The 144,179-nt window shown below is 37.2% G+C and overlaps 2 protein-coding genes across 7 annotated transcripts; both read left to right on the forward strand.

Moving 5' to 3' along the window:
• The first annotated feature begins 2,483 nt into the window (after positions 1-2,483).
• On the forward strand, positions 2,484-3,186 carry LOC131876279 (heterogeneous nuclear ribonucleoprotein 1-like). The gene is made up of 2 exons (XM_059221185.1): positions 2,484-2,685; positions 2,921-3,186. Exons 1-2 carry the CDS (start codon positions 2,484-2,486, stop codon positions 3,184-3,186), a joined length of 468 nt encoding a protein of 155 aa, XP_059077168.1.
• A 4,516-nt stretch (positions 3,187-7,702) lies between these two features.
• Positions 7,703-120,009, forward strand: LOC131079557 (uncharacterized). 6 transcript variants are annotated; one of them, XM_058017538.2, is made up of 4 exons: positions 7,703-7,815; positions 7,943-8,110; positions 53,702-53,766; positions 119,763-120,009. In XM_058017538.2, exons 2-4 carry the CDS (start codon positions 7,969-7,971, stop codon positions 119,853-119,855), a joined length of 300 nt encoding a protein of 99 aa, XP_057873521.2. In that variant the 5' UTR covers positions 7,703-7,815; positions 7,943-7,968; the 3' UTR covers positions 119,856-120,009. The 6 variants fall into 6 exon arrangements, with proteins under 6 accessions (XP_057873521.2, XP_059077797.1, XP_059077796.1 ...); XM_059221814.1 differs by lacking the exon at positions 119,763-120,009 and adding an exon at positions 115,967-116,145; XM_059221813.1 differs by lacking the exon at positions 119,763-120,009 and adding an exon at positions 113,348-113,467.
• Positions 120,010-144,179: the final 24,170 nt, after the last annotated feature.

The following is a 144,179-nucleotide window of genomic DNA, read 5'->3' on the forward strand; positions in this document are numbered from 1 at the left end:
ACTTGATCCTTACTATGAAGGAAATATATCCATGTTCTCCTTGAAAAATTATCAACAAAGGTAAGTGCATACCTTGAACCTTGGATGGAGGGATTCTCCATGGGACCCAAAAGATCACTATGAACTAGATGCAATTTAGTGTATGCCCTCCAAGATTGACCATGAGGAAAGGGTTCCCTATGCATCTTACCACTCATGCAACCATTGCAAACAATTTGAGAAGGAACAATACTAGGCAATCCATCAACCATATTTGCTTTTTGCATCAATGAAACATAATCAGAATTGAGATGGCCAAGTCTTTCATGCCATATAGTAAAATCAACAGTAGTAAGCAAAGAATACTTTGGAGGAGCAAATTCATAGAACTTGAATAAGTTATCACTATCCATTTTAGCAGTAGCAATAACATGATTAGTGTTTGGATCAATGATATAACATATGCCCCTATAAAAGTTAATCTTATAATCTTGACAAAGTTTAGGAACTGAAATCAAATTTGATTTTAATTCAGGAACATAAAGAACATCATGTAATTTCCCATTAGGAACATTCACATCACCAATAGCTTCAACTTTACAACTATGATTATTAGCTAATTGAACAGGAATATTAGAAGTATCGGGATGCAAAGATTCAAAACTTTCTTTATGAGAAGTAACATGTTGAGATGCACCAGAATCAATAATCCACTCAAGTGGTTGAGAAACATTATAAGTACATGTAAATGCATGACGAGATGAATTACCATAATTATTACCTTTCTTATAATGAGGTTTATGTTGATTATTTTGATTATTTTGATTCATGGGCTTTTTACCATTTTGTTTCTTAAAACAATTATTAGTAATATGTCCATCTTTCCCACAATATGTGCAATGGGGTCTTGTTTGAGAATTATTCCTTTGATTATTGTTCGTATTATTATGATTATTATTATGAGAATTGTTATGATAGGATTTAGAATGAGATTGATAATTAGAAGATTTGTGATTATTATTATGATTATTATTATGATTATGATTATGTTTATTATTATTGGATCTAAAATTATTATTATGATTTTGATTTTTAGACATAAAAGCATGTTCACTACTTTTAAGAGTACCAAATTGAATTAATTTAGCTTCCTCTTGACGCAATAAATTACGAAATATATCATATGTTAATTGAGTAGCTAAGCTAGGAATAGCAAGTTGAGCATGAATATTCGTAATAAATTGTTGAAATTGACGAGGAAGACATTTTTTAAGAATAAGATGAATTAAACGTAAATCAGCTAGATTAACTCCTAAACCAGTTAATTGACTATTAACAGAATCAAACTTTAATAAGAATTCATCCATAGTTTTAAAATCCGTATACCTTAGATCTTCAAGTTGATCTTGAAGTTGATTTTTTCGGGATTCATTTGAGCTATCATAAGTTGTTTTTAAAATTTCCCAAGCTTCATGCGCTTTTGTACAATTTCCAATTAAAACATACAAATCAGGAACCATTGAAATACCAATTAAACCAAGTGCTTCCTCATTTTGAGCCTTCCATCTATCTTGGTCAGCTTGAGGAGCAGTTGTAGCAGGCTCAAAGGTTTTATCAGTCGCAACATCCAAAAGGTGTTTGAAACGAAAAATAAACGAGATATGTGTTTTCCAAGAATGATAATTGGAACTATTTAATTTAATTTCCGGAATTAATGTAGACATGATAGAAAAAATAAAAAATTTTCCCTTTTGATTAAAAGAGGAAAAATAACCTCCTTAAGTAAAAAATTGAACCAAATTTTAATTTATTTTTTTTTTTTAAATTAATCAAGAAATGTTATTTTCAAAGATTCAATAACAAATTTAAATTTTAAATTCTAAAATAAAAACTTTATATTGTAAAAAAAATTATTTAAAAAATGCTTTTAAAAACTTTACTTTTTTTAAAAAACATTGAAAAAAAACTATTTAACTTTATAAACTTTAATATATTAAAAAAATTTAATACGTGAATGTTAGATATATTAAAAGTTTATATATGAAAAATTTTTAATACGAGAGTGTTAAAATTAACTGAAACTTATACTTATTTTATTTGAAGATTCTGAAGTTACCAAACATATGGCACAGAGTACAGAGACGTGAAAGGAAGACAAACAGATTGGTAGAGGTGTGCAAAGAGAACAGAGACGTTACTTTGCAGAGAATATGGAACAAAGAGAACAGAGACGTTTAAACAAATGATTTCTTGTAGGGAATTTACAGTGCCCTGAAAAATCAGAACGCTCGTTATACCATATATTACCTCTTGTATTGATTGAAGCAGAGACTCCTGAATTCGCTGTAGAGAATCTTACACAAATTACAACTTACAAATCCAACAGACAGTGCCCTGAGAAATCCTACCCCAACTAACTTACAGTGCAGAGACCACAGGGAGACGTTTAAACAAATGAGGAATTTACAGTGCAGAGACCACAGAGAATTTACAGTGCAGAGACCATGGTGGGTGCCAGATACACAGTAAATCAGCTTTCCTTAAGTTTGGGTGATGGAGTGAACTCAAATTCTCCTCATGTGTTACTTCCTTACTGCCCTATTGAGATCAAATTAGGGGGAGCAGGAGGGCGATGGGGTCCAGGTGACCAGGAGAGAGCCCCCGGGCATCTGTTCAACAACACTCCTCTTCCGCCGGGACAGAAGCGTCGCTACTAAGAGAATATTGAGGTGGTGGCCTTCGCCTTGATGTGCTCGGGGACAAGAGACCAAAGCTTGTCGATATTAACGATGGGGCAAAAGTAGTGATTCTTAAGCTTGTGGAAATGGCGCATACCAACCTTACCGAAACCTGAGGTTGAGAGTTCGAGCCTCTCTCACTAAAAACCTATGACTGTAAGAGCAGATTTGGTATGATATATTCAGAGAATCAACTTGTGCAGATCGTGTTATTCAGGAGAAACATACCATTGATGGTAGAAATGTTGAGGCCAAAAAGGTTGTGCCAAGGGATGAACAACAGACTGCACAGAGGACCAGCAATACGGCAGGCCCTAGAACTAAGAAGATTTTTGTGGGTGGATTAGCTCCAACTGTTACTGAGGATGACTTCAGAAAGTATTTTGAGCAGTTTGGTAATATAACAGATGTAGTTGTAATGTATGACCACACTACTCAAACAAAAATTAAGATCAAATTAGATCTGTAATAAAAATAAAAATTAAGATCAATGTATGTTCTACAAATTAGATCTGTAATACAAATATAAACAAAAGAGGCAAAATATAATGGAGATATAAGAATACACAGATATCAAAGCTAAAGATTATGGTTATTCTGATAAGAACAACTATTAAAAACTTAAATCTTTCCTCTCAAAGAAACAAATTATGAGAACTTAGCAAAACAATAATATCATAGAATTTATTGAGATTTTTTTTTTTTAAAGAAGCCTATAAACAAAACAAAGATACAACTTAATGATGTTAAAGTTTTGGTGGCAAGCCTTCCAAAACCAAAACTCAAACCAGAAGAGATAGAGAATGCAATGTAATAATAAATTAGATTTGGCGACAAGCCGACCAAATAGATTAAGGAGGCTGAGTTTGGCGGTAAACCTTCCAAACTATTCACACTAAAAAAAACCAGAAACTTTGGCGGCAAGCCTTCCAAAGACACAAATTTAAACTAGAAAGAAGAAACTTTGGTGGCAAGCCTTCCAAAGCCCTTTTTTTTTTTAATAAAAAAACTAGAATAGAAGATTAAACCTGCAGGCAAACTTGTTAACAAGTTTGAAAAAAAGGTTAAAATCTGAAACCAAAACCTGCACAATAGAAACTATTAGAAAAAGAACTTCTTCTCCTCTCAAGAATGCCTCCAACAAGGTGAACTCCATAGAATGGTAACCTTCATCAATGTCAACTTAAAACAAGGATTAGAAACCTGCTCTGATACCATGAAAGGAAAAACAAGAGCAAGGAAAGAAAAATAAAATCCAAGAAAGTTTATTGATGAAGTAAATGTTACCAAGAGAAAAGCAAAAAACCTTGGAGCAATCACCCAAATGTGAAGAAGGAGGCACAAGAACTTTTGAAAGGGGAAAAGCAAAGAAAAACCCCTTGTGATATTATGAATGAGGCAATGCCTAAAATGAGAGAGAGAGAGAGAGAGAGAGAGAGAGAGAGAGAGAGAGAGAGAGAGAGAGAGAGAGAGAGAGAGAGCAAGAAGCTCTTTACAATATTGTCATTAAGAAGAAATGAGAGAGGAGACATCTCTTAAATAGAGATGAGGAGAGGAGTTACAAAGTAACTCCCAAATCTATGAATGCCACCATTCATAAAATGTGTGTGCCATGTGTCCACATCCTCTTATGGAGGAAATCTAATATTCCTTAATAAAGGAAAATAAAAGAAATGACTTGTCCTCACACATGTACTAGAGGACAAATTACATGTAGGAATTCCAAAGGAATATCCTAAACTAAATACAAATAAACCTAAGCTAAGTAAAGATTAAATATTCTAACAGATCATATGCCTTCTTTTCTACTTATTTAAAGTAATTATTAGATTATAACTTTTGACCATACAAAACTGTATTAAAGAGATAATTGTGTCAAATTTAAAGGAAAATGTTAAAAAAGGAGGGGGGGGGGGGATTTGTGTAGCTATGTGGCATATTTTTCATTATGCAGTGGCTAAATAATTTTAGTTTCCCTACTTTTTACATAACTTATTTTACAATTCCTAAACTATAATAGCTCCACCATTGCAAGAGAAGATTCTATATTGTCCTTTGTTCTTCATACAAAATTTATAAAGGACCACCAATGTTGGTAAAATTTAAATAACAAACCTAAATAAGTAGTCACATGGGAACACCCTATAATATTCTCATCTCTTGACCAAACTCATAACAACATTAGTTGATATGTTGTATACAATATGAATAATAGAAGCAAATACTTCAGAAAAGATTCTGATTTCACACTATCACAAACCTCAAATAGAGTTCAAATTGAAGTTCAAAATAAAGAACAATTACAGTTAATCAAAACAATGTTACCATGAAACCTCCAATATGATTTGATTTGCTTCAATGATTGGTATTTGGATGCTCTTGCATAAAAGGTACCTATTTTGACAACACAATTTTCACTCAAAATGTGTCAAGATGAAATAAATGAGAGCGTGCCTCCATTTATAGATTTTTGAGAGAGAAAATGGATAGTTGAGATGTGATGGAGAGATCAATGGTAGATGATGAATGAGAAGATTTCCCTAGGATTGAGGAGAGAATGGAGGGTTGAGATGGATGTTGTTGGAATGTGAAGGGTTGAGATTTATTTACTAAATTTAGTAAGTGGTTGCAACCATGAGAGACATAAGGGACAAGTGTTCTTATGACTCTTTTATTCTTGGAATTGATAGAGAGAATATTGGAACCACGAGGATAAATGTTCTTAGATGTCCTTTTATTCTTGAAATTTATGGAAATAATACTGAAATCATGAGGATAAGTGTTCTTAGGTGTCCTTTATTTTTGGGATAGGTGGAGAGAATATAGCTATAATTAAAATAATATTTAATTATTTTAGTCATACATGAGGTGGAAAACATGTGTAAATAATAAATATTTTGTATATTTATGTGAGATGCAAATGGATTTATCTAAATAATAAGTAATTAGATAGGGACATTAGGTGACTAGGTGATTTGATTAGGTGGTCGATTAGGACAATGGTATATTAGGGAAATATTTGGGTGTCTGCAAATGCTCTTATTTTACTTGTATGATGTGGTCTTTTTCCTAGTTGGATAACTAATTCTTAATAAATAAAAGTAGAAAAAGTCTATATATGAAAATTGGGGTATCACATGTAGTTCTTTTTGTGTAACGTGACATGTTACATGGCTATATCTACTATATATAACTATTTAAATTTTAGTGGCATTTATTTGACATAAATAAAAGTTAAAACATGTTTTGCAGTTGTCAAAATATGATATTGTATCAAGATTCAACTATGTATTTTTTGAGTCAAACTCAATAACCCACATTTCGTGAATTATGATATTAAATAAAAATTCAACTACGTAACTAATGAATCTATTTCATTAACCCATATTTCTAATGAGTAGTGGTTCACATCAATCCATCTATCACGAGCATGAATGCTCTACTTAATGCTCATTACAACTAGGTGAAGCTTACAAGGAGGAAGCATTATGACTCCCTTGGAGGTCACCCATCCTAGTACTATAATTCATACACACTTAACCATGACGTTTCCACTAAGATGAGATCCACTTAGCTTGCTTCTCCATTTGCAAAACCTTTAGCAAATGTTCTATCTTATGAACCGTTCTTTAAAGAACCCCTTTAGCTTACCCATTGACATGACAAGTATGAGATATTTTTATAGCATGACAATTAATGATCTTTTTGTTCAAAATTGATCATGTTATTTTAGTTTGAATGAGTGATGTAGTTGGCTAAGAGCTCTGGGTTAGTCTCGTATAGGTCTTGAAGTTGATTCTCTCCGTTCTGATTAACTTGACTATATAGACTTGTTTGGACCTAATATGCAACTTCAAAAAAATATAGGAAAAAAAAACCATGTTATTATTGAATCAAAATCATTGATCCATATTTCATAAATAATTTCACAAACTGATTTTACATAAACATAAATGATCAACTTCTCAGTCATTGTATTTAGATGATACTCATCTGAATGAGACATTATAACTAAGGTCACCCATTCTAATACAAATCCTACCATAGATTAGTCTTTTGATTATTCTTTGTGATGGTTTCTTTATTCATGGTTGGTAGGTTCTAGGGGAGAGTACCCAGTAGTTCAACACCCTAACTTTGCAATTATGAAAATCCTATGTGGAAATTTTAAATCACTCCCAAGTTCTTACAACAACTTACTTGGCAGGTCCCCTTCTTGTAACTAAGGTTTTAGGGCCACATCATCAAATACGATGCTACATTAACATGCTTTTTGTCAAGGTGTCCAAAATAACCCCCAAAAAGGTGAGATCAATGGTCGTGCAAAAGGGAGACCCATAATTGTGCAACTATTGTGGCATCACATGATTGGTTTCTTTTAACAACTATGGGTAGTCATTATTAGCAATAACAACTTAGTCACAACTATTAGTGCAATCTTGTCAAAAAAATTGGACATTAAATCAACAATTGTAGACATCAAATCAACTACTACTATCATAGTCATTGGAACATGCTCAAGCACTAGGTTCTCTCCCCTAAGGGAAGTGTACCAATAGTTGTTATAACTAACTTTGTGCACCCACATATTCTAAACGGTACATCAAATTTTGACAAATTTTTTGGGTGTCTCTGCATGCGACTTAACTACTTATTGCTATTGTTTTGGCTTATGAGTAGTAACGATGCACACTGCAGGATCTGTTATGCACGTAAAGGTCAAAAAGTACACGTTTCAAAGTGTCCCTGATGCCTACTTAAAGATGCCCCAATAATCGTGCATTTAAAATTGCCAAGTCTTATACACAAATGCCTTAATAATGTGCGCTATAGATACCAATAAAGATCCACAAATGAAACATTATAATAAAAAATGCTAAAAAAAAAAAAAGAACGACTATTGATACATATGAAATTTATTAATAAAGTTTTATTTTTTAATTTTTAAAAAAATTAATAATTAAAAATTAAGTATGCAAAGAATAAATGTTTATTAACATGAATGGTAACCAGTGCTCCTCCTTTGCCTCATGTGTGCCTTCTTTACCGCCTTGTGTTTGAGGTTTGCGGGAAGTCGGGCTTCCAGATTGCTTGTCAGGTATGTTTCGCTCTTGCATTGCGCGTTGTCTTTGATTTTGTTTTTTCCTTTGCAAACGCAGTGCTGGGTTTGGAATAAACTAAAATATTTTTTAATATATATGTGATTACTATTTATGCTGGTGCAGTGTATTGTCAAGGAAGAGCATTGAAAATGGCAGGGCTACTGTCGGGATTAGCAAGAGGCATGCGAAAGAAGCGCAGTTCAGCTTTACAAATTCTCACTTCCAAGAAAGGCCCCATTGGCTACTACAAAGGCAAGAATTGTAAATCTACAGGCTTCCATACGAGAAAAGGTGAATATTTTCTCATCTTATATACCTAATTTTCTTTGTTTCAAACGGGAACATAAACCATGTGTAACGTGTCATGATTTTTCCTACTTTACGCCTCGTAACATTAGAGGCATCCTGCAGCAATGTTTTTTGAACAGGAAATCTTGTGTAATCTCTGGTTATGTTAGGGATGGGTATGGGCATATTCCCTAATATGATTGTAGGCTCACTGACAAGGATATCTTTGTAACATATGGTCATTGGTTGGATACTTCGTACAATTATTAGATGTCTAGGTTTTGGGCCTCAAAAATGGGGTTTTTCGGTAACCATGGTATAGATGGATTGAGAAGCTTCGTTTGTCTACAATTTCGATCATGAAGTCGAAACCTGAAGGGGTAAGAATTCATGTTGTAGATTGATTGGAGTGGGTTACTTCAAGATTTGTGGTAAGGTTACAACTAATTTTTTTTTTGGTTTAAATTTCAATAATAATTATGGTAAAGTGAAAGGCTGTCTGCTTCCCAACTTTCCACAATGAAGGTCATACCTGTTGATGTGTTTTTCATGCACATGTGAACACAAAATAAAATACCCAAAAGTATCTTATCCTCTCTTGAACAAAGTTACTCAAATGCTGAGGTTTGGCTTAAGGATCACTTGAGACAACTCCAAGGTTCATAAATGTCGGGTCATGACGTGTGGATAAGCACAAGTGGTTGTTTTGATTTTTGTTTCATCAAGGGGCCTTATGTATGAGAAGACTTCATGAAATGTGTTACGAATGATATGCAATGAAGCTTACTTATTACTACTGCTAAGGTTTATCAAAAAAAATTGCAAAAGGTGAGGGTTGAGAGATACTAAGCTACTCCTAGAAGTTAACTCACCTTTGCTCACTTATACTCACTTTATCAACTTAAATATGTCAAACCATGCTCGATGTGAGGTCTTAGGAGTAACTTCGTTCTGAGACTTGAGCAAATGAAGTGGAATTCGCTCCTACTGAGGTATCCTCAATCACAAACAAGTCGTGATGATCTATATGAGAAATAATGAGGTGGATTCCAATCAGCATCCGACCAATAACGTTCTTCCAAGTCAACATGCCTAGATGCATTGAGCCCGATTCATCCAAAGGACCAGCAAGTGACACATGGAGCTACATTGAATATTGTTTAATGTACCTAACCTATTTCCTTATTGGTTAGAAATCAAAATGGATGTGTCCAATTCATTGTAATGATCTCATTGGTCAAGAAAAGAGTTTGTTATAGCAAATCCTAATTAGGGTTTTCATCGTGTAATATTGGCCGTTGATTGTGAATCAATTTGAGCCATTTAAATGTAATGAGACCTCTATATAAGGCTCACTACTCTCATTTGTAAAGGTTAATAGTGAGTAGCAGATAATAGAAAATAGTGGATTAAGTGTTCAACAATTAGGAATGAGAAGCTAGAGTAGAAATTAGAATAGGAGGAGAAGGCATAGATTGTTGCCAAGATCTTGTTATAAGAGACATGTTGTTTTCATTGAAGTTATGGTGAATTTTCTATGTTAATTCAACATGTTGCATGGTCTTTACTTCTAATTTGCTTTAAAGTTGGTTAGATGAATGGAAGATATCATTGTTGATGAATGGTGTACCTAATGTTCATACTGCTTGTAATTTGTTGATTGCAAATTGCAGTGTGTAGTCAACTGAACTTGTGTGAAAGCTTAACTTCTATCGCTTCATGCTCATTGTTCGTGTGGTTGATGTGCATCGGTGATATGAAAATCATTCTTTTATCCTTAGGAGATTGTACCAGTTTTGAGGAGTTGTGCTTTTATGGCAAAACAAAGCTTGGTTTGGTCACACCTAATCAACAATTAGTTCCTACATTCTTAGGATTAGATTAGCTTTTTTAAAACCCCTAATTCCTTTTGCTATTTGTTTTCCAAGTGAAGCAAGTCTTCATGTTCCAGCAACATTCATGTACAATGTAAGTCCCCTTTTGATTCCAACAAAATCACATCATATCACTGAGTCTATATCCAACATAAAGTCAAGACCTGACTATCGGAACCTTAGAGTTGTCTCGTTTGATCCCATGGTTTAGCATTCGAGAGTTCTTTGTTCAAGAGTGGATATAATACACAGTATCTTATTTTGTGCTGCATGATGTCATAAAAAACACATCAACATAGTGTCTCTAGTAAAACAAAAGCAAAACAAGAATTATGTATTGCACAAAAGGCTAAGCAACTAAAACCAGTATTAAAATCCAAATCAAGTTAGTTGTGAAATAAATCTGTAATATAAATGCTTCTATTAGGGCATAATATGTTGCAGTGTATGTCTACTTGGTTTTGACACCTTATGTGTAATGTCCCCTTTAGAGGGTATACTTGATTTTTGCCCAAAAATACAATTCCAATTCCAAGCTCAAGAACATAATTCAATTTCAAACTTTATTCTATACAATATTGTTAGTCAAAACACTAAATTCTCAACATTATATATATTTTTCTGAAATCAATTCACTATTAGCAATCTTCCTTTGATAGTGTTATTAGGAATTTGTGGGGAATGTATGCAAACCACAATTACAAGTGGAGATTCCCTTGTATTGCGAGAGCATGGGTAGGGCTTAGTCCATCCATTGTGGGTTGGTGTACTTGATATCTATTCGCTCCCTAGCCTATGATATCTATTGCGGGTTGGCGTACTTGGAGAATTCCCCAAGCCCAAGGGCACTCATTCGCCATTTGGCACTTGATTGTGGTAGGATCATAAGCCGACTCCATCCCTCAAGCCACCTTGGAGATATCCACCTTCCTTGATCAAGCCCAAGAGCACTCCTTCTCCTCCCAGCCTATGAGTGCTGTGTATTGGGGTGGCGTCCTTATAAGATGCATGAGGATTGCCTTCTCCAACAAGCCTGAGAGCACTCATTCACCTCCCAGCTCATGAGCCTACAACTCGGGGTGGCGTGCTTGTTGTAGAGTAGGACAACTCTCTCACCACTTGTGATTCAAAAGGCTGAATACACCTTCCTATTTGCAATTCATTCCATTTGGATTCCAAATAGACTATGTCGAGGAGGCTATTATTAGTTTACAGTTATAAAATTTAAATAATATAATCATCCTACATTATTTATACATAAATTGCCCTATACATCTCTAATAACATATTGTACACCTACTTGCAGTAATTTATTATTCTATTTTTAAGCTGGAATAATAGATATACTTTATTAGTCCTTTAAGTCTCTTTACTTCATTTACTTATTCCTTTATGCTGATCTGCTTATCTGCCTTTTTTCTGCAATTAATCCAAATCAGATTTTATTCATTCCATCCATTTATGCCTTCCCTCAATGAGATCTTTTTCCTTTTATATCTTTTGTTGGATAGGGTCATATCTCTTCAAAACGTCCCCTTTTCCTTAGCAAGAGTTGCAACTCTTGCTAACTGAGTGTTGTCTTAACAAATCCTAGTTGAATCCCTTGAGAAAATTATTATTATTTGAATATTACTTATAATTGCCCTTAATTAGGTCTGCCCCTCAATCATGTTTCAAATCAGTTTGAGTTGGCCTTATGTTAAATAGTCATAGCTGAATTTAATTATTACTTATGTGGGTCGGTTATCTCTTAGCCGAATTTAATTATTTCTACTGTGAGTCGGCCATCTCTCATAAATTCAATAGATTAGGTGTTTTTATTATTTAAGGTTATGATCCAGAATTCAGGCGGTGCATGACATTATGCCTCTTGGCACCATTGTTTGAAAGCCGTTTTTTTGTCTAGGTCTAGTATTCAAATGCATGTTTTGAGTTAATAAGAGAGTTGGCTAGAATGAAGGAGGAGGTGGTAGTTTTGATGTTAGCAGAAGCATTTGTTTGTTGTCCCTTACTTGAGTGATGACATCTAAAATTGCAAGCTTCTCTGATGTATAATGGCAAGTACTTTCTTTTGATCTTGATAATGAAAGAAAGTTTCCAAAGACTGCCCCAAGTCTTTGAGGAGACACTAGAATCTTCCCTATCTCATAAAAAAAGTTGCATCTGAAAACAAAATGATCCTTAGTCTTGTTGACGTGTTTTTTATGACATCGCCAAACACAGAATAAAGTTGCCTAACAATCACTTCACTCTCTCTTGATCAAAGTACGATTTTATGCTAAGATTGCAGTAAGTTCAGACAATCAACTCCAAGGTTCCTATATGCAGCGGACATGACTCAGTTGGCTTGATGTGATATGTTGGTAATCCAAGAGGACTTACGTTTGAATCATTCTTTCACTTCTTTGTTGTGGCTGGAACTTCATCATCAGATATGGCAATTCTACGATGCTTCTGCTTTGAACAAACTGAACTAAAATAAATTGAAAATAAAGGGGAAAGGTTAGAAGGATCTAAATCTACTCCTAGTGGCAATGATATCAATAGATAATGCTTTAGCGAACAAATTCCAAATAAACAAAGCTCTGCTTCGCCAAGATTAACTACAACTCCGCAAGAACCGATGCAATTTTCTAAGGATGTTGAAGGATTTTCATATTGAGAAAGTGCATTTGAATACCCAACACGATGCAATCCAAACGACTATTCGCAATCGAACTTAGCACAAATTTGGGGGTTTAGGCTTACTTTACAATGCAACTTATAATCAACAAGATGCAAAAAGTATGAACCATGGAAATTCATCAAACACCATTACATTCTCCATTGAAATCAAAGCACTTTATCTAACAACTGAGAAAATAAAATTCTACTCTAAGTGAGGAAGGTGAAGCCATGCAAGTTTTGAAAAATAACTTAAGTGGACACCATCAGAGAACAATGTTTCATTGTTATTATCACAAAAACTTATCACAACAATTTCATACAAGTCTCTCCCCTTACAAATGAGGGGGGTCACCCCTTTATATAGGCTTCAAGCCACGACTACATGCAAAACCCTAATTAGGGTTTTCCCTAAAAGATTCCACACACATGATGCAACAAGGTGGGAATTGGCAATAAATGTCCATTACGCCCATATACAATTAATTCCAACCTATTACAATTGGTATCCAAAATGCATTAAATGTGCTATTCTTTACTAAATTTTTCCAACATGCAATGAATATTCCCTCATGCAAAAATTGCTCCATCATCCTATAAATGCACCATCATCTCCACATGCGATGACTGCATGCAAAAGGAATCTGGCATAGTGCGGTTGCATGCAAAAGATGCTCCATTAATTCATCATGCACTGACCTAGTTGCCACTATGCGAGAAACCCTTGGAGACAGAGAAAATCCTTGGAGAGGGAGAAGTTCATCCGAGAAGCATTTTTTAGAATTTTCCTTGTTCTAGAGGAGATTTTTATCAATTTTCAACATCTCCTATTTTTTAGGGATTTTTTCAAATTAGGGTTCCAGGGTCTAGGAGAGAGATTCTCTCACTTAGCCAATTTTGTCATCATCTTGAAATTTGGATGAATTTTTATGCTTGAAAGAGGATTTTTCAAAATTTTTCCTAAGGAGAATTTTCTTTTCTAGTTCATCCTTCATCCCTTCCTTGCCTTAGAATTTCTACCTTAAATTCATCCTTGAGTGTGAAATTCATGTCATGGAGCAATTTTCTTATTTTTTGCTTTTCCTTGACCCCTATTTTCCATGACATGGAATTTATCCTTCATCCTTGGGTGTGGAATTCAACCTATGAAGGAATTTTCACTTGCTAACTTTCCTTGACACCTTGAAATTGGCATCCCTTCTTGACCTTGGGTATTGGAACACTGCAGTGGAGGAACTCTTCTTTTAAACACCTTTTCCATGAGCCCCTTTGTCTAGCGCCCTGACTTGGACTTGGGCGCCATTTCACTCTCATGGAGGAATTCTGAGTCTTGGAAGAATTTCCATCGCCTCCTCAATTTAGCACCCATCCTGGCTCTTGGGCGCTAATTCCATACCTTGGAGGAATTTCGCCCCTTTCTTGCATTTCCTTAGCACCTTCGAATTGGTGCCCCTTCTTGACCTTGGGCTTTGGTTGCTTGGTATGGAGGAATTTTGACCGGCTTTGACTTTTCCATTACACCTTGATTTTGGCGCCCAAGCACTTGACTGTGCAGATTTTTGGCATTGTGAAGGAAATTGGGTGTGGAGGAAAATTCCTACACATCCCAACTTGAGCGCTCTATCTAGCAGTTGGGCGCTATTTTGGCATTGTTAAGGAAAAATGGGAGTGGAGTAAAATTCCTCCACCACCCTAGTTTAACGCCCTCTTGCACACTTGGGCACTATTTCCACTAGGTGAAGGAAAACTTGTCATGGAGGAAATTCGTCCATGGCCTTGATTTGGCACCCACCTCCTTTTGGTATGCATTTTGATGCCTGAGGAATTCTTGCTTAGTTTTCCATCTAGACTTAGTCGTTTTTCAATCCTTTCCGGATCAGGATACCATTTTGGAATTGAAGAGATTTTCCCTCGGACTTACAGGATTTTCCATGCTTTCCACTTCTAGAATGGGAGTTCCATACTTAGCCATTTTTTGATCAGTAGCCCACCATTTCCATTTTTCTGAATTTAGATGATTCTTCATAAATGTTCGGTCTCTAGTGCCTGCCTGTGAAGAACTTGCCAAAAATAGACTTTCCCAAATTGGTAGATGTTTCAAAATGTTAGGATTAGGGCAAAACAGGACAAGACGACACTAAAATAGAAACTGCTATAAATAATAAGTTTGATTTTTGGCAAAATTAGACCAATCCGGGAGGCAATGAAATCTCTAAAAAATAGGAACTTTCTAAAAATAGAAAGTTGCTCAAAATTCACTCAAATTTCACGTCTAGGTTCCTTAAAGGGCTACAATTCCAATGCAACGCTCAGTTTTTCCAAAACCCTAAAGGAAAGGCCTCAAATCCAAGTCTGAAGGATGAAACCTAAAACGAACAAAACAGGCTCCGGACTTGGACAAATTTGATCAAACAAGTTACAAACTTGATCAAATTGACCCCCAAACACTTGCAAGACAAGAGGACTGACGAAACTGCCATGAAAAGACCCAAAAACCAAAACCAAAAGACCAAGAGGGCCTAAAAAGTAGGGGGTCCCCATTTGCAATGGGGCGATGTGTGAAAACGTTACAACAAGTCTCTGCTCCTTGAAAGAAAAATTGACACATTCATTCCTTTCTTGAAATGTGGTGATTGGTCTCAATCTTGAATTGAAGGGAGCTGACATGCATCTAGCCAAGGGGAATGCTAAGTCCATGAGACAAATGGGTTCAAAGATAGTTCCAAAGGATAATGTCTCCATCACATATTTGGAGAAATTTAGATGCGTAACAATTCAATTTTGGACTAAGAGGTCTAGGCAGAGAAATATATTTATGTTAGTTAGCAATAGGCCCAAAAAATGTCCTCTTGAATTCATCTGTGATTCTCCTTTTAACCTATTTTGAGATTGGGGGCCCTTCAAGAAAACTTGGTGGAATATTATCAACAAAGATACTAGTAATCTCTAGAAGGGAGCCAACACTAGATAACTAACATCTTCTTCCCCTGTTTGAAGAGATCCAAAGAGGAAAGGTAAGCATAAGAAATATATTCTAAGTATCCTTCAGATTAACCACAAAATCTTGTAGTCTATGCAAATAATAAACAATTTCGAAATTAGTGTCCAACTTGAGTGGCTAGGTATCAATTTTAGCTTGGACAATATGTTGAGGAAAAAATTAAGTACAGTTTTCTAAAAAGAAAGAGGGACTAAGTGTGTTAGAGTACACTAGTGAGTTTTGTAGGGATGAGGAGATCTTGATGAAGTATATCAGTGGTCTTCATAGCCATTTTTAAAGGCATGTGTTGCTGTGCAAACCGGTGAATTCCTCTATTTTCATTGTCTTAAAGAAGACAGTCCTTCTATTATGTGTGTACCTAAAGTCAAGACAAAGAAGGTGAATTCCCCAAGTACCAAAAATAAATTTGTGCATTATGATCATTGTGGAAAAGGTTCATTTTGAATCATCCTGTTGAAAGTTATATCTAAAGAAAAACTTTCATAAGCAAGGTAAGTAGGTTAGGAAAAACTCTATGGCTACTTGTTGTGACGTTTTCACACATCGCCCCATTGCAAATGGGGACTCATGTTTTTTTGCTTTTTAGGGTTTGTTTTCTAGGTCTTTTAGGGTTTTGTTAGTTAGCCTTTGCATTTTGAGTGCTGTCGGGGAGATCAATAGGGTAGCAAGTCCTACTTAAGTGATGCCTTAATCCTAAAATTTGGCTAAGTCTGGAATGTCCTGAAAATTTGGCTAAGTCTGGAATGTCCTGAAAATTTGGTTGAGTCTGAAAGTCCTGATCCTGAAATTTGGCTAAGTCTGGAATGTCCTGATCCTGAAATTTGACTAAGTCTGGAAACTGAAAAACCTCAAAAAACTAGATTTTGCAATATAACTCCTGGAGGTCCGAAACCACTCTCAAACATCCTGAAAGTATATATGGAATATAACTTAAAGTATAAGATCACTTATACTTAAATGTTATATTCCATAAAAGTTGTCCTGATAGAGAGTTCGAAAAGTCAAATTTCGCTCCTGTCCTTCACTGAGGATCCAGAGCGAATTTCGCTCCTGTCCCTCCCAGGAGGACCAAGGCGAAGCGCTCATGTCCCTCACCAAGGGTCCAGAGCGAAAAGGCTTAGTAGAGCCATTCCTGACCTTGTTTGGACGAAGTGAGACATCAAAAGCATGGTGAAGGACGAAATGAGCATGATAGAGCATCCAGACTTGATCAAAAGCAATGAAATGATGAAGTTTTTGCCTAAAAGGTCAAATTCGCTCCTGTCCCTCACTGAGGGACCAGAGCGATTTTATTCATATGCACATTTTTAGACTTTGTTTGGACATTAACTTTTATTCATAGCATGAGGCAGGATGATATCTTCCCTAGCAAAGACATTTCATGGTGAAAAGTGAAGCATTTGGGCCTGGAGAGCAAAAATCGCTCCTGTCCCTCACTGAAGGACCGGAGCTTGAAATCCAAAATTGCCTTGTCCTTGAAAGATTTGAACGATTTCGCGATTTGAGAAGAACGAGGGAGGTACATTTTACTCATTGAATATAATTTGGTTGCACCTCGAAGGAGAAAATTGGCCCTAGAAGCAAAATCGCTCCTGTCCCTCTGCCAGGGACCAGGGTGAATTTAAGTGATAGCTCCTGTCCCTCTCCCAGGGACCAGAGCGATTTCTTCCTTAGGCAAATTTCTCGCCAAGTCGAAACGAATTTCATGTCAAGGATGAGTGAAAGGGGGCATAACAAGTCTGTTGAAGATAATTTTAAACATGGGCAAAGTGTGATTGAGCCTAGAAAATGAAGTTCGCTCCTGTCCCTCTCCAAGGGACCAGAGCGAAATAGTCAAATATGCTTAAACTTTGAAGGCCACGTTCGTTTCAAATGTTCAAGAAGGAATAAAGGACATCATTCTGCGCCTTGAAGACAATTTGATATCAATATGATGGAAGATTTGCACCATAAACCAAAGTTCGCTCCTGTCCTTCAGTCAAGGACCAGGGCGATATTCATTAGACTGGTCATTTCTTTCAAAAACTACGTCAAAAGGCGAGGTTGCACAAGATTGAAAACGTCATTAGAAAGGGGATGAACAAGGAGTTGAGGTTCAAAAATGACAAATTTGAGCTAGAGCACAAGGTTCGCTCCTGTCCCTCACCAAGGGACCAGGGCGAAAACCATTTAAACATCAAATGCGCCTCGTAAAAGCCAAGAGAAACAAGCGTGGAGTGAAGGGATAACGTCATTGCTTGCCACATGATGAAGATTGGTGATTGAAGGGGCAAAGATCAAGGAGAAAACATAAGGTTCGCTCCTGTCCCTCACCAAGGGACCAGGGCGATTTCAACCTTAAAAGGCATTCATCCACAAAATCAAGTCGATCAAGCTTGAGGTTCCTAACAAAAATGCCAGTTTCAACGTGGAGATGATGGTTTTGAACGTCAAAGGCAAAAGAATCAAGGCTAAGATGATAATTCGCTCCTGTCCCTCAGTCAGGGACAAGGGCGATAATGGTTTGTGTCTTTACCTTTTCTAAATTTGGCGCTAACAAACATTTTTTGAATTTATTTTAAATGCTAAAAATCGATAAGTTTGAAAATTCAATTAAGTAGCATTTAAAAATTGCGCTAAAACATTAATTAATTAATTTTTTTGCCTTTTAAAAATCGAGTTTATTAATAAAAAAAAAAACGATGGCATTTAATTAATTAATTATTATTTTAAATAATAAAATGGGGCGCTTGGGTTTTAATTTTCAATTATTTATAAAAGTCGGCCTTTGTTTTTTTATTTAAAATTGGTTTTTAATTGCCTCATTTTGTAAAAGTCGGCCTAGAGGTAAATGAGAGATAGTATGTAAATAGTTGAAGCAGTTAGAAGATAGAAAGTAGTTAGAAGGTGATTAGAATAGCAATTAGAGTAGAATAGGAGGACAAGGCAAGAAATTGTTGCCATTGATTGTAAACAAACTCCATTTTCATTGAAGTAATGGTGAAGTGTGTTGTTTCTTGCAATATGCATGGTTTCTTGTTGAGTCTTCAATCCTAGATGTTAGATGATTAGATGAATGGAAGAAATGTGATTGATTGATGGTAGAATTTGCATATCCATACTACTAGCAGTTTGTTGATTGCAGACTTGCCTTGCGTAGTCAACTGGAATCATTCAGCTTAAGCTTAACTTCAATTGTCGCTTCTTCATTGATATGCATCAACCTGATGGTGTCTATGCCTGCAGTGATGATTTGAACATCATAAAGCTTCCCTTCGAAGATCGCACTAGCCTTGTGGAGATGGTCCTGCGATGTCAAAACAAGACCTAGTTAGAGTTTCATCAAAGATCAATCATTGCTCCTGCATTCTTAGTATTAGGATTAGATCCTCTCTTCGCCCTCATCCTTTTTCCATTTTTTCAAATCTAAGCTAGTAAGAGCCTGTGTTCCAGCAAAGCAGATCAGAAGTTCAATCATCTAATGTAAGTCCCCTTGTGATTCCAGCAAATCACATCATACCACAGAGAGCTTATCCACACGTAGAGACCCTACATACAAGAACCTTGAAGTCATCCCGATTGATCCTTTTCGCGACATCTTCAGCATTCGGAGGCTTTACTCAAGAGAGGATAAGGTACCTTTAGGTATTTTATTCTGTGTTTGATTGTGTACAAAATACACGTCAACACTACTATACATGAAGAAATGATAGCAGTTAATAATGGAGAGAGATTTAGTGTACTTTTGAGTTGGATTCTAGACTTACTTGCACTACGAAGAAAGGCAAGATGTTGGCTTAAGAAGCAATATTTAACATCAAAATTCAAGTTAAGGTTGTTAAGATTCACACTCTTTTTGATTCTTGTTCTCTAGCTAACTTTAAATTGGTTGACAAAATTGCATAGAGATTATCAACAACCCGAACTTATGCTTTTTGGGTTGGATCAAGGAAGGTACTAATTATCCTTTATACTTATGTGGTGCTGTGTTTGGCAGCACCTACATCTATGACTGGAAAGCGTTGTATTATCTGAAGGGAAAACAAGTACTGTTTAATCAAGGGCAGAAAGAGCTTCATGTTGTTTGCTGACGGAGTCAAGGAGGAGTAGCCTAGAGGGGTACTAAATCTGCATGGGTAGATGTTTAGTGGAAACACAAGGACTGTTCCTTTGGAGAAAACTAATGTAGATCAAGTTCCTGAATGTTCAAGCAATGCAACCTTATCACATCATACAGACTATTGGAGGCAAAGGTGAAGCTTTGATTACTCATTCTTATATTGTGCAAGGAGAGGTGGCAATCATGTCATTGGTTGAGGGTTTTAGTCTCCCTATTTTGTATTGCAGAGCTATCATCGAAAAGATCTGGTTCGTTTGAAAATCCATGGCAAAGTGATCCTAACTTGTAGGACACTTGTGTTTCAGGTCCAAAAGCAGGCGTTTAATGGCAACAAAATCTGAATGTTATTGCGTAATTGGATTTATCATGGAAAATTATGCAATTTCAAATAACCAATCCCTTGTTTCAAGTTTGCATGCAAAAGTTATGGCTTTTTGAATAAGGGTAAAAATTGTCAGAAAGTGGCGGTTTGTAACTATCATTGGCAATTTTGAACTGCCTCTTGCTAGAAATAGTTTTTTTGGTTCTGCAACAAGGAAACATATTCTTTTGACTTTTGGACTTTAATATGAGCTCATGAAGCTACATATGTCATGGTAAATGCTTTCTAAACATCAATTTGGGGGATTTGAAGAGTTTAGTTCTTAGTGAACAATTTTCCATTATAAGCTGATTTGATTTGTGAGAGAGCTATGTTAGAGTTCTTAGGGTTTGAATTTGCTGCGATTCAAGCCGGTGATGTGCCCAAGTGCCCTAGAACTGTATTTTCCTTTGAAGTTGTGGAATTTAAGTGAGTTGTAGCTCATATTTTGCTGGAGTTTTCTTACACACATGGGTTTCCCAGGTGTAAATCCATTGTATTCTCTGCATGGTTTTTGTTCTCATCTACTCAGTACAAGTTAATTCAATTTTTTGGTGAGTTTAAAACACTTATTTCATTCTTAATTTTGAATGTTGATGACTTGTGTATCGTATCAGCATCTTAGTTTATGCATCGAGTCATATAAGAACAGTTTCTTTCCTTTGTGGAAGTTGTTGCGAGTGTTGTGCAGGTTCATGCCCACAACAATATCAGTTGGAGCAGATTTATTACATAGACATTGAATCTTGTGTGTGGAGAAGAGAGTTGAGAAATATGGAAGGTGGAGAAGAGTCCACAAATGCTGAAGCAAAGTTCTCCAAGGTTGAAGCTGACAATGCAAGCCTTTCGTGGTCAATGAAGTTTATGAAATGCTTAATGTGTAAATTTATGGAGAAGTTTTTCTCTATTGAAGATATCAAGGGTAAAGGTAAATCCTACTCCAATGAGGAAGAGGATTCTTCAAATGGTGAAAAGAGTCGTTTGAGCAAACCTCCTTTCAAAGCATAGGTTGAGACAGAGGTTTTTCCATTTGAAGATGTGGATGTGAAGAAGCTTGACAATTGGCTGACAGAATTGTAGATATACTAAAACATGATTTCTCTTACTTTGGAACAAAATATTTCCTTTGGTTTGTTAAGATTAGCAAAGCATGCTTTGACTTGGTTTAAGAGTCTCTTCTATTCTATGGCTTTGAGAAAGCAGTTCTGATTAGTTTGTGGGATCAATTTAAGAATTTGATTAAGAAATCATTTTATCTTATTTTTTATAACAATAGAAATTATTATAAATGTCCGCAAATATCCACTAAGGGCAATGAAACTGAAGTATAATAGGTCAAGAGAAAGTGCCAAAGCATCTCTAAAGAAAAAACAGAAAAAAAAACACAAGTACTTACATTAGGGTGTGTATATCATACTATACATCTCTTAGGCTTTGCATATGCCTTCTTTTTTAACTAGGTCTAGTATGTAAATAATTATTAGATGCATGTTTCAAGCCACTAAGCGAATTGGTTGGAATGAAGGAAGTGATAGTTTTGATGTTAGTAGAAGGATCTATTACTGCACTAACCCTCCCTGTCTCATCCCTTATTTAAGTGATAATGTCTAAATGTGCAAGCTTCTTTAATGAATAATGCCAAAAACTTCTGAGCTTGATATTGAGAGAAGGTTTCTTAAGATTACTTGAATCCCTAAAGAGACACCAAAATCTTCCATGTATCTTATAAAAAATTGTACATTTGAAAATAAAACGATCCTTAGTGTTTTCTTTTTGAAAGCAAGGTTGACACATTTGTTCCTCTCGTGGAATGTGGTGATCTGTCTTAATCTTTAACTAATGGTAGACAAATTGTTTCAAAGATGGTTCAGAATGATAATGTCTCTATGATGGAGAAATGTAGATGTATAATGATTAAATTTTGTGACTCAATGATCAAGGAGGAGAAATCCAAGTATGTTGGATTTAGAACCTTTAAATGTTCTCTTGAATGTATTTATGAATCTCCTTTCGATCTATGGTGAGATTGGGCTCCTTAAAGAAAACTTGACTGGTGGAATGTTACCAATAGAGATACCAACAATCTGTAGAACAAAGCTAATATAGTTAACCAACATTTTTTTCCCCTACTAAAGAGAATAAGAATATCTCAAAATATCCTTCATACTATCAATAAAATCTCATATTTTGTGCAAATAACAAACAATTTCAAAATAGTGCCCAACTTGTGTTGTTGGGCATCAAATTTAGCTTGGACAATATGTTAAAGCAATTTTTGGAACAAAGTTAGAAAGAGTACACTATTGAATTCTGTAGAAGGGCTGTCTAAATGGAGAAAGTTGTGAAGGATGACGAGGTCTTAATGGAGTATGTTGAAGGCCTTCATAGCCATCTTCAAAGGCTTGTATTGCTCTCCAAACTAGTGGACATAGATGAGGCATATACTTATGCTTACCATCTTGAAGTAGATAGTCCTCCATCCTCTTTAAGGATAAGTGGAGCTAAAGTGAAGACAAAGAAGGTAAATTCAACAATTACAAAGGAATTTGTGCATTGTGATTGTTGTGGCAAAAATTGTCATTTGAAATTCTCTTTTTGGAAGTTACATCTAGAGAAAAACCCTCATAAGCAAGGTAAGAAGGGTAAGAAATATTGTATGCCTACCATACATGAAGAAAGTGTAGTAGTTAATAAGGGTAAAGAGATTGATTGTTTTTTTGAGGTTGATTCTTGACTATCTTGCACTACTAAGAAAACTGGTTTGTTGAGTCAAGAAGCATTGCTTTAACATCAAAATTCAAGTTAAAGGTGTTAAGATTGATGCTCTTTTTTTTTTTTTAAAAGTGTCAAGTAAACTTTTAAATGTGGCTGATGATGCTAGCATGACATGCCCTCTGGTAGCACATGAAACACTTTTGACCCAGAGCTATGAATCGGTGAGGTCACAAACGGGGGCCTCATCCCCATTTAACAAAGCTGAGGCTTAAACCCACAAGCACATTGGATTAGCGAAGGCACAAGCCTGCAATCACAATGGCCCAACGAGGGTATTGTTGAGTGGTGTTTTTTGCCACACTAACACAGAATAAAGTTTTCCAATGGTTGCTTTATCATTGCTTGATCAAAATCAAATGTATGCTAAGATTGTAGGAAGATCATACATTGACTCCAAGGTTCCAACTACGTATTAGCGACTTTTTGATGGAAATAGACTCATTTGGTGGATGTTGTTGGTAATCTAAGGGGACTTATGTTTGGGTCATTCTTTCACTTCTCTGCAGTGGTTGGAACTTCATCACCGGATATAGCAATTCTGTGATGCTTCTACTTCGTATGAATTGAATTGGAATGAGCTGAAATTAAAGGGGAAGGGTTTAGGAAGACTAAGCTAAATCTAGGAACTCAATAGACAACAATGCTTCAGATGAGATCAACCACACTTTACTTCACCACTAGTAGACAACTACATAAAGCGGGTGCAATCTTCAGAGGTTGTGTTTGAGAGATTTTAAACCATTGATGAACACCATCAGAGAACAATGTTCTTCCAACAATTTAGATTAAGTGCACACATAGAAAAGCTCAGTCCAACCTCGCATTGTCTATAGAAATCATCTGTTAACAAAAGGTATGAGCAAGCAATCTTCACCTTAAAACATTGCAATCAACTTTGTTCATCTAACTACTTGGAAAATAAAATTCTACTCTAAGTGGGGAAGGTGAAACCATGCAAGTTTTGAAAATAACTTAAGTGAACACCATCAGAGAACAATGTATCACTGTTATTATCTCAATAACTTATCGCAACAATTTCATACAATCTCTCTCCCCTTTACAAATGAAGGGGTGAACCCCTTTTATAGGCCTCTGGATTGAAAATGGACGGCCTGGATTAAACATGCAAACCCTAATTAGGGTTTGACCAAAAGATTCCAAATACATGATGCCACAGTGGGAATAAACATTAATGACACATCATGTCCACTATCAATTAATTCCTTCTTGCCAAAAATGGCACCCATTGTGCATTAAATGCACCACTTCTTTCAAACTTGCCCAATATGTAATAAATGCTCCATCATGCTAAAAATAGCCCATTATGCCTTGAATGCTCCACCATCTCCAAAATCAGCTACATGCAATAAATGCTCCATTATCTCATTAAGTATGACAATTTCCATGCATTGAATCAGCCTCCACTTGGTCAAACATTACAGCAATGAATGCGCCACCATGCTGCCATGCATTCAATAGATTCCCGCCATGCAAATGGACCCCGCCGTCATAGGAACTTTTATAATTTTCTGGGTTGTGCTTCCTTAATACTTAATATTCTCTTTGCATGTCGCCAACTCATCTTTTTCAAGAATATTTCCATTTTGGGCTCACAAAAGGCATTTTGGAACATTTTCCTACCTTGGAAGAATTTTAACAATCTTTTCCACTTATGAAGGATTCTTGTACGTTTGAAATTCTAGGAGAGAGAAAACCTTTTTAGAGTGATTTTTTGTCTTGAAGGAGATTTTTTCATCAACTGACCATTTCTTCCATGTCTGGGGAATTTTACCCAGTCCCGAGTCCTGGAGAGAGAAAATTCTCACGCAGCCAATTTTTCTTGTGCTTTGAAATTCTTCACCTTGGGCGCATTTCTTCCCTAAGGAATTTTTTGAAATTTTGAAATTTTCCTTTTTAGCCTTGAAATCCACATTTTGTTGTGTCTTTGGGCACATTTTGACATTGGTGAAGGATTTCTTTGGAATTGACATTTTCCTCCTAGATAATGTTTCTACATTTTCTACTTGTCTTGGAGCGCAATTGCATAGAAGTGGAGGAATTCTGGAAAATTAGACTTTTCTTCGTTGATGTCATTTTAGTGCCCATTTCTTTCCTAGACCACATTTTCTCCATAGTGAAGGAATTTTTGATGTGGAGGAAAAATTCCTCCTTAACCTCATTTTGGTGCCCAATCTTGACCTTGATTCTACTTTGCCCCTGAGGAAGGAATTTCTTCATGCCTTAGCCAAATTTCACATTTTCCAAGAATTTCGTTCTAAAGGAAGGAATTTCCAACATAGCCAATTTTTTACTTTCTTGGAATTCTTCAACTTAGACATAATTTATCCCTGAGAAAGGAATATCCTTGAGTTTTGAATTTTTTGCTCTTGCTTTGAATTTCACACTCTCCTCTATCCTTGGGTGAAATTTCTTGCTCTCCTTTCCAATCTTAGGCGCTATTTCACCTTGATGTAGGAATTCTTGTCCAAGGAGGAAATTTCTCCTCAATACCGTTTTGGTGCCTTGACTCCTCTTTGAGCGGATTTGACCTGTTGAGGCGGAATTTTGCTTGGGGGAGGAAATTCCTCCTCTACCCCTATTTGGCACTCCCTTTTCAACTTGGGCGCTAATTCCTTTATGAGTAGGAGTTTCTTCTTTTGAGGACTATTCCTCCATGACCCCTTTCTAGCGCCCATATCCAGTCTAGAGAGCAATTAAACCCTCTATTATTCTAGGAAAATGTTCCTTGGAGGAAAAATCCTCCTTACCCTCTATTTAGCTTCCACTTTTCAACTTGGGTGGAATTTCTACTAGGAGGAAGAATTCTTGAATTGGAGGAAAATTCCTCCTCTACCTCATTTTGGCACCCTTGCTCATCCTTGGGCAAAGATTTGCTATGCAGGAGGAATTCTTTAGGAATTGAAAATTTTCCTTTATGACCCTAATTTGGTGCCTGTTGACGTGTATTTTGTACACAATCATACACAGAATAAAATACCCAAGGGTACCTTATCCTCTCTTGAATAAAGCCTCTGATTGCTGAAGATGTCGCAAAAAAGGATCAATCAGGGTGACTCCAATGTTCTTTTATGTAGGGTCTCTACGTGTGGATAAGCACCAGTGGTCGTTGTGAATGCTGTTTCATCAAGGGGCCTTACGTCCTCTAAGCTGTAGGAACAAGATTTCTCTAAACTAACAAATTCTCAAAAAAGATCAAAGGGTAGAGTTTTGCAAGGGATAAATTTTCATCTAATCCTATGAATGACCTAATGTAGGCTAGTCTTGGCAAGATTCTACCAATTTCAATATTGCCATGAAATAACAACCCAACTGAAATTGATGCGATCTTCTAAGGTAACAAATGATTTTTCAATTCATCAAGGATCATAGACACTACCACAAAGGCACATATCCAAAACTCAATGACGATTGAAGGTTTAAGCAATTCAAGTATCTCCAGTTGACCACGCAAGGCGTTCCTACAATCAGTAAGAAGCTAGTGGTTTGGAACGTGAATCTCACCAAAATCAATCCCAACACTTAGTCCTTCAAACTTAAATACTACTTCGACTGAGAATGATTCAAGAAAACAAACAACCATGAAGATAGCCACAAGAATTGCAATATAACACCATAACTTCAATATTTTATTGATCTCAAAGCCAAAATAGACAACAATTGTTTGGAATTCTTTCTTCAAACTCAATCTTGCTACAAAATAACTTTCTTCTCTCCAAAAGCTCTAATCTTCTAACTATTTCTTATTGCTCTATTTCTAATTCTATTATTACAAAATGAAAATGAATGAGGGTATATATAGCATCCTCAATTACAATGAACGGCCCAGATCAAAAGAAGATCAACGGCTGAGATTCTGACACCTAAACCCTAATTAGGGTTTTATTACAAAAGTTCCCTTTTTATTGCACAACATTAAATGCATAGCCAAATATTTAATTTGGCACAAAAATCTAGGAAACATAGACCAATGAGAATTAAGGTGCCAAGTCATCTATAACAACCTCTCTTCTAGAACCTTATTCCCTTTCCAATGCTCCTTTTTAGCATATGCAATGAATCTGGACACGATTCCCTCAATCTCAGCAATAGGAATCTCAGGAAGATTCCTCATTCGTTCTTCCAAGTGAATAATCTGATCAAAGGCCTTGAGAAGAGTTGCGTCCCATTCAGGTTCGAGTTCCTTAATTTTCTCAATCAAGAGCATAGTAGCAAACATTTGATCTCTTTGCTCATCTGTAATCACATTCTCATCTTTGCAAAAGATGATTTTGACCCTTTCTTCTAATTCTTGAAGATCCACATCTGTCTCAACTTCGATCCTTCTGCCAAGAATAGTACATAAAACCCCAAACATCTTGTCCTGGATCGGATGGATGACCTCCTCTACTTGATTGCATTTGGTGCTGGTGTCCTCGAAAAGTACTTCTTTCATCTGGAGTAAAGTAGACCATTGGAGTAAATTATGAGCTCCTCCATCCATTATTTTTTCTTGTGCTAAGATCTTTCTTGGTGTTTGCTGGATTACTTGCAGAACAGGGATGATAACATCTTTAGTATGAGCAAAGGCGGCTACCGTTATCATTAGGTTGTGGATGATCTCAAGGACCTGGATAGCCCGATGAATGGTCTGCATCATTCTTGTTGCAAACTCAACGGCAACTGTATGGGATTTGTCAATCCAAGAGCTCATAAGCTGGACCAAGCTCTTAACTTTCTCTGCCTCACCAACTGATTCAAGGGGAAGTGCTTGCACAGGAGATACTGCTGGATCTTGACGTCCCAAAGGCTGACTGAGGTGGCTAAAGTAGCTTCTCCAAGCACCTCTCTCTCTCTCAAGTTTCCTACTTTTTTCCATTTCTTCCTTAAGTTTATCTTTAAGTGCCTCAAATGAATCAGTTGCCTCATCCAATGCTTGCTCGGTGGTGAGTGGACCAAGCTCAACGGTTTCTACATCATATTCTTCTGCAAGGATCTCACCCTCGTACTTGTCCACTGCCGGTGTAGCTATCTGCAACCTCCTGGACCCTGTTACATCTCTGATCATCTTGGACATTTTGGTGGCCTTCCTCTTTTCTGTTACTCCTTGAAAATCTCCAACAAGGCTATCTAAATCAATCACATTATCTTCGTCTTCGATCACGATCACCCTTGTTAATCTCTCCTTCAACCAATCTGGAATGGTGGACCTTGTCTCTCTAACTTGTATTTCTTTAGGTAGTGGTTCTTCTTTCCGGAGAGGAGATGTCGCTTCATCGTCATTCTGGTCTTCATGTAGCTCATTGACCTGGGGAGATTGACTTGATGAACGTTGAGATGCCTGTCCTTCCTCATGTTTATCATTCTGAACCATTGACTCCATAGATTCCTCAACTTCAAGTACCATCTTCTCTTGTTGAGAAGATGTGCCGGATGAGCGATCTCGATTGGCCTCTTGCTTCTTCTTGGAAGATTCTCTTTTCTCAGGTCTTTCTTTCCTCTTTGCACCTCTATGATGAGGATTGCCTTCACTTACGCTTCTGGGGTGAGGATTGCCTTCGCTTGTGTTTCTAGGATGAGGATGGCCCTCACTTGCGCTCGCTCCCTCTGCCGACCTTTCCTCCAAAGTAAAAGTCATTGATATATTCTGCTCTCTCAACTTTTGATGTTGCACATCAACCCATCTGCGAGTACAGGACAAAACTGGAGCCATCAAAGTCTTCAAGTCCACAATCTCAGGTTCATTCCAATCTATCTTTATTGTCTTGTCTTCTCTATCATAGGATGACTGGAGGTGCCTGCCACTGTCCTGAGCTTGATCGGCCACTTTGTAAACTTTGCATTTCCTGATGAAATCCAAAGGCAATCTGGAATGCATCTTTCTTTTCACTTCTAAATCATCTGAGAGATTCATCCAAAAGTCCTCTACCTGACACTCATGCTTGTATTTTCTACCAACTGTCTCTTCTATATACCCATAAGGATCAAAATTCTCCCTCAATGAAAAGAATGAAAATGAATATAAGGCCAACTCCCTTTCTGCATCATCTAAAGCTGGAACATTAGGACATACCTCAACTGAATTTCCTAATATGATAGGTACAGGAATCCCATTTCCATGCCTGTGTCTGAATGCCTTCGCATAAGCCGCTAACTGCCTAGTCACCTCAAGTAGTACTATCCTGTCTGTCGGATATCTTGGCAACATATATGGAGGTGAAGGACACCCATGAACTCTAATATATGTATACTTCTGGAATTGGATAAACCAAGCACCATACCTCTTTACAAGTTCTTGTGCCTCCTGAGATAGCCGATTGTGAATCCCGCCTTGCAGTGTCCTGGTGATGCTCATTGTGAAAGTATCATTGACTAACTTGTAATTACTCCCAGGTGGATGATGCAAATGAACATAAGAGTCACAAACTCTGACTTCTCGAGGTCCTCTTCCAATTGCTCCTCTGTGAGGTAGTCCTGCATATTCAAAACTCCTGATCAAGGCATACATGATGTACGAACTCATGTGGAAGGATTTAGTAGCCTTCAGTCTTCTCAACTGTACGTCCAAGCAATGGCTAATAATTCTAGCCCAATGAATTGTTCCTTTTCCTTGAACTATCACTTGGATGAAGAAGAACATCCACTTCTCAAAATAGAAGGCTTGAGGAGCCCCTGTAACTCGATTGAGTAAGGTTACCAAATCTCTGTACTCCTCCTGGAAGTCGATCCTATGTGGTGTGTTGGGAATCTTGCTCAGGCGAGGACGACTTTTGAGTAACCAATTCTTGTTGATGATGCTCAAGCAAGTGTCTGGATCATCTTCGTACAAGGATCTAGCTCCTTCCAAGCTTTTGTAAATCATGTCTTTATGTTCTGGTAGATGAAGAGCTTCACTGATAGCCTCATCTGAAAGATAAGCCAAAGTGTTTCCTTCATTGGACACGATCGATCTTGACTGTGGGTCATAATGGCGAGCACACTTGATCATCAGCTCATGGCACTGGATTGCTGGAGGAAAGCCGACCGCCTTGATAATGCCACTCTCAATTATTCTCCTTGCGACAGGTGATGGCTTCCCAATGTAAGGGACCTCTCGAAACTTCTTCACACTGAAGTTTCCCAAGTTGGTATCTCCAATGTTGCTCCATTTTGACACGATCTTGGTCTCCATTTCTTCGTTCCTTTGATCTTCCTTCATAAGGGCTGGACGACTGGTGGATGCTCCTGTCTTTGGGGTCGCCATCGTGACACCTACACAACATTTCATAATGACTAATAGATTTTGCAATGTAGAAATATAGATTAGAAAGAGGATTTAAGTTTTAAAATTTAGGAAACTTCATGATAAGTCTTTGAATTATCATTTCCTAAATACAATTAAGCCACTGGAAATTCAAAATTCAAAATTCAAAATTTAAACGAGGGAGATCTTGCCATACCTCTCTTTGAGAACTAGCTCTAAAAAAGGATGCAAAAAATTAAGAAATTTGCTAGGCAAAATGAAGATCAAAGTCTTCTAGCAAATGCGCCTCCTCTTTAACTACACCACCCTTTGGGGTCTTCAACGCTTTAAGGAAAAATCGCTCCACCTCTAGCCTTCAACAAAGTTCGCTCTCCCTTGGGATTGAAAATTCGCACCTCTCTTTGGATGAGATTTCGCTCCTTCTATTGCTTCTCCAAATCGCATTTAAACAATGATTGAATGATGGATCAAAATGTTTCAAAATACCTTTCTTATATAGGCGCTCACCATTATACTCTCCCATAGGCCGACTTGGTGGAAATGAAGCAAATAATAAACAAAATTAAATAAAAAGGAGGCCGACCTTTATAAAATATTTAAAATAAAACCCCAAAGGCACTCCCTTCACTTAATTTAATAATTAATTAATTAAATGCCTTTGCAATTAAATTTCGATTTTTTAAAAGGCTAAATTAATTATTAAATGCCTTATGCGAACTCATTAAATGCCAATTTTAATTAAAAATATCTCAAAGTTTTAGCGGACTTAGCATTTAATGCGATTAAGATGACATTGGTGCCTAAGCATGGTAAAAATACCACCTTGTTGAGAACCTCGCTTTGGTCCCTGGGAGAGGGACAGGAGCGCCCTTTTCATTTGGCCTTGTTTTTCTTGTTTTTCACGTGCAAAGTTCCATCTTGGACGTCCAAAATAGCATTTTGCTTGGAAACCTTGAGCTTGATTCATTCCTTTTGTGGAAGGAGTGTGCCTGAAAGTACTTTCGCCCTGGTCCCTTGGTGAGGGACAGGAGCGAACTTATCTTTTATCCTTGATCCTCGTCTCTTTAATCGCCAAATCGAGTTGTGAGGTAGGCAATGATCTTTATTGTTTGCTTCATGCATGTCCAATTCGCTTTTTCAAGACTAACTGAGCTCTCCCAAGGATTTTCGCCCTGGTCCTCCAGTGAAGGACAGGAGCGAACTTTGCATTTGAGCTTGAAATTGTTGACTTTTGGGGGGCAATTCCTTGTTCATCGTCCTTCGAAAGGCATTTCTCGCTTTGCACAACCTTGCCTTGGCGTGGTTTTTGAAAAGGAATGATTATTTTATGAAAATCGCCTTGGTCCTTGAGTGAAGGACAAGAGCACCCTTTTAGTCCTTGGCATAAACTTTCGATTGTATCACCCTTAAATTGCTTTGTAAACGTAGAATACCACTTTCCCTTCCACCTTGAGTCCTGGACACACGAAATATTACTTCGCGATGCAAGCAATTTATGTTTTTTTGAGGATTTCGCTCTGGTCCCTTGGTGAGGGACAGGAGCGCTTTGGCCATTTCTCATCAAATTTCGTGGTCTTTGTAACTTCACTTTTCCTCGAAGCATTTCCAATATCATCGCCATCTTGTGCCTTGGCCTGGATTCGTCTAAATTTGAAGGGAAAGACTTGATGATATGTTTTTCGCCCTGGTCCCTTGGTGAGGGACAGGAGCGTTTTTACAATTATAAGCTCAATCATTTTTTGCTAACTTTCAAAACTATCTTCAATGGATTCATTATGCTTTCCTTCACTCATCTCCAACATGAAATTCGTTTTAACTTTGCGGGAAATTTGCCTTATGAGGAAATAGCTCTGGTCCCTTGGAGAGGGACAGGAGCGCCTTGGCCATTATGGGCTGACTTTGCGTTTTGCAACCTTCAAAATTATCTTCCATGGAGTGACTATGCCCTCTTTCCTTCATATCAAGCTTGAAATTCGCTTTACCTTGGCCAAAAACTTGTCTTAAGGGAAAATCGCTCTGGTCCCTAGGAGAGGGACAGGAGCGCCTTTGAAATTTGCCTTGGTCACTGAGAGAGGGACAGGAGCGCCTTTGAAATTCGCCTTGGTCCCTGAGAGAGGGATAGGAGCGCCTTAGCCAATTTGGATCGATTTTCTCCATTGTGGTCCATCCAAGTTATATTCAATGAGCAAAATGTACTTTCCTTGATCTTCTCAAATCACGAAATCATTTAAATCCTGCAAGGATAATGCAAACTTGGCATTCGAGCTCCGGTCCTTCAGTGAGGGACAGGAGCGATTTTTTGTCATTTTAGCATATTTCCTTACTTGCCAATTACTCAAATTATATTCAATGGACAAAACATGCCCTCCTTGATCTCTTCCAATCAAAAAATTGTCTTGGTCCTGCAAGGACAGTGCAACTTTGAAAAACAAGCTCCGGTCCTTCAGTGAGGGACAGGAGCGATTTTGGTCCTTAGGGTCAAATCTTCATAATTATCATCTCAAATTTCCTTTGCTGGGGAAGATACCATCATTTCGCAAGCTATGAACAAAAGTCCAAATCCAAAAAAATGTCCAAGAAGGTGTGTTTGAGGAAAATTGCTCTGGTCCCTGGGTGAGGGACAGGAGCGAACTTGTCTTGAATCTTCAAAATTCATCATTTTTGAGTCTTCTAAATCTTCAAAATATTCAATTTACGTCCAATTTGTCCTCCTGGAGACCCTGCATAAAAGAAATTAAACAAGTCAATAACCAATATGCACCAAATATCATTTTCGCCTTGGTCCCTGGGTGAGGGACAAGAGCGATTTCACCTCTGCAGGCCAAAATATCCACATTTTTGGTCTTCAATCACTTGACAAGGCAAAATTAGGTCATTTCCAAGGCCAGGGACAAGTTAGTAAACTTTCCAAAATTTGGTCAAAATTCACCCGGACAAAATTGCATAATTTAATCATTGAAATGCTAACACTTTAGACCTAACTTGAATTTGCCTTCAAAATCTTAACTGGACCCATCCTGAGACAAACTTGACTTCCTGACAGGCTCATCTTATTTCAAAATTGCAATCAATGCAAGGATGCTTAATAATCTGTCAAAATTGGACTGGACTTCGGCTTGAAAATATCAACGGAAACCCTAAGGCTTAACCCTAATCCAGACGACTCACTCATTTAATTCAAAACCCTAAAGCAGAGAGAAGAACAGGCAAAACAAAAGCAAAAAAAAGAGGGGGTCCCCATTTTAATGGGGCGATGTGTGAAATGGTCACAACAGTGCCCCATCTCCAAATTGGGCGGATTTTGGCAAGGATGAAGGAAATTTCCTTGCCTTATACATTTTTGCTCACCACCTAGATTTGGATGCTACTCTTGGAATGAAGTGGATTTCTCTTGCCTTAAAAGGATTTTCATGCTTTTTCCACTTTAGGAAAGAATTTCATACTTAGCCATTTTTTTGATCAACTACATGCTTTTCAACTTTCCGGATTTAGATATGGAATTTTAGGAATACTCTGCCTTCAGTGTCCTACCCACTACCTGAGATAGACCTGCCAAAAATAGACTTACTGAAATTTGTAAGTACTTCCAATGATGAGGATTCATAGGGTATGCATATGATATATATAAGTTATTAGCATAGTATTATTTTTATTAGTTTTTATATTATGTAAATGTCAAAAATAAAAAGTCAAAAGTCAAAAGTAATATGTTAGTTCCTAGTTGTTAGGAGGTTAGCATAAGTTAGTATTTTGTTATTTTATTTGTTAATTGGTTTTTGTTTTGTTATTCGCATGATATTTGGAAGATATTCCGAATCATCCAAACATGGCACATTGTATGCCTATATAATTGTATTTTCTCCTCACATAGGGGACACTGGAAGAATGAAAGTTCGCATCTTGTTTGTAGAGAATAGTCTTGTTTGAATTTGTTCTCTGACAGTAGATATTGTTATCTCATTTGAAGAATTGAATCTATGTTTGCTGCTCATTCTTTTTCTTATTCCATATCAATACATCAATTTAGGGCAAATTGGGATAGGGTGACACCTACTAAAAATAGAAACTACTAAAAATAGTAAGTTTGTTTAAACGCAAAATTAGGCCAATCCGGGACAGTGAAACTAAAAATAGACCTGCTAAAAATATTAAGTGCTTAGAATTCGCTCAAATTTCATTGGTAGCTTCCTTGAAGGGCTCTGACTTCATTGTTACGTTTAGATTTTCCAAAACCCTAAGGAAATGACCTCAAATCTAAGTTTGAAGGGTAAAACCCTCAAATAGACAAAGCAAGTTCCAGACTCAGTCAAATTTGCTCAAAACATTTGCAGACTTGATTAGAATCATCAAAACACTTGCAGACCTAGGGAGATCGAAGGGATTGTTGTGAAAAGACGCAAAGAACCACAACCAAAAGACCAAGAGGACCAAAAAAAGCAGGGGGTCCCCATTTGCAATGGGGTGATGTGTGAAAACGTCACAACATCTAGCCCCAACCCGAATAAATGTTCCTAAACATTTCAAAGATAAAAAACCCAATCCACACTGGGGGATCACCTGTTAGTGTAACGGTGAAATGGTTGCATTGTTTGTGGTGCAACCCAGGTTCAAGTCCCCGCCTGGACCAAAATGGTATGTTAATATACCGGCTTGACCCCACCTTGGTAGGAGAAATTGATGACAGCTGATCTTGGAGGACGTACAGGTGATCTTGGCGGATGCGTGGACTGACTGACCGTGCTCAACCCCTGTTGGGCTGGTTTGCTCGCGGACCCTATTCCTCGTAGGCGTGTGTTGCTCACAGATCCAGTTTCTGGTTGGCGTGTGCTTCTCGTAGACTTTTGTCGGACCCACATGGGTCTTTCATGCCTGATTGTTCTGTATCGGGCCCTCGCGGGTCTTTCACCTCTACTGGTTCGTGGTCCTTGCTAGGCTACCATGCTCGCGGTTCTGCATTATTGGTCTTGGAGATATAAGGTTGAGGAAGGCACCAAGGAGAGATAAGTGTGTAAGAACGCCGTAAAAACTGAGGATGAGGCCCCTCAACAATGTGGTCTCACTAGTTCATAGCTCCAGTCAAAAGCGATTACGGAGCCAAAAAAAAACAAAAAAAAGACCCAATCCACACCCGAAATTTTTGAAAAATTCCATCCAACCTATCAAATGATTAGAAAATATACATCAAAAGGAAGTAGAATCTCAAATTGGATTAAGTCACTCAATCTCGGATTACCCAAGTGTGTACAATTGAATTCATTTAGACTCATAAGATCATGAAGATCCCTAGAATTGGCTATGGCAAGCTAAAGGTATCTATACTTCAAAAGCATCCTGGACATTGCCTCGTTGGCAGTCAAGCGTCCATAGCTCTAGTGAGGTTGTCTCTGAAATTCCCATGAGTATTGCTCCACTGCCAGCCAACGTGTATAGCCTCGGTGGAGTTATTCGCATACTCTGAAACCCAATGCTTTAATATTTTCTTTTCATTTTCATCTTTTCTTTTCTTTTGATATTGCATTTTCCGTTTCCGTCAATTCCTTTGGCTCGTAAGCAATGAAGCTTACTAAGGGTTTGGAAATTTCAATGGCATTGAAGCAAGATGTAAGATTTTCACTAGCCATAACTTCTCCTAAGAAATCTAAATGACTCAGAGCAATTGGTTAGGTGTGTGAAGCATTGCAATCTCAAGATTCCTGTGTCAAGATACAACGTTAGTGGAATATAACCAAGCTTGTGCAAGGGAAAACATCATCACCCTACTCACAAATAGGGACTCCAAACATTTAGGCCACTCCAAAACTCTAAACCTAAGCAAAACCACTTGAGTGGACAAGCTCAAGGGAAACCAGCACCAAAGATTGAAAACCAAAAAACCAAAAAAAAAAACCAAAATGGAAAAGAAGAAAAACAAAAAACAAATGGGAAAGCAAACCAAAAAGCAAAATAAAACCAAAACAAACAGAGGGAAAACCTAATCTAAATAGGAACAAAAAATAAAAAAATAAAAAAATTTGAACGAACAAAATTCACAAGACCTAAATATATACAACTCCTAACATGATTTCTCAGGATGTGTAGGAGCATCACGACATTAGTCATGGTTCTAAGCCTTGCAAATTCATCTTAGACTCGGAGAAGTAATCTTTCACAATACAAATCTCAAACTCAAGCAAAACTTCAGGAAAGATTAGCAATTGTGGCAACTCATCGAGACCATGATTAATCCATAAACAAGTTGTTCTTCCTAAATTTTTATAATCAAATTCATAGCTTTCAAACTCAAGAGCAAGGAAAGAGACAACTTGGTGGTCCTCATGCATAGGTGGGAAGTCTTGTGTGTCACCCACTGCTTCATCAGGAGGTCGAAGTTGGTAATGTATCATCCCACTTGCATCCGCAACATGCAACTCAGAATTCCAATCCTCAGTAGGCACACAGTGGTGAAATCTAGACTCAATTGGAAACTTGGAAACATGAAGTATTTCAACCACTAGCCCCTTTTGAATCTTTAGTAACAAGTCTAGGCCCAACTTGAATTGCTCTTTGTACTCTGCTTCCATCTTGGTGACCCATTGATCATCAAATATTCCTTCTTGCCTTAGGTTGCTCATCGTTTCATCCATCTTGAGCATGCATGAATGAACTTCTTCATCAAGGACTATTCCTTCTTGAAGTGCACTGGAACCATTTCCCTCTTCATGTTTTCCTCCTTGGATGAATGAACTTTGGAAATCTCTCGCATCATCTCTAATTTGAGCTAAGTCCATTTTTTGTTCTTGATGATCTTCAATAACTTGCAATTCTGTATATTCATTTGCTTCCATATGTTGACAGTCCCTTTGGGTGGTTCTCCTTGCTTGGATGTATTCCATTGCTTCATTGATCTTCACTCCAATGGCTTCTTCCTCTGTTGTGATGTAGGAACAGTTTTCATCCACTTGAATGCTTGATTCAATTGTACTATTTTCTTCTAATTTTTTTCTTTCACAACTGGATGATGTTGTAATACTTTGTTCTTTTGATGTAGGACTAAGATGCTCGTTCCAGATGCATTTCCTTCATAATTTTGATAATCCCAACTAACATCTAGCTTGGTTGATGACCTCTTCACATATTGAACAAGTGAATTTTGAGTGAGGTGCATTGTGATTTTGACACCAGCGAGGAAGCAACATGCTTTCGAGTCGTTCATTGCCCAACTCTATTTGATTTTGAATTCTCAACTTGAATCTTGAGAAAGGATCATTTCCATTGACCTCATTGTCAGGATTTATGCACAATTCTGGTTTTGGAACATCCCAAAAGAAGATTTTACCTTGTAGAACCAATTCTATTCTTGACAAGAATGTCAAGCAATTCATCTCATTATGCTTGGTGGTTTCATGAATCCGGCATCTCCCTGGTAAGGAAAATCGAGACAAATTCATGGCGTGCAGTTGTGCATTCAAATCTTCCTGAATGTGAGTGATGTCCACAAGGAGATTGTCCTGATAGCAAGAAATATGAAACGGTTGCCCATCCATTGAGAAATCTTTTTGATTTTCTATTTTCTGATTTTTTTTGGACTTTGGATTTTGCACTTTTTTGGATTTTCTGACATATAAGAGATCTAACATATCTCTAATTTGGCACTTGAAAGCTCATACTGGTTCCGACCAACTTGAATTTTTGCACTTGTGAAAATAAACAATTGCCAGTTCTGTTGAGTGGTGTTTTGTGACCACACCAACATAGAATAAAGTTTTCCAACGGTCACTTTACCCTCTCTTGATTAAAATCAAATGTATGCTAAGATGTAGGAAGATCATACATTGACTCCAAGGTTCTAAGTGCGTACTAGCGAATTTTTGATGGATATAGATTCGTTTGGTTGATGTTGCTGGTAATCCAAGGGGACTTACGTTTGGATCATTCTTTCACTTCTTTGTTGTGGCTAGAACTTTATCATTAGATATAGCAATTTTGTGATGCTTCTACTTCGTATGAACTGAACTGGAATGAAATGAAATTAAAGGGGAAGAGTTTAGGAAGACTAAGCTAAATCCAAGAACTCAATAGATAGCAATGCTTTGGATGAGATCAACCACACTTTACTTTGCCACTAGCAAACAACTATATAAAGTGGGTGCAATCTTTAGAGGTTGTGTTTGAGAGATTTTAAACCATTGATGAACACCATTAGAGAATAATGTTCATCCAACAATTTAGATTAAGCGCACACATAGAAAGGCTCAGTCCAACCTTGCACTGTTAATATAAATCATCTATTAACAAAAGGTATGAGCAAGCGATCTTCACCTTAAACATTGCAATCAACTTTGTTCATCTAACTACTTGGAAAATAAAATTCTACTGAGGAAGGTGAAACCATGCAAGTTTTGAAAAATAACTTAAGTGAACACCATCAGAGAACAATGTATCACTGTTATTATCTCAATAACTTATCACAACAATTTCAGAAAATCTCCCCCCCCCCCCCCCCCCGTTTTCAAATGAAGGGGTGAACCCCTTTTATAGGCCTCTAGCTTGAAAATGGATGGCCTAGATTACAAACCGATCAATGGCCAAAATTAAACATGTAAACCTTAATTAGGGTTTGACCAAAAGATTCCAAATACATGATGCCACAAAGTGGGAATAAACATTAATGACACATCATGTCCACTATCAATTAATTCCTTCTTGCCAAAAATGGCACCCATTGTGGATTAAATGCACCACTTCTTTCACACTTGCCCAATATGTAATAAATGCTCCATCATGCTAAAAATCGCTCATTATGCCTTGAATGCTCCACCATCTCCAAAATCAGCTACATGCAATAAATGCTATGTTATCTCATTAAGTATGACAACCACCATGCATTGAATCAACTGCCACTTGGTCAAACATTCTAGTAATGAATGCACCAACATGTTGCCATGCATTCAATAGATTCTTGCCATGCAAACGGACCTCGCCGTCATAGGAACTTTTATAATTTTCGGGCTGTGCTTCATCAATACGAAAAATTCTCTTTGCATGTTGCCAGCTCATCCTTTACAAGAATCTTTCCATTCTAGGCTCACAAAAGGCATTTTGGAACATTTTCCTGCCTTGGAAGAATTTTAACAAACTCTTCCACTTCTGAAGGATTCCTGTACGTTTGTGTTATCCTCGTTTTTAGCGTTAGCAAAAAAATGAGGGTACCCCACAAATTTTGGTTCATTTGTGGTCTTTCATGCTCTATGGTTTGCTTTACGAGACATTTTTGTCGTCATAAGCGTGTTTTTTTTCCATGTTTTACACTTATTCACTTTTATGTCAGGTGTAAATCAGGTTTGCGAACCCGATTTACACTAAGTTAGGCATTTTTGGTGTAATCGGGTTCATAGACTTGATTTACTCCTCATAGGTACAAATCGGGTTTATAAACCCGGATTGCACTTTTTTTTTGCACTATGAGTTATTTGTGACTCATTGGAAGAATTGGTTTAGGAGTCTTTTATCTCGGTTTTTAAGACTTATCTCTTTTTACCCTCATTTTAATCTTTCCCAAGTTGATTTCATGGCTGGAGGGAGAAGAATTTGATCTTGCATTTTGGGTATGTATCTATTTTTCCCTTTTGCTAGGGTTTTAGAAACCCTTTATTTTTATTTTTCGTTTGGATCATATGATCCTAAATGATTTCGATTATTTCCTTTCGATCTTCCTTTTGGTGTTGTGGCGGGACCATAAGCCCAACACGCGACACTGAGTGGTCCGTGGCGGGTTTGCGACCTCGCCATGGCCTCACCTTTCTTTCGTGTTATATCGAATGTTATTGACTGCATTTTGGTGTGGGTGAGGCCGTCGGCCCGGTGGTGGGTTGGCGACCCCAACCATCCGTTGTTTACTTGCATTTCATTGAGGTGTTGGCGGGGCCGTAGGCCTGCCATACATCATAAACGGTGTATGGCGGGTTTGCGACCCCGCTCGACACCGTTTATGATGTATGCTATGGTGTATGGCAGGTTTCTAAACCCGCCTTCTACCATTTCTTTTGTTCTTCCTTTTTGGTGTTCGGCGGGTCTATGAACCTGATTGACACCTCTTTGACATGATATTTTAAAATATGTAATTTGGGTTTATAAACCTGAATTGCACCTATTTTTTGGTTTTTCCAAATGTAATTAGAACTTTGAAAACCCTAATTACATCTTTTCACCCATTCTTTTGTAAATGAATTTTTTGAATTTATTATTCATTCATTTATTGTACACACATAAATGGTGATTTTTCATCCAATTTACCATGGAGATTAATTTATCGAAAAGGGGATTTTTGGAAAACCTAATTGTTTCAAATGCACTATTTTCATAATTTGTTCAAGTCATATGAACAAAAGTGAATTGATCCAATATATTATTATAATGCTGATGAATGTCTTTTTCTCTCAGTATTATTATTATATCAATGACAGAGGTTTCTCCAAACAAAAAAGGAATGAAATTCAAGAAGCAGGATCCACATCTGGTTTTTCTACTTTCATTTACTTCTAATATTGATCACATCAGAGACACAAAGATAGGTCATGTTGATTTGGAAGAATTTCAGAAAAGAATCAAGAAACTACCTTCATATCGTGACATGGAAGCTATTATCAATAGTGGCATCCACTTAGTAGCATCTTTTCCCATGTCAGCTCAGGATCTTGAATTTGTAATGGTTGTAGCAAATCATTTTGATCCAGACAGCAGAAGTGTGAAGGATGAATTCGGGAAGAAATTGATCAGGCTTGATGAAGAATTCTTTGATTCAGTATTCAAGTGTCCCAGTATTGAGAAGTATGTTGATATTATAATGCAATAAGCTATGGCCTACTTTGATAGAAATTCAGATAAGTGTAGACGTAATATGAATGACAATTGGCTTAAAACCCCAAGACCTACTATTGCAAGATGGCCGGAGACTCTTCCCAGAAGTGACTTCATTGAAGAGGTCAATGATTTGATAACTCTTATAAGTAGAGTTAAAGGACTTCCTACTTCTAATACTTTCTATAAATGGATGTATCAGTATATTCATGTGATCAGACAAAACAAGGAGAATCTATTTTGGGGAAAACAGATCAGTGATGCTATCCGTGAACAACTCACGAAGGTTCCTACTACACTTAAGTTCTATATGACTTCTTACTTGGTGTATGCTACGACTTCAAATATTATTCCTAGTTGGTTCTTCAAGAAAGTCGTAATCATTTCCGAAGAGTGAATGATGCTTTCTTTGGATATTATATGGTTATGCTGAATAAGAATTTGTATAATAAAAGAGTGTTTGATCACGTGTGGGAAGTAGCGAATCAATATGGATGCATGTTCCTTTAGTTTCCAACCTTTACATATATCAGGGTTGGATGTTTCAATGGTGAGCCCTCCATGCTTCCTAGATACCCTTCCAATAAGATTGTACTGATGGAGCTAGCTCGTCAGATGAATGTTGTGCATGAGGCTCAATCAGGTTCTCATAAGACAGGCTTGAAATTTTCCCTTTCAATTGGAAGGTATTCTATCAATTCCATCTTTAAGGCCAGGGCAATGGAGGAGGAGATGAGAAGAGTTACCATGAGGTTCTTTAAAGCTAGAAAAGACTTTGATTACAAAGGAATGAGAAACAAACAAAAGAAGGCGTATGTGCATGTGCATTGGATTGAAGATGTTTGGGCTGCATGTAGGTCCGAACATGATGTAAGAAAACTTGATTATTGCCAGCTAACAGTTGAACAAATTGAGGACTTTGGTCTTGCTGATGTTCTTGAAGATTTGGAGGAAGATGGTGATATCTTGGACCCAATGTATGAGAAGAATACGGTTTCTTCTACTCCTTTGCTTCTCATTCAGTGGTCGCAAAAGGAGTGCACTTCCATCAGGGCACGTTTTCAGAGTATTCTTACGAATACTAATGTTTGGTTATCTTTACATGGTGTTCCTTTAAAACCCTTCTCTTTTGCTTCTAATGATGACATTGTTGGCCCAATGGGAAAGAGATCGGAAATTAGAACAAAGAACGAACAAGATCCTGCTACTCCGACAAAGGCTCCTAAGTTGAAATTTACAGTTGGGTCTAAGAAAGGTAAAACTCAAGGAGAACCTTTGAGTTCTAATGTTCAGGAAATATTGGAGTTAGAAGTATCAAATGAACAAGAGGACAGTCATCTTGTTGAAGAATCAATTCATGGACAGGAGGATGAGCAAGAACAAAATGAATTAGATGTAGAAGAGATGCCACAAGCAGAAGAATCCTTACTTCAGGTATCTTTTCTTTCATCAATGTTACAAATTCCCGTTTCTACTTCTGAGCCCGAGCCTCCAGTGGTCACATGTATTTCCACTTCAAGTATTGTTCATGTATCTTCCACTAGCGCTAGTGAATCCGCTCTAGATACACCCCATGACAATATTGAGAATGTATTTTCTGATTTTCCTTCATTGACTGAAGTATCTGCAACCATGATGGATGATTTTGATATATTCATGAATGAAGCAATCCCTAGATCCAATGAATCATCCCTTGAGAATCCTCCCCATGTTATTACCATGACCTCTCCTATAGTAACCACCACCGTTCAAGATTCTATTCATCTCTATCAGGAGATGGTAGTTGGTGAGGATGATGATGCAACTTTACCTCCTTGGTTAATGTCAAATGCACCTAAAAGAAAGAAACAGGCTACTTCTCCTGAAGATTTTGATTTCAGCCAGCTTGTTCTTGTGAAGTCCAAAACGATCAAGAAAGCCAAAACTTTGTTGAGGGTAAAAGTTGATAAAAATAAAAATAAGTATGCTGAGATTGCAATTCCTCCTCAAGATGCTATCATTGGATAGGTCTAGGACTCAGATTATACCATTCAAAGGATGATTTTGTGGCACAGGATGCTCAATATGCTTTGGAGGCTTTAGTTTCCAGACATGATGAGGATAAGGTCAAGAAAGATCAGCTTAAGGCATGAATTGAGCAACTCACCTCAATTCTTATCAAAGTGACCAAGTCTTCAAAAGTTGTTGAACCATTGGCGACTTCTTTGGATCACCAAGTTGTTAAGACAACTGTAGGTTGCATCAAGGAGCAGAGCCATAGGAGAATGGATGGATCGAATGCTAAGTCAAGGTACACGACTCTTGAGTTTAGCTTGCACCATTGCCCACAACCTTGACGTTGTGAGGACCGAGGTGGACAATACTATAGGAATTTTCTCCCAGGAACTTGAAACACAAGAGGAGTTTGAAGCCTAGTTGAAGTTTGAAGATTATGATCCTGATGATCTCATCCAAAACGGTGTCATTCCTTCATAGCGCATGTACATCGAGCAGCGCGAAGCTTTAGAGCACCAGATGAATGTTCTTGAACGTTTAGTTAAGGATATGAGGAAAGCACAGAAAGAACGTACTGATAAGAAAACAAAGATTGTAACCAAAATCTCTGAAATCCCATGTGCTTTCCTTGATAAAAATGAAAAGGTGCTCAATGAAGATGAAATCATCAAAGAGTTTAGCTTACTCTTGACTGTTGAGGTTGATAGGGAAGACTTTTCTTTGTCCTCCATTGACAAATTACTTGATCTTCAATTTATTCTGGATTTTCTTGATTCACTTCTAAAGAAACATAAGAAGTCATGTACTGAATTAGAAGATTCTATTACAAGGGTCAAAGTCATCACAGGGAACACCTTGGGACCTGATAGAATCTAAATGAAGAATGCTTTGCAGAAGATCGAGGAATTCTAGAAATGAGGTTCAGCTCAAGGGAATGACACTTAGTCATTTCTATGTTTTTCCAGTGGCATTTTATTATGTTAATTGACACCTCAGGTGTCATTTTGGAACTGCACATGTGCACCTATTGAGCGCACAAGTCCTAAGTCAAATTGAACTCTTCTTTTGATTTAGTCATAGAATTAGTTATAATTTCCTATTTTTATGCTGCACCCCTCTACTATATATATGAGGGTTATTATTGTAATAAGGATCTTTTTTCCATCTTTATTTATGCAACATAACTCTGCCAAAGTGAAAAGCAAATTGAGACTTGGTGTTCATTTTGTAAATTTGCAATTTAATCAAGAAAGAGAGAAGCTTGGCATTCAAATTTTGTTTTGAGTTCAATCTTTTATATGATATGAATGTTCTTATGTCATTGGTGTCATATGTTCTTGAATGATTAAAAATGGATATAGTCTTGGTGTTCAAAAATTGAAAAGTATTTTGAGTCTTTACTACAAATTATCTCTAAATTTTTTTTTTAGAAGATAGAAAGTAGAGTCTTTGTGCTATACAAACTATCTGGTTAGAGTAGAATATCTTTCAATATATTCGTGAGTCTTTGAGCTGACAATATATTTGGGTTACAGTGGTCGATAGGAATTTTGGTACATTGAAAGAATCTTTGTGTTTCTAAGTGTGCTAACTCCCGTCCCTAAGTCATTTTCAGAAAAAGGGAAGTAACGAAAGATTTTGTTCTTTCAAGGACACTTTACTTCCTAAATAAATTAGTTAATATTACTGCAAGTTTTAAGTCATTTAGAGAGGAAATCTATTCTGAAAAGAGAATTAGATATAACTGGTTCTGAAAGAAGAGGACTGAGTTGTTATTATACCTTAGATTAGTGTAAAGTTAGCAGGTAGGAAAAATAGAAAGCAATTGCAGTAGAAAGGGGGAACCTTTCCTTATAATTAGGAGGGGTTATATCTTGCCTTCAGAGAGATATCATCTTGTGTGGTGTCGTGAAACACATATTTTGTGAACCTTCATCAGTTTACAAAATTTTCTGGAATTCTAGGAGAGAGAAAATCTTTGTAGAGAGAATTTTTGGCTTGAAGTAATTTTTCTGCATTCTAGTTCACATCTTGTTCTGAAGGAGATATTTTTGTCAACTGACCATTTCTTCCATATCTAGGGAATTTTATCCAGTCTTGATTCCTGGAGTGTGAAAATTCTCACACAGCCAATTTTTCTCGTGCTTTGAAACTCTTCACCTTGGGCACATTTCTTCCTTGAGGAAGGAATTTTTTGAAATTTTGAAATTTTCCTCCTTAGCCTTGAATTTCACGTTCTGTTTTGTCCTTGGGCACATTTTGACAGTGGTGAAGGATTTCTTTGGAATTCACATTTTCCCTCCTAGATCATGTTTCTGCATTTTCTACTTGTCCTGGAGCGCATTCGCTTGGAAGTCGAGGAATTCTTGAAAATTAGACTTTTCTTCCTTGATGTCATTTTGGCACCCATTTCTTTCCTAGAACACATTTTCTCCACGGTGAAGGAATTTTTGATGTGGAGGAAAAATTCCTCCTTAACCTCATTTTGGTGCCCAACCTTGACCTTGCTTCTACTTTGCCCCTGAGGAAGGAATTTCTTCATGCCTTAGCCAAATTTCACATTTTCCAAAACTTTTGTCCTGAATGAAGGAATTTCCAACACTTAGTCAATTTTTTACTTTCCTGGAATTCTTCAACTTGGGCGTAATTTATCCCCGAGAAAGGAATCTCCTTGACTTTTGAATTTTTTGCTCTTGCCCTGAATTCCACACTTTAATCTATCCTTGGGTGAAATTTCATCTTGGAAGGAGGAATTATGAAAATTTTGGATTCTTTTCCAACCTCCTTCTAGCACTCCTTTCCAACCTTAGGCGCTATTTCACCTTGATGCAAGAATTCTTGTCCAAGGAGGAAATTCCTCCTCAATACCATTTTGGCGCCTTGACTCCTCTTTGAGCGAATTTGATCTGTGGAGGCGGAATTTTGCTTTGGGGAGGAAATTCCTCCTCTACCCTTGTTTGGCGCTCCCTTTTCAAATTGGGCGCTAATTCTTCTATGAGCTGGAATTTCTTCTTTGGAGGAAAATTCCTCCATGACCCCTTTCCAACACTCATATCCAGTCTAGAGCACCATTTCACTCTGGAGCAAGAAAATGTTCCTTGGACGAAAAATCCTCCTTATCCTCTATGTAGCACCCACTTCTCAACTTGGGCAGACTTTCTACTAGGAGGAAGAATTCTTGACTCGGAGGAAAATTCCTCCTCTACCTCATTTTGGCGCCCTTGCTCATATCCTTGGGTGGAGATTTACTATGCAGGAGGAATTCTTGAGGAATTGAAAATTTTCCTTCATGACCCTAATTTGGTGCCCCATCTCCAAACTGGGTGGATTTTGTCAAGGATGAAGAAAATTTGTGAAGTTTAGTAAATTTCCTTGCTTTAGACATTTTTGCTCACCATCCAGCTTGGATTTGGATGCCACTTTTGGAATGAAGTGGATTTCTCTTGCCTTAAAAGGATTTTCGTGCTTTTTCCACTTCAGGAAATAATTTCATACTTTTCGGATTTAGATATGGATTTTTAGGAATGCTCTGCCTTAAGTGTCATGTCCACTGCTTGAGATAGACTTGCCAAAAATAGACTGACTAAAAATAGTTAGTACTTCCAAACATCAAGTAAGGGCAAACTGAGATAAGGTGACACTAAAAATAGACTTACTAAAATTGAAAACTGCTAAAAATAGTAAGTTTGTTTAAACGCAAAATTAGGCCAATTTGGGACACAGTGAAACTTACTAAAAATAGTAATTGCTTAGAAATTGCTCAAATTTCACTGGTACCTTCCTTGAAGGGTTCTAACTTCATTGCTACATTTAGATTTTCCAAAACCCTAAGGAAATGACCTCAAATCTAAGTCTGAAGGGCAAAAACCTCAAATAGACAAAATAGGTTCCAGACTTAGTCAAATTTGCTCAAAACACTTGCAGACCTAGGGAGACTGAAGGGGTTGTTGCGAAAAGACCCAAATAACCACAACCAGAAGACCAAGAGGACCGAAAAAAGTAGGGGGTCCCCATTTGCAATGGGGCAATGTGTGAAAACGTCACAACAGGTATGAACCTTGGTGTTCACAACACCACCACCACTACTTAACCAAGGCACCATGGGAAGAACCCCAAGATTGATGTTCTTTTTGATTTTTGTTCTCAAGCTAACTTTTTTCGTAAAGTTAGGTTGAGACAGTTGGCCTAGAAATTTATCAACACCCAAAGACTTATGCTTTCAAGTTTGTTGATGAAGTGGTTGTAGATGTTGCTCCTTTGATTGCATGTGGTATTGTGGACCAAAAGCCTTAGTATTGGAGAAATATGATCCAAAATTGTCTCCATGGCACAATAATCACAACTTGGAGGACACGTGTGTAGGTCCAAAAACATATCTTTGGTGGACCAAAGTTTGAATATTATTGCATATTTGGAGTCATCTCGGAAAATTATGCAATTTCAAAAAAATTGACACCTCATTTCAAGTTTGTATGGAAAAATTATGGCTTTTGGAAGAAGTGGAAAAACTATTAGGAAGTGCCATTTTCATAACTTTTAATGGCAGTTTTGAAATTGCTTTGTGTTAGAAAGAGGTGGTTTTTCTTTGGGACATGGAAATATCCTACGACATTCAAAGTTATTTTTTCTTTGAACTTTTGGTGAAATACAAACTTCTAGATGAGCTTGTGAAGTTTACATATGCCATTGGGAATGCATTCTAACAGCAAATTTGAGGGATATGAAAAGTCCATGAAGGGAATTTGTGTTAAAATCAATAGGATTTCGTAGTTCTTAGTGAATAGTTTGCCATTGTAATCTGATTTGACTTGTGAAACATCTGTGTTAGAGGGCTTAAGGACTGAAGTCACTGAAATTCAGACAAAGTGGGGTGCCTAAGTGGCCTAGTACTGTATTTACCATTGAAGTTGTGGATTTTAAGTGAGTTTTGCTGGAGTTATCTTCAATGTGTTAGTTTCTCCATGGCAAATCCTTTGCCTTCTTGATTGTGCATGGTGTATGCTCTCATTTATACATTGCAAGTTAATTTAATTGATCGGCAAGTTTACAGCACTTCATTTCTTTCTTAAATCTGTATTTTTATGACTTGTGTATGGCATAGTACATGGATTAATCTTTACCTCTATTTAAAAAAAATTCAATTGTATAAGTAAGAGTTAGAGGCATATTGCATTATGAAAATAGGTTTTTTCTATGTGTGTTGATTGTCAATCTTAAGCAAGTACTTAATAGATGACTGTTCCAGTACATAGACAGTGTAATGTTGGCCCACATGATTTTATTCTTGATTACTCTCAGGGCTCAAGAAGCTTGCACTTATTGGCTGTCAAGCTCGAGATCTTGACTGCTGAAAAGCTCTATCAGGATATACACATTGACCATCTTGGCTGAAAGTCCTATGACCTTGGTATTCCAAGAGGAACCATTGTAGCCCTGTGAATGGTAAAATCCTAACTATCTCACCTCTGTATACCGGGCAGTGAACTTTGGGGTGCCAGGTTGGGGCATTGTGGAAATTCATCCTACCCAGTGTGGTGTTGGGGCTTTGCTCTGTCCTATTAGGCATTGGGGGTTTGAACTGCTCAATTTGGCATTTTGTGGTTTGCCCTATGGGCACCTCCTTAACATTGCTGGAATCCACAGAAGTGCATATAGCATTACTCTTGATTCAACTATCAGCACTATTATGGTCACTGATTATTCTAGAGTTTTATGATGTGCATCATTGTGGTGATTTCTTTCTCAGATCATTCTGTTCAAGTGTAAAATTCTTTGATACACCCATATTGAGTTTATAGAAGGAAAATATAAGTCATACAACTGATAATGTCATGACTGCTATGGCCAAGAAACAGTTATGGTCAGTCTTTGTTACTGTTAAACTTTTGTGTTTCACAATTGCTGGTATTCTAAATAGGTTATTTTGATAGCTAAAGCAATGCATGGAGACCAAATTGTGTAACATCTTGTAAAATGTTAATAAGTGAGGACATGATGATTAAATTCTCTTAATAGAAGAGACATTTTAGATATTGGTAGACCATGTTCCTGCATTTTGAGATATCTAATAATCTGTGGTATGATTGCATACTATCTCTAATAATAATAAAGGAGAGGATCACATGGCATTGAGGTAGCTTCTATATGCACTCAAAGCCAAACTATTTGTCCAACAAATTATAAAGATTGAGCATACATGACTGAAATTTGTCTTAAAAGATCCTTGATTGTGATCAACATGTTCATGTTAGGATCCCAACGAGTCTTCCATAACAAAATGTGGAATTTTTATTGTTTCCAATAATAAGTGTGAAAAGCTATTACAAAACTTTTGTATGCTTCTTAAATAATTCTCATTAGGCATTTCTAGGGAACGAGATATAATTTGATTAGGGAGTATATCTCTGATTGGGAGAAGAACTAGTTTCAACCACAGGTCCACGAAGTTTCTTGACAAGGGAACCCGGGGATGGGTTTCAGGAACGTGGGGGTCAAGGGCCTAAATTTGGGGATGGCCGAGTGACGATAGCAGAGCAGTGTTGGGGGGCGGTGCTGATATACAAATTGAGGTGAATTGAAATCAAGGCAAAATCTGCAATATAACATCTCTGTGAATTCCCAAGAAAGGAAAACTAGTTTTGATGAAGTTAAAGGTTGCAACTTGCAATCAGTATTTAATGGCATGTGCCATATAGCAAGTGACCTAGCTGCATCCCCAACAGAGGGGGCAGAGGTAGTGGTGTTTTGGGGGGATGTTTCCCCCAAGTCCCCAAGTCTTAGAAATGTCCCATATTGGAGATGTAGGGATTTTTGGGGATGGTGGGGGACGGCGGTAGAGTGATTGGGGGGGCGGGCACTGACATACAAATTGAGGTGAATTGAAATCTTCAAGGAAAAATCTGCAATGTAACATCTCTGTGAGTGCCCCATGAAAGACAAACTAGTTTTCACGAAGTTGAAGGTTACAATTAGTATGTAATGGCATGTGCCATATAGCAAGTGACCCAGTGGCATACTGGGCAGAGGTGGTAGAGGTAGTGGTGCTGTGGGGCATGTTTCCCCCAAGTCCACAAGCCTTGGAAATGTCCATTTAGTGGTTTCAACAGTTAAATAACTGCCAAGCATGGTCAAAGTTTCATGCATGGTTCTATGATAATCTTTTATGACATGAACTTTGGTTATGCACAAGAATTTTTAGCATTAAAATTATAAACGTTTTTGATAGTTCTGATACTTAATATAAGTACAGATCCAATAGCCAACAAGATGAGAGGGCGGGGGGGGGGGGGGGGGGGGTGAATCATACAAACTTAATCATCCATAAAAACACCAGATTCAACCTCGGTAACATATATATTAGTCATATAACCAAAAATTGTCAAACATGCAAACTCAAAAGCATATGAACAATATAAACCTCATAACACTAGATTTAACGTGGAAACCCAAATAGGGAAAAACCACTGTGAGATTTCGGATCCACTAAGAAATATACTCTTCTAGAGTATGCTCGGTTAAAAACAAATCCTGTTAAAGATTACAAACACATTGCTAGATGTGACCCGGTTAAGGGATTTCCCTCAGATCTGTTAGGATCTTCACTTTGTTAGAAGTGACCTTGTCAAAGGATTTCAAACACTCAATCAGAATGTCACCTTGTTAGAGGATTTACATATAAGACTGTTAAGTCCACTCGGTTAAGAGATTTCCCGTCACTTTCACAAAATAACAGTAATACAATATGTCTGCAACTTCACATCTAAAATGCTAAAGCAGATTCCTATTTGTTCAATACAATCTAGACATAGAACTAATCTTGTCTATCTGCTGGGCATCAATACTCTGTTATTCTAATAGGTCTTCAAGCTTCTCTGCTCGATTATCACTATGTAGCATCCCTGTGCATACACTTGCACGCATACATTGTTTATCAATAGTTTCTATTTATAAACAATCTTGTAACCGCTTAATCTCCTTGATCACATTTCCCATGATCAATCATAGCCATCAGATCTTCAATCTTGTCCAGGTTCATTGTATCTTCCGATCTGAAAACGTTTTACCCCGTTTTGGAACTTGCACATTCACCTTGGAACTTGTGTTAGGGTAATGCGGTTCAATCTGAGCTGTAGATCTTCTTGCCGACTTTCCATTGCCTTAGATTCACTTAACAAACTTCTTCCACGGCTTGCCAATCATTGATCCGCTCTAGCTCATCAGCTTCTTTCATTAAATATCACATGTAAACATTTAATGCATTCTGTTATAGCTCGGTTACAACTCGGTGAATACTAAACTTCACTCGGTAGACATTTTGTCTTCATTAACTGACTGCGATAACCTTAGGGTTTACCGACTAGGTTCCTTAGGGTTTACCGACTAGGTTCTTTGCTTGATAACATAGTATAGTATTAACCTTTGCATTTTACAACATATGTATGATGTTAAAACAATCTAAAACATCAAGATCTCATCATTGTCTAACTCGGTAGTAGTTACCCATTGAATATCTTATCCCCTTATTCATCATATTCTTTCCTGTGTCTTTACCGACTTCTTTATAATCTTCATATCATACTTCTCAAGATATGGCGACATCATACTGAATTAGAAAATCAATTTCTTGACATCAATGACAAAATAATAATATCAAGATAGTAAAACATCTTTAATCAGTTATGTCCATAATCATCAACAACCTTCTCAATATCCTTATTGAAATGTCAACAATCTCTCATTGTCTGTTATAATGTAATATTGCCAACAGTTTTTGCATCACTGTTTTCCATGATGACTACACAATCAAGAAATAATTGCACCTATTACTTTTCTGTGTCATCTTTTATGTATGGTCTGACTGAAACTTGAGTATGCTAATGTTTGTGAGGATGTAAAACTACAACATCCTATGATTCAGCTCAATCGAATGGTTTTGGCTCAGATTGAAAGAGTCCCGACTGCTTTGTACATGGATCAAACAGTTGCCAAGTGTACAGTCACAAAAGTTGATGTATGGTCTGAACTCTGAGCTAATCTGATGTTGTGGAGCCTCTCTGAAATAATATTCGATTGTTATTAATAACAAAATAGAGTAATAATCCTTATATAAGCAATTACAGAAGATCTTTCCATAACGGAAATGATTGAGAACTAAAGACAGAAAAGAAAGATTCTAAATACTAACTGACTGACTTACAGAATAGAAAGTTACTAAAAACTAACTAAACGACTTAGATGACCATTATATGCTAAATATTACAATATTACTTTAATACTCTCACCATTTTTATGGCAGAGATCTTAGGGGGCAAACTCACATCACTAGTTTCTTTACTTTTATCAGCAGTTCTCAGCCTTGAGAGTTAGTGGAGGTTCAATGCAGTATAGCCTGCCTTGTGGGATTGTCCAGTCTGCCCCCCTTAGCCCTTCCTTTCATTAACAAGTATTCTCAGACTTTGCATTGATACTTGTACATTGATTGATGATAGTACTGTTTAGTCCTTCAATGCATTTCAGAATACAAATACCTGATGATTTTATTTTTTTGTTACTTGCCTGGGAGGTCTTCCTCTGCTTCCCCTGTTTTGTTGGTCCTTCCACACATTGATTTATACTTGAGCTTGTTTGAGGTTACTTTTTAAAGTAAGCTTCCGTGTGCATATTTCTTTGTTTTCTCTACTTTTCCTGCTTTATTTGATTTACTTCATGTTTTGGGCCTCATTTTGACTTGTAATGGCTAATGAGGGAGGGAAACATGGGCCCAAATTAAGAAATTAAAATTTAAAGGTTCAAAGTTTAACTCCACGACTGCTGAAATGATTTAGACCAATTCAGAACTTGTGGATTTGAACTAAGGTGATGAATAATTAGATGTGGAGATCAGATTCAGATCTTGGGGATGAGTGATGATGGGATAGGCTAGGGTAAAGCTATTTTTCAACTCGTATGCAAAAAATGCCATCTTACACACAAGTTGATGCATAGAAGACAACATAGTCATCATGGGCCAATCACATCAGTTGCAGGAAGGATTGACAGAGAGCTGAAGGTTTTGCGAGTATTTGAATGACGTCTTCCAGTTTTGGAAACTATGGATATTGCCAGTAATTACATCCACAATGCATTTTGCGAACAAGATTCCAAACAAAGATTTGCTGTTTAAACTTGTGCTAGTTCTGTATATTCCCAATCACGCGGCATTTTACTCTTAGTGATAGTCATGATGCTGCATTTGAATGATAACAAGAAATCTTGGTAATTTTCTTTAAATTTTTCTTTGTTTTGGCCGTTTCTAATGCTTGTCTGTCAACATAATATAAAGATCAGTCCCGCATTGATCTCTAACTTGTTTTCTGGATTCTGGATTTCCTTCATTAAGTAGTTCCAGGAAAATCCTTTCTGGGTTCATCATTAAGCTTATGGTGAATGCTATATATATAAATTATTGTTATGATATAATCTCAATTAGACTATGAATTTTGAGGTAACCTATCAAAAACAAAACCTTACGTGGCATGCCATAAAGGATTGAAGCTTGAACTTCATTGTTAATCTAGCTTAAAATCACAGAGCTATTTAAATATATGTATGGCATATTGAGCACGTAATGATATCTAAGATACTTTACTTTTGATCTCAGAATGATAGTGTAGACCTCAGTAAAGTTTGAATTACATTATTTCAGTAAAGTTTGGATTACTTCCATGTCCTAGGATCATTCATTGATATTGGTTGTATCTTTGGCCACAGGTGGATATGTGTTGATGGAAGAAAAATTGCCACACTATATTGTTCCTGATTTAACAGGATTCAAGGTATGTCTTAAATTGGTTTCGTCCTTATATTATTGTGATTATAATGCCTTCTATTGGTTTCTTCCTTAAATTATTGAATTAAAATTGCCAAGGTGTCGATGTAGTTAGTAAAATAATTCTATTAGTTTCAATTCTAGTTGTTATAGTCGGTTCTCGAAGTAAATGGTTGGAAGTTACCGACGGCTGGTAGTTCTTAGCAACTGTCAGTCACTATATATATTTATATTGTACATGAGAAACTACACAGCATTGAGCCATTGCAGGAAGGTAATCCTTCCCTGATACATGAGAAACCCATTGGATTAGCTGCAGATTCACCCACTCAGGAGGAAGATTCCAATAGTCTTGAGAAAATTACTATCTGATTATGAAACCCGATCGAGTGCAACCCTTAGGTACCTTTTGGTGGTATGAACATGATTTGGAACCGATGGGTATGGTTATGCAGGAAGTGGCTGATATTGCTAAACGATTAGATAGCACTCATTCCCCTCTGGTCTTGCAAGAGGCCCGACCCATCCTGAAGTTCATGGAGAAAGGATGTCAAGAGGAGTTCAATAGAATCTTCTTCTCCAAAGGATGGCCAATGAACCATACTCCTGAAATGAAAATAGAATGGCAACCTAATAGGATAGCACCTTCATTTGGGGTGAGAGATGCCAAGGCTCTAATATCATAGTATAGAGTCCATATTTCGGGAAGTGTTCTACTTCTATCTACTACAACACAATTTGGTTTCCTACTGTACACTTATGGAGTGTGGATGAGTCAGTACGGATTTAACAGCAGCCACGTGCTAAAGTAGATGAGCTCATCCAGAGATTTCAGGACCAGTTATCTTAGCAATCATGTCTCATAGAAGTTGAGAAGGCTAAGGTATAAAAGAACTTACTTAGAGGTTAACCAACTCTTGGACAGGATAAGCAGCTTGCAATTGCAGTTAGAAAATAAGAGGACCAAGTGCAAGTTGATTGAGGCTGTTCAATTGGTGAAGACCACTTGGGAATGCCAGCTGTTAGCAGTTAATCATTTGAAGCTTCAAATGAAGGAAGTATATAGGTTGCGCTAGAGCATCTCTCATCAGTTCACTCTGTCCTCATTAGTTTATAACTCCCCAATGATGTCTTCTCAACCACCCCTTCAGTAAGTTTTTAAGTTCGTTCTGTTCAGCTTTCCAATTTTGTTTTCAAGCCCTTTGGAAGGTGACTTTCTTTTTGGGGGCGTTGATGTAGTTAGCAAAATAATTCTATTAGTTTCAGTTGTAGTTTGGTTCTCAGATGTAAATGGTTGAAAGCAACTGATAGTTGGTAGTTCTTAGCAACCGTCATTCACTTTGTATATTAATGTTGTACACAAGAACAAGGGACTGCATGCATGGAATTTTTCCAAATCAATTTTGTATAAGCTCATGATTATATATATCTAGAAATTTTTGTGTAATTGCTGTTATGAGTTCTTTTTAGTTTCTGCATTCATTATATTGTTTACGTTCTGATACTCAATAAAGTAGAATCAGGCAGTAATTGCTCGATGTATTAAAATTTGTGAAATTTGTTTGATCTGTAAACTCACAAAATTTGTAGAATTCAAGCTTTATAAAATTATTGTTACATTACTACTTGCTTAAACAAATGAGATACTTAAAAAGGTATGAATTATGTCAATAAAATTAGAAATTTAACTTGCAAAAACAGAAATATGCAAGTTAATAAAACAAAAGATTTTATCTTGTAAATCCCACGAGGGAAAAACCAGCTTTATAGTGGCAATTGCACTACTACTCTTTGTTTCAATTATTGGAAAGGAGATAGCACAACAAGTGGGTACAACAATGGTTGTCCTCTACAAGTTGGTCTATCCTCTACAAACTAATGAACAACTGGATTCCTCTAATTCCATCGAATGCACTCATATCCATCCTGTGCCTAGGGAGAAACCTCTTGAAGCTAGAAGTCGAAAGGATGGCAAGTTGTTTCATTTCTGAATTTTCAACAGTGGGGTTGTGTTGTGACGTTTTCACACATCGCCCCATTGCAAATGGGGACCCTTGCTTTTTTTTGCTTTTTAGGGTTTGTTCTTTGGGTTTTTTTAGGGTTTTGTTAGTTAGCCTTTGCATTTTGAATGCTGTCGGGGAGATCAATAGGGTAGCAAGTCCGGCTTGAGTGAGGTCCTGATCCTGAAATTTGGCTAAGTTTGGAATGTCCTGATCCTGAAATTTGACTAAGTCTGGAAACTGAAAAACCTCAAAAAACTAGATTTTGCAATATAACTCTTGGAGGTCTGAAACCACTCTCAAACATCCTGAAAGTATATATGGAATATAACTTAAAGTATAAGAAAGAAGAAACATAGAAGGAAATGTCACTTATACTAAATTTATCCTGATAGAGAGTTCGAAAAGTCAAATTTCGCTCCTGTCCTTCACTGAGGATCCAGAGCGAATTTCGCTCCTGTCCCTCCCAGGAGGACCAAGGCGAAGCGCTCCTGTCCCTCACCAAGGGTCCAAAGCGATAATACTTATTTGAGCCATTCCTGACCTTGTTTGGACGAATCGAGACATCAAAGGCATGGTGAAGGACGAAATGAGCATGATAGAGCATCCAGACTTGATAAAAAACAATGAAATGATGAAGTTTTTGGCCTAGAAGGTCAAATTCGCTCCTGTCCCTTACTGAAGGACCAGAGCGATTTTATTCATATGCACATTTTTAGACCTTGTTTGGACATTAACTTTTATTCATAGCATGAGGCAGGATGATATCTTCCTTAGCCAAGACATTTTTTGATGAAAATTGTAACAATTTGGCCTAGAGAGCAAATTTCGCTCCTGTCCCTCAGTGAAGGACCGAAGCTTAAAATCAAATATTGCTTTGTCCTTGCAGGATTTTAATGATTTGACGATTTGAAGAGGTCCAAGGAGATGCATTTTACCAAATGAATATAACTTGAAGTGCCGTCGTGAAGAAAAATGAACCAAAATGCAAAAATCTCTCCTGTCCCTCAGTCAGGGACCAGGGCGAAGTTCTTTGTAGCTCCCGTCCCTCTCTCAGGGACCAGAGCGAAATTCTTCATATGGCACGTTCTGGGCAAAGATCAAGCAAGTCTTAAGTTCGAAGGCAAGAAAAGATATGAGTTAAATACATTGAAGATAATTTTTGAAGTTAACAAGGTGAGATGAAGCCTACAGGACCAATATCGCTCCTGTCCCTCTCCAAGGGACCAGGGCGATATGATGATTATATTGCCGTTCCTCCAAATTTAAGACACTCCAAGGCGAAGAACAAGGTGGCAAGGGCGTTTCGAAGCATCCCCATCAAGCACAAAGTATCAAAGGTCGCTAACTTTGAAAGATTTGCACTTAAATACCTAGGTTCGCTCCTGTCCCTCAGGAAGGGACCAGAGCGATATTGTCTATAGTTGCTAAATCTCTCAAAAATCACGTTAGGTCAAGGTTTTGCAAGGTGGTAAAAGATCCAAGGCATGATTAGAAGATGATATTCAAAGGTTTCAAACGTTAAACGATCATCAAATTGAACAAAGAGGCTATATCGCTCCTGTCCCTCTCCAAGGGACCAGGGCGATTTGCATAGGATCCTTCATTTTCCTTTAAATGCATGTCAAGGTAAGTTCACACAAGGTCAAGGACGTCCTTTAAGAGGCAATGAACGAGGAACCAAGGTTGAAAGATAACGCGATTTGGCTATAGCTTCAAGATCGCTCCTGTCCCTCTCCAAGGGACAAGGGCGATGATCCTTCCAACATCTAAATGCCTTGTAAAAATCAAGTGGAACAAGCGTGGAGTGAAGAAACAATGTTATTATTCACCTTATGATGGAAATTTGAAATCAAAGATGCAAGATTAAGGAGAAAACACTAGGATCGCTCCTGTCCCTCTCCAAAGGACCAGGGCGATATTTGCCAAAGCACTTATTTTCCTTCGAAGATCATGACAAAACAAACTTGCAAAGGGTTCAAAGCGTTGTTTGAAAGAAAATAAAGGAGAAGTTGATATCAAGAACGGAGAATTTCAAGTGAAAACATGAAGATCGCTCCTGTCCCTCTCCAAGGGACCAGGGCGATAATGGTTATAAGAGACATTTGTTCACACAAGCAAGACACTCAAGTTCGAAAATCCTAGCGAAAATGGCAAATTCAACGTGGAGATGAAGATTTTGGACGTAAAAAATGCAAGGATCAAGACCAAGTTGATGGATCGCTCCTGTCCCTCAGTCAGGGACCAGGGCGATGAGGTTTGTACTCTTCCCAATTCTCCAATTTTGGCGCTCAAACACATTTTTGAATTTATTTAAATGCTAGAAAATTCGATAAGTTTGAAAATCCAATTAAAATGGCATTTAAAATTTGCGCTTGGTATTAATTAATTATTTTGTCTTGTAAGAAAATCGAATTTATTAATTTATAAACGAAGGCATTTAATAATTAATTATTAATTTAATAAAAAATCAAAGGGAGCGCTTGGTATTTTATTGTTTTATGAAGGTCGGCCCTTGTTATTTATTAAAAATCGTTTAAAATTGCTTTATTTTTACAAAAGTCAGCCTATATGATAGTGGGTGGTGTAAGCGCCTATAAAGGAGGTAAGAATTTTCATTTTTTCATCATCATTTTTTACCATCTACAATCAAGTGCGATTTGAAGAAGACAAAGGAGTAGCGCGAATTGTGTGTTAGAGGAGCGAATTTCATTCCAAGCAAGGGAGTACGAACTTGAAGTTTCAAGTTAGGCGAACTTGCCAAGGACATTGAAGAGCACATCAAAGATATCCCCAAGGGTGGCGAATTGACAAAGAGGACGTTCATTATCCTTCAAGATCACGTTGAAGCCATCAAATTTTGATTTTTGCCTAGGCGAATTCCTTTATTTTGGCATTCTAGTGTTAGCTCTCAAGAGAGGTATGGCGATATGGATTTATTGTTTTGATTTTGAACGTTGATCGTCATAGCTTAAATTTTGAATTTTGAAATTTTGAATTCCAGTAGCCCAATCGTTTTTTAGGAAATGATAATTCAAGGACTAATCATGAAGTTTCCTAAAATTAATTTAATCTATGCTATTCATTGCAAAATCATGTTTCTAATTTTGAAATGTTGTGTAGGCATCAAATGGAGATCTCATCAAGGAAAATCAAGTCAGATCAAGGACGGTCTTCGCTGGGACGATCAAGCAAAGACAAGGGCGACCTCTTCAAATCCAGCATTCCCAAGGCGAGGTACATCAATCATCCTGCACATCAAGGACACAAGGAGTTAGAACAAGGGCTCGTTGAAGAAGCAAATAATTTTAGAAGAATTAATCAAAGATAACTTCTCAACGCTACTAAATTGAGTATCAACCAAGTGTCAGACGAGGTGGCATCCTAGTCATCACGTCTCCAATCAGTGAGGTCCACCTCAGCATGTCCAGATTCAATGTACTTAACTCATGGAAGGTGGCACAAACTCCGATGTACCTACCCCGGCTATCCATTGGTCGATTTTTCTAGAAGGGACATGTGTCCAAGCAATACAATTTTGTCATTGGTCAAGCATTAAATGTTATGTAATGGTTGTAACAAACCCTAATTAGGGTTTTCATTGTTGAATCTTGGCCATTGATCTTGAATTGATCTAAGCCATCAAATTGTATTGTGGGCACTATATAAGCCCTGACATTTCATTTGTAAAGGCTAATTAGCAATAATTTAGCAATAAGTTAGAGATAGCATGTAAATAGTTGGAAGAGTTAGAATATAGTTGATAGAATAGTAATTAGAGTAGAATAGGAGGACAAGGCAAGAAATTGTTGGCATTGATTGTAAACAAACTCCATTTTCATTGAAGTAATGATGAAGTGTGTCGTTTCTTGCAATTTGCATGGTTTCTTGTTGAGTCTTCAATCCTAGATGGTAGATGATTAGATGAATGGAGGAAATGCGATTGATTAATGGTGGAATTCGTATATCCATACTACTAGCAGTTTGTTGATTGCAGACTTGCCTTGTGTAGTCAACTGGAATCATTTAGCTTAAGCTCAATTTCAATTTGTCGCTTCTTCATTGATATGCATCAACTTGATGGTGTCTATGCCTGCGGTGATGATTTGAACATCATAAAGCTTCCCTTAGAAGATCGCACTAGCCTTGTGGAGATGGTCCATTGATGTCAAAACAAGACCTAGTTAGAGTTTCATCAAAAATCAAATCATTGCTCCTACATTCTTAGTATTAGGATTAGATCTTCTCTTCGCCCTCATCCTTTTTCCATTTTTTCAAATCTAAGCCAGTAAGAGCCTGTGTTCCAGCAAAGCAGATCGGAAGTTCAATCATCAGATGTAAGTCCCCTTGTGATTCCAGCAAATCACATCATACCACTGGAGTTTATCCACACGTAGAGACCCTACCAAAAGAACATTGGAGTCATCCTAACTGATCCTTCATGCGAATCTTCAGCAGTTAGAGACTTTATTCAAGAGAGGATAAGATGCCTTTGGGTATTTTATTCTGTGTATGATGGTGTACAAAATACACGTCAACAGGTTGTTGTTATATTTTCACACATCGTCCCATTGCAAATGGGGACCCCCACTTTTTTGCTTAGATTAGGGGTCTTAGTTTCTTTAGTTGTTAACCTTTGCCAATGAGTAAGAGATGTCAGGTTGAGGTCATGTTGCAAAATTGCTAGAGGTTGTAGGAAGTTGTCAATAATGTCAATATGTTGCAAGGATTGCCAAGGTTGTTAGAAAGGGTCAATTTTGAAGGAAATAAAATCTTCCTAGTATAATGAAGTCCCTCTCTTATGCATTTCAATTCTCATCTTTAGGAGAGAAAAAAAAATTCTAAGGCAATAGACTTGGACAATCAGCCTCCAACATCAAGCAAGACCCTGCGCATCAACTTAGGTTGATAGGAAGCCCAAAAAAATTTCAAAGTATAAGAGCTTGTGCATTAACTTAGGTTGGTAGGTGTTGTGATGTTTTCACACATTGCCCCATTGCCAATGAGGACCCCGTCTTTTCGCTTTTGTTTTACCTGTTCTTCTCTCTGCTTTTAGGATTTTGAATGAGTGAGTTGTCTGTCTGGGCTAGGGCTAAACCTTAGGGGTTTCTTTTGGATGTTTTTCAAGCTGAGTCCAGTCAAATTTTGATAGTTATTGAGCGTCCTTCCGAGGGTTGATTATTGAAGTAAGATAAGTCTGTCAGGAAGTCAGATATGTCTCAGGTTAGGTCTAGTCAGGGTTTTTTGAGGGAAAATTCAAATTTTGTTTAAGTGTTAGCATTTTGAAGATGAAATTGTGTATTCTTGCCTAGGTAAATTTTGATCATTTTTTGGAGGCAAGATGATACCTGAAACAGCAAAAGTGCTCCTGTCCCTCACCAAGGGACCAGAGCACAAATATTATTTTATGCATATTTGTCATTGACTTTTCTATTTTGTTTTGTGCAGGGTCTTCCAGAATGATAATTGGACATGACTTGATACTTTTGAAGATTTTGAAGGCACAAAAATGGTGAATTTTGAAGGTTAAAGAAGTCAAAAAGTGCTCCCGTCCCTCTCCAAGGGACCAAGGCAAAGTGCTCCCGTCCCTCACTGAGGGACCAAGGGGAAAAGACTTATTCGAGACATTCCTGGCCTTGTTTGGTTAAATTGAGACATCAAAGGCATGGTGAAGGACAAAACGAACATGATAAAGCATCTAGACTTGATTGAAAACAATAAAATGATGAAGTTTTTGCCTAGAAGGTAAAAAGTGCTCCCGTCCCTCACTGAAGGACCAGAGCACTTTTCTTTATATGTGCAATTTTAGACCTTTATTGGACATTAACTTCTATTCATAGCATGAAGTAAGATGAAATCTTCCCCAGCAAAGAAATTTCGAGGTGAAAAGTGAGACAATTTGGCTTAGAACGCAAAAAGTGCTCCCGTCCCTCACTGAAGGACCGTGCCACTTTTTTTAAATTTGCACTATCTTTGCAAGGTTAAGGTGATTTTATGATTTGAAGAGGTTAAGGGAAGCATGTTTTGTCCATTGAATATAATTTAAGCAGTCTACAAAGGAGCAAATCAACCCAAATGACAAAAAGTGCTCCCGTCCCTCACTGAAGGACCGTGCCACTTTTTCAAGTTTCTCCTATTTGTTTGATATTTTATGGCAAAACTTGACTTGGATGGGAAGGACGAAGGATGTTTTATGCCTTGGACGCAATTGAGAGATTTAAAGAACAAAAGGGTACGCCAAGATGAGAAAAGTGCTCCCGTCCCTCACTGAAGGACTGTCCCACTTTTCCAAAAGTGCTCCCGTCCCTCACTGAAGGACCGTCCCACTTTTCTAAAAATACAAATTTCTTGCAAAGGCAAGGCAAGTTGCGTGATTGAAATGAATGAAAGAGGGCAAGATTCATCCATTGAAGACAATTTGGAAGACTAGCAAAGGACGAATTGGCTTAAAAATGAAAAAGTGCTCCCGTCCCTCACTGAAGGACCGTCCCACTTTTTCAAAAGTGCTCCCGTCCCTCACCAAGGGACCAGAGCACTTAACATGTTATCTTGTCTTTCTCACCAATTTTGGACGAATTGAGACCAAGGCGCAAGTTTGAAAAAATGTTTAAAATGCCTTGAAGTTGAATTGAGATGCGAGAGTTGCAAATTTTGACGACAACTGGCAAAAGTGCTCCCGTCCCTCACTAAAGGACCGTGCCACTTTTTCCAAATATGACCATTTACCTTGCATTTTGAAATGATATTTTTATTACCAAGGCTCAAGATGGTGTGAAATGTGATATTCTACGCCTTGAGGGTAAATTGAAGATTAATATGATCAAGAATTCATACAATGGACTCAAAAGTGCTCCCGTCCCTCACTGAAGGACCGTCCCACTTTTTTTTGAAAACAACAAATTCCCTTCGAGATTATGCTAAGGCAACGTTGTATGAGATGGGAAGAGTCTTCTAAGGCGTGGTGAACAAAGGTTTGACTTCAAAATTGAGAATCCTAGCCTAAAAATGAAAAAGTGCTCCCGTCCCTCACTGAAGGACTGTGCCACTTTTTCAAAAGTGCTCCCGTCCCTCACCAAGGGACCAGAGCGCTTAACATGTGCATTCTTTATTTTGCAATGTCCCAACGTTAACATCCTCCAAATCGCATGAAATGCCAAAATCATCAACTTCGAAATATTTGAAAAAAAGAATTAATTAAATTGGCATTTAATAAAAGCGCATAGCATTTAATAATTAATTTTAAGCCTTGGAAGATCGATTTTTTTTTTATTATTAAGGCATTTAAAATTAATTTTTGTGAAATTAAAATTAAAATTGAAAAAGGAGCGCTTGAGGTATTATTTTTATCCATTTTACTAAGTTGGCCTCTTCCTTTTTAGTTTTATTTATTTTTTGGCCTATTTTCATCAAGTCGGCCTATGGGGAGGTGAAATGGTGAGCGCTCTATATATTTGGGGTGTGTTTTTCATTATTCAAATCATTCATTCATTGTTTCAAGTGCGATTTGGAGAAGCAAGGAAGGAAGTGCGAAAGCTAACCTATTTGGAGCGAATTATCCTAAGTGTTGGAGGCTTAGGGTGGTGGAATTGATGCTTGAGAAGACTAAAGGAGACGCATTTTGCTAAAAGAAGACTTTGATCTACACTTTGCCTAGCAAAATTCATCTATTTTTACATCATTTCTTAGAGTTAATTCTCAAGAGGAGGTATGGCAAAATCATCTTGACACCCTTATTCAAGGTTTGATTTTTTTTTTTTAAGACATTTTTTAGAAAAGTCTAAGTATTGCATGGTTAATTAGGAAATGATAACTCAAGATTTATTATGAAGTTTCCTAATTAAAATCTTGAATCTTCCTTTTAAAGTTTAATTTTTAGATTTCAAGATATATTACTAATTTTGAAATGTTGTGTAGGTATCAAGATGGTGACTCCAAAGCCCGGAGGATCTACAAGTCGGCAGGTTCTCATCAAGGGCGATCAAGCAAGGACAAGGGCGACCTCCTCCAGCCTAGCATCGACAAGGACGACCTCTTCCAATCCAGCATTCCAAGGCGAGGTACATCAACATCCTGCACATCAAGGACACAAGAAGTCAGAGCAAGGGTTCGTTGAAGAAGCAGATAGTTCCAGATGAGTTAATTAAAGCTAGCTTCTCAACAACATCAAATTGAATATCTACCAAGCTACAAGTGTCAGACGAGTTGGCATCCTAGTCATCACTCCTCCAGTCGGATTGGTCCACCTCAACAATGTCCAGATTCAATGTACCTAACTCATAGAAGGTAGCACAAACTTCGATGTACCTACCTCGGCTATCCATTGGTGGAATTTTCCAGAGAGGACATGTGTCCAAGCAATACAATTATTTCATTGGTCGAGCATTAAATGTTATGTAATGGTTGTAACAAACCCTAATTAGGGTTTTCATTGTAAAATCTTGGCCATTGATCTCGAATTGATCTTAGCCATCGAATTGTATTGTGGGCACTATATAAGCCCCGACTTTTCATTTGTAAAGGATAGATAAGAGATAGTTGGAAGCAGTTAGAGAGAAGATAGATAGAGAGTAGTTAGAAGGTGATTAGCTAGTTGATAGAATAGCAATTAGAGTAGAGTAGAGAGAGAAGGCAAAGATTGTTGCCAAGATGTTGTTGTAAGAGACTTGTAACTTCATTGAAGAAATGGTGAAATTTATGGGTCGATTCGACAATTTGCATGGTCTTTATACTTCTTATATTTGATTTCATGTTATTAGATGAGTGGAAGAAATGTGCTTGATTGATGGTGGAATTCGTATATCCATACTACTAGCAGTTTGTTGATTGCAGACTTGCCTTGTGTAGTCAACTGGAATCATTCAGCTTAAGCTTAACTTCAATTGTCGCTTCTTCATTGATATGCATCAACCTGATGGTGTCTATGCCTGCAGTGATGATTTGAACATCATAAAGCTTTCCTTCGAAGATCGCACTAACCTTGTGGAGATGGTCCTGGGATGTCAAAACAAGACTTACTTAGAATTTCATCAAAGATCATTCATTGCTCTTACATTCTTAGTGTTAGGATTAGATCCTTTCCTCGCCCTCATCTTTGTTCCTTTTTTCAAGTCAAAGCTAGTAGAATCCCGCGTTCCAGCAATATTCAAAGCAAATCAGAAGTTCAGTCATCAAGTGTAAGTCCCCTTGTGATTCCAGCAAATCACATCATACCACAGAGAGCTTATCCACACGTAGAGACCCTACATACAAGAACCTTGAAGTCATCCCGATTGAACCTTTTCGCGACATCTTCAGCATTCGGAGGCTTTATTCAAGAGAGGATAAGGTACCCTTGGGTATTTTATTCTGTGTTTGATAGTGTACAAAATACACGTCAACAGTAGGAAGTCTCTAAGTGCCCACGGATCAACCTAGGCTGGTAAGAAGGTGAAATCGCTTAAATGAATGCCAACCTCCAATGATGAGAAAGAGGCTGAGAATCAATCTAAGTTGGCAATGAAAAGTGATGAAGAACAAATTAAGAGCATTTCGACCTCAACAAGTATTGAACCTCTTGTGCACCTACTGGAGTTGGAAAGAAATAAAGTCTAATTAATCAAGTGCAAATCAACTTGAGTTAAAAGGAAGGCGAATTTCCCAAAGGATGACAAGGCGAATTAACTTAAGATCATGAGCAAGGTCGATGGGAAAAGGTTTTATCTTCTTAAGCGATTAAAGCATAACTTTTGCAAAATGAGAAGCTAAAACTTATAAACTTAACTCTCAACAATGAGAAGGAAGTTCAAGGCCAACCTCTAGCAATAGGAAGCCAATCTCCCTAAGAAAGAAAGAAGATGCAAACCAACCTAAGTTTGTGGGAAGGAGTATCCAAGCAAGTAAAATCAAGATCAACGTCTACACTTGGAGTGTTAAGTAAGGCGAATTTAAGAAGTTAAAACCAAGAAGTTGGGAAGATGTAAGTTGGATGAGATGAAGTTCACTAGAAGATAAGGGAGGTGAATTGGCTAAACAAAGTAAGACTAAAACTAGCTTCTTACAAAGATGAAACTCTTAAGTTGCAAAGATGGAAGTTGAAAATACTTAATTATCAAAGTCGAACTTCTAAAGATGTAAGTTGGCGAATTACCAAGTAGAGGAAAGATGCAAACTAACCTCAGTTTATGGGAAGGATAACTAAAGATGATAAAACTCAATTATCTACCCTTAAGAGATCAAGAATGCAAATTTCACAAAAGCTCAAATCGAGTTAAGGTGGTAAAATAAAATGCATTTGAACACCAAGAAGTTTGAGAGATGTAAGTTACATAATATGAAGTTAGGTGGTAAAATAAAATGCATTTGAACACCAAGAAGTTTGCTGGAAAGGAAAGAAGGGTAAATTCGCTAAACAAAGGTGTAGACATGAGACTTTTAAGTTGCAAGGATGAAGGTTGGAAATCATCAAGTCAAAATCGAACCTCTAAGGAAGCAAGTTGGACAATGATAAAGCAAATTTGAAGGTAGTTCAAACCTAGACGGCTGGGAGTTGAATAAAATCATATAAGGCGGTTTAAATATCAACTTAGAAAAATTGCTCAATTCACTTGCTAGGTCGGCTCTCTAAGGAAAATGAAAGAATACGATTTATTAAGTGACAAAACATTTTCTTTCTTAGTAAGGTCGGCTTGATAAAAACTTCAAGAGGTGTGACTATTGGGTGTTAAAGTATATAAAGGTGAGAAGATGGGTGTTCATTCATTCATATCGACAATCAAATTCGTATTCACAATCACCAAGAGCAGAGGTTAATCAGATTTTCTTCAAGTTTGATAGGTGAAGATTGCTCCAAGAAGAATCATTGACTTTTCTTAAGAAGGACCCGCCAACCTCAATCCAATCGAGTTGCCTTGGATCTACATCAAAAGAGGACTCAGCGAATTTATCTTAAGAGCTGAAAATTAAAAGGCCAAGTGCTACGAATCTGCATTGAAGAAGTGACAGTTGAAAGAGAGATTTTGAATATCAGATCATTAGAAGGAAGAACCAAAGGGGCTGGTCGAAGACCAAAGCCCAAAAGAGTTTAAGTCTGATTTCTGAGTGCTAATTAAGATCCATTCATCCCTTACTCAGAAGCCTAACTACAGAATTTGATGATCATTAAAGAAGGAAAGATATATCTCAGATTTTCTGAGTGATAATCAGACCTAGGGTTATAAAAAATCAGACCTACAGAATCCCATTTGCAGGCCCTAAATTTCATGTTCTCAGTAAAATTATCATTTTCAGATTGGGAAAATTTTGTGAAACAGGATTGGTGAAGTGATTAATGTTATTTCATATATAAGTTTTGAGTTTTATTTTGTTATTCTTGATTCTAAGTATGTTCTTTTTCCAGGTTTAATACACAAAAGGATGCATGAAGTGATGGCGAACTGGGGAGAACTCAATCACATAGATGGTGAGCAATTCAAGGCGAACACAAGATCTACATTCCAATAAGGAAGTCAAGAATCAACATCATTACAACCTCAAAGGTGCAGCAAGAAGAGGACTTCAACAAGGATGCACAATGACAATTCAAGGCGTTCGAGTACAAGAGTTTCAAAGGTGAAGAAGAAGACTATCCTGAACATGAAGGAGACTTCACATGTATTCCAAGAGATGAAGAACCTTTCAACACAATTTCAAGAATATTCCAAAGGAATCACCAAGTATTTGAAGTTCTAATTGCTTTACAAGTATGGCAAGGATGCGAGTGAGTTAAGGCAACATTGCTCCATGTAAAGATCATCATAACCTCAATCGAAAGGAGGAAGCATCATAGGAATTTCACCAAACAAAGGATTCCACGCATGAGGTCAGGAATTACATCAAAGAAGGTTAAGGAAGGAAATACTTCATGATTCAAAGTTTGAGGTTGTGAATGCATCACAAGTAGGAAAATTTCCAAGTTAGAATGAAGAAGAATGAAAGTGATCGAGTAATGGAGATAGTTTTAGAAGAGGCTGAGGTGGCATCCTATTTGCATTCAAGCCAATCAAGCTACTTCCACATCAGCAAGTCTAGGTGCATTGAACCTGATTCATCTCATGGTGGAGCAAGTGACACATGGCGCAAATTCTATTTTATGTACCTAAGCTATTCTCTTATTGGTTAGAAATCAAGATGGACATGTGTCCAATTCATTGTAATGATTTCATTGGCTAAGAAGAGTTTGTTGTAACAAACCCTAATTAGGGTTTTATTGTAAAATCTCGGCCATTGATTTGAGCCATTCATTGTAAAGAGCTATCTATATAAGGCTCAGTTTTCTCATTGTAAAAGGTTAATAATAGTTAATAGTTCAAGAGTAAGAAGAATAGAATAGAAGATAGAGTAGAGGTTAGATTAGGAGAAGGCAAAGATTGTTGCCTAGACTTTGTTGTAAAGAACATATGATTTCATTGAAGCTATGGTGAATTTGATGTGTTATTTCAACAGGTTGCATGGTCTCTACTTCTCAATTCATTTTCATGTTGTTTAGATGAATGGAAGATCTTTGTGCATGATCAATGGTGGAATTCATATATTCATACCACTAGCAATTTGTTGATTGTAAGTTTGCCTTGTGTGGTCAATTGGAATCCTTAAATGAGTTTAACTTCAATTGCTATTCACACTTTGATATGCATTGCCTTGATGGTATCCTTGTTGTTGATAGTGATTTGAACATCATGTGCTTACCTTAGGAGATCGCACTAAGCTTTGTGGAGTTGTTGCTTTGCATGTCAAAGCAAGGCTTAGTCGAGTTTCACCAAAGTTTGTCCATCGTTCCTACATTCTTAGGATTAGAATAGACTCCTTGAATCCTATCCTTTTGCCATTTTATTTTCCAAGCAAGTAGTTAGAATCTAAGTTCCAACAACATCCAAACATGCGACATTCAAGTATATACGTAAGGCCCCTTAAATTACCATCAATCACATCAATCAATTGAGCTATCCACATGTCAAGACCTGACGATAGAAACCTTGGAGTCATCTTGGTTAATCATTCAATTTAGCATCCAAGAAGATTTTGATCAAGAGAGGATAAAATACCAACTTTTGGTATTTTATTATGTGTTTCATTGTGCATAAAAAACACATCAACAGGTTTCACTTCTGCACTTGTGGGTTCAATCCTGCAATCTCCAGATTTGACCCTGCATGGATTTACCTTCACAGTCACGGGTTTGCCTCTGCAGTTGCAGATCTTAACCATTAACATAGAAATGAACCTGCACATTCTGCAACTTATGTTTTCTGTCAACCTGTCTTTCGTATTGTCTAATTCCCAAATCCAACTTACTGTTCAAGTTTTATTTTCTAGATTCTTATGGATCAGCTTTTCTTGTTTGAAAAAAAGCAATGTGCACATGATTAATTATTACAAAATTGAAGTAAATTTTAGCTTGCAATCTGATGTTGATTTGGATTTGAGATTTCTAAGATTTTTTTGATCAGAACACATTCATATGCTTTCTAAACATTCTCTAGTCATTCTGTGATCTTGTAAAATTTTTGTTTGAGGGTGTGAAACCTTAGACGTCTACTCATCTGTTACAATTTCAATGAATAAACAACTAGCTTGTTGAACCTTGGATTTTCCAGGATGACTTCTTTGCAATGTACCTAAGTTGGCAAATGCTTTCTTTTTGAAAAAGTCAAATGAACCTTTGAGGTTGGAATTTTGAAACTTTTACAAGACACAAAATATTAAATGTTGAAGCTTCAAGTATATTTAAATGCAAAATAGAAATATAGCATGTTAGATCATTTTTTGAGATATGCTTTCTGATTCACAGGAGTATAAAACTCACCGAAAAGCACATGTCAACATTTAGAAAGAAATCATCTGGTTGAATTTTAGAGAAACAAGGCGCTTGCATATGCATCAGAATGACCATCACTTGTATAAAAGAGTTAGATTCATGTGAGAAAGATCTTTTGTATGCCAGTTACAAATGTTATTTTACTTCTGTGATTTGGCTACCTTATAAGAGAGCTGTTTGTCCCTTAAGAATTTTTAATATTGAAGATGAAAGTGGTTCATTACCCCTTTTGTCATATAGAACTATTTTATATAGACCAATGACTTCTCGCAGAAGGTAATCATAAAAAAGTGACGAACCAAACTGCAAGATTATACAAACCCCATGTGAAAGAATGCAGTTCAACAGGTGGTTGAAACGTGATTTGAAAGTTGCATTTCAATTTTTACCCTAAATTTTACTGGTTACACTTTAATGCATTTAATGCAATGCCTTCATTAATGCAAGGATTGTATTATCATCTATTTATTTGATGGTATAGCGCTCCTGATTAATGTAGTTTGTTATATTGGAAAAGTAAATTTCATGTTTTATTATTTTATAGGAGTTACTTGGCATTAAAATTGGAGAATATTTTGAAATAATAATTGATTCTTATTAAATACTCCTTATATAAGCAATTACAAAAGATCTTTCCATAACGGAAACAATTGAGAACTAAGGACATAATAGAAAGATTCTAAATACTGATTGACTTACAAAATAGAAAGTTACTAAAAACTAACCAATCGACTTAAATGACCTTTATAGCTAAATATTACAATAATATTTTAATGGCCTCCCTTAATGGTCATTCTACTAACTACAACATTTGTCCCAAAATTTTACAACTAGCTGATACAACCCATGATCTTTGATGCCAAACGCATGTTGGAATCGTTTGCCGTTGTGCCAAAAGATCGAACTATCAACGCCCAATACAATTGCCAAATTTTACTTGACCTACGGGAGGTGGTTAAGTCATGTCACGAGTCCCCAAGGAGGTGTTGACTACCAAGTCAACAATCTCCCCCTCAACACCAAGCGAGCCTTCAGCACCCACTGAAGGGAGACTTGAACCCGTGATCCAAGGCTCTGATACCAATTGTTGGAATCGTTTGCCGTTGTGCCAAAAGCTCGAACTATCAACGCCTAATACAACCGCCAGATTTAACTTGACCCATGGGAGGTGGTTAAGCCATGCCATGAGTCCCCAAGGAGGTGCTGGCCACCAAGTCAACACCGCAATGGTTTTCCTCTTGCTGTTAAGTCTCTAGCTGCCTTCCAACATGATATTAGGTAATGAAGCCATCCCTCCTGTTATCTAGAGATACAAAAAACGAGATAAAATGCAGCTTCTCAAATACCTTCGATTTTTGTAGATAAAAAATCAGAAAAAACTGAAACCCTTGATTTGTTATTTTAAAAAATTGTGCAAAATTTTTGAATATCCACAATTTTGTGGAAAATCACTCCGAACCTTCATAGTTATGAAAATCCACGATTTTGCCAAAGATTGTAAAAAAAACAAGGTAAAAAAACCCTCCATTACTTTGGAGAAAAACAGCAACACCCACAATTTTTTAAAAAATCTTGCAAAAACTCAGTTTGCCCTAGAAACAAACCCTAGGTGAACAAAAGCGGACAGCAAGAAACCACGATTTTATAAAAAATCAGCAAAAATTTTTTGAAGGTGTGGGAAAAATTGTTAAAAAGTAGTTGTAAAACAGCACCACGATTTTGTAGAAAAATTGTCAAACCCTAGCTGCAAAAGATAACTCACGTTTTTTTTGAAAAAATTGTCAAATAACTCAGCTGAAATCTGCTGCGTGGCTGGAAACCCTAGTCACACAGCAGACATGCAAGAGCAAACCCAGGATTTTCTAAAAAAATGTTCAAAAAGTCAGTGATAATGGTCACACAATTTTTCAAGGAAAAAATCTGCAATTTTTAATAGGACAAACCCTGTGAACCAGAAAACCACAATTTTTATCAAAAAAACCGTTCAAAAACTTTGATGGTAAAAGCCCTTGATTTTCAGCAGAAAAAACCATGAATTTTATTCTATAAAAAATCTGCCCAAAAAAAAAACCCCACGATTTTTTTTATTTAAAAAAACCCATCAGAAAACTTCTTGAAATTTCGAGGAAATTTTTAGGTAAATGGACCATGAATTATTTTATTAAAAAATTCGCCAGAAAAAGAACCTATTCTCTAATACCATGAAATAATAATTGATTGTTATTAACAAAGGAGAGGAATACTCCTTATATAAGCAGTTACAGAAGATCTTTCCATAATGGAAGTGATTGAGAACTAAAGACAGAATAGAAAGATTATAAATACTAACACACTTAAAGAATAGAAAGTTACTAAAAACTAATTGAACGACTCAAGTGACCATTATAGCTAAATGTTACAATATTACTTTAATATATTTTTGGTAAAAGCTGGTTGCCAAAGAAAACTTTAGAGATGGTTATGGAATCTTGTTACAAACTTAATTAAAATTCTTAAATAGAAATTTCCTTCATATTTAGGAGGTGATTTTTGCTTCTAGACGAGTTTTGGTGCTAGCCATAAGATTTTTCCTTTTGTGTTTTGAAACCCAACATGATTATAAGGTGAGCTACTTTGTTTGTAAGCTCATATTTGGTGATGTTACACTTTAAGGAGAAGGTAAGGCCCTAGATGGGTCAGTATGTGCAAATTAACTGATATGTTTCTGGGAGCATCACCCTTTGGTTTCATTTTGCGAGCCACTTAAATATGGTTGTAATACCATATTTTTTTGTTTTTTAGGTGACACATCAACTCTTTATATACGAGGGTTTTCCTTTATGAGTTATCATTAAGCAGCCAAAATTTTGTAGAAGTTCTTTTGAATGCTTTGGTGCTATTCAATTTTTTCAATTTTGCTTGAAGATCTGTAATTGCCATGTTAAGTACCGTTGTGCCTGTATTTTTATGAAATGATTGTGACATCTTTGTAATCAAGTTAGTGGGCCAAGTTCTTGTTTTGTGCAGTTTTGTTTAAGGTGAAATCTGGATCTGAGTTCATCCATGGAAATGCATGGATGGAGTTTGTAGCGGCTAATATATTTGGATGGTGTTGGAGAAAGTATGGCTTTGAGAAAAGTTGATTGTGGCTGGGGAAGAAGACAGATTGCTAGTGGCCAAAAAAATGTGGGTGGGGTGTTCAATAGAAGATAATGTGTTACATAACAGTTTAAGGTTTGATGATTTTGTAAATGAAAAAGAAAACAACATACTACTTATTTTGAAACACTTACCTAATGGAGAGACTCATAGAGGATCTATCAAAATAAGGATTCTGAACTAAGCTGAAGTAATAGATCTTAAGGATTTGAAACCGAGTGACTTGACAGATTCGATTTAAGATCTTGAGCTTTTTTTAAGAAACAGGGAATATGATTAAGCGATACCAAGGGAGAATGAAGATTGCTATAATGAAGATGAAATTCCATGTGGCCTTATGGTAAGATGACTTGCAGAAGGATGTGACAAGGTAACATAAGGGGAAATAAAGATTCCGAAAAATATACTAAAGCATTTGTGGGTCAAATTCCTACTCTTAAGACTTACCTGTGGAGTTTGCCTAGGCAATTTTAGAATTTAGTGCAAAGGGACTTTTAGTTTTTTTGTTGAAGAGTATATAGGTGTTTCATAAAATTATAAATCACAGTAGACATGTGCAGGAATGAAGAGCAAGTCACAATCAATTTTTTTTGAGTTTGTAGATACATGACAGACTAGCAGTTTGAAACTACATTGTGTCAAAGATCCCAGTATGCATTTAATCTGGGAAGTGAAATTAATTAGAGGAAATGACATAATGCTAGAGAGTGAGAACTAGCGAATATTTTAGGGATAGGGAAAGTCACATCTGGGTCAATCCAAGAAGATTTGAAGCAAACAAAAGAATATGATATGAATGGAGAAGCTGGACAAGAGAATATTTTTCACTTTTTTTTGATGCCATGTTATTCTTGAAGTGGAAATGTTACTTCTTGCAAAGGCTTGCATATGACATCCTGTCTATCTTTTAAGCCTGGTGTATTTATTATTCCCGTGGTACCTACTACCATACATTTGCTCCTTTGTCAGACAAATGCTTAAATTCTTATGGAAAATGACTTTTAAATTATTTTTTCCTTGATAAAATTATATTAATTCTGCTGAATGACTTGGACCTAAGATGATAGGAATTTAGGAACTGGTAATATCAACTCTTTCTTTGTGTTTTACTTGAGTGAATTCAAATACCAAATGCCTAAAGATATATAAAAATTTAATAGTGATTGAAGCAACAAATGAGATTCTTTTAATAGAGGCATAGACTTTAGGTACCATGCTTATTTGCCTGGCCTCATAAGATATGGGTGCAGATTAGTCATTGCTGGAAATCACACCTAAAGGCAAGTGGCAAATTTTCTTTTGGTGAAAATATTGAGTTGACATATTTTAAATATTTTGAAGCTTTGAAATAAACAACGTTTCCTTGAACGTGGAAGTTAAAAAATTCAAGACATCTTACAAATTTTGCCACCAAATAAAAACTTATCTTCTAGCTTTGTGATAACTTGCCATGGGTTGTGTTGTGAGGTATTCACACATCGCCCCATTGCAAATGGGGACCCCCACTTTTTGCTTTCTAGGGTTAGCTCTTTTTAGTTTTGTTGTTGGTCATTTTAGTGTCTTAGCCTTTGCATTGAAGGGATTGAGTTTCTCAAAGATCATCAAGCCAGGTGGATCTCCTCAAGGTGGAGTGAAGGAGGTTAGGTCAGTTGAGTGATTAGGGGTTATTTAGATCATTCCTAGGGTTTTTGTGTACTATTCGGTCACGCTTCAAGTTGCTAAATCAAACCTTGGTTGAATGCATAGTGTCCTCCTAAGTTTCGTCCCTTACATCAAGGTCAGAGCGAACTCGCCTTAGAAGTCTGAAATGTCATCATGATCCTGAAATGTCTTGAAATTTGACTAATTCTGGAAATTTGAAGGATCCTCCAAAACTAGATTTTGCATTATAACTCATGGAGGTCCGAAACCACTCTCAAACATCCTGACAATATATATGGAATATAAGTTAAAGTTCTATGATAATAAATAACCCACTTAACTCAGTGGTTAGAGTATCACTTTCATACGGCGAGAGTCATTGGTTCAAATCCAATAGTAGGTAAAACTTATTTGATGCAATTGATTAATAGATCGCATCAAATAAGTTTTACTCTATTTTTATAATATCAATTATCTTTTCTCTTTCTTATACTTAAATGTTATATTCCATATATGAATCCTGATGGAGAGACTAGCTTGTCAAACAACTTCATGTTGAAGGAGAGGTGAGCGAACTTCATGTTGAAGGACATTTGAGCGAACTTCATGCTGAAGGAGAGGTGAGTGAACTTCACGTTGAAGGACAATTGAGCGAACTTCATGCTGAAGGAGAGGTGAGCGAACTTCATGCTGAAGGAGAGGTGAGTGAACTTCGTGTTGAAGGAGAGGTGAGCGAACTTCATGTTGAAGGAGATAGGAGCGAACTTCATGTTTCACCACTTTAGAGCGAAGTTTCTTCTTCACAAGTTTACATTTTGAAGTAAAATTGACAACTTCATGCTTGAGCACTTTGGAGCGGAATTCATGATCTAGCAAAATGAAGCAATCTTGAGAGTGAAGTTGGATATAAATAGGTGAAATAAATCAACTTCGGTAGTTAAAGGAGATGAGCGAAGTTTTTTTCTACTTCGTGCATTGAAGAAAGCGAAATTCCCAACTTCATGAATTAAAGGAGGTGAGCGAAATGCTACTTCATGAGTTGAAGGAGGTGAGCGAAGTAGATAACTTCATGCATTGGGGAAAGAGAGCAAATTTCATGTTTTCACCAAGGAGAGCGAATTTCATAAGCATGAGCGAAATTGAATAAGAGAAGGATAATCACCTAAAGAGGACTAAATGCCAAATAAACTTCATGATCTCACCAAGAGGAGCGAAGTAGAGTGATTTAAACAAACTTCAACTTCAAGGAGATAGGAGCGAACTTCGGGTTCAAGCAACTAGGATCGAAATTCATACTTCATGTATCAAAAGGGATGAGCGAAGTTGATAACTTTAGCAGCTACAAGCTTCAACGAAATCCTCCACTTCATGTATTGTCAAGGAGTGAAATTGTTACTTCATGAGTTTAGGTTTTGAAGCGAACTTCATGAGTTGAGGTTTTGGAGCGAAGTTTACTACTTCATGTGTTTGGGATAAGGAGCAAAGTTCATGATCTTGCTAAGTGGAGCGATTTTTTAAGAATGAAGTTGGATATAAATAAGAGAAATAATTAAGAGAAGCAACTTCACGTTTCACTAATTTGGAGCAAAGTTTTTCACTTCATGAACTACTAAGTTGGAGCGATCTTACAACTTCATGAATTAAAGTGAAGGAGCAAACTTCATCCTAGAAGGTTTTCGAGCGAAATGTTACTTCATGAATTGAAGAAGTGAAGCGAAGTTATACTTCATCCATTGAGAAATAAGAGCGAATGTCAACTTCATGAATCAAGCTTCATGAGTGAACTTTAATTTCATGTTTGAGACAAGAGAGCTTCATATAGGGGGGCTTCAATGGAAAATTCCAACTTTACAAACCAAGGGATACAAATGAACTTCAAGAATTAAGACATGAGCAAACTTCACAATTTGAAGGCTATGAGTGAAGTTCAAGAAAATGAAGAAGATTAAGGAGAGGGAAACTTAATGAACATTAAGGATGGAATACACTTCAAGAGCCCCTCTTCACGAGCAAAAAGCAACTTCAAGTGCTCCTTCATAAAGGCGAATTCCTCTAGATCTTCTTATCAAACCTACAAAACACATAAAATCAAGGGATATATCAAGCTAAGAAGAACTATCAAAGTTATATATTATGTATTTGATATCATGTTTGTTTGGTTTTGCAGATGGGAGAGGATGGTGATTGCAAAGCAAAGAGGAGGAAAGTTGTAAGACCTACACCACCATGCAAGAGGAGAAAACTTCATGACCAAGAGGAATTTTAACCTTCACCACACCATGGAGACATGAAGAGATCAAAGGAGTGCGAAAGAGAAGTTATACAATCACTCAAAAGCAAGCAAGCAAAGATTCAACTACATCAATAACTCCCATCACAACTACTTTGAGCGAGCTAGATAATGTTGAGTATCAAGAGATACCTCTCAACATCCCTTCATCATGATGAATCAACTCAAGTCTACAAAGTGCAAGAGTGAAGTGGCATCCCAGATGGCGTTCCAATCATCATTCCTCTAGTCAATGAAGTCCACATCAATGCATCCAAGTTCAATGAATCAAGCTCACCAGTGATGGCACAAACTCCGAGGCACCTACCCCTGATATCTATTGGTCCACACTTTCTGAATGTAATTTTCTTATTGGCTAAGGAAAAGTTTGTTGTAACAAACCCTAATTAGGGTTTTCATTGTAGAATCCTGGCCATTGATGGAGAATCAATCCTGGCCATTCATTGTAAATGAGCTCTCTATAAAAGCTCAGAGTCTTTCATTTGTTAAGGTTAATAGCTAATAGTTGGTTAATAGCTAATAGTGAGTAGAATAGAATAACAAAAGAATAGCAATTAGAATAGAAGTAGATTAGGAGAGGGAAGAATTGTTGGTATGACTTGTAAATGAGATACTCTTTTCATTGAAGTTATGGTGAAATTTGTTATTTCAACAAGCCTCATGATTCTACTTCTCAATTTATTTTCATTTAGATTGAATGGAAGAAGTTGTTGAATGTATTCATGTGGGATCTGCCCAATCCATACCACTAACCTCTTGTTGCTTGTAACTGCGCCTTGTATGGTCAACTGGAATGATATGAGCTTAACTTCGAATCGTTCTACATTCATTGCTTATGCATTAACTTGAATGGTAATTGATGTTTGATGGTATTGATTCGAACATCCTTGAAACGTCCTTAGAAGATTGCACTGAGCTTGTGTCAAATTGTTCAGTTTGATGATGAGACCTCGCTTAGTAGGATTCCATCTAGTCATTCATTCATCTTCCTACATTCTTAAGATTAGAGTAGACTCTCTCAAACCTTACCTCTTTTGCTCTTTTTTATCTTCCAATTGAGTAGATAGGACGTAAGTTCCAGCAAATCAAGCATTCAGGCATTCGAATGTAAGTCCCCTTGTGATTCCAGCATAATCACATCAACCAATAGAGCTTATCCACACGTAGGGACCTGTTGATGTGTTTTTTATGCACATGCGAACACAGAATAAAATACCTAAAGGGTACCTTATCCTCTCTTGAATAAAGTCTCCGAGTGCTGAAGATGTCGCGAAAAGGATCAATCGGGATGACTTCAAGGTTCTTTGTATGTAGGATCTCTACGTGTGGATAAGCTCTCTGTGGTATGATGTGATTTTGCTGGAATCACAAGGGGACTTACACTTGATGACCTAAACGTCTGATTTGCTGGAATCACAAGATTTTACTGGCTTAGATTTGAAAAAAAAGGAAAAAGGACGAGGTCGAGGAAAGGATCTAATTCTGACACTAAGAATGTAGGAGCAATGAATGATCTTTGATGAAATTCTAACTAAGTCTTGTTTTGACATCCCAGGACCATCTCCACAAGGTTAGTGCGATCTTCAGAGGAAAGCTTTATGATGTTCAGATCATCACTACAGGCATATACACCATCAGGCTGATGCATATCAATGAAGAAGCGACAATTGAAGTTAAGCTTAAGCTGAATGATTCCAGTTGACTACACAAGGCAAGTCTGCAATCAACAAACTGCTAGTAGTATGGATATACGAATTTCACCATCAATCAAACACATTTCTTCCACTCATCTAATAACATGAAATCAAAACTGAGAAGTATAGAGACCATGCAAATTGTTGAATCGACCCATAGCTTTCACCATTTCTTCAATGAAGTTTTACAAGTCTTTTACAACATCTTGGCAACAATCTTTGCCTTCTCTCTATACTCTACTCTAATTGCTATACTATTAACTGACTATTCACTAACTACTTTCTCACTATTCTTCCACTATTCACTAACTACTTTCTATTAGCCTTTACAAATGAAGAGTCGGGGCTTATATAGTGCCCTTAATACAATTCAATGGCTAAGATCAATTTGAGATCAATGGCCAAGATTCTACAATGAAAACCCTAATTAGGGTTTGTTACAACAAACTCAATTCTGACCAATGAAATAATTGTATTAATTGGACACATGTCTTCTTTGGAATATTTGACCAATGGATAGCTGGGGTAGGTACATCGAAGTTTGTGCCATCTTTAATGAGTTAGGTACATTGAATTTGGACATGCTGAGGTGGACCAACCCGATTGGAGGAGTGATGACTAGGATGCCACCTTGTCTAACACTTGGTTGATGCTCAATTTGGTGATGCTTTCCTTCAAATGCTGGACTGGAAGATAGATGGAGAAGGTCGTCCTTGTTGATGCTGGACTGGAGGAGGTTGTCCTTGTCCTGGCTTGATCTTCTTTGATGAGGGTCTGCCAAGTAATTGATCCTCCGACTCCGGGGCCGTCATTTGATGCCTACACAAAAGATTAAAGTTAGTCTTTGAGCATCAAACCTTAAAGCATAGAATTTAGGACCTTCCAAGAGAATGATTTAAGATATTAACTTGAAAAAGACATGATAAATCAAGAATTATACATTTTCAAATTAATTATGAATGGAAATTGGATTTTCAAGACTTAGACTTTACAAAATTGCTATGGAATCACAATAAGTCTTGAATAAGAACTTCAAAAAAAATGATTCTTCATACCTCCTCCTTGAATGCTTAACTATAAAACCTTGGAAAAAGATGAAAGAGGACCGGATTTTGCTGGACAAAGGTTGAATTGTGGTCTTCCTTTGGATGAATTGTCTTGATTAACCTTCAAAAGAAGTTCGCCTTCCACTAGCTTCTCAAAATCTGGAAATTACCTTCAAACAACTTCAAAATCTGGAAATTATCTCCCAACTTGCTAAGAAATTCGCCTCCAATCTGCTAGATTTCGCTCCTCCAATTTGCTCCTCTAAATTCGCATAAGAAGGAATGAATGAACGATTTGCATTTTGACACAATACTCCTCTCTTATATAGGGCGCTCACCCTAATAACCATGAGGCCGACCTAGGAAATAAGCCTTAAAATAAGATAATAATCCATTAAAAAGGAGGCCGACTTGCTTGCAAAAGCCAATAAATGTGTTTGAGCGCTCACCTTTTATTTTTTTAAATTTTAAAATTAATTTCAAGGCCCAAAGGTGGATTTTTCATTTATTTTAAGGCTTAGAATTTAATTAATCAAATTATGAATGCCTTAATTTATGCGAACTTGTTTTAGTCTTCCAAGTTTGAACCCCTTGTCTAGACTTGCTCACTTAATAAAATTGAAATTTTCTCAACCAATATTTGCAAATTTCCATGTCTTTGTATTCTCAATCTTGCAATTTGCCTTAGACTCAATCAAACAAGGTTGAATGATAGATTTTTTGATATTTTCGCCCTGGACCCTTTGGAAGGGTCAGGAGCGATTTTTCAAGTTTAGGCCAAAATTTCACCTTAGTTTGATCATTAAACTCCTTCAAGGCGATCTCCAGGGTTCATTCACCTCCATCACTGGGCTAGCTCATCAAAACTTTGAAGGAAACATTGCATTTTTGGGAATTTCGCTCTGGACCCTCTAGAAGGGTCAGGAGCGAAATTCTCTCCTGAGCTCAAAATTCTCATGTTTTGAAGGTCTAGATTTCTTCAAGGCATTCCAAATAGGTTCTTTCATTGTAGTCCAGGGTTAGTTTTATTCAAATCTGGAGGAAAAAGGTGACTGATGTTTTTCGCCCTGGACCCTTTGGAAGGGTCAGGAGTGATTTTCCTTGCTTGGGCTTACTCTTCCATCATCTCAACTTCAATCCACTTTACAAAGCTAGGAAATAGTCCTCTTCATTCACCCAATCCAAGTTTGATTTGTTTTTGTAAGGGAAAATAGGGGATTTTGAGATTTTCGCCCTGGACCCTCTGGAAGGGTCAGGAGCGATTTTTAGGTTTTAGGCCTATTTTCCAATCCTTTCATCTTCAAATCACTTCCATGGCATAAAACATCTTGCCTTACTCCCCTTCAAGTCATGAAAACCAAAATCTCATCTTGAAATGCAAGGAAAATAGGAGGATTTGGAAATTTCGCCTTGGACCCTCTGGAAGGGTCAGGAGCGAATTTTCTTCTTGGCATCAAAACTTGCATCCTTAGCAATCAACCCAACTTCAAGGCAATTCAAATGTCATTTTACACCCATGTCTAAGCTTGGCCTTGCCCAAAATTTGGAGAAAAGGATGGTTTTAGTGTTTTTCGCTCTAGACCCTTTGGAAGGGTCAGGAGCGATTTTCAAGTTTTGAGCATGTTCCTCCATTCTTTCAACTTCAATTCACCTTCAAGGCTAAAAACACTTCTCCTTTCACGTTCAACCCAAGTCTCACTTGATTTCGCAAGGGCAAATAGGTGTTTGAAGAATTTTTGCCCTGGACCCTCTGGAAGGGTCAGGAGCGATTTTTCTCATTTGGGCTCAATTCCTTCAATCTTGATAATCATTGGCAATTTGGAGTCATTCCTAAGGCCTTCTTTAATCATGATCCACACTAGATTTGGCATGAAACTAAGGAAAAAGATAGATTTTGCTCAATTTCGCCCTGGGCCCTCTAGAAGGGTCAGGAGCGATTTTCCCTTTTTAGACCAAAATCATCATTCTTTCAAACCCAATCTTCTTTGCCAAGTATGATTTCACCTTCCACTGTGCTAGGAATAAAGTCTCATGTCCACGGAAGGCCAAAAATGTGATTATGAGGAATTTCTCTCTGGACCCTCTGGAAGGGTCAGGAGCGAAATTGCCTTTCTTGGGTAGAATCCTTCGTTTTCTTCATCTCCAAACATACCTAAAGGTTTCAACATGCTCTTTCCACCTTTCATCATGCCTTTAATTTTCCAATTTGACCAAACTGAGCAAGAAATGTCTCTCATAAAGATTTTCGCCTTGGACCCTTTGGAAGGGTCAAGAGCGAAAATTAGGTTTTAAGCAAAATCCTTCATCCTTTTAAGTTGAAACTTTCTCAGGAGGCAAAAAGGAGTTGTCCTTGTTTCATTCATGCCCAAAACTTGACCCTTTTCATTGCAAGATGAGAGCTATTCAAAATTTCGCTCAGGACCCTCTGGAAGGGTCAGGAGCGAATTTATCAAATGATGTCCAATCTTCACTCCAAGAGACCCTGCACATAAAAATTTAGCCAAAATTAGTGACAAATAAGCTCAAATAAGATTTTCGCTCTGGACCCTTTGGAAGGGTCAGGAGCGAAATCTTCATTCTAGGCTAAACTACTCAGTCTTTAAGTTTCAAACCATTTCACAAGACAAGGTTAGATCATTTCAAGGCCAAGGCCAGGAACCTGATTGCAAGCTCAAACAAGGCGGCAAATGAAGTTTATGATGAATTTCGCTTTGGACCCTTTGGAAGGGTCAGGAGCGAAATTCTTCTTCCAGGCTAGAATCCATCATTTTTTCAAGGTTTTCAAACATTTCCAATTTTCCCTTCAAAATGCCTTGCAAATCAAAATTTGGTCAAATAAGGCAAGAAATGAGTCCTAGGTTGATTTTCGCTCTGGACCCTTTGGAAGGGTCAGGAGCGAAAATCACTTTTTAAGCAAAATCTTGATCTTTGAAATCATCCAACTCCCTCTCAAGGCAAGAACATTCAAAAACACCTCCACACGTGCCTTGGAAACTAGGAACTTGGTCTTGATAAGTGATAAATTGAGGTGTATAAGGATTTTCGCTCTGGACCCTCTGGAAGGGTCAGGAGCGAAATTCCTAATCTTGGCCAAAATCTTGACTTCATTTTCACATTTCTCCATCCAAACAAGTGTTTTGCCCTCAAAGATGCCTGGGAACGAGTTGGTTCTAAGTTTGGGTCAAACTAGAATGTCATATGGAGAATTTCGCTCTGGACCCTTTGGAAGGGTTAGGAGCGAAATTCGCTTTGGACCCTTTGGAAGGGTCAGGAGCGAAATTTGAGTTTTTGAACTCTCCATTAGGATCATTTTATGGAATATAACATTTAAGTATAAGTGTACTTTAAGTTATATTCCATAAAATACTTTCAGGATGTTTGAGAGTGGTTTCAGACCTCCAGGAGCTATATTGCAAAATCTAGTTTTTGGAGGATTTTCAGTTTTCCAGACTTAGTCAAATTTCAAGATCAGGACATTCTAGACTTAGCCAAATTTCAGGATCAGGATATTCTAGGCTTAGCCAAATTTCAGGATCAGGACATTCCAGACTTCATCACTCATCAACTTGACCTCACTCAAGTAGAACCTGCTATCCAGGTGATCCCTTTGGCGACACTCGAAAGTTAAAGGCTAACAGACAAAACCCTAAAAGACCTAGAAAACAAACCCTAGAAAGCAAAAAGCAGGGGTCCCCATTTGCAATGGGGCGATGTGTGAAATGGTCACAATAGGACCCTACATACAGAACCTTGGAGTCTTTTTTGGGTGATCCTTAATCGAATCTTCAGCATCCAAAAGATTTTGTTCAAGAGAGGATAAGATACTTTTTGGTATTTTATTCTGTGTTCGCATGTGCGTAAAAAACACATCAACAGGTTGTTGAAACAAGTCAACTTTTGTGACATACAATGATTAGAATTGCTGTTATTCATGTGGAAAGGACATTGTTAAAATATTTATTACATCATTAATTTGTATGCACACCTTCAAAGATTATCATCATGCTTATTTATATCAACAATACTGATGACTGGGAAACAATATTTCTTGTACTGATTGATCTAGTTCTTCTCAACATAAAACCAAACTTGACAAGGAACAACATAGTAAATATATGAACACAATTTATCTCTACCTTTTTAAGTTGTAAACAATGGAGGCAATTGGCTTATAGGATTGGCTGACTCTTGAGATAATATTTTTCATATGGCCGTGTAGTGTCATAAAATTGCGACCCTTGCAATTTTTGACCACATTAGGGTCTTCACATCGGCGAATTGAATGCCCAAGCCTAATCGGAGACCCGAGACTTGCTCAATCCCCGAAATTGCACTTTTCCCACACTCCGCACTGCCTAAACCTGCTTCCTGTCTTGAGTTAAGGGCATGATAGGGGTGTGGCGTGGCGCCCTTGTTCTTGCCCTATCTTGGGGCCCCTTCTTTCAAGCTATGCATTGAACTTTGCACTTAAAGCGGGAAAACTTCCCCTATGTTGGCCTATGACGAAAAATCAATCTGTTAACCCTAATTGACGAATATATATGTTGCATTTGCCCTCCCATTTGCGTAAGTTGGATAAGGTGAAAATTGGCATAAGTTCGAATACATGAGATCGTGCATTCAAGCATTCAAGAGCATTCAAGCATTCAATTATTCCTTTCAAGCATTGAGCATTCTCAAGTCTCCCTTCAAGGCTAGGTGTTGCATTCAAGTCAAGGATTCAACCATTGAAGAGGAGATCCCTTTCAACATTCAATTCCATACAAGCAAGTCTACCTACATTTCAATAACAACCTCCTTTGAGGTGAATTACATTTCAATCTTTCATTTACATTTACTTGCAAGTACTTTCTTTCATCATTTGGTTAATTCCAAAACTGGGGTTTAACCTGAAGGCAAACCCCCAATCCCAACTCCTTTTCCTCTCGTTTCTGTGTGTAGGTTGCAGGTGCACAGTTGTATTTGCAGATTTGGACTCCATTTAAAGAGGCGGAAAAACCCTTTTCGTTTCGCGGATTTTTCGGAGGACCATGTGCACTTTCAACATGGTCCCGACAATTTTTCCTCAAATTCGCAGGGCAGCTTCGTCTCGACATATTATAGCTAGATCCAGGTGCAAAACTTCATCCCACGCTTCTATTTCAAGTTATAATCAGTTCTTTGCTACTTTTACACTTGGTCTTAAAACACATAATTCAATTATTTTCCATTCTAAAAGAGGGGTTAGCTTGTCATTTCTACCTCATTATCAATTCATTTAGTATTCAATCTCTCTCCCTAGAGATTGGATCTAGTAAATCCCCCCCCCGTCTTTTAAATGTAATGTGCGTGAGGTGATTGAAGGGAAATCCGCAATGAAACTTTCATCTCTCCTTGGAGGGAAGAAAAGCTTTCCTCTTGATCTCTCCATCATTCACTTTTCCCCACATTACAGGCTGATATGATTAGACGTTCTTGGTGAATTGGTGGGGATGAGCTAGTGAACCCTATTTGATATTATTGGTTGTGCATGTAATCATAACTAGGTATGGGTATCTGCCATTGTGGCCTTCTACTTGCAAAGAGTGAGAAATTTACTTTCTGCATTAGAAATCAGATTTTTGAAAAAGCAATTAGTAGCACCAGATTTTCTTGTGCAGGAACTTCAACCCAAGTTATGTGGAACAACAACCTGTGAAAATTTATAAAGAACAAGTATTTACAGATCAATCGATTTAATTTTAAGAGGATTCACCAATAGTGGTACTTGTGGTAACATCTAGGCCATTCTCATGGCTCGCGGTAATTGTGGGGCTACTTTTAGTCAGTAGTACACCGTAGCACCTCCTAGATGCTTGCAGGAACATAGACTATCCCACTCTCTCCAGTAAGTGCCACATCTATTCCAGCAATGACACAGAGCACTCTGCATAGAACAAACACTTGTGCAGTAATTGTACTTCATCCAAACACTTTGTGGTTTCTACCATATGTTCAGCAGGGTCTAGTACACCTCTAGACCAAACTACTGAGTCCAACTGACAATTCTTATTGCATCCTACTATTGTGACCATTTCACACACCGCCCCATTAGAATGGGGACCCCCTCTTTTTGCTTTAGGTTTTGCTTTCTCTTTGCTTGTTTTTCTCTTTGCTTTTTAGGGTTTTGAGTGAGTAAGTGGTCTGCCTGGGCTGGCTAGATTAGGGCTAAACCTTGGAAGCTCGTTTTAGGGTTTCTTTCAAGCTGAGTCTAGCCTAATTTTGGGGAATTGTTAGCCGTTTGCCTGAAACTTCAAGATTGCCAGAATGAAGCATGCCTTTCAGGAGAGTCAAGTTGGTTAGATCAGGGGGCAGGGTGAACAGGTCTCATGTCAGGTTAGGTCTAAATTGAAAGAGGGTTTTTCTTGTCAGGGTCCTGTTTGTTTCCCTGTCTAAGTCAGTTGAGCAGAGCCAGTGGAGAAAAGGAGTTGGTTTGATCAAGTTTGATGGATGATGAAGCGAATCAAGGTAACATCTAGTTTGAAAGGGAAATTTCGCCCCTGACCCTTCCAGAGGGTCCAGGGCGAAAATCATTGTAAACCTCTTTTTCTCTTCATTTTTGACTAAGTGATACTTCCTGGGGCATGTTTGGAGGTGAATTGATATGTTCTTGCCTGGAGAGGGATTTGATTGATTTTTGAAGAGCAAGATGATGCCTGAAAGAGGATTTTCTCTCCTGACCCTTCCAGAGGGTCCAGAGCGAATTTCATCCTAAACACTATTTCTTGCCTTGGATAGACTTGCAACCTTGTTCTTAGCTTGAAAAATGACTTAACTTTGCCTTATGAGGTGGTTTGAAACATGAAAACTGAGCAATTTAGCCTGGAATGGAGATTTCACTCCTGACCCTTCCAGAGGGTCTAGAGCGAAAATCTTATTAGAGCTTATTTTTCACTAACTTTGGCTAAGTTTTGATGTGCAGGGTATCTTGGAGGGAGGATTGAACGTTCCTGTCACATTTGAAGATTTGGAAAGCATGAGTAAATGAAGGATTTTGGACAGAAAAGAGAATTTCGCTCCTGACCCTTCCAAAGGGTCCAGAGCGAAATTCCCAAATGCTCTCATTTTGCAATGAAAAAGGTCAGGATTTTGGCATGAATGAAACAAGAATAACTTGCTTTTACCTCCTGAAGATGTTTTAGCTTGGAAAAATGAAGGATTTTGCCCAAAAGGAGAATTTTCGCTCCTGACCCTTCCAGAGGGTCTAGGGCGAAAATTCCTCAATCACCTATTTTTCTTGCAAAATCAAGTCACTCTTTGGTTTTTATGGCTTGGATGAGAGAGTAGTGTTTTCTTCCTTTGAGAGGTGAATTCAACTTGAACTGATGATGGAATAGGCCTAAAACCTAAAAATCGCTCCTAACCCTTCCAAAGGGTCCAGAGCGAAAATCTCTATAGGAGGTATTTCTTGTCTTGTTTGGTCAAATTGATGTGTCAAAGGCATGATGAAAGGAAGAATGAGCATGTTGAAACCCTTGAAGATGTTTAGAAGTGATGAAAATGAAGGATTCTGGCCAGGAAAGACAATTTCGCTCCTGACCCTTCCAAAGGGTCCAGAGCGAAATTCCTTATAAACACATTTTTTAGCCTTTCTTGGGTATGACACCGTAATCCTAGCATGATGAAACATGAAATCCCACTTAGCAAAGAAGTTTCAAGGTGAAAAAATGAAGATTTTTGGTTAAGATTGTAATTTTCGCTCCTGACCCTTCCAGAGGGTCCAGAGCGAATTTTCTCAAAATCACCCGTTGCTATCAAATTTTGCTAAGCCAAGTATGGGATAAGGTCAAACATAGAAAGAATTACCCCTGGGAGTGAATTAAGGTTGCAAGAGATCATCAAAAAGTGAAGGAATTGAGCCAAATGGTGAATTTTGCTCCTGACCCTTCCAAAGGGTCTAGAGCGAAATTCCTAAAAACACCTATTTTCTTGCAAGGTCAAGGCAACTTTTTAGCTTTTATGGCTTGAATGGGTGTGAGGAAGTGTGTTTTGCCTTTTGAAGATGATTAAGATTGTCAAGAGGAAGCAATTAAGCCTAGAACATGATTTTCGCTCCTGACCCTTCCAGAGGGTCCAGAGCAAAAATCCTCAAAACTATCCTTTCTTCCAAAGTTTGGGCAAAGCTAAGCTTAGACATGGGCGTGAGAAGGCATTTGAATTGCCTTGAAGTGGAATTGGACTGCTAAGAATGCAAATTTTGAAGCTAAGAGGGAAATTCGCTCCTGACCCTTCCAGAGGGTCCAGGACGAAATTTCCAAATCCTCCTATTTTCCTTGCAGTTCAAGATAAGATTTTGGTTTTCAGGACTCAAAGAGGAGTAAGGCATGATGTTCTATGCCTTGGAAATGATTTGAAGTTGAAAGGATGAAGGAATTGCCCTAAAACCTAAAAATTGCTCCTGACCCTTCTAGAGGGTCCAGGGCGAAAATCTCAAAATCCCCTATTTTGCCTTGCAAGAACAAACTGTAATATCCCTTGGCTAATCTGACCCTGTTTTGCTTATATGAACACCAAGGAATATTGTCAAACATTTGGCATACAATGTTTGAAGCCCCTGTAGTGAATTCTTTATTGGTCTTCTTTGGGTTTGTAGGCTGCAAATGAAGTTATGGAAAGCTTCTAACAATGCAAAGTTGTTATAGAAATGATATACTAGCTGTTTTAGACCTTTCCACACATATGTAATGACTGAAATTAACTAGTACAGCTAGTTGACATTAAGACAAACACTTGTCATGCATCCCAAAGTACACCTACAGCCATTAGGCATTTAAGCAAACAATTGGCATGAAAGCTAAATGCCTGATCAATGTTGAATGTTACCATGAATGTGGAATATGTAAATTATATCTCCATTAAACATATGCAACCTCCAAATATTTCATGATATAATCATAATAGAAAATGATGCAATGAAGTAATGATTTTCTAATACAATGACCATAGATAGAAAACCTGGTATTTCAATGGCTGCCTTGATATATTGGTTTGATTCTCCTCGTATGCAAATCCCTTGTCAAATATATATAGCTGTTCAACCTTTCTAAATCCCCTTCTATAGAACTCAAACTACTGTAGCGCACTGTTCATGACACTGTTCATGCGCACTGTTCACGGCACTGTTCATGCACACTGTTCACGGCACTGTAGCGCACTGTTCACGGCACTGTTCATGCGCACTGTTCACGGCACTGTAGCAGTGGATGAAAAAACTTGCAATCTGCTCTTAAAACCTTGAATAACTTGTTGATAATCTCTCCCAACAAGAATGATATAACTCCATGTGCCAAAGAAGGATGATTCACAACCAACTATAAATGTTCTTCAACAATAAACTTCAAACCCTTGTAGAAAACTTCACCAATTTGCACAAATGAAAGAACTGAAGTATTCTTTCCCACAACTGCAATAATTCAGGTGTTATTTCACACCTTCAAAATTGCTATCAATAGGAAGTTTTCGTTTCCTATGATCAAAGAAGAAAATTGCGAAAGCCCTAGGCTCCACAATAAAAATCAATCAAAATACTATTCATCAACTGGATGTCGAGAATGAACTCTTGCCTTAACTTTTATTCTTTCCTTAAGAGAGCTCAAACACCTTCCTGGCCAATGTGGGATAAAAGATTTATTCCCACATTAAATTATTCACTTAACGCACTTTATTATATTTAAGTGACTTTATTATTATAAAGTTACTTTAGAACTTTATAATAATATTAAAATATTAAATAAATCACTTAAGTCACTTAAACTTTAATATCTCTTGATGTACTTGTCTGATTGCTAAGCCGTCTGAGCCAGGAGTCGACTCTCCCTGTTCTCCATGTGATTGGATGCCTGTCTAAAAATAGAAACCCTGAATAGTGACTTACTATAAATAGTAAGTATGTGGAACTGAGTCTAGAAATAGCTGCAAAGGCCCAATCAAGGTCGACACTGCCAATAAGCTCTGCTCAGGTGTCTTTCTATTAATAGGAACCCTGACCCTCCCAAAATAGTAAGTGTGCCAATCTGAGTCAAAAAACCTATGCAAAGGCCAAAACCTGAATCCAGCTGAAGAGTAATGTCTCTAATCACCAAGTAACTGCCACACGAGGCCCTCTATCAATAATTGTTAGCCTACGAGGGTCAAATGATAGGCTAATTCTTACAAACTCTGATGCTCGCAAAATGGGGACATTACAGTCCGCCCTCCCTGAAATTGCTTGTCCCCAAGCAATCTCCACTGCAAAGAAACTCCAATCCTCGGGAGGCCCAAAAGGAGAATTGTGAAATGTCCCACACATCCTTAACCGACTCCTGTAGCACCAACATAAACATAGTTGCGCACAATATCCCTGGATCCCAAACCCGGAATGGAAGTCTGCCAAGCCTAATACCCTTTGACTTCCTCTGCGCTACTCTGATCTCAACTTCACCATGCCAGAAGTGGTGAAGCAAACCAATGGGACCCATCCAATACACTGTGCCAAACCTGTCGCCTTCTGGATCCAAAAACAACTGAACCCCACATCCATTCGCCATATAGAGATAAAAATATCTAGAAGCGTCTATAACACAATATCTCTCTACAGCTCTCGGTAAACTGCCATGGATGTGATAACTAACCAAACCATCATGCCCATTGACACCATAGTCATCCTGTAACCATGTACCCATAAGAAAACTTTGTGACATAGAAGTAGCAAACCCTGTTGGATACATATCAGCATGATGTATAACTGACAGCTGTCCCTGCAAGTAATCCCCCATAAACTGCTGAGTCGGGCGCTCTCAACTGCTAATCCCATTTTCTGAAGATGATGAATACCCATCCCACAAAGGATGGCATCTCGGAGCCAATCCACACGGATGCATCATCAAGTCCTCTGTGTGTGGATCAAAAGAAAAATGATGAGCACTCCTCACTGTGTAGTCGCGGTAAAATGCTCCAACCTCTGTCAAGGGCTCATCACTAACAACACTTGAATCGAGCAACTGATCCCTTTGATTCTGAAAAACAAGAAGCTGGCATCCAAAATCAGCTGCATGGGATGAAGTGACAGATTTGCTTCCAGGAGATGGGAACAAATCAACATGGGAGCCTGTTGTGACGTTTTCACACATCGCCCCATTGCAAATGGGGACCCCTGTTTTTTTTGCTTTTTAGGGTTTGTTTTCTTGGTTTTTTAGGGTTTTGTTAGTTAGCCTTTGCATTTTTGAGTGCTGTCGGGGAGATCAATAGGATAGCAAGTCCTGCTTGAGTGAGGTCCTGATCCTGAAATTTGGCTAAGTCTGGAATGTCCTGATCCTGAAATTTGACTAAGTCTGAAAACTGAAAAAACCTCCAAAAACTAGATTTTGCAATATAACTCCTGGAGGTCTGAAACCACTCTCAAACATCCTGAAAGTATATATGGAATATAACTTAAAGTATAAGAAAAATTGTCCTGATAGAGAGTTCGAAAAGTCAAATTTCGCTCTCGTCCTTCACTGAGGATCCAGAGCGAATTCCGCTCCTGTCCCTCCCAGGAGGACCAAGGCAAATCGCTCCTGTCCCTCGCCAAGGGTCCAGAGCGAAAATGCTTAGTTGAGCCATTCCTGACCTTGTTTGGACGAATCGAGACATCAAAGGCATGGTGAAGGACGAAATGAGCATGATAGAGCATCCAGACTTGATCAAAAATGATGAAATGATGAAGTTTTTGCCTAGAAGGTCAAATTCGCTCCTGTCCCTCACTGAAGGACCAGAGCGATTTTTGTCTTAGACAATTTTTTTGCCAAGTTACAATGAATTCCAAGGCATGGATGAATGAAAGGGGACATTACGAGACCGTTGAAGATAAATTTGGAAGCTGGCGAACTGTGATGGAGACTACAAGTACAAATTCGCTCCTGTCCCTCTCCAAGGGACCAGGGCGATATCTTAGTTATGTTGCCTTTTCCTCCAAATTCAAGACACTTCAAGGCGAAGTACAAGGTGGCAAAGATGTTTTAAGGTGTCTCAATCAAGCACAAAGTTACGAAGATCACCAAAGTGAAGGATTTGCATCAAGACACCTAATTCGCTCCTGTCCCTTGGGAAGGGACCAGAGCGATATTTCCATAAAGCCATAGATTTCAAAAGTTTCAAGTGTCCAAGGTGTTCAAAGGGACTTCATTCTACGCAATGAAAGTGATGGCAAATTGGTCGAAACAAGGACAAACTCAAAACCTTGAAGTTCTCTCCTGTCCCTCAGGAAGGGACCAGAGCGATATCTATTATATTGGCCAAATCTCTCAAAAATCACGTTAAGTCAAAGTTTTGCGGGGTCATACAAGGTCTAAGATGTCTTTTGAAGATGATATACAAAGGTTTTTGACGTCAAAATGTTATCAATTGAGCCAAGGAGCCTATATCGCTCCTGTCCTTTGGACAAGGACCAAAGCGATTTTTATTAAAACACTTATGTTCCGTCAAAACCAAGACAAGGCAAAGATAGGCATGATCAAGAACACCATTTGGAAGGTAATGAACGAAGAACAAAGATCAAAAGTTTGCCAATTTGAGCCAGGACATAAGGATCGCTCCTGTCCCTCAGGAAGGGACCAGAGCGATATTGGTTAGAACACTCGTTATCCTTTGAAGACCACATCAAGGCAAAGTTGCACAAGGTTTTAAACATCATTTGGAAGGCGATACAAAGGAGATGGACGTTAAAATGTTACCAATTTAAGCTTGAAATGGAGAAAACACATGGATCGCTCCTGTCCCTCTCCAAGGGACCAGGGCGATGATCCCCCAAACATCAAAACGCCTTGTGGAAGTTAAGTGAAACAAGCATGGAAGGATGAAACAAGGTTATTGTTCGCCTTATGATGGAAATTGTGGTTCGAAGGTGCAAGATCAAGGAGAAACAATGGAGATCGCTCCTGTCCCTCTCCAAGGGACCAGGGCGATATCACATCAAAGAGCACTCATTCACACAAGCAGGACACTCAAGTTCGAAAATCCTAGCGAAAATGGCAAATTCAACGTGGAGATGAAGATTTTGGACGTAAAAAATGCAAGGATCAAGACAAAGTTGATGGATCGCTCCTGTCCCTCAGTCAGGGACCAGGGCGATGAGGTACGTATCTTTCATCTTCAAAATTTGGCGCTCAAACAAATATTTTTAAATTTATTTTAAATGCTAAAATCGATAATTTTTGAAAATTCAATTAAATGGCATTTAAATATTGCGCTTGGTATTAATTAATTATTTTGCCTTGTAAAAAATCGAAGTTTATTAATTAAAAATAAAGGCATTTAATAATTAATTATTAATTTAATAAAAAAATCAAATGAAGCGCTTGAGTTTATTTTATGAAGGTCGGCCCTTGTTATTTATTCAAAAATCATTTTAATTGCTTTATTTTTACAAAAGTCGGCCTATATGATAGTGGGTGGTGTAAGTGCCTATAAAGGAGGTGTTTATTTCATTTTTAAATCATTATTCAAGCATCCTCTTTCATATGCGATTTGAAGACAAAGGAGTAGCGCGAATTGTGTGTTAGAGGAGCGAATTTCATTCCAAGCAAGGGAGTACGAACTTGAAGTTTCAAGTTAGGCGAACTTGCCAAGGACATTGAAGAGCACATCAAAGATATCCCCAAGGGTGGCGAATTGACAAAGAGGACGTTCATTATCCTTCAAGATCACGTTGAAGCCATCAAATTTTGATTTTTGCCGAGGCGAATTCCTTTATTTTGGCATTTTAGAGTTAAGCTCTCAAGTAAGGTATGGCAAGATCTCTTGTTTTAATTTCGAACGTTGATCGTCATAGCCTTAAATTTTGAATTTTGATAATTTGAATTCTAGTAGCCCAATCGTTTTTTAGGAAATGATAATTCAAGGACTTATCATGAAGTTTCCTAAAATTAATTTAATCTATGCTATTCATTGCAAAATCATGTTACTAATTTTGAAATGTTGTGTAGGCATCAAATGGAGATCTCATCAAGGAAAATCAAGCTGGATCAAGGACGGTCTTCGCTGGGACGATCAAGCCAAGATAAGGGCGACCTTTTCCAATCCAGCATTCTAAGGCGAGGTACATCAATCATCTTGCAAATCGAGGACACAAGGAGTTAGAACAAGGGCTCGTTGAAGAAGCAAATAATTTTAGAAGAGTTAATCAAAGATAACTTCTCAACGCTACCAAATTGAGTATCAAACAAGTGTCAAATGAGGTGGCGTCCTAGTCATCATTTCTCCAATCAGTGAGGTCCACCTCAGCATGTCCAGATTCAATGTACTTAACTCATGGAAGGTGGCACAAACTCCGATGTACCTACCCCGGCTATCCATTGGTTGATTTTTCTAGAGGGGACATGTGTCCAAGCAATACGATTTTATCATTGGTCAAGCATTAAATGTTATGTAATGGTTGTAACAAACCCTAATTAGGGTTTTCATTGTAAAATCTTGGCCATTGATCTTGAATTGATCTAAGCCATCAAATTGTATTGTGGGCACTATATAAGCCCAGGCATTTCATTTGTAAAGGCTAATTAGCAATTGTTAGAGATAGTATGTAAATAGTTAGAATAGTTAGAGAATAGTTGGAAGCAATTAGAGTAGAATAGGAGGACAAGGCAAGAAATTGTTGCCATTGATTGTAAACAAACTCCATTTTCATTGAAGTAATGGTGAAGTGTGTCGTTTCTTGCAATTTGCATGGTTTCTTGTTGAGTCTTCAATCCTAGATGGTAGATGATTAGATGAATGGAGGAAATGCGATTGATTAATGGTGGAATTCGTACATCCATACTACTAGCAGTTTGTTGATTGCAGACTTGCCTTGCGTAGTCAACTGGAATCATTCAACCTAAGCTCAATTTCAATTTGTCGCTTCTTCATTGATATGCATCAACTTGATGGTGTCTATGCCTGTGGTGATGATTTGAACATCATAAAGCTTCCCTTAGAAGATCGCACTAGCCTTGTGTAGATGTTCCATTGATGTCAAAACAAGACCTAGTTAGAGTTTCATCAAAAATCAAATCATTGCTCCTACATTCTTAGTATTAGGATTAGATCCTCTCTTCACCCCCCTTTCTTTTTCCTTTTTTTTAATCTAAGTTAGTGAGAGCTTGTGTTCTAGCAAAGTAGATCGGAAATTCAATCACCAAATGTAAGTCCCCTTGTGATTCCAACAAATCACATCATACCATTGGAGCTTATCCACACGTAGAGACCCTACATACAAGAACCTTGGAGTCATCCTGATTGATCCTTTTTCGCGATATCTTCAGCAATCAGAGGCTTTATTCAAGAGAGGATAAGGTACCTTTGGGTATTTTATTCTGTGTTAGGCAGTGTACAAAATACACGTCAACAGAGCCATACTCCCAACTAGATGACACTCTGCAAATGCCCTGTGAGGACGGAGTAGCGTTGTGTACTACCACACAACTCTCAAGAGAATCCACCATAGTGACACAAGAGCTACCAGTAAACTGTCCTGCATCAATTGTCACAGTACTGACCTCAGGAGAACTTGATGCAACTAGTGGTTCTCTACTACTCTCAACCAAGGTACTCATCCCAGCTGAAACTTTCGTACCTATATCTGTGATAGATGTAACCACATCCTCACTACAACCAGTGGATATAAAATCCTCATCAACTGCCTCTGTATATAACTGTACTATATCTGCAGTTGGTGGAGACTGTGCCAAACTCAACTCCTCGGTAAGCTTCTCAATCTGTAATTGTGACTCTTGAAGAGCCAACTCGGCACTCTGCAATGAGTCCATAGTCACCTCAAGCTCATGAGTGAGCTCATCCACCTGCTCCTCCTTTCCCTTCAATGCATCATAACAAATGCAATCCCACTCAAGAAGAAAATCCCTATCCGCAAGTAGTTTTAGGTAATTTTGTTTCATCATTCCAATTGCTTCTCGAAGTGCATGTATCTCTGCAAGGGAAAAACCACTATCACCATGCTTATCTGTCAAAGGAGTACTCCAACCATAGGTAGCCAACATCTGACGAGCAACATTAAAATGCTCAATGGTTGTGGCAATCATATTGTCATTCACTTTTAGTTGCCCAACCAAATGATGAGGATTCTGTAGCTTATGACCCCCATACAAGTTTTCCGGTTCACAATATGCACTATGATATGAGGCTGATTCGTCATCACTCACTACATGATAAGCAGCATCATGTGTGCTTTCGTCCATGCACACCTCAACATCTAAGGTACTGCTGCTTTGTACCTCAAAGGATGGCTCAACTGATAAGGTAGAAGTTGCTGGTATGACAGTATCTTCACACACCTCCACTCTCAAAGTAACTGCATGCCCATCCAAAGCACGATCTTGGGATTCCGTATCAACATATGAATCTTCTAGCTTGTTTTCAAAGGTCTGATTTGGAAAATCAGACTCACCATGACATGAATCCTCCACATACAATGCATCATTAGTACCCAATTTCTGAGTACTTTCATGTGACAATTCAATAGGATCATTTTGCACATGTGAAAACACTGCTGTCTCATGCTCATGCAAAGTTTCATCATCGCTGTCATGAAAATCAGAAGTAGCCTTTATATTAAAAACTTCTTGAGTCACCTCTTGCAAGGATGATGTAGATAAATCATTACCCAAAGCTGTGCTAGTGTCTTCTTGAATCAAATCAGCATGTCTATCAAATTCATCATATAAATTTCTGCATACTTCATAGGAATTTGAAGATACCAAATCATTTTGATGAAGAGTTGTATCATCCTTGTGTGTAGATTCTCTATCCATTTCATGTGTAAACAATTCATGAGCTATAGTGTGATATTTCTTCCTTGCAAACTCTGTCTTATGGCAAAGACTCGGGTGCAAATCCATGTAACTCATGAAAGGAAGCTCCTTCTTAATTTTTTGGGGAAGAGTGCTATACTCCTTAAACATGCTAATCACTTCTTCTTCTTTGTTTTGTGGTGTTCGACCTTTGCGGGCAGGAAGTGAATTGAATCTTTTAGGCAACCCAAACTTTGAAAGCGTTTGCTCTAAACGCAACAACTCTCGACTGAGCTTGTATTGTGATTGTTCAAGTTCTTTCAGTGCCTGTTTATCGCTGAACGATGTTGTCATGTAGCCCATTTTCACTACCCAACTGAAAACCAAATCAAAACTGATTTGTACACGGATGATTTTCCCACCAATTGAATGCAACCATCACCCAACATGTTGGCAGGAAACCGCTCTGATACCACTGTAGTATCCCTTGGCTAATCTGACCCTGTTTTGCTTATATGAACACCAAGGAATATTGTCAAACATTTGGCATACAATGTTTGAAGCCACTGTAGTGAATTCCTTATTTGTCTTCTTTGGGTTTGTAGGCTGCAAATGAAGTTATGGAAAGCTTCTAACAATGCAAAGTTGTTATAGAAATGATATACTAGCTGTTTTAGACCTTTCCACACATATTTAATGACTGAAATTAACTAGTACAGCTAGTTGACATTAAGACAAACACTTGTCATGCATCCCAAAGTACACCTACAGCCATTAGGCATTTAAGCAAACAATTGGCATGAAAGCTAAATGGCTGATCAATGTTGAATGTTACCATGAATGTGGAATATGCAAATTATATCTCCATTAAACATATGCAACCTCCAAATATTTCATGATATAATCATAATAGAAAATGATGCAATGAAGTAATGATTTTCTAATACAATGACCATAGATAGAAAACCTGGTATTTCAATGGCTGCCTTGATATATTGGTTTGATTATCCTCATATGCAAATCCCTTGTCAAATATATATAGCTGTTCAACCTTTCTAAATCCCCTTCTATAGAACTCGAACTACTGTAGCGCACTGTTCACGACACTGTTCATGCGCACTGTTCACGGCACTGTTCATGCACACTGTTCACGACACTGTAGCGCACTGTTCACGGCACTGTAGCAGTGGATGATAAAACTTGCAATCTGCTCTTAAAACCTTGAATAACTTGTTGATAATCTCTCCCAACAAGAATGATATAACTCCATGTGCCAAAGAAGGATGATTCACAACCAACTATAAATGTTCTTCAACAATAAACTTCAAACCCTTGTAGAAAACTTCACCAATTTGCACAAATGAAAGAACTGAAGTATTCTTTCCCACAACTGCAATAATTCAGGTGTTATTTCACACCTTCAAAATTGCTATCAATAGGAAGTTTTCGTTTCCTATGATCAAAGAAGAAAATTGCGAAAGCCTTAGGCTCCACAATAAAAATCAATCAAAATACTATTCATCAACTGGATGTCGAGAATGAACTCTTGCTTTTCCTTTTATTCTTTCCTTGAGAGAGCTCAAACACCTTCCTGGGCAATGTGGGATAAAAGATTTATTCCCACATTAAATTATTCACTTAACGCACTTTATTATATTAAAGTGACTTTATTATTATAAAGTTACTTTAGAACTTTATAATAATATTAAAATATTAAATAAATCACTTAAGTCACTTAAACTTTAATATCTCTTGATGTACTTGTCTGATTGCTAAGCCGTCTGAGCCAGGAGTCGACTCTCCCTGTTCTCCATGTGATTGGATGCCTGTCTAAAAATAGAAACCCTGAATAGTGACTTACTATAAATAGTAAGTATGTGGAACTGAGTCTAGAAATAGCTGCAAAGGCCCAATCAAGGTCGACACTGCCAATAAGCTCTGCTCAGGTGTCTTTCTATTAATAGGAACCCTGACCCTCCCAAAATAGTAAGTGTGCCAATTTGAGTCAAAAAACCTGTGCAAAGGCCAAAACCTGAATCCAGCTGAAGAGTAATGTCTCTAATCACCAAGTAACTGCCACATGAGGCCCTCTATCAATAATTGTTAGCCTACGAGGGTCAAATGATAGGCTAATTCTTACAAACTCTGATGCTCGCAAAATGGGGACGTTACACAAACCAAGCTTGGGTGGAGTGAATGAAGAAGACCATTGCCTAGCTTTGAGTGAAGGATTCAAGACAAAATGATGGAGTAAGCCTAAGCAAGAAAAATCGCTCCTGACCCTTCCAGAGGGTCCAGGGCGAAAAACACTAAAGTCACCTTTTCCTCCAAAATTCAAGTAAAACTAAGCCTAGACTTCAGTGAAAGAACCCATTTGGAATGCATTGGAGAGGTTTTTGACCTTCAAAAATAAGAATTTTGAGCTCAGGAGAGAATTTCGCTCCTGACCCTTCCAGAGGGTCTAGAGCGAAATTCCCAAAAATACAATATTTCCTTCAAAGTTTTGATGAACTAACCCAGTGATGGAGATAAATGAATCCTAGAGATTGCCTTGGAGGAGTTGAATGATCAAACTAAGGTGAATTTTGGCCTAAAATGTAAAAATCGCTCCTGACCCTTCCAGAGGGTCCAGGGCGAAATTCACATTTTCACCTAATTTCCTCATGTGAAAGACTAAAATTGAAATGCAAGACTTTGATTTGGGCAAAACAAACATGAACTCGCCCTCCGGGAGATTTTGGAATGAAGGGAATAAGGTATTCAAGACCTAATTTGAAAAATCGCTCCTGACCCTTCCAAAGGGTCCAGGGCGAAATCATCAAAAAACCTATCATTCATCCTTGATTGATTAAGTTTAGGGCAAATTACAAGATTGTAAAGACAAAGACATGGAAATTTGCAAATGTAGGTTGAGAAAATTTCAATTTCATCAAGAGAACAAGCGTGGATAAGGGGTTCAAACAAGTCTTGAAGTGAATCTAGACCTTCTTCACTTGGAATATTTCAAAACTTAAGGAGAAAGGAAATTTCATTAAGCCTCAATCAAACCTCCATATTCCTAAATTTTCACCAAATTTGCCAAATTCAAGACATTTGGGAGGTTAAATTAAGCTCGCATAATTTGAGGCCTTTATAATTGAATTAATTAATTTTTAAAGCCTTAAAGCAAATATAAAATCCACCTTGGAGGCCTTGAAATTAATTTTAAAATATAAAAAAAATAAAAGGAGAGCGCTTAAAATACATTTATTTTCTTTTACAAGCAAGTCGACCTCCTTTTAAGTGGGATTTTATCTTATTTTATTGCTAAATAGCTAAGTCGGCCTCATGAGGATTAGGGTGAGCGCCCTATTTAAGGGAGATGCTTTGTGGTGAATCCAAATCATTCATTCATTGTTCTAAATGCAATTTTGAGGAGCAGATTGGAGGCGAATTTCTTACCAAATTGGAGGCAAATTTCCAGAATTTGCTAATTGGTTGGAGGTTAGTGGAAGGCGAACTTCTTTTGAAGGTTAATCAAGACATAATTCATCTAAAGGGAGACCAAAATCCAATCCTTATCCAGCAAGATCTGATCTTTTTCCTTCCATTTTCCAAGGTTGATAGTTAAGCATTCAAGAAGAGGTATGAAGAATCAAATTGTTTGAAGTCCTTATTCAAGACTTATTTTGATTTCCTAGCAATTTTTTAAAGTCTAAGTCTTGAAAAATCTAATTTCCATTCATAATTAATTTGAAAGTTTATAATTCTTGGATTTGTCATTCTCAAATTAATGTTTTGAATTATTCCCTTGGAAGGTCTTAAATTCTATGCTTTAAGGTATGATGCTCAAAGACTAATTTTAAATTTTTGTGTAGGCATCAAATGACAATCCCCAAAGCCGGAGGATCTACTAGTTGGCAGGCTCTCATCAAGGAAGATCAGAGGAGCGACGAATTGGAGACTAGGATCGTGTCCAAGTGGCATAATATCGGAGACACCAACTTAGGAAACTTCAATGTGAAGAAGTTTCGAGAGGTCCCCTACATTGGCAAGCCATCACCTATTGCGAGGAGGATAATTGAGAGTGGCATCATCAAGGTTGCAGGTTTCCCTCCCACAATCAAGTGTCATGAGTTGATGATCGAGTGTGCCCGCCACTATGATTCACAATCAAGGACGATCGTAACCAAGGACAGGAACATCTTAGCATACCTTTCAGAGGAAGCTATAGGCGAAGCTCTTCATCTTCCGAACCATAAAGACATGATCTACAAGAGCTTGGAAGGAGCAAGGTCGATCTATGAAGATGATCCTGAGTCTTGTTTGAACTTCATCAATAAGAATTGGTTGCTCAAAAGTCGGCCTCGCCTGAACAAGATTCCCAATACACCACATAGGATTGACTTCCAGGAGGAATATAGAGACTTGATAACTTTGCTCAATCGAGTTATAGGTGCTTCTCAAGCCTTCTTCTTCGACAAGTGGATGTTCTTCTTCATACAATTGATAGTCCAAGGAAAAGGAATGCTTCATTGGGCCAGAATCATTAGCAATTGTCTGGACATACAGTTGAGAAGGCTAAGACCCACCAAATCATTCCACATGAGCTCATATGTTATATATGCCTTGGTAAGGAGTTTCGAGTATGCAGGGCTACCTCACAGAGGAGTGATTGGAAGAGGACACGGAGAAATAAGAGTTTGTGATTCTTATGTTCAACTGCATCATCCGCCTAGAAGTGACTACAAGTTAGTCAATGACACCTTCACGATGAACATTACTAGGATATTGCAAGGTGGGATTCACAATCGACTGTCTCTGGATGCACAAGAGCTTGTGAAGAAGCATGGTGCATGGTTTATTCAGTTTCAAAAATTCACATACATCAGAGTTCATGGGTGTCCTTCACCTCCCTACATGTTGCCAAGATATCCAACAGACAGGATAGTACTACTTGAGGTGACCAGACAGTTGGCAGCTTATGTGAAGGCATCCAGACACAAGCATGGAAATGGAATTCCCGTGCCCATCATACTAGGGAATTCAGTTGTAAGTGTGTCCTAATACTCAAGCCGCGGAAGATGCAGAAAAGGAATTATCTTTATACTCATTCACATCCTTTGCCTCGCGAGAAAATTTAGACCCTCATGGTTATATGGAGGAGACAGTCGGCAAGAAGTACAAGCACGAGTTTCAGGTGGAAGATTTTTGGATGAATCTCTCAGGCGATTTAGAAGTCAAAAGAAAGATGCATTCCAGGCTACCCTTAGATCTCATCAGGAAATGCAAAGTTTATAGAGTAGCTGATCAAGCCCAGGATAATGGTAGATACCTCCAGTCATCCTATGAGAAGGAAGACAAAGAAGTAAAGATAGATTGGAATGAGCCCGAGGTTTTAGACTTGAGAGCTTTGATGGCTCCCGTTTTATCCTGCACTCGCAGATGGATGGATGTACAACATCAAAAGTTGAAGGAGCAGAATGTATCTATGACATTCACTTTGGAGGCAAGACCAGAAGAAGGAGAAGCAAGTGTGAGTGAGAATACTTCTCATTCCAAAGGCTCAAAGAGGAAAGGACCTGAGAAGAGAGAACCGTCCAAGAAGAAGCAGAAAACGAATCTTGATCGCCCACCAAGCACATCTTTTAGGCATGAAAAGGAAGCAAGTCAAGGGGAAGATCAGAGGCAGATAGTATATGAAACTGATGAGTTTATGGAATCCATGGTACAAAATGATAAACAGGAGAAAGGACAGACACCTCAGCATTCATCAAGTCAATCTCCCCAAGTTGGTGCTAATGAGCAACATGAAGAAAAAAATGATGATGAAGCAACATCTCCTTTCTGGGAAGATAGACCACTACCTAAAGAAATACAAGTGAGGGAAACAAGATCTGCCATTCCTGATTGGCTGAAAGAGAGATTGACAAGGGTAGTTGTGGTTGAAGAAGAAGAAGATGTGTTTGACTTGGAAAGCCTTATAGGAAATTCTCATGAGGTAATGGAAAAGAAGAAGGCCACAAAGATGTCTAAGGTAATTAGAGATGAGACAGGATCCAGGAAAGTGCAGGTAGCTACACCGGTGGTAGACAAATATGAGGATGAGATTCTTGCAGAAGAGTATGACTTAGAAACATTTGAGCTTGGTCCACTTACCTCCGAGCAAGCGATGGAAGAAGCAACTGATTCATTTGAAGCACTTAAAGACAAACTTAAAGAAGAAATGGAAAAGAATAAGAAGCTTGAGAGGGAGGTCAGTGCTTGGAGGAACTATTTTAGTCATCTTAATCAGCCCTTGAGACGTCAAGATCCAGCAGTATCTCCTTTACAAGCACTCCCTCTTGAATCAGTAGATGAGGCAGAAAGGGTGAAGAGCTTGGTTCAACTTATGAGTTCTTGGATTGATAAATCTCACAAGGTAGCCGTTGAATTTGCAACAAGAATGATGAAGACAGTTCATCGAGCTATCCAGGTCCTTGAGATTATCCATAATCTAATGATAACTGTAGCTGCATTCACTCACACTAGAGATGTTATCATCCCAGTCTTACAAGTGATAAGAGAAACACCAAGACGGATTTTGGCACAAGAAAAGATAATGGATGGAGGAACTCATAACCTCCTACAGTGGTTAGCTCTGCTCCAGATGAAGGAGGTCCTTTTTGAAGACATTAACACCAGATGCAGCCGAGTTGAAGGCATCATTCATCCAATTCAAGATAAGGTGTTTGAGGTGTTGTGTACCATTCTTGATAGGCGGATTAAGATCGAGACAGATGTGGACATCCAAGAGTTGGAGGATAGAATCAAGGTCATCTTTTGCAAGAAAGAGAACATCATCATAGATAAGCAACTAGATCAAATGTACACTACTATGTTCTTGATTGAGAAGACCAAAGAACTTGAACCTGGATGGGAGACGACTCTTCTCACTGCTTTTGATCAAGTCCTTCACTTGGAAGAACGAATGAAGAATCTTCCTGAGATTCCCATTGCTGAGATTGAGAGAATTGTGTCCAGATTCATTGAATATGCTAAGAAAGAGCATGGGAAAGGGAACAAAATTCTAGATGAAAAGTTGTTATAGGATGATGTGGCTACTTAATTCCTATTGGTCTGTCTCCTCGGTATTTGTGCCAATTCTTTATTGGCTATGGATTAGTGATGTTTATCTAAATGGGGACTTTTTTGTAACAAACCCTAATTAGGGTTTAGGTGTCAAAATCTTAGCCGTTGATCTTCTTTTGATCCGGCCATTCATTGTATTTGAGGATGCTATATATACCCTCACTCATTTCATTTTAAAAAGTTAGAGAGAAAGGTTAGAGAAAAGAGAGAGAGCTTAGAGAGAAGAAAGTTAGAAAGTTATTGTTGTAGCAAGATTGAGTAGTGAAGAAAGAATTTTGAACAATTGTTGCCCATTTGGCTATGAGATCAATAAAATATTGAAGTTATGGTGTTTTATTGCAATACTTGTGGCTATCTTCATGATTGTTTATCTTCTTGAATCACTCTCAGTTGAAATAGCATTTAAATTTAAAGTTTGAAGGACGAAGTGTTGTGCTTGATCTTTGATAAGATTCACATTCCAAACCACTAGCTTCTTACTGATTGCAAGAACGCCTTGTGTGGTCAACTGGAAACATTTAGATTGATTAAGAATTCAATCATTCTTGGAAGTATTGATATGTATCTCTATGATAGTATCTATATCCTTGATGATTTGAAAGTTATTGAATCCCCTTAGAAGATCGCATCAATTCCAGTAGAGTTGTAATTTCTTGGCGAAACTAAAATTGGTAGAATCTTATCAAGTCTAGTCTTCATTGAGTCATTCTTAGGATTAGTTCAAGTATTCCTTCTTTGAAAACCTTATCTTTTGACATTTTTTTGAAATTTGTTAGTATTAGGAAAATCCTGTTCCTGCATTTGGAAAGAAAGTAATACGGACAAGCTTTCTCTGAAAGTACGTATGGCCCCTTGAAGAAATAGCATACACAACGACCACTGGTGCTTATCCACACGTAGGGATCCTACAACAAAGAACATTGAAGTCATCCCGATTGATCCTTTTCGCGACATCTTCAGCATTCAGAGACTTTATTCAAGAGAGGATAAGATACCTTTGGGTATTTTATTCTGTGTTTGGTCGTGTACAAAATACACATCAACACCTACTAAGCATTACTTTGCAAACTTTGGACAATGTGGTCAATGCAAGAACTAAGGTGGCATCCATGAGGCTTGCAATATGCCAAGTCATCTATAGCTCATTATGGACATGCCAACAATTGGTTCAGATCCACAACTATTGGGGGATGAGGAGTCAAACAAGGAAATCACTCACATCTGTAGGAGATAGTTTAACTTGTTAGTAATTCTTGGTCTCCATGACATGAATCTATGTAATCTAATCTATATATACACATATATGTAACATACCTAGTGCGAATGTAATTCAATAAGCGGATAGATATGCAGAATATAAGATAGCAATTGTACACCTTTCTCAAGGTTATGCCATGTACACAACAGATAATCGAATAATAATACTTTTACTGTTTTGATTTTAAACCTCTTAATGTCTTGCATAAGTTTCTACGTATGCCTACAACTTCTCCTATATCCTCATCAAGAGAGTTGCTCACTGGGATTCAACTTGAGCCCTAAATTAGTGGTATTAGAGCCAAACTTGTCTTCATCTTGTATTACCTCTTGGATGATTGAAGTAGCTTAGCCTCCACATCAAACCTTGAGATCCATTAGACTACTTGCTGACTCATTTGAAGATGGCCAAACTTTTATGGGCCTCATTAAGTCTATATATTGAGGGCCTGAAATGGATGCATTATAAACATTGTTTGTGAGGGTTATGTTGTTGGTTTTCCTCTAGGTTGTCAGAGTGTTGATCTCCACAAAAGCACAAAAGGCATGAAGTTTGATATTGTATTGTAACACTGTTGTTGCTGGGAATACATTTGATGTTTTGGAGGTTAGATTTTTCTTGAAAGAGTTTTCCTTGGGTATATTTGTGTCACTTTTTTGTGTGGTGGTTTTTTCTTCTTCTTTCATTCTTATTCATTTATTAGTGTTGTTTTATATGTTTTTATGTTGCTGAAATTGTTTTAGATTTGATATCTTGCAACTCTCTCATCGTAGGGTTAATGTAGGATATGTCTTTGCCATTTTTGAAGCCTTATGGGTGTAGTTTCCTTGCATCTGTATTGAAGTTTTTGTTTGTGAAATTTTGATACTAGAAGTGCATGATGATTGTTTGGTCAATGCTGAATGCCATGCTTATAAGAGTGCTTATAAAGTCAAAATAAAGGATGATGATGTCAAGCCCTTCGTTGAAATCATTGACATAAATCCCAATGTCCTTGCCAACATTGCACAAGCAACAACCCTCTGAGCTATGGAAGTTGAAGGAGAGTGGCTATTCTAGTCATAGATGTGAATGACTTCATGATTTATAGTGGTGGCATGAAGAATTTAATCTTTCCAGAAACTATTGAGATTGAAGCTGCCAACCATGCCTCATCCGCAACCCTACAAACTAGGATGGCTTAGTTCCTACAAAACACAAGATATAAGCATCACTTTCCAGTGTTGTTGTTCATATGCTATTCATCTTTTATAGTAGGAGATAGTTGTGATGTAATGCTGATAGAGGTTTGTTAAATACTCCTTGGGCATCCACACATGCATGGTTGTGTGTACAATGCCAATACTCGTGGCCTAGTTGTGATAGTAGGCAACAAGAGATACCATATTCTTGAAGTGAATTCTTGCTCAACACATGCCTGTGCCAACTCCAAAGAAAATTGTGCCACATAGTTATGCATACTCAACATTCTGCATGAATGATAAACTATGTTTACATAGAACTATTCTATGCTTGTACATAGAGTTGTTAGAAAGGGTTAGCTTCAACAAGAGGCCAAGCCAAATGGTTTACTGAGCGACAACTTGAAGTTAAGTCTTCATACTTGCCTTTTAAACTATGCATTTGGTACTATTGGTTCGCAAGGAGGGGTCACTGATTGAGGAGGATTCACCAACAATGTTACCTATAATAACTCTCAAACCGTTCTCATTGCTTGTGGTAATTGTGGGGATATTTCTCTGGACTGTGGTATACCTGAGCACCTCCCAGATGCTTGTGAGAACACAAAGATCACCTACACTCTCCAGCAAGTGCCACACATGCTCTAGCAGTGGTGTAGAGCACTCATCACAGGAACAAACACTTATGCAGTAACTGTAGTCATCCAAACACTGAGGTTTCTACCATGGCTTCAGTAGCATCTGGTACACCTCTAGGATGAACAACAGTGCCCAACTAACATAGATTCTTATTGCTTTGTTCCATGCATCACTCTGGAAATTTCAGACAATGTGATTGGCATGGCAACAAAGGTGGCACACCCAAGGCTCACAGTATGCCAAGTCATGTGCTAGCTCATCAGGGACATGTCAGCAATTGGTTTAGATATGCAAGCATTGAAGGATGAGGAGTTGAACAAGGGAACAGTTTTACTTCCATAGGAGATAGATCAACTTCCCAGCGACTCTTTGTATCCATGGCATGAATCTATGTATGCACATATTTGTAACATAATTTAGCTTGAATTTAATCGAATAAGCAGAGAGATGGTTAGAATAAAAGATAGCAGTCATATGCCTTTCTAAGGGCATGCCACGTACATAACATACAGCTATTTTGATTTTATATCTGTCTTGCACTATTCTATATCTCTGTCTTACACTATTCTATCACAGTATTACTATTCTATATCTCTGTCTTACAATATTCTATCTTGCATAAGCTTTTGATTTTACTGTTTTGATTATATATCTGTGTCTTACAGTATTCTATCTTGCATAATGTTTTGCATACGTACTTCATCTAGATCCTTATCTACACATTTGTCTATTGGGATTCAGCTTGTGCCTGAGATCATCAATACAACCTAAGAGTGAGAATTTTACCCTATCAACATTTTTTTAGATAATATGGTTATAATGTGGGGTGCTGGTTTGAATTTTATTTTGAACTCTGGCTATTAATGTATGTCTCCTCTTGTAGAATTTATGTGCAGCCAAAGTAGAACTTGGGCTTCTTAATAAGGGTTCGACCCTTGAGCCTCACCAGCACAAAATAAAAAATCATTAACAGCTCCTCTGTACAGAAAAACATAATTTTCTAATATTATATGTTTTGAATACTAAAATGTAACCTTACATTCCCTTTTTCATGGTCATCAGAAGATATTTCTTTTGGACAGCTTCAAGCAAAGTTACAGTACCTAGTACTCAATTCATACATCAAGAGGCAGGTCACTCATGAACCATGCATAATCAAAATACCCATGATGAGCATTCTTAGAAATAACAAGCACCACTAGTGGCAAGCACCTACCTTGAATTAGCGCTGCTTTAAATTTAGACAATATGCAATGAGATTTAGCATTTGCTATATATCATTTGGTTTGGTGAGTGTACAACGAAAACCAATTCATAAATTGACAAAAGTTTGTGGACAAACATTTGAATGGTCTGCATTTGGTGTACATGCACTCCAAGCTCTGTGGAATGCCTATACTTTGTCTTGTTATTCGAGCCCCTTTAGGGAACGGCAAACTATTAAGCTGTGACAACTTATATGTTGATACACACCATTGCCACCCTCTATTTGTACAATAGATACTATTAAGATTCTTTTGATTTTTTTTGGTTCAATGCTCCAATTTGAGATTCTAAGCAATAAAAAAAATTAGTACTGCTAATTTATTAAAAACAGCAATTTCTTTTGTAAGAACAAATATTTTTTGAAGCAAAATTCTATAAAGCAGAGAACTAGATTAAATGCACTTGGAGGCCATGGATGCTATTTGAAAAATGTGTTATTGTGAGGATCTGGTTATTACTGAGAGGGGGGGGGGGGTAATCAGTAATAACAATAAACTGCAATCTTTCACCAATCTGAAAACGCTTCTCAAAAACAGTTCATAACTAGTACCGGTAACTACTCAAACAAACACATACGGCAGATTTACCAAACTACTCATTCATGTGTTCATCAACATATAAGCAATGTAATGATATCAAATCCACACATAAACAAATCAACCACCATATGAACACTGAGATTTTTCACGTGGAAACCCAAATGGGAAAAACCACAGTGGGAATTGGTACCCACAAAATTTGCACTCTTTCGGAATGCGCCCTGTTAAAGGCCTAGCCTGGTTAGGAGCTTTACAATAATGCTTGGTTAAGAGCAGACCTTGTTAGGAGTCACCCGGTGAAGGGATTTTAACCTCAGCTCTGTTAGGAGCTTTGCCCTGTTAGGAGTAACCTTGCTAAAGGATTTAAACCCAAATTAATGAGCCACCCGGTTAAGGGATTTACAACATCAGGCCTGTTAGGACCTACCCGGTTAAGGGATTTTAATACTACTGCAATTGTTAGGGAACAACAGATAAATGATCTGATCAATGCACTTTCTGCTTGCTAGTATAGATCCATTTCAGCTCCAATCTGCTTCACACATGCAGACATCTCAATCTAGTTCGGCACACTCTTCTTCTCTGATCACCGACACACTAAACCTTCTCAAACTTGACCTAAATACACTTTACAATTAGGTCGGTTACATAACCCTAACTTACAATGAATTTACATCATAGATCATATCAGATCATTACAAATCATTACAGTTCATCATATAGATCATTACAACAAATTTCAAGACAATTACAGCCATTGAATGATCATAACACATCACTGCACATCAATTTGATAAGTTGTCAAACCCTTAACACATTTTGCTAAGCACTTCACTGTTTCCCAAGAAATTTGCTCCTTGATCATGCTCAAATAACATCTTATCCATTCTCACGGATTTTGACATGTCACCACTAAGATAAGATCATGAAAAGATCCACCGCCAAACCATAAACATCACCAGTTAAAAATCTTGTTACTGGTTCTCAAACCCTACATTGAATATACAACAGTCAATTACAAACATGATGCGGTACCTGTCATAGACTCATTATAATGTCATAAGCATACATTTCAAACCGCAACATCTAACTCAACACGGATCTCTACCTCAACCATCTCCTTCACTCTTCTTGCTTACTGGTTCACTGTCAACTTAGCAGTTTTGCTGTCCAACTCAATTCATTACCGGTTAGGCTTAGATAACTTAGATGACATACCAAACATAAACAAACATGGTTGCCATCAATGACAACACAAATAACTTATCATAAAGCATCATATCACAATTATATCATCACCAATAGTCCATCAATATATCATCACCAACAGTCCATCAATATATCATCAACATCCTTTACCGGTACATCATCATCACCATCAGTTATGCCAACATGCCAACAAAATGATGCTATTTCCATTTTGTACAAAGAAAGAGGAGTTCTGAAAAATAATGTGACTTTGGACTGCTACGGTGGTCCACATTGATTCTACTGCTATTAGTTGTTTGTGCTTCCAAAATTAAGAACTACTTTATCAGACAGGATGTTGGCTCATTCTCTTACAATGTTCTCATATCTAGTGTCTCTTGAACTCATCAGATATAATTTGAGGCAACCAAGGATCTCTATGATGGCACTGCAGCAGACAATGAGACAATTATTCAAGAAACTTTTGACCCGACAAGAGGGCCTGCAGTGGAATTTCATGTTAGTCCACTTCCCGGTTTTGTTAATATGGGTAAAAGTGTGGGTACCAGAACCATCCATATGCTTGTAGTTGAATGGGATACTCACATCGTTGAAGAGGAAGGTAAACATATGCAGACACTCTGGGTGATAAGACAATAAGTCCAAAATACTCTAGTCCTCTTGAACAATACATTTTGGATTTGGTTTCTGGGTACGAGAGCTACCTCTCCAGTTAAAATTTGCACCTGAATGGATCTTCCACAAAAAGCCTGACAGCATGCAAACATAGAGAATAAATCAATACTATCAACTTCTCAGAGGATCAAAAGCAAGAACTTATATAGTCGGATATCACTTTGAAAATAAATCACAGTAAAAATCTTTACTCCAAAAAATGTTTGGACTACACAAACGTACCATATTCTTTAAGAAAATCCTGTAACTTGTTCCACATTTGGTTAAGATATGCCATCAGTAAACATACTTGCAGATTTTAGAACGCCAAATTTATGTGGCAGATTTCCTTTAAATGGAACGTTTGTACCCAAAAAAGCTCACAAGTGATTTTACAAGTGGACAAATAGTCTGTTTAACAGGCATAGTTAATAGAATAACTGGAAAAACAATATATCTTCTGCTTTACTGGAATTACTTTTCAAAACTCCTTGAAAATAAAATGATATCAAAATATGCATGATTTTTTTTTTTCCTCAAATGAATTATTACCAACTCTTACATTTGCTTGCTTTCAATGGATATAATACGACTGGATAAATAGAATGCTTAACAGGGCATAATTAATAGTATAACTGGAAAAACAATATCTTCTGCTTCAGTGGCATTACACTTAAAGCGTCCTTAAAAAAATAATAATAACAAGATATGCATGCTTTGTTTTCCTCAAAATGAGCTGTCACCAACTGTGACATTTGCTCACTTTCCATGGATATAACCTGCATAAAGTATTTTTTTTTTTTTATTGAATATCATGAGCATTGTAAGTTACCTGGTACTGGTTCAGGTTCGGGTTCAAGGGTTCAGTCAAAATGTTTTTGGGTTTGGGTTTGTCGATACAAAAGCATATAAAAATCAGAAATATATATTTATACATATTTGCAGCAGTAATTAGGTTCAAAATACACTACCATATTAATAGTCAAATATTAGTCAAACTTGAATGTCATGATATATATTCAACTAAAAAAATAATAATATCAAGTATGGAAGCAGCCAGTGATAGGTTTTCAGCATTCAAGAATTCTTGGGAAAGTTTATAGAATCTGACACACGATAGAATCTTGGTAAGGGGTTTGCATCAGATTAAGCAGGGGCATGAATCCGGCCTGATATATAGTCGTGCATTTCCATTGAACTATGGTTCTTTAATAGAGATTCTATCCTAAAATACTTTTAACAGGTGATTTGAAGGAATCCCTTATACCAAAATCTAATTTTGGGATTACGGTGAATCCTCAACATCCAGTCATCACCAAGTAATTTTTTGTTTACAGCAGCTCAAATAGATTATGAGTGGCTCTGTCTAGAGTATTGTTTGGGATATGTATTGTTGGGATTGTCTTTGACACCTGGACAGTGAGATTTCTCAGCAGACGCTTTCAACCTGTATCCCCAGGACACAAAAGCTTTCTATATTAGCCAGAGCATCCATTCGCATGACAAGAGTGATCTTCTTAATTAGTGTGTTTGCAATCCTCTCCAGTTTCCTTAGCACGTGATTGAAAGCCTCCAAATTCTCCTTGGGTTTGTCAGGGACAGACACAGGCTGTGGGGGGACCCTGTCTGAACCCACAGGGGACTGGATCTGGACCCCGAAACTGGGCTGTCTAAGGGCTGGACCCTAACTTAGTTAGCATCAACATGAGATCAATACAAGCTCTAGCGAACACTTAGCAGTTAGCAGAGATTAATAAATTCTCTATACAAGAAAACACACTAGAAATCACTTATGGAAGGCCAAGAGTGACTACTTAGAAATCCATTTTATTTAGAAACCACATCCACGTGAGAAGTCAAGTATGAAAGACCAAGAGTCAACTTAGAATTCCACATTAGATATCCCAATGTGAATACGAAGTTGGGTCTCCACAATGAAAACGCAACATCTTAATCAATTAAGCTCAATCCCTTGGACTGCATAAAGTTACAAATAGTGTATCAATCTTAAAGCCTAACAGCAACAAATGGTTATTATTATATACCTTGTTGAAGCTTATGTTTTCATCCACATGAATGTTTGCAATGTCTCTCAGAAATACACAATCGTCACAAACCTGTGTTAGAAGCATTTGCATTTGTCATTGATGTTAAGTCCAATCAGATTTATTAATGTCAAAAAAATTTGCAGCAATTCTGAAACCCCAGTTTGGTGAATACTCATGAATACACATATCTGTCTGTCTAAATTTGCAGAATTTCTTTTCTATGAAACCCTAGTTTGGTTTTTACAGAATGCATATATCTGTGTCTCGAATGGTAGCATTACAATCTTCAGACAGTGAGGCAGTGACAGTGTGTTGGATCTGCAGACATCACTGCTATGTTTGCATTAATATAATAATATAATGAAGAACAGTAAACTGATATGCACTATAATGTCTTCTTGATTTCAGAATATCATTGGTATCAAGCACACACAGACATAGTGATGATCAGAAGTTACCATTGTTTTCTTCTGCATTTATGAGGTGTTCCAACCAACGAATTGGATTTATCATGTTTAGAAGACAGAACTATGTTTCTGTGGAGTTCACAGGCTACATAATGAACACTGGATCTTTCAAAAACTGTTTAAGTTTGGTTGAAGATTGGTTGGTTCAGTTCTTTCAAAATCTTTTTAAGATTGGTTGGTTCAGTTACAACCGTAATATGTTACCTGTCTATACCATCAATGAAGTTTAAAGAACAAGGTGTATATCTATGGCGGCATTAATGATTAATCATTGTTTAAGTTGTTTTGTTCGGTTGAAATCAAATGATAACTGCTCACCCGTATTGATCAGTTATAATCAGTTGGCCTGTATGCTAATTGCTTGCACCTGTATACTAACTGCTCTCGGTTTCTATTTAAATGATAAAAGATCGTGGTATATGATGTATGTATTGCTAAAAGGCTGAAAAATAGATGAAAGGACATTTGTAACGGAACATTAACGAAGTGCTGTGAGTATGAAACCTGTAATGAAACATTAAAAAGTACTGTGAGGTAACTTGTAATGGAAGACTAAAACAGTGCTGTGAGTGTGTATTAAGTTGGTTATGTGAAAACAGTGATATATCGTAACTATTTTGATGAGTTTGTTTGATCAGGATATCTGAAGGTTGCTGACAGTACTCAGTTTGTAAAAGTTTGTTTGCAGAGTGCTAATTTTGTCAAGTGTAAAACTGAGCAAAATTTCTGAAGATTGAACGTATTCAGTTTGTAACAGTTCGCTTGTAAACTTCCAATGTTGTAAACTGTAATACTTCTGATTTGAACTCAGTGGCAGGTTGTTTTGTTTGTAACATCCTTATGGTTGGTGTCTCAAGGATGTTGAGTTGGTGCTCAGATTGAGAAGCTTGTGATTTTGTAAGAGTTGGTGCTCTCAAGCAAGGAGTTTGGTGATTCCTTAGGGTTCGTGCCCTTAAATTTTGTACACATTATTTATTTCTGAGGCTGGATTAGGAAAGTAGATCCTAGCAGCACTTCTCACCCTGGTTTTTCACCCATTCTGGGTTTTTCCACATATTCAATAAGTATTGGCTTCTATATGTGGTTGCATTCTTTTCAGTTCTAACTTTATGCTTATTAGTTTATCAAGAATATTTTAATTGATTAAGGATCTGAAATTGAATCTTCTACTATTTCACCCCCCCCTCTCAGTAGAAGAATTGTGTTCTACAACCTGCAGTAAGATTTAGCCACTATTCTAATTGTCTCAGTATGATGAACAGAGAATGGAAAATACCCGACAAGAGGGAGCCGGAGCTGTACCTGTATGATGGCTGGCACTACCCAAAACCAACATGAAGAATATGGATGGTTACTGGATGAATAGGAATACAAATATGGAGACAAACCCAATGGCTGATGGTAACACGAATAGAATACTAAGAATTAGAAAAAGAAAACAAATTTCAGTGAAAAAGAGAAAGAATTGAGTCTTTGAGCAGTCAGTATGAGATTTTATTCCAGATTTGGTTAAACTAGCAGCAAAGAAAGCCAAGCCAATTAATGTATTTGGAAGTCTGATGCAATGGGATACAGATACACACTTAATCTTGACTTTGGCATGCCCAAAACTGCCTCTCTTGTTGCAAAAATTTCCATGATACGATGGATGTTTATATGTTTGAAACAAACTGTCAGAACAATCTGCTACAAATAGTTCAGTTGAACAATATGAGTCTTGTTTTATGCAAGGAGGGAGTTCTTGTGGCTTATAGAACTAGTGGTAGCCAGATGCATATGGCCAACCTGAACCATTGGACACTAGGAAGTATTTTATTCTCCAATGTTGCAACTGCATGCAAAACACAAAACAAGATGTAAACAGATGTGACAATGAGGTGTAATATACCGAGCTATCTACCCTATGGCTTCACATTAGTTTTAATGTTTGTTTGAAAAGTAAGATCTTGCGCTCAGACTGAAATCAGGATCTTCTGTGCCATGATGGCCAGCAAAGCAGCAGCTAATACAACACTGTCAGACAGTGTGTCCTTTAAAATCATCTTATTGTAGTCTGCATATTGTCAGAGAAATATTTTGCACGATCAAAACCATAGGAAAACTCATATTATTCATTGAAAACATCTGAACTAATTGAATAATTAGGAAGTGCCTATATCTGAACCCTCTATTGGCACACTAGATCTGCTCGGCTCCGTGCCATATGATCCATTCTCAAAGTATGTGATTACTCTCCAAAGCTTCATACTTGAATACTTCAATTCAAGTGTTGGGCTTCCTACCGAAGATCATGGTTAAAAAACCTATTAGTTATTCACTACTTGCAAGGCAAAACTGGTTGTTGAGTCAACTCGCTGAATAACTCAGTGACAAAATGCAGGTGAGTAACTTGCTGTGAAACTCGTGAGTTCAGCTAATTTTGTGCAGAAAACTCCCCGTCAGTGGAGAAAAATAGGCAGTGGGCAGAAAACACAATTTTTGTGTTTGTTTTCTTATTTATGCATTTTGTGTCATTGATCACATTACATAGATTTATTGATGGTTAAAAGTGAGAAAACTATGAAAAATGTTATGTGCCATGATAGTCCATGTCGTCTTGGTCCATTCCATGGATGAGATTGCTGATTTTGAGAGGGAAGAAGCAGAATGGGCAGCAGATGTAACAGTACGGGCAGACATAGAAGGTGAAGGGTCAGTAGGGCTTTCATTTGTTCCTTAATAGAAATCATCACCATCCAATTTGAAGTCACTCACACAACCACTTTGAAGCTTTAATTGGAGAAGAAATTTGCAAATTATTAATACAGATTTGTAATTTACTAATTTATAAAGGTTATTGTAAAAATTTATGTGATTTTCCATGGAACAGCTAGGAATTGAGCTTAGGACCTGTTGATGTGTATTTTGTACACAGCCTAACACAGAATAAAATACCTAAGGGTATCTTATCCTCTCTTGAGAAAATAGTCTCTAACTGCTGAAGATTCGCATAAAGGATCAGTTAGGAAGACTCCAAGGTTCCTTTTAGTAGGGTCTCTACATGTGGATAAGCTCGCCGTGGTATGATGTGATTTGCTGGAATCACAAGGGGACTTACATTTGGTGATTGAATTTCCGATCTACTTTGCTAGCACACAAGCTCTCACTAACTTAGATTTAAAAAAAAATGAAAAAAGGATAAGGGCGAAGAGAGGATCTAATCCTAATACTAAGAATGTAGGAGCAATGACTTGATTTTTGATGAAACTCTAACTAATCTTGTTTGATTGAATTTGATGATCAATCCACATGAAGCTTAGAAGAGGATCTGACACTTGTAACTTTGGTAAATATTCAACTTGATGTTGTTGAGAAGCTTGCTTTAATTAATTCATCTGGAATTATTTGCTTCTTCAACGAGCCCTTTATTCTAACTCCTTGTGTCCTTGATGTGCAGGATGATGATGTACCTCGCCTTGGAACGTTGGATTGAAAGAGGTTGCCCATGTCCTTACTTGATCGTCCTGGCGAAGACCGTCCTGGATCCGGCTTGATTTTCCTTGAAGAGATCTCCATTTGATGCCTACACAACATTTCAAAATTAGAAACATGATTTTGCAATGAATAGCATAGATTAAATTAATTTTAGGAAACTTCATGATTAGTCCTTTATTAATCATTTCCTAAAAACGACTATTGAGCTATGAATTCAAAATTTCAAAATTTCAAAATCTAAGCTATGACGATCAAAAACTAAAACAATAAAACAAATATCGCCATACCTCAGTTGAGAGCTAACTCTAGAATGCAAAACAAGGAATTTGCCTAGGCAAAATCAAAATTAGATGGCTTCAACGTGATCTCCTTTAAATGAACGATCCCTTTATCAATTCATCACCCTTGAGGATATCTTTGACGTGGTCTTTGGCAAGTTCGCCCAACTTGAGACTAAGCTCGCACCCCTTTTGAATATAATTCGCGCCTCTTTGTCTTCCTTAAATCGCACTTGAGATGATAAAATAACAATGTGAAAATAATGATCTTCACCACCCTCCTTTATAAGTGCTTACCTCTCATCATTATTTAGGCCGACTTTTGTAAAAATAAAGCAATTATAAACGATTTTTTAATAAATAAGAAAGGCCGACCTTCATAAAACAATAAAATACCAAGCGCTCTATAATAATTAATTAATTTGCCATCGTTTTTAATTAATAAACTTCGATTTTTTTTTATAAGGCAAAAATTAATTAATATTTAAATGCAATATTTAAATGCCATTTAATTGAATTTTCAAAAATTATCGATTTTAGCATTTAAAATAAATTTAAAAAAACTTGTTTGAACGCCAAATTTTGAAGATGAAAGATACGTACCTCATCGCCCTGGTCCCTGACTGAGGGACAGGAGCGATCTACCTTCTTGGTCTTGATTCGTGCAATTTTGACGTCCAAAGTATTTATTTCCACGTTGAATTAGACGTTTTTGCTAGGATATTTGAGCTTGATTGTCTTGTTCTTGCAAATGAATGTCCTTTTGTGGTGATATCGCCCTGGTCCCTTGGAGAGGGACAGGAGCGATCCTAGTGTCCTGGCTCAAATTTGTAAACATTTGATCTTCGTTCTTCGTTCATTGTCTTCCAAAGGACGTCCTTGACCATGCCTATCTTTGCCTTGTCTTGGTTTTGACGGAACATAAGTGTTTTTGTAAAAATCGCTTTGGTCCTTGTCCAAAGGACAGGAGCGATATAGGCTCTATAGCTCATTTGACAACATTTTGACGCTCGAAACCTTTGTAAATCATCTTCAAATGACACCTTATACATTGTGTGATCCCGAAAGACCTTGACTTGGCATGAACTTGAAGGAAAATGAATGATTCCATATAAATCGCCCTGGTCCCTTGGAGAGGGACAGGAGCGATATAGCTTCTGTATTCAATTTGACGATCATTTTACGTTTGAAGTTTTTGTATATCTCCTTCAAAAGACGCCTTAAACCTTTTACAACCTTGTGAAGTCTTGGCCTTACGTGATTTTTGCATGAATTAGCCAATGCATTCAATATCGCTCTGGTCCCTTCCTGAGGGACAGGAGCAAACTTCAACGTTTTGAGCTTGTCTTTTCCTTCTTCAACTTGTAATTGCTATCAACGCGTAAAATGAAGTCCCCTTGATCCCCTTGGTCGCTTGATACTTGACAAATTTTCGAAATCTAAGCCATTATGGAAATATCGCTCTGGTCCCTTCCTGAGGGATAGGAGCGAACTTAAGCATTTTGGTCCTTTGATGGCATTTGGTAATCTTCAATTTATCTTCAATGAGTTCATTTCACCTCCTTCCTTGCCTTCAAACATAAACTTGACTTGATCTTTTCCCAGATCGTACCTTATGAAGAATTTCGCTCTGGTCCTTCAGTGAGGGACAGGAGCGAATTTGACCCTCTAGGCAAAAACTTCACCATTTCATTGTTTTTGATCAAGTCTGGATGCTCTATCATGCTCATTTCGTCCTTCATCATGCCTTTGATGTCTCGATTCGTCCAAACAAGGTCAGGAATGGCTCAACTAAGCATTTTCGCTCTGGACCCTTGGTGAGGGACACGAGCGATTCGCCTTGGTCCCTTGGAGAGGGACAGGAGCGCTTTTCGCTCTGGACCCTTGGAGAAGGGCACGAGCGAAATTTGACTTTTCGCACTCTCAATCAGGACAATTTTAATCTTTCTTATACTTTAAGTTATATTCCATATATACTTTCAGGATGTTTGAGAGTGGTTTCAGACCTCCAGGAGTTATATTGCAAAATCTAGTTTTTTGAGGTTTTTCAGTTTCCAGACTTAGCCAAATTTCAGGATCAGGACCTCACTCAAGCCGGACTTGCTATCCATGTGATCCCCTGGGCGACGTTCAAAATGCAAAGGCTAGCTAACAAAACCCTAAAAAACCTAAAGAACAAACCCTAAAAAGCAAAAAAACACGGGTCCCCATTTGCAATGGGGCGATGTGTGAAAACGTCACAACAGGACCTCACATATGGATGTTGGGGTGCTCAACTACTGAACAACCAACCTTATTCGTGATTGAGGCTTTTTGATAGCTTGCTTATTGCAGTATGGGTGTGGCCATTTCTCCAACAAACCCATTTGAGCCATATTTTGGTGCATGGGGGATCCTAGCCTAGCTTTGATACCGGGTATTCCATGGACCAGTTAGGACTCAAACCTAAAGCCTCCCATGTGCATGCTGAGGTATCTACCACTGAACTACCAAACCTCTTTGTAGTTGGGGCTTTTCAGTAGGCTTATCATTTATGGTTCAGGATTGGCTCATATCTCCAATTCCACTCCTTGAGCAACACTTCGGTGCTTGAGGTTCCTAGTTTGGCTCTAATACCATTTTATTTTCCATGGTCCAACTGGGAATCAAACCTAGGACCCTTTATATACATTGCTTGTGTACTAGACCATTAAGCTAACAGCTTTCTTTGTAACCATAACTTTTTGGTTGATTCCTCCTTATAATTTAGATGTAGCTCATTTTTCTAACAATTTATATGTTTTTTAATTTTTAGAAATTTGTAGTTTTTTTTCCTGAAATCTTGAATCAAGTCAAATTTTTGGCATGCTGAGTTTTTAGGGAGTAAATAAATTATGGTTTCAAGCATGAATTACAATTGGCATACTCTAGAGTTGTAAAGCACTATATTTATCCGATCATTTGATGCTGAGATCTTTTGAAGGTCGAATATTTATTACTATTTAATCTTCAAAAATAGGCACGAGGTAAAGGACTAAAGACACATTAAATTTTCCAAAGAAATCGATAAGGTCTGATGAGGAATTCTTCAAGTCTGCTTTTACTTTTGCACCGCTTAATTAGCATTTTGCATTGGATAACTGATTTTTTTTCGTCAATTACTTGCTTCCTCACAACAGCATTATTTAACAAAAAAAAGCTTACCAAATATTGCTTAAACTCCTAAAAGTACAATTCAGAATCAGTAAATGTGTTATGGAACTGTCTTATCAAGCATTTCATATTATGTAAGAGAACGAAGCATTAGTAAAGAAAAAAATTAGATGATCAGTATAGAAGCAATCCTCAAATTTTATGCGTTTGCAAGTGGTTCGAGATTCATTGCATACATTTCTATTTTGGAAATGATGATAATGAACGAGTTTGATCTTCACGTATGTTATATATGAATTGTTCCTGTGCTACTGGAAATTAACTTCTTATTTTAATATAATTGTGCAGTTGAAACCTTATGTGGCACATACTGTTCATGCCAAAGCTGCAACTGAGGCTGCGAATTCCAATGAGTCTGTATCTGCAATATCTGACGCATAGGTTAATTTTTCATCCTATTTTAAAAGTATGCTAAGGTGTCAGTCACTGTTTATTTAACCGAAAATCCAGAAAGGGTTTTGAACAGTGATTATTGTCACATGATGTTTCATTTGCACAAATGCTCTACAAATGTGATATTTGATTAGCAGTTTCACTTGTATTTTACCGTCATCTTAAGGTTTTCACAGTTAATTAGAATGCAAGTGTTTTTTGGGAAGAAAATTGTATTAATTTTAACGATTCTTTTTGGAATCATGCGTGAATGTTTTTGTATTGATATTTTTGATTACATTCAATGATCTATCATCAACAAGAAGAGAGTGGAGAATATGATTGTGGACATAGAATTGAAAAGAGATGGGTAGAGGACAATAGGATTGAAGAATGAGGGACTCATGTGAGGAAGAGAAGGCAATTAAAGAAAATGGAATGAAAAACTTTGGGAATTAAAAAAGGTATGTCTAAACTTGAATAAAATATAAATAATGAAAAAAAATGTGCGACAATATTTGAGTATATAAAAGATAAACAAATATGAGTGCAGGAGGGTTTTTAATTATATATAAATATATATAAACAAGAGTGCACATATGTATGCTTGTGATATAAATGTATAATAATGGAATGCGTATCTTCACATTCCTATGCGTGTCTATAAATGAATTGAAAAATAAGTAGGACTTTGATATATAAATTGAATGAAAATCAAAGAATGGATATGCACACAACTTATTTCAAACAAAGGTGAAAGAGATCATGCATTCATGTGTGAATAAATCTATAAATTTAAATGCATATATATGCCTATATAAATATTTGCATTATATATGGAGACAAACATCTATGTAGAAAGTACAAAGAAGATAAGTACAAGTGATATAAAGGAATAAAACAAATGAGAGGATGAGATTAGGGAAAATAGGAGATTATAAGAAAATTATATGTGAAGTTAAATGCATATATAAATATTTGCATTTTATATGGAGACAAACATCTATGTAGAAAGTACAAAGAAGATAACTAGAAGAGATATAAAGGAATAAAACAAATGAGAGGATGTGATTAGGGAAAATAGTAGAGGATGAGATTAGGGAAATAGGAGATTATAAGCAAATTATATGTGAAGGGATGAAAAAATAAATAATTTATATGCATGCGTATAAGCAAATAAATATATGCATATCTGCCTACATGATAGAGAGCACATGGAATATGAGTATGAGATGCATCAAGTTGGAAAATATTAGCATGTGTTAACAAAATATAGATGAATAGGAGCAAGAAGAAGCTAGAAGATTGCAAATGCCATCAAGAGGAGGAAATAATTGAACAAAAATTGAAGAACATAATTCAATGAAATATGCAAATAACTATGCAAAGTTGAATGTATGAATGTATTTATAAACATGTTTATAACCAAAAATAATGTATGTAAGATATATGAAAATATACCCAAATAATAGGAAGTATATGGAAGATGAGTATTAGATGCAATACAATGAAATTAAATAGTCACAAAAGATGAGAAAAATAAGAAAAATGAGTAGGTTTTTAGTGAGTATATATAAGAGGAAGAAACAACATGAGTGAATATATATGCATATGATAGAGGAATAAAAATGTTAGCAAGATATGCGAATAATTGAACAAAAAACAAACACATATACTGTCTTATTTCAAATCAAGGCAAATGAGAGGCAATTGTATGTGTGTGTCCTTGTATCTTTATGAATATAATAAATATATGCACAAACAAGGATGCACAAGTGAAGATATGCAAACATGTGCGTGTGTTAATGCAAACTATATATGTACACACACTCCTACACACTCTTACACATATATAAAGAGTGAAAGAACAAATGAAGGAGGCACACAACAAGCACATATATGCAAACAAATGGGTAGAACAATAGAAGCTTCTAAATATGAACAAAAGGAGAAGATGCATAAATGCTTAATAACACAAACAAAAATGGATGCATGAATATGTATAGACCTAAGCATAAAAATAAAGGTACATGAAGAATACATGATAGGTAATTTTTTTTGATTTAATTCAATATTAAATATAAGTAAAAACGTAAGTTACTAGTCCAAGTTTGTGGATTTAGACATGGTTTGACAATTTTTCTTGAAGTTGAATTTATCCATACAAAAAATAAATAAAAAATACAAAGATAAAGTATTAATAATAAATAGTGATAATTAATGCCGATATGCATTCTACAATGACAGTAAGGGGTGGAGTGTGACCATGTTAATGTTAACTTTTATGTTTTAGCTTAAATTTGACAACCATTCATATATTTAGTAATTGCTTTTGGATTCGATTGTGTAAGCCAATTTTTTTATCATTGATGTTCCAAATCACACTTCGTGATTCATCATCAGGATGAACAAGAGTGCCATGGAGATGAAAGATAGTGGGTTGCAGACTTGACATAGAATAAAAAGAGGGTAAAAAGGCACAAAGAACAAGGAAAAGAGATGAAAAAATAAAAAAATAAAATATAAAACCCAAAACAAAGAGAGAAAATAAAAATAATATATATGAATTATTATTTTTTTCTCTCTATTTTAGGTTTTATATTTTATATTTTATTTTTTCATCTCTTTTCCTTTTTCTTTGTGCCTTTTTACCCTCCTCTTTTTATTCAGTGTTAGGTCTGCAACCCACTATCTTTCATCTCCTTGGTATTCCTGTTCATCCCGATGATGAATCACATAGTATGATTTGAAATGCTGATGAGAAAAAATTGGCTTACACAATCGAATCTAGAAGCAATTACAAAATATTAACATGGATTGTGGAAATCTGATAGCTCTAACCATTCACATGTCAAATTATTAATATTAACTATAAACTTAAGAGATTTAAATAAGCACCATATAAAATAAAATATAACCTCATTAAAATTATAAATTTTAGATTATAAATATAAAGTAAAAACAAAGATATTTAAAAATAATCCAACATTTCATAATTACAATATTCCTTAAAAAAATATATTTTATAATTTTTATTTTTAGTGATTTTTTTGAACAATGATAAGTAGATTAAAATTTAAATATAAAAAACTAGATGTAAAATAAATAAATAATGTAAATACTATAATTTAAATATTTTTATATGTAGTAAATATAATTTAAAATGAAATAAAATAATTTTAAGGTAAATAAAATGGTTTCAATTGACATTTCTTTAGATAGATCTATATAAGATATCTATACTAGTATCCTATATGATTTCAATATTTATTATTTATTATAAATACAATAGTATTACAATATGTTAATATAAATGTAATATTATATAGAAATATTGATAATATAATATTATCATAATTATAATACAAATGTTTATAGTAGAAGGGATCGATTGTCCATAAGGTGGAGTTGCATGCAATTATTATAATTTGGAGACAAAACTAGTTAATATTAAGTTACGATCTTTACACTGAAGGCGTGTCTTTATATGAAATGGACGAGCTTTGAAAGCACATCAACGATTAATTACGTCGAAGGCATGTATTTATATGAAATGGATGAGCTCTGAAAGCACATTAACGATTAACATTACATCACTACCAATACAAGACGATTGAGAACACGGGAACCATTGATGGCTTTCACTATTTTCTTTGCGCTTTTTGAACCCTCTTTTACTGTTGTTTCCTGTTGTCAGTTTTTCCTCTTGTCCGGGTGATTCATGATTCATCGTTAATGCATTTAATATAAATAGTACAAGCATCATTGAAGGCTAATTTTAAATCGATGACAACTATTTTCCATTAACTGTTTCAAGTTTCAAATCGTGTTTGACTCACTCTTTTTATCAAGTACGAATGACCTACTTTTCATTACAGGTTTGTAAAAACAATTGTTCTTAGAATATATACGGGACATGAGTACTTCAGTTTTATCTTCCATTAAGAAGTAAATATAGTCTCCATTTATTAGAATCATATCATAATTCAGGTTTAAGTTTAAAATTTTATTTTTTTATATATTTAAAATTATAATTAATTAAATATTTTAAAAATAAAATTTATAATTTTATATTATTATGATTCTTTCATTTTTATTTTTAATTTTTATGGAGGTTCAGACACGCGAGCGCAATAGCCCAACAAGGGCATGACCGCCTCCCTCGCACTCAGCAAGACTTGATCCTTGGTGGGCTCATTTGGAGCCATTCAACTTCACCAGTAGACCAAGGGCCCATTGACGATTCTTCCATTTAAAATAATATTATATTTAAAAATTAGATTCAAAATTAAGTTTAATATTACATTTATGATAAGTTTATTGGTAAGTTATAACTAATATGATATAAATTAAATTAAAATAATATAATTCAAAGATAATAATAAATAATTAGATTTAATATTAAATTTTTATTATATTTATTGCTAAAATTTTAATTATTTAGATTTAAGTTATAATTATATGAAATTTTAATTAGTTTAGAATTTATTTTTTTGGATTAGATATCAAAAAAGCATAACATAGCATTAGCAAAAAGACTGAGTTCAACAGTAGCCGGGGCACCAATAGAAGGTGCATATACAAAATACACAATTAACGGGCACCTCCACTATATCAGGGATGATTACAATTGATATACATACTTGTAGACAAAACTAACATTAAAACATACTAAGCATCAACTAGGGAATTAAGATTTCAGCATCTGGTGAGCTGTTGTTTCCCAATGGGAGGAGCCATGCCACCCAACCCATACTTCCTTCCTGCCACACTTCCACCCGACCATCAAGTATATATTTCTTATGAGGATGGGATGTGCGCTCACTGATCAGGTCAACCTCCTCTTGAATGATCTCCATATGCATCTGTCTACGTTCCAATTGCCTCATGAAGGCCATCAAAGCTTGTTCAAACGCTGCTTTGCTTGGTTCATCCCTCTCCCAAGTGAATCTGTGTGATAGTTCATGGATCTACACCGTAGTGGCCCCCTCCTTGATCCACATGTCAAACTTGTCCGAGTTGACTTTAAGCACAACAGTGACCTGCATGGAAATATAATGAGCAATGAGTCTCCTAAGAGACTCAATGAGGTGCCTGGTATTGCTATTCAAGATGTCATCATTGCGATACTTCCATATGAGCCAAAGAACTTCCAAAGGAAAACAAGACCAAAAGATATTTGCAATTCTCCTACAACCCTTGATATAGCCTAGAATAAAATCTTTTCTATGTAATAAAGAGAAACAAATTCTAAGTTAAAACCAAATAGTCTCCATATTTCTTTAGCAAAATGGCATTCAAAGAAGATATGTTTCACAGATTCAGGTACTCTGCATATGCTACAACTTAATAAAGCACCTTCCTTATTTTTTATGGGGGGTTTATTTAGCAGTAGGCGCCAACCAAAGAATTGTTTTTTTGGTTCATTATGGGCCATCCAAAACCTACTCAGACAATCTTTCCAAGTCTTTGATTCCCAGTTTAGGTCCCAACATTTGTTAAGGTACAAAAAAATGGTATCGGCCTCAATGAGTGTAGAATATATGCATTTGGCTTTTAGGGAAGGGAGAGGTGTGCCATCAGTCCAACAAAGTGCAGTCATGGGAGGGCGAGGGAGAGGGAGGCGAGAGGGGGGGAGAGCAGAGGATAATGCCATTCTAAGTATGTTATACGTCCTGCTCTGGGATTCCGGGATAGAAAAGGTGAGTTGCAGCTCCTCCCACGATCTAAGTTGGTTATTTGTAAACAACCATTCAAAGTGTTTAATACCCCTATTATGCCATTTCAATGCAACTCAACCTTGGAGAGTGGCCAACGGTTTCCCATTATGAAATAAATTCCACCATATTGATCTGTCATTAGCAATATTCCCCTGTTTAGTGCCATCAACTTTGATATTCACCAAGTGTCTCACATGTTCCCAGGCCTTCCCTAAGGACTTGAAGATATCAGACCCAACCAGAGCTACCTCAAACTGCCCCATAAGACTATCAAGTAGTGGGAGGTCCTTCCATTTCTTAGCTTTCTTAGGAACTGAGCATATAATATTATTCCTTATAAGCACTTTCCATGGCTCATTACCTTCCATGGCCTTAAGGATCCACTTGGAAGCAAGAGCGATGCCTTGTAGCTTTAGGTCTTTCAACCCCATCCCACCAAATAGTTTATTCATAGTGCACCACTCCCACTTGACTGCATGTTGTTTCTTAGTACCCTTGCCATCTGACCATAAGAATTCCCTAATCTGCTTTTGGACATGGTTAAATTGGTAGTTCTTAAATAGCCAGACTGATGAGAAATAGATATTATATGAGGCCAATATTTTTTGACACACCTAGAATCTTCCAGCCAAGGAGAGAAAATTCTTATTCCACTTGGAGATTTTCTTATCAATCTTGTTCCTTACCCATTCCCACATTTCTTTTAGATTTGGCAGGGCAGAGAAGGGAATACCTAGATATTTTACAATCTGTGTTGGGCCCAACCAATTGAGAGAAAACTTTGTAAGCCAACCTGAAGGTCATCCCAACCAAGAAGATTGGATTTGTGTAAAGCAATTTTGCTACCAGATGCTAGACAAAAGATATCAATAATATTTTTCATCAGGACAACAAGGTTCTCTTCCTCAAGCTTAATTAATAGTGCAGTGTCATCAACAAATTGGACATTACAAATTTCCTCCTTGTTAGGTAATGTAATACCCCTAACATGGGGAGTAGAAGAGGAGTCCTTAAGTAGGTAGAACATTGCATTAGTAGCTAGAACAAAGAGGACTGGAGCTAAAGGGTACCCCTGTCTGATGGATCTAGTAATTGCGAAATTGGAGGACCTTAATCCATTAACTTCAACAACAGCATTGGCATGACATAGTAAAGTTCTGACCATATTACAAAATCCTGGGGGGAAGCCTAATGATTGAAGCATCTGAATGATATAGTCCCATTCTATCCCATCATAAGATTTCTCAAAATCTATGAGCAACATGGCTCCACTCTGCCCTGATTCCTTCGCCCAGTGCAAGGACTCCCAACATGTAATTACGTTTTCCAATATATACCGTCCTTTAACAAACCCTATTTGAGTAGTGTTGACAATCTTAGGCAAGATTTTTTCCAACCTGCATGCAACCAACTTAGCTAAAATTTTGTAAGACACATTCAACAATGTGATAGGTCTCCAATTTTTAAGTAGGGTTTTGTCTCCTTCCTTGGGAATGAGCTTTATTAGACCTTGGTTCTTGCCTAAGGAGACACTATTTATCGCCTCAGTGTATAGGGAGTGTAGATCATCAATAATCCATCCAATGTTTTCTTTATAAAATTCTACTGGAAACCCATCAGAGTCGAGGGATTTATCATTGCTAAGAGCCAAGATAGCTCCCCTGATTTCTTCTTTTGTAATATCCATTTCAGGTACCTTACTATCCTCCTTGTCAATAAGTTTAGGTACTAAGGACAAAATAATCTTTCTGGCATTTTCCTGTTCCTCCCTACCTGGTTCGGTAGAGAATAGATTCTTGTAGAACTGGGCAAAGCATTCAAGAATTTCAGTTGGTTCAGATAGGTTCTTATTCTGATCCCAGAAAGTGTCAATTTTTTCTCTGGCTTGTTTCATTTTAAGAATATGAAAGAAGAATTTAGATCCTCAATCACCAGTATCTAACCAATTCAATTTAGCCCTAGCTCTCCATCCTTTGATTTTCTGATTCTGCAGTCTTCTAAGATCGGTCTTGACCCTAACAAGCTGGTTAGTGAGTGATATATTCTCAGGGTCCCCTTGGAGTTCTAGTTCAGCCACTTGGAGGGCATTGTGCAGTTGTAACTCAGAGGCTCTAGCATCTTTCGCCTTCTTTTTACCCACAACTTGACAGAGTGAGGTCCAGGTTTTAATATTCTGATTCCATCTGTCTATGTTGAACATTTGGGGATTACCATATTTATTAAACATTTTGACCAGACACAAGGCACATTTCAAGTCCCCATCCTTTAAAAGACTAGTGTTCATTCTAAAGTTCGAGCTAGGGTTTGGTAGGGTCACCCTATTATCAGTTAGCTTTAGTCCTATCATAATAGGATGATGATCTGAAAGTGTATATGGTATGACAACATATTGAACTCCCCCATCATTTTTAATAATTTCAAAGAAGTCTTTGTTGAAATAAAATCTATCAAGCCTGCAATAGACTCTATTATTATACTGTTGATGGTTACACCAAGTGTACCATATTGATTTATACTCACCCTTCTTTCCTGCTAGAGGATCAATCAATTTCATCTTGTTAGTCATCCTTTCCCACTGCAGTCTCTCAGTACCCTTCCATTCCACCTTATTACCTCCCTGTTTATCTTGGGCATTTACTACCATGTTGAAATCCCCTCCCAGGAACCAGGGGATATCCTCCAAGTTAGCAATCCATTCCCACATACTTGCCCTTTCCCGGTAGTCATTGGAGGCATAAATTGAGCATATGCCAAAGATGGAGTTGCCATTCTGAATGATAGCCCATACTGCCCTTGTACAAGGGGATTGCCCCCATTTTGCCACCTTATTAGCCCAGTTAGGGTTTAATAAAATTGCAGCCCCTCCTCTTCCTTTAGGGTGGTTGGTATATAAGGGAGTGGCCTCCCTCCAAATGGATTTTAATCCAACCTCTAAGGTGAATCCCACTGATTTTAACTCCTGGAGCATAAGACAGTCAATATCTTTGTGCATATTTAGAAATATTTTGACCACATATTTCCTATCAAGAGCTTCAAGGCCCCTGATGTTTCATGAGATGGCTTTCAACATTAGGAGGGTTGTTCATTAGTGTCCATCGAGGACTTAAACCCCTCAAAGCACTTAGGCCAATCCTCAAGATTAGAGAGGTGACTAGCATCAAAGGCCACTATTGAGAGTGGCCTACCTCTTTTTTTCCTTAGTTCAAAGAGTTGTTCGGGTCCCAATGATTCCTTCCTAACTGATGCCTCCTTAGATACCTTAGGAGATCTTTTCCTTCTTTTTTTCTTGGATTTATTTCCTGATAAGTCCCCTTCCCCATTATTAGATCCAAAGTCAAAGATTCTAAAATCTGGGGAGAATGGCTTATCCCCACCATTGTTGTTAACCTCACATTCATCAGGTTCCACACATGGTCCAATGCCATGATCATCCTCAATGGCTTGGTCAGAAGGGGGGATGGTCAACCCCAAATCCCCATCAATGTCACTTGATGCTAAATCAAGGGGTGTGGTAGGGTTTTGTGTCCCCTTCCCCTCAACCTTGGCCTCCAAGGGAGTGTTTGAATCGACATCTATGGGAGGGATGTTCTTTTTCCCAAGGATGTCCCAATTGCCCCTACATTCAACCCCCATACTTATAATGCAGATGGCATTGGTGGTATCCTGAAGACCACCATCATCCCCTTCGATCAACTCATGGAGGAAGGGCATGGTACTGGCCTCAATTTCCTTTTTCTGATTACTTAAAGACACTTCGAGTTGTTTTTTGTGTTCTGCAGCAATTTTCAGCTTTTCAAGGACAATTTGCTGTGCATTTTGGGTCCTGGGTCCACCAAGGTTAGTGGGGAACCCAACAACTTCAGGTTCTAGTGAGCTAGGGATATTGGTGGCCAAGTTGGCCTCTTTTATGGCCTTCTGATATTTAGCCATACACTCAGCAATTGAGGGAGGAGCACTGGGTGGGTTAGAGCAACCTTGAGGGTGGTAGCTAGTGGGTGGGGGATTAGTGGTAGGTGGGGGTGGTGGATCAATATGGTTAGATTGAGAGTGGATGGAGGGGATGGAAGGCGGAGGTTCAGTGTGCAATGGGGGGGGGAGTAGGGTCAGTCTGTTTAGGGTTCGAGGGGGCTTCAAAGGCAGAGTGTCTAGAATGCAGAGCATAGGTATTCTTGGAATGAGCGACACTGTTCCCCGCTAACAAAGGACAGTTTTTGAGGAAATGTCCACTTCTTCTGCACTTATGATAGGAATTAATTCCTCCCAAATACTCTAAGGGACATGAAAATAATTGGTTTTCAATGCATATATCAATTACAAAGGGAAGAGCCGAGCCAGGATTGAGGGCAATAAGCACTCTCGCATGCATATGGGGTAATAGGGTAGTAGAAGAGTCAATTTTAATCACTTTACCTAGGGGTTCGATAATTTTTGAGATACAATTCCATAAAAAAGGCGGCACATTTTTTTATAATAACCCATTTAGGGTTAGACAATGCCATGACTTCCTCGTTACATGCAACATGATTCCAAGGAACAACCCTAAAACAAGAGTTTCCAACATTCCAGAATTGTTTTTCTAGCACTTTCTTCTGTGTTTCTTTATCATTAAAAAAAAAGAAACAATCCTTTTTGTAACATTCTATAGAACGAAAAATGAATGCCAAGCTTTGAAAACCAAACATCTTGAAACCATCTATTCAAATGCTGCCTAGACGACATTCTATCTACATTAAGGGCTGCTAAAAAAATCGCAGAATCCCTAAGTCTAGAAATTTCCTTAGAAATACATTCTACCATGGAAGAATTAGGTTTAATGACAACTTTAGGTGCTGAGGCAGCCTCACCTTCTTCATGGGCTTGGCTTCCTGGTGCATCTTGGGAGACCTTCGACTCGAGTCTTGCATCCTTCGGGAAGACGGTGCAGTGCCCTTCAACAGCTTGGCGAAATGATTTCTTCCCTTTGGTGTTGCCCTGGTTATTTCTCTTTCCTTTTGCGATGTTTAGGTTGGATTTATTGCCGACCCCAACCTTATTCTTCTCCATTAATGGAGACACGAGCCGAATTGAATGCGGGGGCCTCCTAGTATGCCTGGGAGCCCTCGACCAGAGAGTCAACCTACTTCCAAGGACTATTCGTATTCATCCTTGGTTGCAGAGCCAACTTTTTTTCAATTAATCTATAACCAATTAGTTTAGAATTTATTAAAATATGTTTAATTGCTTTAAGCAAGATTTAGTTTTATAAATTAAAGTTAAAATTAAAAATTAATATTATATAGATTATCTATATTATATAATTATTTTTATAGTTTAGATTTCACCGTTCACTATTTTTGCCTTATTTTCATTCGTGCATTTTTTTTGTTCATTTAACGTACATAATTTTAATCCTCGACATCTAACTCCATGTCATATTTCAAATCAACGATGCACATTTCTCAAGAGGCTTGCACAACGATTGGGCCGATAGTGATCATTAGATGGTTTTTGTTGGTTTTTGTCTGTTTCTCCTTTCTCACACGTGAGAGACGGAAATTGAAAAAAATGTTAGAAATCGTAATTTTAAGAAACAAATTCCTCCCAATTGCTACCGCGTACTGGTTCAAAGTTGGCAGAGATTTTATTATACTTATTATATTTTGAAAAGATGACAATCTTTTCATATGTACGATCCTAGGAAAAGGAACAATCGAATTATTCAATTTTTATTTTAAACTTTTTAAAAACTTTTTCTAGTGCTATGTGGGATAAGTGTTTAAATCCTTTATATTACCCATTTAATTTTTTTTTGTTTGAAGTTTTGTTAGTAGAGATTTTAGTAATGACGCCGAAGGCATTTCCTTATTTGAGATGAAAGAGTTGATTTTACAATCTGACGGGCCATATCATAGGAGAGGCTTGGAAGACCATCATAGTATTTTGGATCATTGGATTTTGCACTTTTTTCAACCATCACTCACTGCATTAAAAGCTATTTTGAAATGACTTGCAACTTGCTGTGAGTGGACGGTACTATCTTGTCATCATTTCCACCAGCCTATCTTCCCAGGCATGTTTCCCTGAAATACTTCACACGTGTGAATGCTGACTATAATCGTAGGGTCTTTTTCCGCTGGTTTCTTTTAGACTTTGTTGTCTACTCACATTTTCTGAGCACAGACAACAAAGCCAAACACATTTTCAACAATATCATGAACAATTGGTGGTAGACATGCATCTACACATTTGCAATTTAATAACATACTAGTGGAAGGTTAATAATATTGTTAGTCTTTACAAAATACTAATATACATGTTGAATAGCTTTTAATTATTTTCATTACAATGTTTAGTTAGGTTTCATTTATGATTTGATTTTTATATAAATTTATTTTTCATTTATTATTAACTTTAATAATTAGTTTTACTTTTTATTTATCAATGCAATTAATTTATTATTTATAATTATTGTTTAGATTTTTTATTTTTAATATTTGGATTTTGATATATGTTAATTTTTTAATTTAGATTTAATTTTATAAATTTATTCTAATTAACTATTTATTAATTTTATAAAATAAATCTTTATTATTATAATTTTTATTAATTTTTTTTTAATATTAGTAAATTTTGAAATATTTTAATTTTGAATTTAGATTTAAGTTTGAAATTTAATTTAATAATTTGTGTTCTTTTTATGCAATTGCAAATAATAATTAAATGTTATTAGAATTAATTTAATCATTTTCTTATTCTCTTCTTTTTTCTTTGTCTATTCTACTTTTGAAGCAGATAGACTTTATATCACATTATCTATCCATTGTTTTGGATGTCTATTTGACAACATTTAATATTCAATTAAGACCTTTCCACACGATTACAATGAAATTCGAGTGGAACTTCCAGTTAATTCTTGCAAGTAAGTCAATCTTGATTGAACTATCATGTGTCCCACCTAGATAAGGAGTGGATTTCCAATTTCATTTAGATATTTCATGTCAAGCATTCAAATAAATGGCCTTATCAAGATCAATACACCATATTTTTCAACATTGATCAAATATGCTTACTTGTATTCTCATATTAACTATGATCTGTTTGCAAGAAGAGTGGTATAGATATAACATTAACAAAAGATATCAATGTCTTGACAAGTAGAAAACAATTATTGAAATAAAGTAGGTAAAATATAAAATAGCAAAAAGAACCAAATCAATAATGATCCAACAAATTTAGACATAGTAATCATCTTGCACGTCTCTCCTTAAACATGTACCAACAATCTATGTTAGTTTATTTGATTAGTATAGTGAATGCAATACATTGCAATATAAGGTTGTTGTGGTAAAACATTACCATAATTATTATATTAGAAATAATATTTCCTCTATCTTTGTCTTACTCACTTCATATCTCTTGTTTTCTAACTATACCTCTTTATTTCTCAAGCTCTTTATCTCCCTCTCGGTCCTCTATATCTCTTTCTATTTATATGTCTACCTCTAACTCCCTATCTCTATCTCTCTCTCTCTCTATGACTCTATCTCACTATTTATATCTATCTATATCCTTCTTTTCCCTCTCTATATATTTATCTCTCACTATCTCTCCCTATCTCTATCCACTTTATCCGTCCCTCTATATCTATCTATGTGTTTCCTTCTTCCTCTCTCCTTCTATCACCATCTCTACCTCTATCTTCATTTATCTACCTATATCTCTAGATGTGTCTCCCTTTCTATCCATCAATTTCTCTCCCTCACGCTTTTCCTGGACCTCTATATCTATATCTCTTTGCCTCTCTACCTCTCCCCATATTTCTTCATTCATCTCTCCCATTATCTTTATTTTGTTATCTCTACATATCTCTCTACGCCCCTTTCTCTCCATCTCTATATCTATCTCCAACTGTATCTCTCTCTTCCTCTATATCCTTATCTCTACATTTTAAAAATTGGCAATGTAAGTGATTTTATTTATATTTAAGCCGAAGGCATTCCCTTATTTGAAAGGGGCGACTTGATTTTAGACATCAACGGTCTAAAATGCTTCTCAAGGCTACAAGATGATCAAAATGATTTGCATTGTCTTCTCATTTAATTTTTAATCATTGTCATTCATTATCATCGTTTCTGGTTTATTTGTGATTGCCCGCAAGTGATCGTGGTGTCACTTACAAAAGTTAAAGATAGTTGGCAGAGGATTTAACGTGAAAGGACGGTGCGTACTTAATTCTATGTGATAGCTGCTTTATTCTCCGTGCACTTCCCTCTACAAATCTATGTACCTAACTCAACGAATATAAAGTTACTTTTACAACTTAAGAAAAAGTTTGAATTACACACCGTAGCTTGGGGAAAAAGTTGTTCACACTGCCATTTTATCTTTAAAGCAAACCTGCAATTCATTTTATTAGTTTTTTTTATGCAATGGAAGGAGACTTTAACAACCACGTACACATATGACATGCCACTATCTTAGAAATATATAGATAAACATTACATTAGGGGAAGAGCACCAGTAGTTGAGCATGTATCAATTGTTATGAGGGTTGTAAACAACTTCAAAGATGTTCTTATATACATGATCATAGTTGTTTATTTGATTATTTTTGTTGTGGATCGATATGACAATGACTAATTTTGCAAAAGGGTTCACTTTTAGACACAAGAAGATAAATTTGAATTTAGCATATTAGATCTTGATGTGTAGCCTAGTCTTGATCTAGATCATACACTATTCATCCAGTACAATATATATAACAAGTGACTATAAATATACAATGTCGAAAATATACTAATTGAAAATGACAAATAATTGATAAATACTAAATAGAAATCAATTTGTCTACCAAATAAATCACATCAAATACTATATCTATACATTAGATAGTAGACTTACAAAATAATATAAAACAAAAATGCACTAGTATGTATTGATGGCATCCTCCTGTTCTTGAATATATCCCTTTGTCATCTTATCCAATCTTGCATTTATCTTATTATTCTTGAAAATAAAAGAAACATGGATCATATAATAAAAATGTATTCTACATGATATTTTTTCCCTCGTGGCAGGAGGTCACATCATGTGTCCTTGTCACTAGTCACTAGTCACTGCATGCATGGGAAGGAAGAGTTTGGATGAAATTCACTCTAGTAGATCCTTATCTGTTTGACGAGGCTTCCTTATCTATAACATTCTGGCATATTTTTTCTAATGTCATGTCTTTCCCATTGCTCGACATGCTTACAGTCATGACACATTGACTCTGGAATCCATGCAAATATAAGTTGGCCATAGTCTTTGAGAGACATATCTGCCCACCTCGCTAACTCTTTGCCCTTGCTATAGCCTCATAATGCAGGGTTCGATTCTGTTTGTCGTTATAAACCTAGTGTAGCGTCCTAAAATTGCGACACTTGCAATTTCGACTGCATTTCGGTCTTCACGATGGCGACGCAACACGCAACCTGAATGGAGACCCCGAAACCTGATTATGACACCAAAAACTGCATTTTCTTGCACCCTGGCCTGAACCTCCTTTGCACCCTGCTGTCCCGGGAGGTGGGACCAGAGCGCCCAGCGCCCTGGTCCCCCAGGACCATGGCGCCCAGCGCCCTGGTCCCTGGGTCCTATTTTGGGCCCGGTCTCTTTTGGACTTTGGGTCTTTTTGTTTGCAATTTGAAAAATTAACTTTCCTGGTCGGCCTAAGGTCGGGAAAATCAGTCTTTTAACCCTAATTGACAAGTATATAAACTACATTTTCCTCTCCCATTTGGGTAAGAAAGTGATATGTGTACAAGCGTGAAAATTATACTCAAGCATTCAAGCATTCAAGCATTCCTTCAAGCAATTGATCATTTCAAGTCTCCATTCAAGGCTAAGTGTTGCATTCAAGACAAGGATTCAACCATTGAAGAGGAGATCACTTACTACATACTACTACAACATACAACATCTATACCTTCGCACATAAGGATACAAACATCCTTACAACAAGGTATTAGTACTTGTTTTACATTACAAACATTTACATTTACAGCATTGCTCATTTCTTGGTTAATTCCAAAACCGGGGTTTGACCTAAAGGCAAACCCCTAATCCCTAACCCCCCAATCGTCTTCGCTTTTATGTGTGTAGGTTGCAGGTACGCGGCTGAAATTGAAGATCTGGAATCCTTGTGCAGAGACGAACAAATCCCCCTTCGTTTCGCGGATTTTTCGGAGGACCGTGGCGCTCGGGCACCATCGTCCCGACAACTTTTGCTCAAATTTGCAGGACAGCGCCGTATCGACATTTTACTGCTAATTCCAGGTCCGCAGTTTCATCCTATATCCCTATCTCAGTTTATAAGCGAATCTTTGTCACTTTCTATGCATTCCTAGCTTAATTCTCCTATGCACATTCTTTACAAAAGAGGGTAGCCTTGCTGTCTTAACCCCTTGAAACACATTTAGCATCCAATCTTGCATTGCGTGGGATTGGATCTTGTGGGTTTCAACCCCTCTTTTGAATGTAAAGTTCCTCCCCTAAGTGAAAACCATCAACCCTAGCGAACCTCCCTTCTCTCTCCTCAGAGTTGGAAGAGGGGAGAGCAACTAGGGTTCGATTGCGATTTTCTGCTTTACATTTTGGTGAACCCGACGTGAACATCCTTTCTGATTAGTCATGGTTAGATCTGAAAATTGGATTCCTTGATTACATTTCCATGTTGATCTTTTGCAAAATTTTAGAGGTTAATTGCATAAAAACCCTAAATTTTTTTTTTAGTAATTAAACTTGTGAAATGTTTAATTGTTGATGCTTGTTTCAGATCTGCCCTTCTATTACAAATTATCAATTCATATCTATGCTTTAATTTTGAAAATTAAGTGGTTAAGTGTCAAAACCCTAATTTTTGAAACCCTCTTGATTCAACCTTTGTCCGACAATTTCACTGATCAAAACATCTCCAAATCAGCTGTAACTTTGGATTTCGCAATAAAATCACAATATCTTTCATCCCTTAAAATTTGAAAAAAATTTGCGAGGACTGTGTGCACTCCGAGCGCCATCGTCCCCGACATTTTTTCTGAAACTTCGGGAGCTAGATCTTACTGTATTTTCCTGCTAAAATCCAGAATTTTGGCTAATTTTATCAAATCTAACACTTTCAAAATTACAGTCAAAGTTGGTCTTGTGATTGCTTGGATTAAGGCTTCTAAACATTCAAAAATCATTGAAATTGAAATTTTGTGTCAAAATTGTGTTCTTACAGTCCTAAATCTGAAAAGTGTGTTATCATTCATTCGAAATTTCAGTGATTTATCCAAATTTTTTGCAATTTGTGACTTTTGAAATTAAGTGCTTAATTACAACAACTTTGATTTCCGCTTTCAAAATTGAATTTTGTGTGAAATTGAGTCAACTTTCAAATTTCAAAACTTGCATTGCTTTCGGTATTCCCTCTAAAATCATAAAATTCAAAATTTCAGTTTCCCTCTCTTTTTCAAAATTCAAATTTTGCATTTTTTCGACAATCTTGGTAGGATTCAATTTTGAGTTTGCAACTTTAATTTGGCCTATCTACAGCTCGTAAAATCACTCAATTTTTTCAGATTAGCTTTAAAATCATCATACCTTTCATCCCTGCAAATTTCGAAAAAAGTTGCAAGGACCGTGTTGCACTCCGAGCGCCACGGTCCCGGACATTTTTTTCAAAATTTCGGGAGACTGTCGTGATTGCATTTAACAGCTTAAATCCAGAAGATAGGCTGATTTTACTGAAAATTGCTACCTCTAAATTCAAAACTTTCTCTCTCTCTAGTGCACGAGTTGTACAACAATAAGCCCTACTTACACTATTCCCGTTAGATGAAGCCGTAGAATTAAGTCTTTCCGAGGTTTAACTACTGAGGAGATGGAACCTAATTTGAATAGCCTTTTTAACGAGGACATGGGTAATTCCTCTAATCCTCCTAATGATGAAGAAGCTCTCCATGAGGTTTCTGAGGAACAACTTTCAAAATTGGATAACCAATTTGACGATTTTCGACAGTGGATGTCTCAAGAATACCCTGATAGTCAAGCTCTTCCTTTAATTGAGGGTCTAAAACGTATGCTTCAAAGTGATAAGAATGGAATTGATATTTTACGTGGTATTGCACACATTGTGGATTCGAATGTGATGCCTATGAAGAGTTGTGCAGAAACTTTAGGTTATACACAACCTCCTACTCAAGTCAATCATTCTATTCCTTTGATGACTTCTATTGCTAGCGTACCTACCTTTACATCAAACATAATGGCTACTTCTACACAAGACATTCCTCCTGTGATCACCAGTCATGGGGGCAACCCTTCTTCTTCAATTAACCCTCTTCCTTCATTTAATCCGACTTCTTCATTCATTGCTTCAATGAGTGTCCCTATTATATCTCCACAAATGAACATGACGCAAGGGGGCAATTCATTTAACCATCCCATTCCTCCTTGTAGTGTTCCTCCTGTCCAATCATCTCCTATGACTAATTATCATAGAGTCCCACCACCTTACTCTTTACCTTCTTTCAATAACATAACACCTCCATCTCAATCTAACACGTCTAATATGAACTCTTCGACTGAAGCGACCATTAATAATCTTGCACAAACTGTCTCTTCTTTACAACAACAAATTGCCTCTATGAATCAATCCAAGTTTAGTGTGCCCACATTTGATGTTGCGAGTCCACTTTCTCTTGATATTGTTCGAGCTATTCCCCCTAAACATGTTGAAATTCCACATTTGGAGCTTTATAATGGTAAGGGTGATCCTCTAACACATGTTAAGACATTTCAAACAATATGTACCGATTTTGCTTATGACCAAAGGTTGCTTGCAAAACTGTTTACTAGAACATTAAGAGACAAAGCCCTACAATGGTATTGCTCGTTGCCTTCCTATTCTATTACCTCTTTCGAACAACTTGCAAATGCTTTCATTCAACAATTTCAAAACAATATAAGTCCTAAAGTTACTTTGATTGATTTAATGCATTGTAAACAAGGTGTTAAAGAAAAAGTGACTGATTTCATTGGTAGATATAAGCATTTGTATGCTCAAATTTCTTTTCCAGTTCCTGACAATGATATTCAAAGAATCTTTATTTCTAATTTACAAAAAGACATTAGAGAAAAATTCCTGTTTTCTGAGTTTACTTCTTTCCAACAGTTGTGCGCAACTCTTCACAATTATCAACTGACTGTGAGTCAAATGGAACAATCACATCCTATGGCTCCGAGTGATAAGGGTGATAGTAGTCAACAACCATTTGGGAAGTTTAAACCAAACAGAGAGTCCATCAAATTCAATGAAAACATCATCAACAACAATGTGAATGCAGCATCATTTATTTATTTAATTGACTGTGAATTTGGTTTAATGAATTAATTTAAAATAAATTGAATAATTTATTTAATTAATAGGAGAATGTTTTGAAGATGAATTAATTAAATATTAATTTAATTAATTGATGGCTAGTGGTTTTTTAATTAAATAATACGAAATATTCATTTAATTAAAAAGGACAGATTTATGTGACTACATTTGCCCCTCTTTGAGACGGTGCGGTTTATCGCGTCGTTTCAAAGAAAGAAAAATAGGTGTGAAGAAATATGCCCCATAAAATGTTAATTTAATGGGTGGTATGCCCTCTCGAGAGATGGGCCGAATTTTTTTGAAAAATCGGGCGATCTCTCGAAAAAGAATGAAAATTGACAGGGTGGTAGAAGAGAAGAAGATAGAACTAATGGTGAAAGAATGGGAGAAAATGGAGTGAATACGAAGAAAAAATAAGCTAGCGAGTACCCTGAGGTCATGCAAGAGATACATAGTAGATGTAGTGTGTGGTTTGGATTGATGCTATACAATTGATCAAAATTGGTTGGAGAATCTAGTGCAATCGGTTTAATTGCCCCGATCGAGTCAAAGCGTGACAGTTGATGTCAGTTGGTCGCTTGGACAGGGTAAAGTCTGAGTAAGTGAATCAAAGTGACCTAATGTGACTTAGACAATTGATGTAATTGCCCGATGAAGTCAAGGTATAGGAAGCAAAATACTCGTTGAGACTTAGACAATTAATTTAATTGTCCGTTATGATTGTGTTTGATTGGTTGATCAATTGACAGTGTGTGCATGTGATGGATGGTTGTGGGGAACCTTGGCAGCCCCGTTGAGACTAGGTCATTATGATAAATGCCTGTTGTAGTCTAGGTTTGCCATGATCAATTACCTGTTGAGACCCAAAGATACTTGATCAGAGTATCTGTTGATGGTCTAGGTGTGTGGGAGTCGATGTACCTATGTAGATAGAGTAACTTGCTTGGCTTATAGGATGACTGAGGATGGGAAGTGCAACCCCTCCTATTAGAGATGGATGGTGATGAACGTAGCTTGATTGAGTTGATGGAACACGATGAAGGGATTATGATGATGACCAAGATAGGGAGGGTGAGGGGGGAATTCGGTGTTAGATAGAAGATATGGAGGACCTATTCCTATGGAAGAAGAGTGAAAAAGAGTATGCACCCATTGCCATTACTATGTATGAATGATATGCAACTATTTATGAATGTATGGATGAATGAAATGCAACAGAATGCAATATATACAGATGAGATGGAATGACGATCCATAGTGCTTTATTTTTCATCATTGAGATTTTAAAATTTTGTAAGCAAATACAAGCAACTTGACATAATGATTCAAGATGACTTGAGTATTCCTTACATGGATTTTGATATAGCAAGTTAATACAAGCAACTTGATATAATGGATCAAGTTGACCTGAGTAGTGCTTGCGGAATAGACAAGGATTATCTCCTTTCATGCATGACTTGGAACGTCCTCCTTGATCTTGTTTGTTGATCATATCCCGAGACAGGTTCATACCGTAGTAAGAGATAAACCATCATCGAGTTTGGATGAGGTAGTAGGAACCAAAGATGGAGCATGGTACCTGATATAAATGAATAAATAACCCACAAATCAACCAAGTAATTGATAGCTTAAATAGAATTTTCTTGTCAAAGAAAACTGTCATCTTGCCTTTGTTTTTGGTAAGGAAGGATGTATCCTTGTTAAGATAGTTTGCGTGTGTTGATGTTGATTGTTTGGTTGATCGGATAAGTGGTCATTTGTTTGAGTTTTTCACAATGTTTGCTTGGTATCTGCTCGGATGCGTATATACAAAGCGTTGCCATGTTTTTGTTTGATGTTTTCTGATGTTTTTGGATTTTGTGAGATAGTTTTTCAATGTTTTTGGTATTTGGATGATTGTTTTGAATGTTTTTGGAGTTTTTGTGAGATAGTTTTGAATGTTTTTGGAGTCTTTGTGATTGTTTTGAATGTTTTTGGATTTTGTGAGATAGTTTTGAATGAAGAACTCAATGAATCACAAGTAATGTAGAATCCACTTCCATCAACTAGATTAAGGGCATTGCTCCCAGTTTTAGACATGACTATGAAAAAGTGGGATGCGAGACGCATAAAGTACTATCCTGGATTGCAGATCAATAACCAGCTATGAATTTGGACAGATGGATGAGTGGATGAAATAAATGTGATCGCAACAAGTCTGAAAGATAATGGAGCCATAGCCTTTATGAGTGGCGCCTGTTTACCAAGTTTTCACCATCGTGCTTACCCAAGGTGCCACTGGAGTGGTTGTTCACCGTTTGGATGCATGATTTTTTCTTTACTATTTTTGATGTTTTTGTATTTTCTTCAGGACATGTATCTGAATTTTTTTGGTATGCATGGGAGCCTGATGCTCTGTGTAGCTTATGTATACAATCGTTTGAGGTGCATGTTGTTGATCGGATCTGCTAGTGGTTCTCCTTCTGAAGTAGGCAACTGATATGTCCCGGACCCAAATACAACAGTAATAACATATGGACCCAGCCAATTTGATTCAAAATTTCCCTGATGTTCTCGGTTGGGTTGGTTACGAGGATTTTCCCTAAGAACAAGATCACCTACCTTGAATATATGAGGTCTAACTCGATGATTATAGCTTCTGCTCATGCGCTGTTGATAGGCTTTGAGGTGATTGTATGCAGCTTGTCGCTTTTCATCAAGTAGTTCCAAGTCTTGGAGACGGGATACTCTGTATGCTTCATCATCTATGAGATTGTGTAAGGAAACTTGTAGAGTGGTATCTCGACCTCAATAGGTAAGATAGCTTCTGCACCGTAGACTAGTGAGTAGGGAGTTGCGCCTGTAGGGGTTCAAATGCTAGTTCGATATGCCCATAGTACTGGATTTAATTGAACATGCCAATCACGACCAACATCATTGATTGTCTTCTTGAGGCTCATTGATTGTCTTCTTGAGGATTCTTAATATGTTCTTGTTTGATGCTTCGGCCTGACCATTGCCTTGTGGGTAATAGGGAGTGGAAAAGTGGTGCTGGATGTGAAATTTCTCACAGAGTTCACGAACATCCTAATTTTTGAATGGAAATCCGTTATCTATGATGATGGACAAGGGTACACCATATCAACAGATGATGTAATTAAGGATGAATGAAGCGATCTTCTTGCCGATGACTTGGGTAAGTGGAACAACTTCGATCCACGTTGTGAAGTATTCGGTGGTGATAATACTGAATTTGTGGTTGTTGGATGAAGATGGATGGATTTTACCCACAAGTTCAAGGCCCCATTGACAAAAAGGCCATGGTGTTGTGATTGGTTGCAATTCCTATGCTAGTGCATGTATTAGATCTCCATGAACTTGGCATTTCTTGCATTTTCTGACAAAATAGTAGGAGTCTTTTTCCATGGATGGCCAATAGTATCTAGTGTGCATGAGTTTCTTGGCGAGTGAAGGACCGCTTGCATGAGTTCCACAAATTCCTTCATGTACCTCTTCTAAGATCTTTGTTATCTCATCTTGTTCCAGACATCGAAGGAGAGTACCATCAAGACTGCGTCGGTATAGGGTTTCAACAATAATGGTATATCGAGCAGTTTGGTGAATGAAGGTTTTACGTTGGTTATTCGATTGGTTAGGAGAAAGTGTGTGATCGTGGAGATAGGTGTAGAACTCACTGTACCATGGGGATTCTGAACTGATAAGGCGACATATTATATCAGATTCAGGGATATCATAAGCGGGAATCCAAAGCTATTCGACCAAGAACTCGTAGCATGTTGAATTCTGTGGAAGATCTAGGAGAGATGCAATGGTAGCCACAACGTCAGCAACTCGATTCTGATCTCTGGGTATCTGCTCAAAGGTGATAGTAGTGAATGATGTTTTTAATTTGTCCACCATTTGTTTGTACGACATGAGTTTGTCATCCTTTGTCTGATATTCATCTGTTGCTTGGCGAATGATCAGTTGGGAGTCGCCATATACTTGTAGTTCTTGTAACTTCCATTGTATAGCTAACCTGAGTCCTGTGATCAAGGCCTCATATTCAGCTATGTTGTTTGTGCATGGGAATGTGAGCCTGTAAGACTTTAGGATGCTGTCTACTTGAGGTGTGATAAATAGAATGCCTGCCCCCGAGCCATGTCTAGTGTTTGAACCATCAAAGTATAGTTTCCATGGTTGTGCTGCTGTGATCATGAATATCTCTTCATCTGGAAAATTGGAAATGAGAGGATGATCACCTATGAGGGGTGCATTGGCCAACTGATTTGCAATTACTTGACCCTTGATAGCCTTACGGTCCACATACTTGATGTCAAACTCACTTAGAATCATCATCTATTTGGCTAAGCGACTTGTCAATGCTGCTTTGCTGAGTAAGTATTTGAGTGGATCAATTTCGGCAATGAGTTGTACTTTATGTGTCAACAGATAGTGTCTCAGTTTAGTGGCTGCCAAGATTACTGCTAGGCAAGATCGCTCAATAGGGGTGTAATTGAGTTCATAGCCAACCAGTGTGTGAGAGATGTAGTAAACAACACACTCTTTCCCTTTTGCATTATGCTGTGCCAGTAGTACACCCAATGCTGTACTTGTTGCTGATATATAGAGTAGTAGAGGCTTACTCGGATCTGGTGGGATCAACAATGGTGTATTCATGAGATAGTCTTTAAGCATCTGGTATCCCATTGAAAGCGGATGTTCTTGTGTAACAGGTGTGTAAATGGGTGACACTTATCTGCCAGTCATGCAATGAATCTTCGGATGGATTGTAGCCGTCCTTGTAATGTCCTTAGCTGACTGATGTTCTTTGGTGGTGGCATGTCCATGATTGCTTTGACCTTTGCTAGGTCGACCTCAATACCTTTTCTTGAGACAATGTATACTAGAATTTTCCCGGAGGTTACTCCAAAGACACATTTCTTTACATGATATTGTTCCAATCTGTCAAAGATTTTCTCTAATATTTCCAGATGACCTTCTCTTGTGAGTGATTTCGCCAGTAAGTCATCAACATAATCTTCCATTATGGTATGCATCATGTCATGGAAGATGGTGGTCATTGCTCGTTGATAGGTCACTCCTGCATTCTTTAGACCAAAAGGCATTACATTCCAATAGTATGTACCCCATGGGCATGTGAAGGCTATCTTATGTTGATCTTCTGGTGCGATCTTTATTTGATTGTATCCTGAAAAACCATCCATGAGTGAAAGCATGACATGTCCTGCT

This window comes from Cryptomeria japonica, chromosome 5, assembly GCF_030272615.1.
Source record: "Cryptomeria japonica chromosome 5, Sugi_1.0, whole genome shotgun sequence".
Classification (NCBI taxonomy): Eukaryota; Viridiplantae; Streptophyta; class Pinopsida; order Cupressales; family Cupressaceae; genus Cryptomeria; species Cryptomeria japonica.

Bases quoted from the DNA above. Each gene is read 5' to 3' on its own strand.
- LOC131876279 (XM_059221185.1), top strand. From the start codon at position 2,484: ATGGTGGGTGCCAGATACACAGTAAATCAGCTTTCCTTAAGTTTGGGT. The intron at 2,686-2,920 runs GTCGCTACTAAG...CAACTTGTGCAG, and splicing joins TCTTCCGCCGGGACAGAAGC to ATCGTGTTATTCAGGAGAAA.
- LOC131079557 (XM_058017537.2), top strand. From the start codon at position 7,969: ATGGCAGGGCTACTGTCGGGATTAGCAAGAGGCATGCGAAAGAAGCGC. The intron at 8,111-53,701 runs GTGAATATTTTC...CTTTGGCCACAG, and splicing joins AGGCTTCCATACGAGAAAAG to GTGGATATGTGTTGATGGAA. The intron at 53,767-84,340 runs GTATGTCTTAAA...TTCTGTGTGTAG, and splicing joins CTGATTTAACAGGATTCAAG to GTTGCAGGTGCACAGTTGTA.